Raw genomic sequence first — 144,179 nt, forward strand, 5'->3', positions numbered from 1 at the left:
GATCATGTAGCCCAGGCCAGTATGACCCTGACCTTGTCTAGCATCTTACACCCACCAATTATGATGTCACAGTATACGTACACACATATCACATTTAACAGTTGGCTAACAAATTTGTTTCATTCATAGGGGATACAGTGTCTGTCAGCATATGGTGACATGCTCAACATGCCATGTAGCTTCACTATGGACAGCTTGCATCTGTCACCCTTGGACTTTGATATGCTGGCTAAGGCTCTTGCTACCACCACAGTGCCTTTTTTAAGCAGGGCTTAGAAGACAAACCCACCTCCATAGACATTACAGGTTAAATTAAATGAAGGGTAATGCTGCTCAACAACAGTTGTGTTAACCTCATATTGCGGCCACTCAGGACTCTTCTCAGTATGGAGGAGAGCAATATCTGTGCACTGACAGACACCTGGTTCAGGCTCGCTTATGCACACCAACACTACCAGGTTATGTTTCATTCCATGCTGTCTGACAACAAGACTTGGAACAGACAACACAACTAGGGGGAGTATCCATATACATCACAGATACACACACATCCAGGTTAAAAGCACTGCACAAAGCATCACAGACCATACATATACAACTACCATTGTGCAATACTGCCTTTCAGTTTGTTGCCTGCTACAGAACACACTCCCAAACTCAGGAACCATACTCGGCTTTTGTGGGAACTATGGTGAATATGAAGGTCTCCACAGACACCATTATATTGTGTGACTTCATATACACTCATATTGACTGGGGATACTTCTTAAGCCCCGACAACCTCACCCAACAGTCACTACAATTTGTGGACTCATATGCTTTGGTACAACCAGTCAGCACAGCCACAAGAGGTAATACATATTGGACCTGCTCATCACCAACATGGGGACTCTATGTTCCACACCAGCGACATACCCCTCATTGGTAAGGTCAGAACATACATATATCTCACAGGACATACATATACCCTCCACACACCCATCCTGGGTAATCTTGGTGAACTTCTCATGAGCCAACATCTCACTTCACCAAAACAATGTGGTATCCTTCAGAGATGCTGAGACAGTGGCATATACGGCTCACACTGCTGCATCCTTTACATACACATTCTATGGACACCTAGTGGACTGCATGGATTGTGCTATCCCAAATAACAACAAGACCCACTACTACAATGGCAGAGGACCTGTCTGGTAGACCCCAGCCATTAATAAGCTGTACAACGTCAGGAGGATGCTACTACATGAGAAATCACAATCCCAGACTGGGAAGGCATCTGTGATCTGTACTAGCAGACAGCTACAATCAGTCATGGACTTTTCTAAGGGCCGCTTCTACCAGACAATTGCACCTGACATGTAGGACTATCACACGGCCTTCTTCAGTTATGTCAGGAACCTGGGTGGACACTCACTGATATGCTGTGAGTTACTGCATACTGACTAAACCTACCCTGAACCCACTGGTATTGCCTACATCCTGGCAAACAGGTTCAGTGCAGATGTCTCCCAACCATCCACCCTAAGGAGCAACTATCCATCCCAACAGAGTATAACCTCCCTGACATCACACAGTAACAGGTGAGTGCTGCCCTCCCCACAGTGTACATCACAGTATCAATGTGACCAGATGGTGTCCCAGCCTGCATCATACACGAGCATCATGACAAATGCAACCCTCACATTACATCACTGTTCAATATCAGAGTTACCACAGGATATGTACCCAAGGAATGGCATACTGCGACAGTGCTCCCGCTCCACAGAGTTGGTGCCACAACGGACCACAGACAATATTGCCCTATAAGCCTATGTAGCCTGTTATGCAAAGCTATGAAGCATATTGTCATAGGACTCCTACACATAGACATCGGGAACCTACAGACACTGTGTCCTACTCATTTCAGCATTATTGTGGGCAGATCTTGCCTCTTGAACCTGTAGGTATTCTTTAAATGGCTAACAGGTCCATCGACATAGGGACGGCTGTCCACACAGCCTACCTGAACCTTGCAAAACCATTCAACACAATAACCCACTGGGCCATTATGCATAGGCTCACCAGCATCAATTTGGACACATATCTCACACAATGGATTGATACCTAGATCAGGGATAGCACCCACATGGTCAGAATTGCAGGTGCCATGTCTGACTATACACCAGTTACACATGGCATCCCACATGGCTTGGTCCTGGGATCTCTCTTGTTCAGTATATATTTGTCTTACATACAGGCTATCACAGGGGGAATATGGCTGAACATGTTTGCACTTAACTGCAAACTGGGTGCCATGATCAACTCTCCAGCTGCCACATGCATACTCAATCAGGGTCTCACAGAGATGGATGACTGGTGCCTGAGCCATGGCCTACAGCTAAATGCCATTAGTTGCATAGTCATCCCCTTTGGGAGTAACAACATGCCCACACATTACCACATAGGTAGTACTCCATTACATACGGTAGGAGTTGTTAGGGGTTTGGGGACATCACTTGTTTGTACTGTCACCTTTAACATTCACATTGCCAAAGTGGTTGGACACACCTTCTATGTGTGCCACCTTATCCCATATGGTTTCACATCTAGATCGAGTGAGGTCATTGTGCCCCTATACTCATCACATCCATGCTTGGTTACAATGCCACATTTGGGGTGTACCTTACCTGACACCTGCAGCAACTGTACTCGCCATGGACGGTCCTCACCAAGCAGATCTAGGGACTCACACAGATGCCCTGCATAGTTCAGATGCAGTAACTCCAGCTCTACTCAGTCGCTTACCACCTACTCAGATATGATGTGTGCCTGTTGTTTACAGCTATACCCAAAACAGGATTACTGGACATGCTCCACCTCAGGCTATCCAACTCCCTTGGAGCTACACACTGCAGGGATGTATACCTCAGCACAGATGTAAAAAGGACATTTTGGAGGGACAGATTCTTATCCCAGAGGTTCCACTCACTACAGAATGCAATCCCAGTTTCACATAGGCAGAGCCACCCACTGACCACCTACTGGAGACATCTTGATGACTGTATGGGTGATTGTATATTTACCCCTGGGATATCTTCTATGTCCCTGCTAGACAGGGGCACACTAGCATAAACATACATGGGCTATCTTGTGTGACCTACTATTCACACACACAGTTTAGTAATCTGACAGGGTTGCGAATGCCAAACACACTCTGGCTAGGCTTGTACATGACCTAGGGCAGATAGCCTAGTATCGACCTCTGAACCTATGTTAATGTTCAAGATGCACAATGTTTATTGCTGATACTGTTTGCAGGTCTTTATCATCTTTGCTTTACCAGTTTCCATGAAGAACTTCAGTATCTGCAGAACATATTTGATTATGACAGCGTTCCACTATATTATAGATGCGTCTGTTGTCATATAACTGTGTGCACAGGGTGGATTGCTGTATAGTGACAGGTTCCTGGGTTAACACATGCAACTGCCAGATATGCGTGGCCCACTGCTGTACTCAGACATGGCCTAAATGTGTGAGCATGCCCAGTTCTGACATTCCATGTTTTGTTGCCTGACATTTGTCTCATTTATTCATGTGTGAGCATGCCCAGTGTGACCCTTCAGTATGTTGCTATCTGAGGTCCACTACATTTGCTGATGTGTGCGAACATGACCAATATTAACATTTATACTGTGTCTGTGTTGGAAGTCAGGTTCTGTTCTCACTGCAGGACTCACCTTTGTGTCATAACTCAACAAAGATTATGCCGTGCCTGCAGGGTTTCCATTGGAATACTTTGCATAGACTTATAAACATTCCATCATACAGGTGGACCACTACAATGCTGTCATGGTTTAGTGGTTCAGTACTTTGGCTATAGTGCACAGTGTCCTGGGTTCAAGGCCCATCACTGCTTTATATTTTCATACTGAGCAGACCAGACTGCTTAAGGGCCTGTTAAGCAAATATGAGCATGTTGGCTTTTGTTCAGCTATGCCCTACTTAGACCAGGCTTGTCCGATATTGCTCAATATTCACCAACATTGCTGGACGTTGCCTAATATTGCTGAACATTGACCACAGTTGTGCTAGTTGGTGTGTGCGATTTTGTTTGCATATACTACATGGTGGTAATTGCTGTTTAGCACTGCTTTATGCCTTAGGTGGTGCTGCAGGGCTGCCTATGTTGGATGCACATACTACCCTCCCTGCACATGTTTGGAAGCAGGTAGTGTCAACTTAGGCATCCCTATTACTTTATGTGCAAGTCGGAGAGGGGTATCATTTCCAGAGTTCCTACTGAGCCAGTGTATGTGCTACGCGTTGCCTCTTTGCCAAGGCCAAAGCATACTGGGCACGCCTCCTTCTGCCTACTGGGGCAGGCTCAGGTTGTTCCTCCTCTGATTCACGCTCTGCCTGTGATGGCCTTGGCAATGGTGGGGAGCTGTTTGGCCCAGGCCTATGCTGGTCCTGCTGCAGCTGTTTTTGCAGGATCATATTATGTAGCATAGCACATGCCATGACAATTTGGGTACATGTAGTTGGTGAGTACTGCAAGGCTCCACCAGATGTGTCAAGGCACCGGAACCATGACTTGAGCAGCCCAAACACACGCTCTATTACATTACGTGTTTGTGCGTGTGCCTCATTATGGCATTCCTGTTCAGGTGTGTGTGCATTTCTGATGGGTGTCATCAGCCACGGCTCCAGTGCATAGCCAGCATCCCCCACTAGGTGACCTTGTGGGATGTCCCCATTGGCAAATGTCTGGTACAGCTGCGTCAGATGCCAGATATGGGAATCATGGTAGCTTCCAGGGCAGCCTGCACACACATTCAGTATTATGCCCTGGGCATCACACATGACCTGGCAGTTGATGGAGGGGAAGCCATTGTGGTTGAAGTAGACCCTACCCCGCTCACCGGCTGGTGCTTTGATGCATATGTGCTTGCAGTCTATTGCACCCACTACCTCAGGGTATTCCGCTATTTGCTGGAAGAGACGCATATTGCTGGCCAATACCTCACAGGAATTGGGGAAATATACATGATCACTGACATGTGCTGACATGGCATCCAGGAACTGGTGTAGTACCCTGGATGCTGATGCCTGTGATATCCCCATCATATCACCAGTTGGTCTCTGGAAGGTACCTGTTGCTAATATTCTTAGGCCAACACATACCTTGGTTTCCACTGGGATGGGTTCCCCTTTGTTGGTTCTGTGTGTGAGGCGTGGCCTGCACAGCTCAACAATTTGCTGCAGGAGGTCTCTGTCCACTCTATAGCGCTCCACTATCTCCAGCTCATGTAGCCCCTGGTAGGTTACCCTGGGCATGTACACTCTTCTCCGTATCCTCACTGTGGGTTGTCCAGCAGCATTTCTATTGTCACCACCCTCAGCATGTTGTATATGTCACCTTATAACAGCAATGGCAGCTCCTAACATTTCTTTGTCTCAGTAAAGCTTTTTCAGTTTTCACTTCTATTAGCTTACTGCAGTGTCTGTTGTGAGAAACATTATGGACTGTTGTTGGCAGAGGTTTAAGTGCTAGGCTGGGCTGGGCTAGTGTACTGCCTGTGTAATTGCCTGATTCTGATAGTTTTCACCTGCTAGCTCTGCTAGTACTCCCTGGTAGCTTCCTACTATTTGTTGTGCTTCCTTTTTCCTTTCTGTTTCCTCAGGGGGGAGCGCCGCGCACACAAGTGCAAACATGTGCACAGCAGCTAACATGCACGCACAACAGCTAACATCCGTGCACACATGCTTGCACGGACTAAAACTTGCTTATTCAGGTTAAACCACACGCACACCAGCACAAACGCGCTTACAACTCTTTAAACAGCCTTATACATGCTAACTCCAGCTTAAACGCGCGCACTCACGCTTACACGCGAGCATACCCGCTCAGCAAGAAACTTTGGTGTTATCCACGGCATACACTTTCCATTTCTTGACTTTCCATAGCCTACCTGTTGACACACCTCTTTCCATGATGTCTAAATGACAGCAGACACATGCCACTCTGCTCCAATGAGCTTCACTTCTTTCATACATACCCCCCTTGTGATGTCACCTATCTTCTACTCTGTTACTCCCCATATCCTACTCCTACACTCTACTGACTGTGCTCATTTGCTATGTAAACTAGCGATTCACTATCCTAACACTCATTTACATAGGATTGCCTACTAATGCTTGGTTACATGTCTTAGACTGAGCTTCCCCCCTTAGCAACCTCTACTCGGTGGCCATCTTGTCTTCAGCCTGCCATTCCCTTGCATTGTACATTACCACTTTCAACAAAATCCACATTTGTGGGTATTAATTTGCAGTATTCTGTGTTTTAGAGCACAGCCCGTTTGTGCGGCGCTGCGCTATGCTTAAACATCGGAAATCGGTGAAAAAAAAATATTTTTATTTTAATTTTGTATCAGGGAACATTTCCAATGGCCATATATTTGGCAATTGGCATGCTTCCTGCACTGGATGCAACCTTTATTTGGAGCTGTCACGGCTCCGTTTTGCTATTTGCAGAACGGTACTCAGTTGTCAACTGAGTACATTTCTACAAATAACACTGCTCTTACTCAGACAGGTTAGGGTTTCCTGAATCACAAATCTACCTCATTTGCATGCCTCTCACCTGCAGTTGAGGTGATTTGCATGTCCCAGCCCTGTCCATGTAAGAGCCATTTTAAGAGCTCTCTTACACGCCCCTAAAGGCTGTTCCTGGATTGCTCGTCGGACATGATGACTGCATGGAGTCTTACTCTACTCTTAGACTCCGTGTAAGCCATCGTGGATCTGGCCCAGTGTCTTATTGGATAAAATTTGTAATTGCTATTCTCCATAGTAAGCACCTTGCACCAATATACTACTGTATCATGGGTTTCTGATGCCTGTTATCCCCATCATTGAATAAAGTACCAGTAACTCTCAACCCTCCCAACTAAGCAATTGCAGATCTTCTGCAATGACTAACCAACAGCACTTAATAAGACTGCACAGTGTATGTTTTGATGACAGTGTTCATAAACTGTAAATGGAATTGGCATTTATTGCTTTAGAAAGCAAGTTGTTTTGTAAAACTAAAGGTTTCAACATTTTCTTTCCCTTTTAATAGTTAAATCCAGGTGCATCTTTAAAATCTATTAAATAGAACAAAAGACCCACCCTATAAGAAATTGACAGCTAAAACCTATTAGCATATCCAGAACTTTGCTGTCAACTTGAAAGCTTCAGGATTCGGTGGGAAGCTTAAAGTGTTAAAACAGTTTAAAGAGAAGACTAACGCAAATTTTCTCCTTCCAAAAGAACTCAAGCCAAGTTTTTCACTCGCATCTAACATCTAACACTTCTATGAACCCAAAGAAAAACTTAAAAAGTCACAATGTTGTGTTCACTTACCAACTATAACACACCAAAAGATCTCATCACTGCAGAACATAAAAAGAAATCAAAAGGTGGCACCACAGCGTCAAGGCAAACAATTTCATATACAGAACATCCAAAATGCTACAGTCACAGCCACATCACATCCAATCAAGCGCACACACCATACCACAAATCACTCTCTCATGCAAACAGCCACACCAGCAGAAATCCACTAGCAATTGGGATCAAACACAAGCACCCAAAACAGCATCAACTGCCAACAACAATCACAAACTAGTCTTTCAAGCAGCAGAACAAGCAATACACAGAAAGCAAAGAAAGAAGATGAGAAATAAAAAAAAAATGAAAGGCACATTAAATGGTGGAGACAGCATTTTCTACATACAAACAAATGAAGAACCAATGCCACTTGTAAACAACTCAGCCCATTTCAACACACAAAGAAAGCAATGTCAAAACAAGTCCCTCCCCTAAAAATCTATAGTATGAATTTCACACAAAGACCCAGTAAACAAAACCTGCAAAACAAGTTGCAAGAACAAGGCCAGAAGCTTGCACTATCCCAATACATTTGTTTATCAAAGACAAAGGTAGATAACTCTAATATATTTAAAATGAAGCAAAGAGGAAAACCTGAACATTTCAAACCTGTTCTCAAATAAGATTTTTAAATGACAAGAGTTATGTTAATAATTTACATATAATAATTACATGTAATAAAAACTACTCAGTTATAAATGTTAAGTAATAAAATGTTACTAGAGATAGATATTAAAGACCCAAATGCTAGAAAAACAAATATTTAAAGAAAATCTAGTTATTTTATTATAAGACGTCTCCAGGTTCTCCCTACCCCATTTAAAGCTGTTGAATATATCCTGTTCATATGTTTTAAGAAGAAAAATTAAGGTGAAAGATAAACTAATAGTGTTATATCTAATAAAATTCAAATAATGGTATATTCTTCTCCTCATTAACTTTCCATCCTGTTCTTTCTGCCTGTCTCTTTAAGGACATACTGTTCCAGCCCATATCTTCCACTTGTTTTAAAATGTTTTTTGACTGTAGATTTGACAAAGTAGTATCAAGATCCTCAAAAAATCTGACATCATCAGAGAGGAAGACCTTCAATCTGTCAGGGAACAATAAGTGTATTTTAATTTGTTCTTTTTTAAGTTCTCTGATTAAAGGCAGAAACATTTTCTTTTAGAGATGACTGCTGTAGAATGATCATTGTCAAAATGGATTGTTTTCCCATCTATTTTAATGGAGATTTTGCCCAGGCAGTTTTAAGGATTAATTCCTTATCTTGAGAGAAAAAATTCACTATTGTAGATCTTGGTGATTAATTATTCTTTGAAGAGAATGCAGTTAAAGACCTATGTGCTCTCTCAATTCTGAATGGCATTGCTTCAGGTAAGTTAAATATCTTAGAGAGCCAGATGTCAGAAAGTTCACCAATTTATCTCCTTCTATTTTTTTTCTGGTGCACCAAAAATACGATATTATTTCTGCAGTATCAGTTCTCTAGGTTATCAATTTTACTCAGCGAAAGAGGATTTTGTTTTAATAAAAATTCGATATTATTTTCATCTTCATTTAGTCTCCCATCTATGTCATTTAAAGAGTCCTCAATACCAGATATTTCTGACATCTGATGTTGAATTGCTTCTTGAATTTGATTTGTTTTATGCACTTTTCTTTCAAGTTACCTAATTTAGTGTCTATTTTATCCATCTTCAATGATAACGCCTGGATATTTCTGAGGACTGTCTGTAACTGCTTTTTAAAAAGTGAGTCCTGTGAAGTTGTTTTTAAATGGCTCATTTCCAGACTGGATGTATGAATCATCTTACAGATAAAGTTTTGACAGGAAAATGTTAAAAAACTATAAACATTCTTTGATATAATCTCAGGAAACACTTAAAATTATTTAAAATAACTGTTTGCAAATAGTTAGGATTATTTTGAAGGTTAATTTCCTGACAGAAGTATATAAAGATGCAGAGCAAGAGAAATCTGCTGCTACTCACTCAGCAACCTAGCCATACCCCCCCATCCAAAGCCTCCTTAAACTGTACTAGGTGTTCCAAAATCTACCATCCATAAACTGAAAAAAGGAAGACAGAGTGTGAATAGGACCTAGGTAATGACATCAAGACCCCATTCTTACTATCAGGAGTAATTATTCTTGTACAATTAGTTTTCCCTGTTTGTGTTTATATATGTCACTGTAATGATGTGAGTGAGTGTGTGTGTGTGTGTGTGTGTGTGTGTGTGTGTGTGTGTGTGTGTGTGTGTGTGTGTGTGTGTGTGTGTGTGTAGTGTGTAAACTACTTGGAGGCACACACAAGCACATATACATAGGTTCATAGGTTCATAGGTTCATACTAGGCTATCTGCCCGAGGGCATTTACAAGCCTAGCCCATAGTTTTGTGGCTTACGCCACCCCTTTAGTATGGGGAACTATACCCATTATTTTGCTGTGCCTCTGTTGAGCAGTGACACTGAGGTAATCCCTGGGGTATATCTGCGATCTCCCATCCATTGGTCAAGATTTCTCTTGAACAAGGCCAGCGAGGTGCTCTGCCTCACATATACCGGGATTTTATTCCACAGCATAGGGAGTCTTTGGGTGATGAATCTATCCCTCCAGCACGTCCTATTAATAGCCGTGTCGAGGTTTAAGTCTCCGCCCTTGTGACTCTGATGGATCTAGATTTTTGAGGTGAAGCATATTCATCAAATCTGGGTTTGACATGGCCTTGTATGTTAGGCAAAGGTCACCTCTGAGCAAGCGGTGGCGACTGAATAGAGCTGGAGTTCTTTCAGTCGGGCAGCATAGGACAGATGTTTGAGACCCTTTATCCTTTTGGTGAGGAACTTTTGTGGCCTCTCCAGCTGCTGCAAGTGTTGGGTCAGATACATTCGAATGGGGCATTGTACTCAATCATTGGTCTGATGAGTGATGAGTATAGGGAGACTATGACCTCCCTTGATCTAGATGAGAATCCCTTCATGATAAGGTGGGCAATGTAGAAGGTCTTCCTAACTACTTTAGCTACATGGGTGTCGAATGACAGACTACTATCAACCTGGGTCCCCAGGTCCCTGATAACTTCTTCTGTGCTCAGTGGATTGCCACCTATTTGGTAGCTAGGGGTAACCTTGTTTTTCCCGAAGGGTATGACTATGCATTTTTGGCATTTAACTTTAGGCCATGGCTCTGGCACCAGTTATCCGTTTCTGTGAGACCCTTCTGAAGGATATCTGTGTCAGATGTGTTTTCTACTATGGCCCAGTTTGCAGTCATCTGCAAACTTTGTCAGCCATAACCCTCCTGTATTTGCTTGTACTTCGGAAAAGTAGATGCCAAACAAGAGTGGGCCCAGGACTGAGCCCTGTGGTACACCACTTGTGACAGGCTTTGAGTCTGACATGGCGCCAGCAACTCTGACCCTGTGGGTTCTGTCACTCAGCCAGTTTGCAACCCATCTTGTGATGTATGGGTTAACATTTAAGCTGATGAGTTTTTCAATGATACCCGAGTGGGGTATTGTATCGAAGGCCTTCGCCAGATCGAGGTAGGCTGTATGGACTGCCTTTCCCTCATCAATGGCTTTGGTGACTGTTTCGAAAAAGTCAACCAAGTTTAGAAGGCATGATGTGCCTTTGACAAAGCCAAACTGGGATGGATCCAAAGTCTGCAAATTCCCTATGTCTTTATTTATGAGGTCCATTATGATCCTCTCCATGGCTTTGCAGATAAGGCTTGTCAAGCTAATGGGCGGTAATTTCCAGGGTCGGTGGAGGCACCGCCTTTGTGAAGTGGGACCACAGTTGCAGTGCGCCACTCCCTGGGTATGTATCCAGAGGTAAGACTATGATTAAACAGCTGTCCTAACTGTGGGTTTAATTCCTCGTTGAGTTCGTGGAGCACACAGCCGGGGACACCATCAGGTCCCATGGATGCTGTGTTTTTTGCTTTGGAGAGAGCAGTTCTCACTTGGGCGTTGGAGATGTTTGGTGGGCTGCAATCGCTTGGTATAGATATCTCTCCTTTTGGGGGGAGAAGTTTGCACTGAACCTGTCAGCCAGTATGTTGGCAATGTCTGTAGGATCAGTAATCTTCACATCATTTTGAACTAGTTCTGAGCATATCTGGGAGTTTCCTCCCAGGTTTCTAACATAGCTAAAGAAGGCCTTATGATTGTCTTTTGAGTCTTTAGCTATTTTTCTCTCAAAATTTGCTTTGGATGACATTGTGACATTGTCACATATCTATGAAGCATACTCCACAGAATGTGACTATGTTCTGGTAGTCACACAAGCTGTCATGTTGCACAATCGCACTTCACTCAGAACTGTCACATTGCTTCTGTGATACTGTTGCCAATATATGGAGAACAGTAGAATAGCATGGCAGTATGTGTGCCCTATATGTGGACAGTCGTAATATATTACTGATTTTGCCTGTGGTCTCCAGTGACAGTCCCAGGCCATCTCCTTGATCTCTGTATGTATACTGCTATTGCTGTATACAGATTGTGTTATATGCACAGTGAAGATTTCTTGTGTTGTAAGTACTGCATTTGCAGTGGTATAATCATGTATAACACACATGCTATCATGTCGTGTCCTTCCTTTTACATACTGCAGTCAGACATGATTTATTGATATGTTGTTCCCTGTATTATGTTCCTGCATTGCTGTCACATGGTGAGCTGCTCCTTAGTGCACCAATCATGAGGAAGCAGTACAGTTTTGTTATAAACCTTACCTTATCCCTACTCTGTGAGCAATGACCACCCAACTTCTAGTATAATGTATAAAGGTAATGTCCGAGTAACTGGCCATTGTATATGTACCATTTGATATAAGAACAAAATATTTGTACTCACTAATTTTTAAATGTTATACATGTATTCCTATATTGTAACATCTGATTCTGTATCTCTAGTTTGTATAGTTCCTTCTCTTTTTTCTCTCTCTTTTTTTTTTGTTACATGTGATTTTGTTTTCCTGTTCCCCTCTTAAAATGATCCTCATTCAGAAGGGTTAACCATGTCAATAAAATATAAATGAATGAATTAGTAAATAAAAATACACAGCTTATATCTATTCAGTCGCTTACCGTCTGCTCAGAGGTGACCTGTGCCTGACATACAAGGCCATGTCCAACCCGGAATTGATGAACATGCTTCACCTCAAAAAATCTAGATCCCTCAGAACTACAAGGGCGGGAGACTTAAACCTTGACACGGTTATTAATAGGATGTGCTGGAGGGACAGATTCATCACCCAGAGACTCCCTATGCTGTGGAACAAAATCCCGGTACATGTGAGGCAGAGCACCTCGCTGGCTTTGTTCAAGAGAAATCTTGACCAATGGATGGGAGATCGCAGATATACCCCAGGGATTATCTCAGTGTCACTGCTTGACAGAGGCACAGCAAAATAATGGGCATAGTATCCTTCAAACTAAAGGGGTGGCGAAAGCCACAAAACTCTGGGCTAGGCTTATAAATGCCCTTGGGCAGATAGCCTAGTATGAACCTATGAACCTATGAACCTATATGATACATCACATAATACTGTGGAGGTTGTACTCCTCCTATATAGTGCTACAATTTCCATGTAATTCCATTGCTAAAATAATAATCTTTATCAGACTCTAGCAATTAAACCTGAAATACAGAAACCACTTTTTTACCGTACTTAAATCTTTCTTAAGAGAAGATGGACAGGGAAAGAAGGAATTTTTTTTTGCTTCTGGGTTAGTGTTCAGTTTCTTTGTGGTGGGTGATGGCAGCAAAGAGCATATGGGGAGAGGAAGGAAGGAATAAATACGTCCGTAGGTGATTACTAGGCTAATGGCACAAGAGCATTTGCAAGCCTAACCAATGATACCCCAGATATAATGGTAGTATATCTTAGTTCCCCCAGATGTGGGATGGGGTAATATCAGGGTAGTGAGTCTTTGGGTGTTGGAGCACTGAGTCATTTTACATACTGCTTCTGTCCATAAGGGACATGGGCGGTACCCTGGGAGTGAATTTACTGTTCCCCATCCATTTCTCTAAATTCTTTATGAAGAGAGTGAGGGACAGGCTTTGTTTTATGAAGATAGGAAGTTCATTCCATAGATGAGTTAGATGAGGTATCCTTTGGGATACTAATTTGTCTTGTCAGCAAGTTCTGTTAGAGTCACAAATAATGTTCAGTTCCATGGATAACCCTCATATAATCTTTCTTAAGGATATGTAATATTTTCATTAGGGCTGGATCAGAGAATGCCTTGTAGGTAAGACATAAGTCACATCTCAATCAAAAATATGAGATGGAGTAAAGGGATAGTCAATCTGCATAAGACATGTGTCTTATGCTTTATATTTTTTGCCACTTCAATTGGTGTAAGTGCCTGGTTAGGTACATGCACAAGGGAACATTGTACTCAATTATGGGCCTGATGAGGGCTAAGTACAATGGCACTATGATTTCCTTTGAACTTGGTGCCATGCCTTTACTTATAAATTGAGCCACACAGATAGATTTCCTCACTACCGTTGCAGCCTGGTGGTCAACATTCATGTTACTATCTATCTGTGTTCCGAGGTCACTCAGGTCACTCATCAATCGGTCTACTTTTAAGGGTTTGCAATCAATGTTATAATTTCAGGGATATCTGATTTACTGAAGGATATAATTACCCATGTTGTTTGCCATTTGTATGCCTGTTTGTAGGCTATCAATATCGTTTGGATATTCAACGATTGCTCCCACCTTGCATTCATCAGTGAACTTGGTGAGGCAGAGGCTTCCAACGTTGGCTTTCACTTCAGAGAAGTATATACCAAACAGGAGGGGTCCTAACACTGATCCCTGTGAGATACCACTAGCAACAGGTTTCTTATCGGAAGTGAATTTATGTATACAGACTGTATCCTGTCAGTGAACCACTTTGCTATCCATCTGGCAATGTAGAGGTCTATGCCTAACTCAGTAAGTTTATCTATGATCCCTGAGTGGGGAATTGTATTGAGGCTAGATCTAGATAAGCAGTGGGTACCTTTATAGCCTTATCCATAGCCCTGGTGACCTTCTCAAAGAAGTCCACACAAGTGAGCAGGCAAGACCTCTCTTTGACAAAGCCAAATTGGGTCTGTTCCAGTGTTTGGAGATTTCCTGTGTTATAATTGATCAGGTCCATGATAATTCTCTACATGGCCTTGCAGATAAGACTGCCCAAGCTTAAGGATCTGCAGTTCTCTAGCCAGTTGATGGGCCACTCTTGTGCACTGTTGTAATTACTGTTGTAATCCTCCATTCTTATGGGACAAAGCCCATCTGAAGGGTGTGTTTTTTAGTGGCCCTGATAGATTCTGTTTTAAGCTATTTAAGAAGCATCCTGGAATGTTGTCAGGAACTATGGAAGATGTATTTTGGGCTTTAGCAAGCACAATAAGGATCTGTTCTCGTAATGACTGATAGGGGGATAGTTGCAGGTGATGGGGGTGTTCAACTGAACTTGTTAGCCAGCAGGTTTGCTAAAGTTTTAGTCTGGATGTAAGTGTTGCCATTCATGATTATCTCAGCACACTGAGCATTTCCCCTGAGGTTGCAGACATAATTAAAAAAAAGTTTTATAGTTATCGTAGACCTGCAAGGCTATATTTGCCTCATAGATTGCTTTGGCAGATTTGACCAGATCTCTAATTTGTTTGTTTAGATGTCTGATTGTCTTTTTTGCACTGTTTTTTTTCTGTTCTTTCTTGGTTTTGGAGAAGATTATTTTTTCCTTTTGTTGAATTGCTCATTTATGCTAAGGGTTAACCAGGGTGGTTTATTTTTTCCAGTAATCATACATTTGACTCAGACAGGTACTGCTTCCTCTATGCAGCTAAAATGAGGTTGTACACTGCTTTTATCTACAGCTTATAGTAGGCATCAGTGTCAACCAAGTTCAGAGGAGCTTAGAAGTTTAATAAGCTGTCACACAGAAGGATTTCCTCACTACTGTAGCTACCTGGTGGTCAAAGTTTGGGTTACTATCTATCTGTGTTCCTAGGTCTCTCATCACTTGATCAACATTTAGGAGTGTGCTATCAATATTATAATTTGCAGCGATATCTGATTTACCAAAGGGTATGATTATGCATTTTTTCAGCATTTAGTCTCAGAACAAGGTTTTGCACCAGTTGTTTGCCATTTATAGGCCTGCTTGTAGGATGTGAACATCATTTGGGGATTAAGTGATTGCTTCCAGCTTGCTGTCATTGACGAACTTGGTGAACAGAGGCCCTCAACATTTGCCTTCACTTAAGAAAACTATATAACAAATAGGAGGGATCCCAACAGTAAGCCCTGTGGGACACTGCAAGTAACAGGTTTCTTACTGGAAGTAGGTTCACCTAACTGGACAACATGTGTCCTGTCAGAGAACCAGTTGGCTTAGAAGTTTAATAAGCTGTCACTTAGTCTAATGTAATTGGCCTTAGCAAAGTTCTTAACAGGTTTGGAAATTTGATGGGGTTCTAGGTTAGTTTTAATACTAAAGGAGATCATTCTGTGGTCGGATCTTACCATGGAGGAGTTAATGCACAGATGGGAGCAGCATTCCCTCATGTTCATGAGTACTATGTCTAAGATATTTGGAGAGCTAACTAGTTGCTCCAGGGTGTTTTCATTGATGTAGTCCTCTGAGAAAGTGAATTATGGGTCATATCAGTCTCCCAGTTTATGGAGGGGTAGTTAAAGTTACCCATAAGTATGTGTTAGGCTGAATGTTAAGAGATTCCAGTAGGTTTGGGTAGGAGGTGTGGTTTTCCAGATTCATGTCAGGGTATTTATAGCTAGCAAGGATATGATAGTTGGACCAGTCTAGCAGTGTAGTAATCATTTATGAGCACTGAAACACATCCTTTGAGGGGGGTTGAATTGTATGAAAGGCATTATAGTCTTTGATAGCCAGGGTGTTTTCCATGGTTTTGAACATTGTTTCTGTGACTGCACATATGTTTGCATTTTCTAGGCTGAGGAGTACTTCTTGGGAGTGCAGGTTTTTATTTAAACTCCTAGCATTGAGCAGCAGTACCTTTAGGTAGTTGTGAGTGATTTTTTTTTATGTTGATGCATTTAATAACTTGGGGCGGCTTAAAAAGGTCACTATGGGGATAGATAGTTTTTGGTAGTACCTGAAAGCCAAAAGCTGACAAGTGCAAGCTATCTCTGGCAAAGCATTGTGGTTTGTCAATCATGTCTCCCCAGATTGACAAATGATGGATCCCCTTGTTGTGACACCAGAAACTAAGCCAATTGTTGATGTCAACCATTTTTTGCTGTACTGTAGCATCATCATCGGTGAAGGTAGGATGCTACTCAAGGTTAGATTCATACCTACCTGGAACACATATTCAGAGAGCTCCATCATGGCTCTCTTTATATGGTCCAGCGTGGTCTATATTATAATCTCAAAGTTACGGAACATCGAATACCATATGGTAGACACCATATGACCTTAGTTCCGTAACTTTGAAAATAAAAAAAATAAATAACAAAAACTTGCCCTGATGGGTTAAAGCAGGGGGGAAAGCCCCCCTGCACCTCCCACATGGGGGGCTGCACCCCCCCATACCACCCACTACTTAAACATACCAACTCCAAGATTGTGCTACAGTGTAGGAAAGGGAAACTTTCCCTTTCCGCAATGCACTCCATTAAAGTGAGATCTCGGAGTTGGTATATTTAAGTAACAGGGGGTGTGGGGGGTGCAGAGGGGCTTGCCCCCCTGCTTACACTCTTTAGGTTTTTTGTTTTTGTTGTTAAAATTATTTTAACTGTGATTCAATGTTTTATTAGTTTGATGCATAATGTTCGATGTTTATGCATTCGAACTATTAACTTTTCATTATAATGATATAAACCCGGTCCAGTGCAGTATATCTAAGGTCATTCATGCCCACATGGATTATGACCATGTCATAGCTACTTGTGGTTTAAAGACCTAAGTGCATGCATGATCTGGTGGAGCCTTGCTCCAGACAGACAGCTCACTGTGATCTTCTCCTTGTTTAGCCTGGTAAAGGGGACATCAGTATGTCTTACAATGGAATCCACAATAACTAAAATGTGTCTGTAGTCTACTGCCTTATGGTCTTGAAAGTGAGATTGCTGTGATTTGCAGAGTTATGTGTTGTGTAAAGTGCTGTCTTTATTGAATGTACATGGGGGCAAAGTGGTGTGCTTTTCAAAGTCTTGGAGTTTTTGGTAGATTACAAGTGAGTACCTATGCATATGTCGGTCTATGTGTTTGTTCCTTAGTGTTGGTAGTGAGTGTTTTGAGTGTAACACTGACAACCTGGTTTGCATTTTTCATGTATGTATGTGAGAGCTTTACCACCAATGACATTGTGTGCCTACATTTCTCACACACTGTGTTTGTATGTTCTAAAATTATAATTAAAGGGTTGTCAGTGAACATGAGGCAGTTTCTCCACTGCCAGAGGATGCCCATAGCCACCAGGCCAGACACAGAGATGACAGGGAAGTGCCTATCTAGTATACCAAATCCTTAGAAGATGGAAGTGAGTAGGGCAGAAACGCTTAAAGGTCTAAGTGAGAGTGTTTAGAAATATACTATTAAATGACTTGCAGTGGTGTTCCCTCCTGTGCAAACTGGCAGCTCTTCGAGCAGCTGTGAACAGTGGGAGACTATGGAAAGCATTTCCCATTGAGGATTTTAAACTAGAGAGGTTTGGTTATGTATAAGGTATGGGTAACTGTGTTTGTGTGATGCTGGAATATGCTTTTATATCAGCAGGATAAAAGACTTTTACACCATCTGGCCAATCAGATAAGCACACAATAAGTCTTCCACCAGCAGTTCCCAACTCAGATGAGTTGAATCATCCCTCTTCTCCCACCAGAGTGCAGAATAAAACCCTCTTAATGTAAAATAAATTGGTTTTGAGCTCACGTGCAGCAACAAATGCTTTACATCAAAAGGTAGGACTCCTGCATTATCAGTAATCCTTGAAAGTAAGTTCACAGACCCTGAGAAATGTTCACAGATATAGAAAAAAAGTGAAAAAGCATTGGAAAACTTCCACAAACACAGAAAAACTTTGCAAACCTTAGAAGTATTTTGGCAGACTCAGGAGAACTTTGGCAAACTCAGAAAAGCTTTTGTATTATCAGAGGAGGTTAGAAATAAATGCAGCACAGAACTGTCGAATAGCACAGCACTGAGACAGTTAGAGCAAGTGCAAAAAATATATATATATCAGCTTTTCAGGTATACAGTTGGTTTTAGAAGCAATCCAAGGTCTTGTATTCACAGGTGTCCAAGACAGGCAGGTACAAATATTAGTGGCTGCAGTGGAGAGATGTAAACAGAGAAAGGCAGGAGACATGATGATTGAAATGACTGGACTACAACAGGAGATGGGAAGTGACATGCAAGTAAGGGGAACTCAAAGGGCAGAGTTAGAAGAACCTACCTGTCTGAATCAGAGGAGAACCCACTCAGAAGTCAGTCACCTCTGTGTCTGAAATCCTGAGCAGTGTCCATTTCTGATGGCCTGAAGCATGGACCCTGCTAGCAATGTGACTCTTTCAGACAAACAAATATATGCTTTTGGATCCCATTGTGGGTTTGTAGCTGTCCGCCCACCTTTAGCTTGATCAGTCACCACCACACTTGACACCAAGTACCCAGTGAGATATGCCTACAGCTCCATGTGCTGCTAGAACAGTGCTACATGAAAGTAGGTGGTCATAGCATAGCCATTACAACTATCAGAGTGGTACAGGGCAGGAATGGAAACAGCACATTAAGCATGCAGGTATGTGAATACTACTTGGAGACAAAGAGTCACTAGTGAGACACAGGAGTCTGCACAGGAAAATTATGTATATCCATGCACATACTGATTCACATGTGCAATCCACACGACTACACATCTTGTCATGATAATAAGAGAAGAGCAACAGTTAAAAAAGTTCAACACACTAGAGACATAGGTGTTTCTGCAGGATCTAAGCACAAACAGCATTCGTACGGCAAGGGGTGTAGTGCTGACTATCAGTGGTATACTTGAATTATAGTGTCTAATATGGCACTACTTGGCAAGTCCAAAACAATGTGTATTGCCTGGGTCAAGTCCACTACAGGAAGTGGACTGCCAACACAGAAGCATCTCAAAGAAATGGAACAGCTGTTGATAACCTGGTCTGTTTCTGGTGGGAGAACTCTCTTACTTGCTGGTGATCTTGATGTGTAAGCTAGGATAGTGATAACTACCTGCATGTCTGCTGAAGGAGACACACCATATTAGTTCTAGCAAGTTCAAGTACTGTTATACAGATATTTGTGAAAGAGTTGCTCAGCTGAACACATATGCATCTATGTTCTTTGGGTATGTTAGGCAGCAACCGTAGCAGCCTGCACCTCAAGGTATGTATATGCCCAAATGTTCTGCCCATAACAGGCATAAACCAGTGTACATGTCATGTGCTGGGGGAATAGAAAATACATTATCACACTGAGATCTCTATGTTATCTTTATGTTTTCTCAGGTTCTAGTGGTGGAACATCCAGTACAACTGGTCAGTGCATACGTTATGTCAGCAGGTTATTTTTGGCTGGCAATGATGAAAGCAGAGCTTGATGATACAATGTCATTCTCACCACTGCTACCATAGGAAGACATGGACACATCCTCCTTATATTAGATAAAGGTGGCAGGTTTTACTGATCTTCAACAACACCTGAGTATAGCACAGGGCATTCCATTCATTTTAACCCTACCAAAGCTACACAAGATTAGCCAACACAGACAGCATCCTTGAGCAGTACTGCATTGGAGATGTTCACACCTACCACTGGGGAAAGAACTGTATGTTGTTGTCACCACAATAACTCCAGGTCATTTCCTGTCCTGGGTCTCATACTTGCCATCATTCAGAGGATATGCAGGTCAGTTATCCAATCATGAATAGTCACTACTCTAGAATTAGAAGAGGACACGGCCAGGTAGCATAGTGTGTCCGAGGTAGTATTTGACAGAAGGTCAAAGAAACTGAAAAGAAAGGTGCACAAAATAGTGGTGTGACCGGTACTTCTGTATAGTACCGAAACTTGGGCAGTGAAGACAGGGTATTTGAAGCTAGAGGCGATGGAGATAAAGTGCCTGATATGGGTAGCAAGATGCACAGTGAGGTACAGATGAAGAAATGATAACAGATAAGCAGAACCCAAAGTAGTTCTGATTGCAGAGATCAAAGAGAACAGATTGCAATGGTTTAAGAACATGTGTAGGAAAGGAGAAGATGATTTGATTAAGAAGATTTGGAAGAGACAGATATAAGGCAATGTGAAGGGAGGATGTATAGCAAAGAGATGGATGGATGGATGGATGGATGGATGGATGGATGGATGGATGGATGGATGGATTGTGAGAGAGAAAACATGTGACAGTATGACTGTCGAAGAAAGTAAGAGAGTGGCAGTCAGGAGAAGTGGTGAAAATTGACATCTCAACCTTATGTAGAAAATAAGACAGTCATTACAAACATCATGTCTTAGATTGAGAATTTGCTGGTTGGCTTGCTCAAGGAAGTTCAACCACTGTAAGGACTGCAGGACAGCGTGCATTGCAAACAGAGTGATGTTGCATAAAGGAACTTCAGCATGTTTGCTGATATCAGCAAATGCTCACAGTGGCTATGCAAGGGTCTGGATACACTTTCCAGAGTCACAGGCCAGGCTTACTCAGAAAGCACATATACACACACACATACACACTGCACCAGAGTCTGCATCATTGCCACCCCTTGGATGTCTGCCTCCATCCTTGGATGTGAGCATTATCAAGGTCATGGACAATGCTTATCTGGCTCCACCACAGGGACACCCAATCTGGAAAGCCACTCTGTTCCTCCGGTTCCACACCATACCTTCTTCTGTTGACATTCTGAGTGTAACACTTAGTCATTGCCATTTTCTGGGTCATGGATGCCATCCAACTAATGTCTTTCCTTATTGTAGGGGCACAGCAGGGGTCCTGTACCAACTCAAAAAGTGCTGCACATCCATATGCAAGACATATCCATCCCTGACACTAAAAGCACACACTGTATACCTTTCCCACATTCACAACATAGGAGCTATACATTGACAATGGACAATGCTATTCCTAGTACACACAGCCCTCTACCTGGCTGTGAAATGATCACATTATCTTTCATAACCCTTATGTCTATGGTAACTTTGTTATAGCCTGTCACTGTGACTCATCTCACCTAGATAAATGATGATGACTGTGACCTGCTCACTATTTTGGCATCTCTGAGGAAGGACTGCCTGATGTATAGCATGGCCTGTCAGTGCAGTAAACTGCTTAGCTTGGGTGTCTTAATGCATGAATTGGCATCATTCTGTACTGCCTTTGTCATGACCCAGAGCTGTGCTCAGTACCACAAAATATACACTTGCACCCTGCATCACTTGGAGTACCATTGTTGTCAGTTCCTCTGACGGTTCCTCATATGCTTCTTCCTGCACTGCTAATACATATGTGTCAAGCAGTACTGCAGTATTTCAATGTTGTTTATGCAGGCATGCCACCATATTGCACAGAACAGCCCATGAATAATTTATTGGAGGCCTCAGTATGTATCCAAGGAAAAGAAGCAAGCCATCAGATATCCCAACAGATGCTTAACGATTTTCCATGTCTGTGATAGTGTGATGTTATAGGCCATCTCTCCCATGGTCTAAGGGTTTCAGATCAGGTCATCATCAATGGTTCCAAGGCATATCCAGCATCACCTACAGCATGCAACAGTGGACACAATTATGAATGACCTGCTGTCCATGTGCATGGTAACAGCATATTTAGCATGCCCAAACTAACAACGTATGCTCTTACCAAATAGATGACCATCTGGAAACCACTTTGCATGGAGAGCTGATTGAGGTCATACATGTGCCAGATGTTGGAATCATGGAAATTGCCTGAAAGGGATACAGAGACAATGAACATATTACCCTGTGCATTGTACACTGCCTGTCAGTTAACAGAATAAAAGCTCTTTCAGTTGATATACAATCTGATATGTGTAGAAAGTTTGACTTTGATGACAATGTGAGTGTAGTCCATTGCTGTGAAGACCTCCACAGAACTGGCTATTATATCAAAACATGTCCTCATAGTGGTGATTGTTTCCTTTGCTCTTTGTGGAAACCATCTATGTTCCTCTATATACTGCAATATCTTGTCAAAGACCTGCTGTAGCATTCACAAAGCCAGGGCCTATGAAATTTCTAACATGTCTCTAGAGGATAGTGAAAAGCCCATGTAGCAAGGATGATTAGTGCTATGCAGTCCTTCATGCCCACAGTGATAAGGATTCCATGCATGTCCCTAGATTCTATGTGTGGGTACCACATACCTACTAACTCCCGTGTGATGCCTTTGCATACATGGTAGAGGTTAGCAGTTTCCTGATCATAGAGGGGATGGCATGTCATCTACTGGTAGACTCATCTGTGATCTATAAGATGACAGTGAGCAACAATACCAGCAGTGTCTTCAAAAGCAGCAACTAACACATGTGGATCTGTTAGTGTCAATGCAACTCCTAATATCATTGCACGAGTGTAGGTCTCGGATGCTAGAAACTCCTGATGCTCTGAATAGCTGATCTTTGTAGCTCTCTGAGCTAAATTTATGTGTTCTTGAATGACTTTGTCATCTTTCCTTTTGTCATTTGCATAAACAACGACTCTCATTAGCATGTTGACACTCATTTGCTTGTTATCATGTAGTCACAGCACTATTTCTCAGTGCTGTCATGCCGCTTGTGTCCTTGAACCACCCCTCCCTGCTCATCATGCTATTTCACTGGATACTGCATGTTAATTGTTTCTGGTGTTTGTGATTTTTGATACATTGCAATTATTATATGAATATACGTTTGCCACTTTGCTATACATAGTAGTTTGTCAGACTGATTTTCATTAGTTGTATAGCGATAAATAAGTACTGTGTAAAGTTTATGTTTATAGAAGTGAGGCAATATTTATGTACATGTAATGTACTTTCAGTGTCATGAAGATGGACCTACATAAAGTGGAAATTATTACAAAAACAGAACGAGTTGTCTTTTAACCTTGCTCATCTACATGTTATATGTCCCTGAAGATGTTGAAAAAGTAAGTTACCTTGATTTGCCACTAGATGGGAGTGCTAACTTACTTTTTTTAAAGAATGTTATCCATTCAGTTATCTATTTATCAATTATCACCGTCACAAATATCTGCTATTCTCTCAGTTTGGTCTTATTTTCTTCACCTTGCTACCATTTTAAATGGAAGTTCATCATATACTTTAAGCAGGTATGTCACTTCCCATCTTTAATTCATAAAGAGAATGTTTAAGCAGCAAAAAAAATGCTGAATTGAAGGTAGAAATCAAAATGTATTATTCCTTACAACTGTATTGCATATGTACCGCATATGAAACTTTGAAAAAAAATCTTTCTGATATCATGAATGCAGGTTTTTTTGTATTACATACCCAAATATTAGGCCTAATAATTTAGTTAAAAAGGATCACTTTTAGGAAATGTTTATAATGAGATATGCAATTGTGGTAATAAATAAGAAGTTGCTCTTCAGTCCTACACTAAAGTCCTCACCAATAGACTTCACCGTTATATCTAATAATGGCACCGTTATATCTCCCGACCCGACCACTAAACTCTTAGGATTAACAATAGACCACAATCTTAACTTTGACACACACATCAACACTACAATAAAATCAGTTAACAGAAAGCTAGGCTCCCTTTACAGCAAGTGTGTCCAACCCATGGCCCGCGGGCCGCATGCGGCCCTCAGAGCTCTTCCATGCGGCCCGCGACCCGTTAAGTACCCGTTAAGTATAAATTAAAAGTTTTTTCCGTGTGTTTTCACGTCCGCGTCCTTTAGCCTTTATGCGCATGCGCCACATTACTTGTTTCCCTTTTTTTTGGATGCCAGCGTCTTTCAGCTGGTGTGCGCACGCGCCAAAGTACTGTCATGTCATTTTTTTACGTCGCTAGACTCATTCGTGATTAACAGGTGAAGGAAGAGGTTTGCGATTGCGGCAAGGGGGAATGTAATATTTATTTTACATACACTGACTATACTACACATCTCCTGCAGTAACAGGTAAGTCGTTAGATTAATTTCATTAAACGGTTGAGGCAATGTCAGTTACTTTTTTTTTTCTTACCTGTATGAGCTGGAAGAAGTCAAGCCTCCATGGCAGGAGAGTAATTTTCTCATCCTGATGACTGCTGTGCTGTGTATGTACTGATCCTGTGTCCAGGTGTCCCTCCTGATCCTCCTGGCATGGATCTGGGACTGCATGGGAATGGAATTCCTGAACTTCTTGGAGTTGCAGGCAGCAGACTCTGGGCAGTTGTGTACCAGTCCGGGATTCTTGACTCTGCACATAACTTGAACTTGCACTGCAGCAGCAGCCAGCAGCACTTCAGGCAGAAGGTAGTTAACTTACTTGTCTTTACTAATTATTATTAATTAGTAAAAGCAAACAGGCTCAGCTTTACAGCTTCTGCCCACTGTGCTTGCTAATGTTATGTGTGTGCTGCTGTGCTGATGCGAACGAATTTCATTCAATCAAATGAATGTACAAGTGACTAGCAGTGAGTACAAATGAACACAAATACAAAAAAAAAGCTAAACAAACTTCACAGACAGTCTGAGCCCTATTCCGATGGCTGGCAGTGGCAGTCTCCTTTCTTAAACTGACATAATCTTGTACACGCTGCACATGATGATGTCAGTGAAATTGAAACTTTAAAAAAAAAATAAATAAAAAATATTCAGAAAAAAGAAACAGGAATTAAAGGGGCCACACGGAAATTCATGGCACCCCATTATTTGTACCTCAAAGCCAGTAAATACCGAGGAATTTGTTATAGTTAAGAGGTATGATCCAGAATTCTGGGTATTGAACTTAATAACAGCATGATATTAGGTGTTAACAAATATTCTTTTTCAGATGGTGCAGTGAATCTTGGTCCTAACCAATATTTTTTTCTTTTGTTGATATCACTGAAGCCTTTAGCAGGGATCTCTTCAACAAATACTGGGCACCCATTTCATTAAGGGCTTTTAACTTACATTTTGTTTTTCAGTCAGTTCCTGTGAGATTCACTAGTGTTAATGCAGCTTTGGATTGTATGTACATTATTTATTACACTGATACATGCATTCTATGTTCAGGTTTATATACACAGTTGAGAGGTTTCATTTCTAGATCAGGGCTGTCTGGTCCCAATTACCTTTCAAGCACTTACCCAGCATTCTAGATTAGGTCATTTATGGCAATATATATTTTTTTACCAAAGAAGTGGGTGAATAATTAAATATAGTAGTACTGTTGACTGGCTTAGTGGCATAGAGTGGTAAAGCCCTGAGTATGATGAAGAAGAGCTCAGGTGCTGAGTAGTTGAAATGGAAGGGACTGGACTACATAGATATAGCTACTCAGTCCAGAATGGTATTTTTCTGCTGAGAGGGTGAATTCAGAGCTTGCTGTGGCATTCATAGCCGGCCTTAGGCGTAGGCCAACTAGGCGGCCGCCTAGGGCGCCCATCTAGCAGGGGCACTTTTCCAGTATTTTTTTGGTGTATGTAGACCAGGATGGGGGTACCGGGTGGTGTGGTGGGGGGGGCACCATGGAGCTCTTTTGCCTAGGGCACCAGTTTACCTAAGGCCGTTCCTGGTGGCATTTCATTGCAACTAGCTTCCTGGCTGAATGTTGGCATCATATTTCTGTTTTGTTTATTAGACATTTTTTCTGTGCATGCTTTTTTTCCGTTCTCTGTCTACTCTATGGGACACTTACAATAGCAGATTTGCATCTGGTGGTCTAGTAGTGAATTTCTTTTAAAGATCAGCAATGCTGCAGTTTTTAAATTCAGATTTTCAGATGCTGGAGACAAAGCAAACATTGGTGATGTCTTGATTACTGAAGACCAACCACAAAGTAGACAGAATTCTGATTCTTTTGTGATTCTGTGACTCTGCTGTGACACTATATCTACTCTACTGTTTGTTCTGCGTGGGTAGCTGTGAATGCTTTGCATGAGTTATGTTAATCTTCATAGGCATTTTAAAGCAGAAAGATAGAGAAAGATAAAAATATATTGCAGTGATGAGACAAAAGTTTTAGTGACATATAAATAACTACATAAAATGTTAATAATGAATTTACATAGATTGAAGCTATTACTTTTTGTCGCATCAGTCAGCCAGTACACTCTTTTGTTACATGACTGAGGAATGAATGGCAGAACAGAAGTAGGAATAAGTCCTTTATAGGAGTAACGTTTATATAAGAACTGCTTTGTGTTACTCCACTAAGCAACATTTGTGGCTTGAGTTATGCAAGTTAATGAATGGCAGCTGGCAATAGGTGCTGAATATGTTGTTGTTGTGTCTTTAGGCTTATCCCGGTTAGAATCGCCACAGCGGAACTCCGGTCCGCTAATATAACAATTTAAAAATGTTCATTCTTGCTGTATTTGTAGTTCTGATGGCTGCTAACTGTTAGCTATGGCAGCCAATTAGTTTTCAAATAGTGTACAGGGGGAATCACTCTCTTACTAGCTAACTAGCTGTTTTCAGAGGCACATATGCATGCCATTATGAAAAGGAGGAATATGTTGTACTTGTATAATTGTATTACTGCATACTTTTTTTTTTTTTTTGCTCTTCAGTGTACTTGAGAGATTTTTTTTTTTTTTTTTTTGGTCCTCACTTGCTGTTTGCAATGATATATTTTACATGCGGCCCCCAGACCATTTCTGTTGACTCAATGCGGCCCTTGCAACTGAAAAGTTTGGACACCCCTGCTTTACAGGATTAAACCCTTCCTTACTCCAATAGCTAGAACTACTACTGCCCACACCCATCTTATCTCTACCCTCCTCTACGCCTCACTCATTTATACCAATCTATCTAAAAACAACCTCAACAAACTGGCGACCTCCTATAATAACATTACCAGATTTGCCACTAGCTCCCCATTTAGAACCCACCAGTCACAATCTAAAACAGCTTGGATGGCTAGAACTCCATAATCAACTTCTATTTCACCAACTTATTATCACCCACAAGACCTTTTTTCATCTTCGTAATACTCCAATACTCATTCGCCTTATTACCCCCTACAAAAATCTCACAACCCTATGCTCAGCAAATAAATTACTAGTATCCATACATAAATCCAACAACAAGGCTGGGGACTCACTGTTCTCCAACACTGTGTGGAAAACCTGGAACCTGCTTCCCAGGGAACTCTCATCTCTTTCCTCTACACTACTTTTCAAAAAGCAACTTAAAGAATACCTTAAAACTCATTGACTATGCCCATGCACCAACCCAGACTAATAATCTCCTTCCTGTCATATTCACTGTATACTTATCTCACTACTGCTGCTCTATGTCCACCTTTTTCATTAACCTAAGAGAGTATGAGCTGTAAGCTAACTAAAGTCAGTACTTAGTCTTTCTTAGAAACTTCTACAGAGTTTGAACTTGATTAGCAAGCTCTCTACTGTATGAACTTGTTTCTATCTTATAAATACTTGTCTCTATATCCTTGTAAATAAATGTCAATTATATTATTACTAAGCTGCTATGTAAAAATATTTCATTCTAGTCTTAAAAATGTACTGTACCTGATGTTACTGTTATCTGTAGTGGAGCTTTTCTCCCCGGGCATATACTGAAAATGGACATATATCCAGTTGGACTAGCCCGGTCAACAAATGTAAAATAAAATAAATAATAAAGACTACAGAATATTATAGCATGACTTCTGATAGTTTGTAAATAATGTACCTCTTAGCCAGGATTAAATAATTTATAATATGTTTTCAGTCGCATATTGTGCTATATAGATCCAGATATAGTCACATCAGTTAGCAGACAGTCATGAGGTTTTCAAAGAAAATTCTAAATAATGATTTACTAGATCAATTGGTCAGTGTTCCAACAGGTGGCACATATGCTTTTGGTGCTGGGGGACTCAAAGGCTATGGAATCTATTCCCACTGCAGGTGACTGGATCATTGACAAGTTGCATTGCACTCCTAAGTGTACCATCCTTTAGATGAACTGTTAACCTGAGGCCTCATTTGCCCAGGATGGCAGTAGCTCAGTTGGATGTAAAAGATCTAGTGGAATTTATTGGAATGAGTAGGGCAAGTTTCCCTTATGTCCTGGCCTGGTGGTATAAATTCAGACTTGGATCTGCCCTGAAATGTGGCCACAAGCCAACTGGAACTAACAAATAAGTAAATAAAAATTGTTCAGAGGTTATCTCTCAGTAGTAAACAAATCATTTGATATGAATTGACACACTTTTGGAACTTTCAAGAGATAAAGTCATCATATTTCTGCACAGGTCAGCAATATATCAGCACTCCCAATGCAAATGTTTAAAAAAAATGAAATAACCTAAAAATCTTGTCCTGCTGTATGTTTCTTACCTAAGCACTCATTTGCATGTATTAACCCCATAGCCGGCCTTAGGCATAGGCCAATTAGATGGTCACCTAGGGCGCCACTCTAACAGGGGCACTTTTTCAGTGTTTATTTAATGTAGGTAGACCAGGATGGGGGCACTAGGTGGAGTGGTGGGGGGAGCCGTGGAGCCCTTTTGCCTAGGGCACCAGTTGACCTAAGGCCGCTCCTAACCCAGCAAGAACTTTGCCAACTTAAGAGCATACTCATTTCTCTAAACAGAGTGGGCTACACTTATGAGAGCAGATACCACAAATACATCAGTACATGCTGTGCATTCCATAGGTAATTTGCATCCCATCTGCATAGTCAGTAAATAATGGGTATGATAAGAAGGATGCTTATTCGGTGAGTATGACTTCAGAAAGTTATACTGTATACAGCTTACCCTACCATAGCAGTGTAAATTCCACCTATTTAATGATACAGCATCTGCAGCGTCCAGCTCATTATGTTAACTAATAGCTCTCCCTTCTCTATAACTGATTACTAACCATGATTTCATTCTTCCCATTAAAAACAATGTTTAATGGCAAAGTCTAGACAAAAAACCTTACCTGATGTAGAGAGTCTTTATAAATACCTGATGTAGAGTGTCTTTATAAATAAATTCATCCCCGCACTTTATTCCAACTGTATTCTGCTATATTCAAAGTGCCACCTGTTTATGAAGTACCATTTTAAAGAAGTACAATTTTAAAAGAAGTACCATTTTAAAAAATATATCCAATTTAAAAACTACTAGTTTAAATATACTATTCTACTATTAAGTTTTAATTTATGCTTTATATTATAAAAAATGTGTGTAAATGACTTAATCAAATATAAACATAATATATAACATAATGTATGGGAGAAATGAAATATGTAAAAAGAATGGAACAATGTAAATCTATAATATATTACTCGTAAAATATCAAATATCCAAGTCTTAAATACAATTACTACAACATATTGGAAATTATATATATATATAAATATGTAAGTGTAACTATTGTATTGTTGATATTATAAATGTTACAAGAATGTTGTAAAATCTCTAAAAATTTTTTGTATATATATCCTAGGTATAATATATATATATATATATATATATATATATATATATATATATATATATATATATATATATATGTATGTATAAATAAATATATATAAAAAATATATATATAAAAAATATATATAAAAATGTATAAAAATGTTTTTAAAAAATATATATACACATATATTGTATGAATAAATAAATAAATAATTATTAAATAAATATTAGATAAATATATATTAGATGAACTGAGTATGAAAGTGAGTATAAAGTGTATATGTCAGTATACTATTGTTTAGTTCTGCTGTTGGAGAAATATATTTATATACTTAATATATGTTATATATTGGGACTACCAATTAATCCATGTATTCAACACTATGGATTTCCCAGTAGTAGACATCAGAGATATATAGACATCAAAATATATGTCCACCTAAGCAATCTCTCATAACATTTTAAAACATTTGAAAACATTTTAAGTCATTTCAAAACATTTTCTCAAAACATTGTTTCAGAACTTTTTCAACACATTTTTTCAACTCATTTTAAAGCATTTTAACTTTTGGGTCATTTGCTAGTATTTTCAATGCAGGGGTGATTGATATGTGGTCATTCAGACCCCAATTACTACAGGCATCCAACCTTAGTTGCCAAATCATCTCCCTATATTCAACTTTGGTCTCCCAATCACCCCCACGTTCCATATGTTCCACCACTTCAAGTACCCAAAATTTATAATCTGCTTTTTTACACTCCATTACATGTCTATACAAGGCATACCTAGTACCTACCTATGAACCTATGAACCTATGTTACCTGATGATATCCTTAGGCTGTCATTCCTACTGGGGCCTTTCAGTTCTGAGGATAGTACTTCTGTATGTCATCTTTATGCCCTACATTGTGTGCAGGGAGCATATGTGTGATGTACTGTATGCCTATTACAGCCTAAAGGCTTTGGTATACTAGCTGGATGTTGGGCTACCCTAGGCGGGAGATCCCTAGTGTAAAGAATACTGCAACAGTGAAGAGAAGGATATCTACTGCTATAGTAAAATTTTATGCAACTGTACTTTATCAACTGTGCTTTGATCACTGATGAAAGTGTCCCTTTGGAAGGGTATGTTATCTATGTTGTAGGATGCAGAAATGTCTTCTATAAAAATAAAGTTTCTGAATGGTTTAAATCTTATAGTTCTGCACCAGAAGTTTCACTGAAGATGGAAGTTCACCAAGTTGCACTGAAGTAGGTATGCAGGCAAAAGAGCAGGGTATTTCTCTTTTTAGCAAACACTGGGTACATAAAGCTTTTAACCTGGTGTTCCAACTGGGATATATTATTTGCAGGGGTCTCCTGGATGAAAATGTTCTGTCCCACCCCCACCTGAAGAGCATACATTTAGTTGGTTTGTGGATTGAGCACTTTGTACACTTGCTGAATATTTACAAAAACATAAACACACTCGAGTACAAAGCAGATAAGATTGGATTTGTTATTAACTCATTTTTATGGCATAGTTTAATGCAGATACAGAATTTTGATAATTTATGAGGAAACCAAAAATATGATTTACTTTTGTACTTTGGTGAAGGAATATATGCTTTGTGAAGCTGGAAATTAGTTTATATGAAGTCCTTCTATATGAATACCTAAACATTTTTACAAATCAGCACAACTATTTAAGGAAGAAAATTGATATTCATTGCTTTCAGTACAAGTGTAGAGGCTGTATATATTCTATGACAATATTATTTATGCTAAATCTTTTGCAATGGATGAGCATTGAGTAGGCGTACTTTTTGTCACATCTTTATTGACTCTTGATTTTCCCGCAGCATAGAAAAATAAAAATGGCTTCTGTACATGTCACACATCATAAAAGTCTTATAGCTAAAGCTGTTTTCACTTAGTAGCAAAGGCAACTGTGTCACTTGCACATTAGATGGCAGTAAAGCACTGTTACATTTAATGTGTAAGGGAAACAAAGTTTCTTGTTCTGAAGAAATATGTTAGGCTTTAGTGATGCTACTGCATTTTGCTGAATACAATATTAGACTTTACTTGGTTATTGCGTACATATGTCAGAGTTAATTGTATTTACTGCTGCAGTTAAAACCGTTATCTGTTGGCTCACTGTGTGGTACCGTAAGCACATCTGATAAAAACATCCACTAGTGAGAGAACAACTGCTCTGTTTATTTAAACTAATATGACTGCAAGCAGTCTAGTAGTTGCTATCCTATACAGTCCGGAAGGCTGATCGCAATTCAGTAGTTTATCACCGGTCATCATTAGATAACATTTCTATGGCTAATGTTTCTGTTTTCTTTTTCTCATTGCATTAACAGACTATCATTTCCCACTCTTCCTAATGACTCTCATTATCTCAGTCCTGGTCAGTTGTAACCTGCCAAAATGTCAAGGCAAGTGCTCATAAGAAATGACTCATCATCTGTGCAGACCATAGACTGTCCCCTTCTTTGTGGCCTCTGCTAAAGAGCAAAGTTCTGCATGTGCAGTGTATGAGGGTCACGTTTCCTTTCCTCCATTTTCCTATTCTGAGTTTGCAGATCTCTCTTCAGGCACATCTCCACGAAACTGAATAATCTCAACAAACAATCCCACCCTGCCTCTGACATGGGAAAATCAGCCTCTGGGCATTCATTTTCACTCCTGCATTGGCCAGCTGTTCTGGTACCTTGGACTTGTCAGTTGAACCCACATCCCTGAGGCTGAAGTCATGACTCTCTCTCTCTATCTATCTGCATCTCTTTCTCTCTCTCACTGAGATGGCCTGTTACTAAGAACTTTTTTGCTGTCTTGTTTTGAAACTACTTTTTAACTTCAGTCGCAGATATTCCTATTTCTTAGAACATTTGAAGATTACACAAGTCATTGTTTAATATCTACATGTGCTCCAGTACTTTGTATATCTACCTGTGGTTATCCGAGTATTCATTGCTTTATCTAGTTGAGTCTTATAGTTTGGTTCATAATTCGCTTAATGTACAATCTTATTCACAAGTAACCTTCTTAAAACTTATTTAACTATGTCACATTTTCTGGACACATCAGGTCTAACCCCCTTCTAATGTCTTTTGTCATGATCACTTTTCCATGTGAATCTGTTTATCAGTGTTAAAATCTGTATATCAGTGTTTAAATCTTTAGGTTTGGTTCATTCATTAAACTTAATTGTGATATACCTTTGTGGCATAGAAACAGTGCTCTGGCTATGACTCAGGTGATCAAATACTGATTACTAGCTCAGGTACTGGAGTAGCCAGGTGAGGGAGGGTTGAAATGTGTGACTAATGTTGCTCAACCCATTTTGAAGTGATAGAGAGTTTGTATGTGTCTTTCGGCTTTTCCCGGTTAGGGGTCGCCACAGCGGAACTCTGGTCCGCTAATGATTAGCAGTAGAGTTTTATGTGCTGGCTTGCCGGGCCTAATGCACAACCTTCAACAAAGGAACACCCATTCACGCATGTCGCCACACAGAAGACGCTCTAACTGAGAATCAAATGGGCAACGTCTAACTGTAAGGCAACAACGCTACCTCAGCACCACCACCACAGTCTTTGAAGTGATAGAGAGTGAGACAGCTAAACAGACAGACTGACTACCTCACTGCAATGGTAGTACTGACTGAAAACAGAGAGGCACACATTATGTGGTATATGGACTGATGATGTGTGCTTGAAGCTGCTAAGCTGCATTTGCACATTAGCCTTACAGGGCATGCAGAAAAATGTGAACACCCACAGAAGATGCTTTATAGACCCTCACATCTGCATGCATGCAAATCAGCCTCTGGGAGAGTGTTAGGGTCAAATAAGAAATACTCTGTAGACCACATTGATAATTATTGCCTGTGATTGACTTTCATCCCATGGGGAGGGGGAATGGACTGGTTGATTGTGAAATGACCAATGACTGGTAAGTATCAGGGGATAAAAAATACATAAAAAACATTGTGCCCATGTCTGCATAGTATACCTATTTCCCTTCATTTGGCTATTATTATTATTATTATTATTATTATTATTATTATATTTTAAGCACTGCATTCTGTTTACTTTCTAATCACTGATCTCTGTTGTGTTTCTGATGTTTTTAGTATATATGCCTGCATCCATTTTCTTTTTACCGCATCTGGCCTTCATTTATATAAAACAATTCTTCTCTGCTCCCTGTTTGTTCGTCTCCTTTCCTCCTTAAGGCCTTCTTGAAGATTCATGCTTCAGAATGTTATTTAAGGTCCCAATCTGTAATCTTTTTTATTTATTTATTTACATTTGTTACTGGGGAAGTCTGACTGGGCTGGAAGCCCATTTTCAGTGGAGGCCCAGGGAGAAAAGCTCAACAGAAATATAAGCAAAATACAATAATTAGATAGTACAATAGTATACACATTGTAAGATGCAGAATACACATCATCTTGTTAGGTTCATAGGTTCATAGGTTCATAGGTTCATACTAGGCTATCTGCCCGAGGGCATTTACAAGCCTAGCCCATCGTTTTGTGGCTTACGCCACCCCTTTAGTATGGGGAACTATACCCATTATTTTGCTGTGCCTCTGTCGAGCAGTGACACTGAGGTAATCCCTGGGGTATATCTGCGATCTCCCATCCATTGGTCAAGATTTCTCTTGAACAAGGCCAGCGAGGTGCTCTGCCTCACATGTACCGGGATTTTGTTCCACAGCATAGGGAGTCTTTGGGTGATGAATCTATCCCTCCAGCACGTCCTATTAATAGCCGTGTCAAGGTTTAAGTCTCCGCCCTTGTGGCTCTGATGGATCTAGATTTTTGAGGTGAAGCATATTCATCAAATCTGGGTTTGACATGGCCTTGTATGTTAGGCAAAGGTCACCTCTGAGCAAGCGGTGGCGACTGAATAGAGCTGGAGTTCTTTCAGTCGGGCAGCATAGGACAGATTTTTGAGACCCTTTATCCTTTTGGTGAGGAACTTTTGTGGCCTCTCCAGCTGCTGCAAGTGTCGGGTCAGATACATTCCGAATGGGGCATTGTACTCAATCATTGGTCTGATGAGTGATGAGTAAAGGGAGACTATGACCTCCCTTGATCTAGATGAGAATCCCTTCATGATAAGGTGGGCAATGTAGAAGGTCTTCCTAACTACTTTAGCTACATGGGTGTCGAATGACAGACTACTATCAACCTGGGTCCCCAGGTCCCTGATAACTTCTTCTGTGCCCAGTGGATTGCCACCTATTTGGTAGCTAGGGGTAACCTTGTTTTTCCCGAAGGGTATGACTATGCATTTTTTGGCATTTAACTTTAGGCCGTGGCTCTGGCACCAGTTATCCGTTTCTGTGAGACCCTTCTGAAGGATATCTGTGTCAGATGTGTTTTCTACTATGGCCCAGTTTGCAGTCATCTGCAAACTTTGTCAGCCATAACCCTCCTGTGTTTGCTTGTACTTCGGAAAAGTAGATGCCAAACAAGAGTGGGCCCAGGACTGAGCCCTGTGGGACACCACTTGTGACAGGCTTTGAGTCTGACATGGCGCCAGCAGCTCTGACCCTGTGGGTTCTGTCACTCAGCCAGTTTGCAACCCATCTTGTGATGTATGGGTTGACATTTAAGCTGATGAGTTTTTCAATGATACCCAACTGGGGTATTGTATCGAAGGCCTTAGCCAGATCGAGGTAGGCTGTATGGACTGCCTTTCCCTCATCAATGGCTTTGGTGACTGTTTCGAAAAAGTCAACCAAGTTTAAAAGGCATGATCTGCCTTTGACAAAGCCAAACTGGGTTGGATCCAAAGTCTGCAAATTCCCTATGTCTTTATTTATGAGGTCCATTATGATCCTCTCCATGGCTTTGCAGATAAGGCTTGTCAAGCTAATGGGCGGTAATTTCCAGGGTCGGTGGAGGCACCGCCTTTGTGAAGTGGTACCACAGTTGCAGTGCGCCACTCCTGGAGTGCGTATCCAGAGGTAAGACTTTGATTAAACAGCTGTCCTAGCTGTGGGTTTAATTCCTCATTGAGTTCATGGAGCACACAGCCGGGGACACCATCAGGTCCCATGGATGCTGTGTTTTTGCTTTGGAGAGCAGTTCTCACTTGGGCGCTGGAGATGTTTGGGGGCTGCAATCGTTTGGTATAGATATCTCTCCTTTTGGGGAGGGAGAAGTTTGCACTGAACCTGTCAGCCAGTATGTTGGCAATGTCTGTAGGATCAGTAATCTTCACATCATTTTGAACAAGCTCTGAGCATATCTGGGAGTTTCCTCCCAGGTTTCTAACATAGCTAAAGAAGGCCTTATGATTGTCTTTTGAGTCTTTAGCTATTTTTCTCTCGAAATTTGCTTTGGATGATTTTATGAGAGCTCTTAGTTTTTTACTTATAGTGATCAAGGGTGTCTTACCTTTTAAGGATTTTGCTCTATCTTGTAGTAGCTTCCTCCTTTTGTTGTAGAGTTTGTTTATGGCTGGGGTCCACCAGACTGGACGCTTGCCTTTGGTACAAAGAGTCTTTGTTTTGCTTGGGATTGCCTTATCCATGCAGTCCTGCAGGTGCTGGTAGAAGGCATTTGTAAGTGATTCAGCGGCTTGAGTACTGTTTTCCGCCGGCTCGGGGGCCTTAAAGGAGACCACACTAGTCTTTAAAAGTGTGAAGTCGGCTTTTGAGAAGTTCTTTACTGTGGTCTTTTTTATTTCAGGTGGGGTGGGATGAGGACCTCCAGCGAGATTAGTTTGTGGTCTGATCTCACCAGTGAGGGGTACACCTCGGTGTTGAACATTGTGCTCCCATGTTCATGATGATGAGATCAAGTATGTTATCTCCTCTTGTGGGGATGGTGACTAGTTGTTCCATGGCATTTGAGTTTATGAATTCCAGGAACTTTTGGGCTAGGGTGTTTGGGCTTGAGTAGTGTTCCCAGTCTATATTAGGGTAATTGAAGTCACCTAGTATGATGGTGTTTGGTGATACATTTATCCCTCTAGTGTTTTCAGGAAGGCCATGTGAGTTTCCTGAGTTTGTGAGGGTGGCCTGTAACATGCTACAATTTGCAGAGCAGTCTTGCCTATGGTTAATTGCACCTGGATGGTCTCCGATGCATCGTGCATTGCCACCAGTCTTGAGGTGTGGGTGTCCTTGATGAATATGGATACCCCCTCCTTTCTTGGTATTGTCCAGCTTTTGGGGCCGGAACGCATGATATGACGTAAAACCTGATAGCGCTGGGGTGCTCTCAGGAGCCTTGAACCAGGTTTCTGTCACAGCACAGACATCGATGTTCTCCATACTGAGAAGGGCCTCGAGTGCGTGCATTTTGAGATTTAGACTTCTGGCATTGAGCAGCATTACCCTTAGTTTTTTTCCTTTTTTGTGTTCTAGGGTGGTAGGTTTAGAATTTGAGCCTTGCCTAAAAAAGGCACTATGGGGGTGGCAAGAGCCTTTGCCAATATCCGGAATGCCAGGGGTGACAGGTGCAAGCCGTCCCTTGCGAAGCAGCGTGGCTTGTCCAGCATGTCATCCCAGGCAGACAGACACTGGATCCCCTTTGAATGACACCAGTGTTTAAGCCAATTGTTAAAGCTGATCATCTTATCTCTGTATTGTGGCATCATTCTTGGTGAAGGTAGGATACTGCTCAAGGTCAGGGTCATACCTGTCTGGGCTACATAATCAGAGAGCTCCTCAATGTCTCTTTTCATGTAGTCCAAGGAGGTACGTCTCAGGTCGTTTACACCAGCGTGGACAATGACTGAATCATATTTGTACCTGCTGTTGAGAGACCTGAGTGCTTGCGTTATGTGGCGGATTCTAGCGCCCGACAGGCAGCTTACTGTGACCTTCTCCTTACTCAGTCTGGTGGGCGGGACGTCAGTGTGTCTGACTATGGAGTCACCAATGACTAGTGTGTCTGGCATTGTGTTTGGCCTTAAGGGCTGTGACTGTTTGACACTCTGACTGTGAGGTCTATGTGTTGCAGGTGATGTGTTCTGAGGTGGCGGTTGTTTAGGTGTCTGCTTTGGTGGCCTCTGCTGTTTTGGTAGATTTTTGATCAGAGCCTCTGAGTATGTCTTTGTGTGTTTATGTGTATGATTTGAGGTTGTAATGGTAATATGTGAGACTGGGTCTATAGTGTGTGTGGTAACCTTCTCCTCCTGACTGGTCTTGCCAGCCCTATGTTGAGAGAGCTCAGCCTCCAGTTTGGCCGTATAGTTGCATCTCTCGCATGTATTTGTGTTTTGTGGGAGGAGGAGAGGGTTGTCTGTGTACATGAGGCAATTGTAACATTGCCTCAATATTCCCAGGTTCACCAGCTGAGCAGGAGAGGACACTAGCAACTGATCCCTCGACATGCTAGAAGGAATAGACAAAAAACTTTAAAAAGATTCCGGGGCGTGGGTGACCGAGAAATGGGGGTTGCCTTTTGGGGTACTATCTATGACAAGAGTGCCGTATCAAGGTAATAAGTACTGTAGGAGCAAGTGCTACGTTTAACAGATAGAGAATAGTCTACTTGGAGTCAAGTAGAGATGATCTTTTTAATTATAGGATACGCTGATTAGATCAGTAGTATAGTTCGAGGAAGGTAGTTTTAAGGGAAAATTTGAAGAGTGGACTTTAGGTAGCCCGAATAGTTTAAACCTGCTTAACCGCCGCTGCCCTAGTGTGCAACGGTAGCAGCTCCGTGCTAAATTGCGCTAAATCGGGCTAAATCGCGCTAAAGCGTGCTTTATAGCAGGGGGCTGGAAAAGACAGGAAATGTCTTAGTCTATACAAGGAAGTATTTGATACAGTTTTCTAGTAGATACAGGTTCAAAAAGAAAAACACACAAGCATTGCAGTAAAGATCACTACGAGAAAAATGAAATTAGTACTGTGAACGTATTAAATAATAGTTATTAACAAATGAGATTTCCTTTATATATATATATATATATATATATATATATATATATATATATATATATATATTTTTTTTTTTTTTTTCTGAGTAGTAATAACACTGAGGAGAGGGTGAAAATGAGGTAAGGAGTAGACAGTGTGATCAGGGAGTTATAGATATCTTGTCTGTCAGATTTGGCGCAGGAGCAATGCTAGTTTTTGGATAGATGTTCAAATAGTAGTTGTTTGAAACTGGTAGATTCAGGTGTGTTTTGGTGGGTGTGGGGTAGAGAGTTCCATAATTTGGCTATTTGATTTGAGAATAGGGCTTCACTGTGAGAAAGTTTCTGTCTGCAGATCTTAGACTTCGTGGGCATGAGTAGGGAACAAGTTCCTTGAGGGATGGGCAATTGTCTGGATGGAAGATGATATTGTGCGTAAATTATGTTGGTAGAGATGGAGAAGATTAGGTCACTTAAACCAATTTAATTTATGTAGAGCAGTACAGTGGTGGGTTTGGTGGGGTAGGTTGGTTGTGAAGCGAGCTATTTTGTTGTAACAAATTTCTAATTTGGTTAAGTCTGATTTTTTAAGTTGGTAAAGAAGGGAAAAGCAAAATGGAGCATAGAGAGGAGGAAGGTTCTGGATATGGTTAGTCTGGTATTGTCAGTGAGGAATGGGTTGCTTCTTTACAGTGAACCAAGTAAGTTTGACGTGAACTTAAGTCTTAATTGTGATTGCCATGTGTTGGTGAAATCTGAGTTTGTTGTCGATAGTCACATCAAGGAGTTTTGTATGCTCAACTGGTTGGATCACTGTGTTGTTTGTTGAGAAAATGGTTAAAGGAAGGGTGGTAGGTGATTGTTGGCTACTGGTAAATAGCATTCACTATGTCTTTTTGGAGCTGAGGAGTAGTTATGATTTACTTAGATATGTTTCAATATCATTAAAAGCTTGTTGCGCTAATATTTGGAGGTCTGGTAAGGTATCTGCTGAGCAGATTAAAGTTGAATCATCTGCATACTGAACTACGTTAGTGTGTGTTGTGGATGAGACTAGATCATTAGAGAAGATGGTGAAAAGAAGGGGTTCTAGTATGGATCCTTGTGGGACTCTGATTGAGACAGGGAGAAGTGGTGAGAGTTCAGATTTCCATCTTACTGCTTGTTGTCTGTCAGAAAGATAGTTTAGGAACCAGGAGAGTGAAGTCTTTAATAGGTTTAGTGAGGCAAGAGCATTAAGGAGTTTCTGATGGGAGACAGTGTTGAACACTTTTGACATGTCTAAGAAGACTGATGCTACTTGCTGGTTTGAATTTCTGAGTTGGCTGATGGTGGTAGAGAAATGAATTAATCTTCCTACTCTCTCTGTCTTTTCATGAACAGAGAATTCCTACATGAAATGATAGCTTCACACCTGTATAACTCTCAACCTTTGACAATGAAGGATTATAATGGTGGCAAGTCAAGCAGCTGTCCATGTGTAATGGTTCTAGAGGGAAGCTCATGGGTGGTGATCCAATATTGTGCCTGGACTGCTTGTCTAAAAAAGAAATGATTTTAATTTACAGAAACTCTTTTATGTTCAAAATTGCTAACTCATTGAGTTAGTTGATATGCTGAATATAATAATTGCTAATTCTATAAGCATTTTTAAAGTAAAAATGTATAAAACATTTAAATGCTCCTGTGAGAATTTGTTAATTCTTGGGTGAGTGTATTTGTTTTCATATATACAGATCATATTGTTAATGCTATGACATGATGCTATGCTTTTGAGTAATCTGCATGCCCAAACATATTACACTATGAGTGTATTTGTTTGCATTTATACAGATCATACCACTGGTGCTATGACATGATGCTATGCTTTTGAGTAATCTGTATGCCCAAACATATTACACCTTTGGAGCCAAGTGCTTGCAATGGTGTTTAAACAGATTATGAGCTCTGGAATGTCATCAACATTAAGAGATTAGTTACCTGACAAGATCTCATAATGTTTATGCAAACAGTAGTGATATCTTCATTGGGTTACTGCAGTGACTTACATCTGAGCCTTCTTGTGGTCACGTTCCACATGACTGTTGTGCTTACAGAATTCTGTGTCCAGCCTGCTGGCTCACTAGGTGACAATATTTCCAGAGGAATTTCTTACAATTACAGGAAGTGAATCCTGCTTATTGACTTATCTGATGAACCCCTGCATACCCATCCCTACCTTTTACCTTACTGTCCAGGATTACTAGATATTCTTAGGGTGACATTTAAAATTACTGGAGAGTACTTATTTGCTTCTGTGGTTCACATCACTTTCAGTTTTAAAAAGACTCTGAAAAACTTTATTTTTCTTTCCTTTTCTTGTCAAAGCATACAGACAGTGACACCTGAGTAAATTAGCTGATGCTGGTAAAATTTGTTCAGGTATATCATTCTTTATAACTGAAATTTTACTGGCTATGCTTTCCTTATATTGTAGGTTTTTTGTTTTGTTCGATTTGCATAATTTTGACAAAAGCATTCGGTTCCCTTAGTTCTGTAAGTAACTTTAAGCATATAACTTTAGGGAGATTGCTTTCTCATTTCTCAACAATCTTACCTAAAGATTACTGTAAGAAGAAGTCAAAACTATCAGGTTTTCTAGTTACAGATGTGACTAAGGTGATTGCTTTGGAACACCCAGTCACTGGCCTTAGCATTCAGCCTTCTGCTTCGGTAAATCCTACTATGGTAGATCCTAGATGCGGCTGCGGAGAATGGCTTGGTTATATTTGTGAGTGACTGTGCAGTAATGCTATTGTGATAACTGAACAGTTAAATTTCACCTGGCAAGGACTATATTTATTAAGAACAAAGCTGGCCCTTTATTTGTGTGCTCCCCTGTTCCATGGTGCTCAAGGGTGCCAAAATACATCACCTCATGTGAGTGTTGTTAACATTTATGCTATATTGTGCCTCCATATCATAGTTTTTAAAATATTTTAATAAGTACATGCTATGTTATCCACAGAAAATTCATTCATATGGCATAACAAGAAACATATTGGTTAGTCTGCAAATCAGGAAAAAAAATCTGTAGTCTTCCTAATTTTCTTTAAAACCACTAATTATACCTTTGTAAGAATGCTACTAGAAATGTGCTTTCCATTCTGGTTACAAATGCAAAGTTTTTTTCTACCAAAAAGATCAGTTAAGAACTTATTCATAATATTTTACTGATGTACTCTGCTACTAGTTCTTGTAGTGAGAGTGACAGCATTTGAGTGACAGTATAGTATATAAGATAGAAGGAAAAGCTGGTTAGTATTATGTAAGGAAGGAGGTGGAGTGTTACTAGGTTAGCAAACCATTACAACAGGGTTAGCAGGAAGTGAGGCAGGAAAACTGACAACCAGATATAGCTATAGGTAATTGACTATCAGTAGTTCATGACTGTTCATGCCTTCTGTGCGGAGTCTGCATGTCTTCCCTGTGGTCGCGTGGGTTTCCTCCGGGTGCTCTGGTTTCCTCCCACATCCCAAAGACATGCTGTGGGTGGATTGGACACTCTAAAATTGGCCCTAGGTGTGAGTGCATGTGTGTGTTTGCCTTCTGTGGAAGGTTGGGTGCCAGGCTGGCAACTCGACACTGTAAAAACTCCACTACCAGTCATGAGCGGACAGGTGATCCGCTGTGGCGACCCCTAACCGGGAAAAGTTGAAAGAAGAAGAAGTTCATGACTGTTCATTCCGCAGAATTTTAGAGTCCTGTGCTATAAATGTGAATATTAACAGTTTCATCACAACAAACATTGGAGTAGGAGTTTAATGACAGGAAACCATATTGATGCAACATTTACCAATTTTTTTTTTGTATTTGCCAGCCTTGACAGATCTGCAAAACCATTAATTTTTTGTCATGGACTCATGGGAAGGCAACAAAGTGGAGATGAAAAGACACAACAATATGCCTCAGCCAACAGAACGTTTTACATTAGCACTCAAAACTATTGGGTGTAAGAAAAAGTTCTGTAAACTGTTTTATTAAATTTATCATTGATGTTACTTAAGGAAATCAGTACTTTTATGACAGATCACCTGTGGAATTTTATCCAGTTATGTTTCCTAGGAATGAGAATTGTAATCAGATTCCTCAGAACTATGGCTAGACAAGACTACTTCAATTTCCTGATCTGAATGTACAGGAAACTAAAACCGATGTTTTGGGATTGAAAGTCTGGAGATCGAATGTGCCCATCTATTATTGCTTATAAATGCAGAAGGTTCAAAGATACTGGGCAGGATTCACAAACTTACACGGAGTTTAAGAGTAGTGTAAGCCTCCGTGTAAGCCTCCCGATCCAGGAACAGCCCAAATCTCCGTGTAAGAGACAGCTAAAACGTCTCTTACACGGACTGGGCGTGGAAATGCTCAATACCTCATTTGCAGCTCAAAGATATGCAAATGAGGTATTTGAGCGATCCAGGAAGCCCAAACCAGTCCGTGTAACGGACGTTTTAGCTGCAGAAATGTACTCAGCTGACAACTGAGTACATTTCTGCAAAATTGACAACGGAGCTATGTCAGCTCCAAATAAAGGGAGCATATGTGTCATCTAGCATGCCAATGGCCAAATATGTGGCCATTGGCATTAAAAAGTGTTGCAAAATTATTTAAAATAACTTTTTTTTTTTTTGGGGGATTTTGATGTTTAACTGCAGCGCACACCCGCGCAAACGGGGTGAGCTGCCTAAAAGTGAAAACCGAAGCTTATAAGCCCAAAATTGTGGGTTTTATGTATTACATGGAATGACAATGCAGGGACTAGCAGACCAAAAACAATATGGCCACCGTGTAGTGGTTGCCAAGGGGGGGAAGCTCAGTGTAAGAGATGTAACTAAGCATTACTAGGCAATCCTATGTAAATGAGGGTTACAATACTGAATCACACTGCCACATAGGTAATGAGCACTTTCTGAGTAGTGTAAGAGTTATAGAAGGGGGAGGAATAGAGTAAGAGGTAGGTGACATCATGGGGGGAATGATAGAAATAAATGTATCACATTGGAGGGCAGTGTAACGTGACAGATGACAGACAGACATCAGGGAGAGAGGTGTGTCCCAACAGAACACTAGGAAAGTCAAGAAATAGAGGGTGCACACTATCCCTACAATCAAACTTTCTTGATATACGTGCATGCGTGCGTGTGCACGCGTGTAAGGCAGGTTCAACATGTGGGAGCGTGTTGCAAACCGTTTACAACGGTTTGCGCGGGTGTGCACATGTGGAAGGCAATGTGCGCTCGTTTTACCATGAATCAACCAAGTCCACACCGAGTAAGGATGTGTGAGCGCGTTTAAGTAACTGTGAGCGTGCTTAAGCTGGTGTGCACATTGCTCCCCCTGAGGAAAAAGAGAGGAAACAGGAAACAACCAGAATACAAGGAAGCTGCCAGAGGATACTGCTAGAGTTAATTGGTGGAAACAATTGGAAGCAGGCAATTACACAGGAAGACTAGAAGCCCAACCCAGCACTTAAAACACTGCAAACAGCAGTGCAGGGTGTTTCTCACAAGAGATACTGCAAGAAAGGAGTAAGCTATCAGAATTGAAAACTGAAAAAAGCTGAACTCAGAGCAGAAATGCTAGGGGCTGCCATAGCTGTTATAATCAGGCATAGGCAAATTGCTGAGGGTGGTGACAATGCAGATGCTGACAGACAACCCATAGTGAGGAGAAGGAGGAGAGTATACAGGCCCAGGGTCACCTACCATGGGTTACATGAGCTGGAGATAGTAGAGCACTACAGAGTGGACAGAGACCTTCTGCAGCAAAGTGTTGAGCTGTGCAGGCCACGTCTCATACACAGAACGATGAAACACAACAGTTCCAAACAACAAGGAAAGAGATGCCAGCGGATAAACCTTAACGCTTAATTTTATTAGCAGGCACAAATGCAACCAGCGTTTTTGCCACCTGAAACAGGAAACTTCATCAGAGGTACAAAACAGCGCGAGAGAGCGCTTTAAATAGCAAATTAAAAATCCGTAATCATGATGGAAAATTGTATGTGTTACATGCAGTTAAAAATCAATTTTTAATTTTAACCAAATCATTAATAAACAAGTAACTATACAGTACATATTATAACTTCTCACATATCAAATAATAAATCAACTGCACATAAAAAACTAATACATTTAAACTTGCTTAGGGTGTTAAAAAAATAAAATAAAATAAACTTCTAAAAGGTCACAATAAAGTGATCATACACAGAACCAACAGAGGGGAACCCATCCCAGTGGAAACCAAGGTATGTGTTGGCCTAAGAATACTAGCAACAGGTACCTTCCAGAGACCAACTGGTGATATGATGGGGATATCACAGGCATCAGCCTCCAGGGTACTGCACCAGTTCCTGGATGCCATGTCAGCACATGTCAGTGATCATGTATATTTCCCCAATGCCCGTGAGGTATTGGCCAGCAATATGCGTCTCTTCCAGCAAATAGCGGGATACCCTGAGGTACTGGGTGCAATAGACTGCACGCACATACGCATCAAAGCACCAGCCGGTGAGCGGGTAGAGCCTATATTAACCGCAAGGGATTCCCCTCCATCAACTGCCAGGTCATGTGTGATGCCCAGGGCATAATAATGAATGTGTGTGCTGGCTGCCCTGGGAGCTACCACGATTCCCACATCTGGCATCTGACGTAGCTGTACCAATCATTTGCCAGTGGGGACTTCCCACACGGACACCTAGTGGGGGATGCAGGTTATGCACTTGAGCCGTGGCTGATGACACCCATCAGAAATGCACACACACCCGAACAGGAACGCCATAATGAGGCACACGCACAAACACGTAATGTCACAGAGCGTGTATTTGGGCTGCTCAAGTCACGGTTCCGGTGTCTGGACACATCTGGTGGTGCCCTGCAGTACACACCAACTACATGTACCCAAATGATCATGATATGTGCTATGCTACATAATATGATCCTGCGGAAACAGCTGCAGCAGGACCAGCATAGGGCTGGGCCAAACATACCCCCACCATTGCCAATGCCACCACAGGCAGAGGGTGACTCGGAGGAGGAACAACCTGACCTTGCCCCAGTAGGCAGAAGGAGGCGTGCCCAGTATGCCCTGGCCTTGGCAAAGAGGCAATGCATAGCACATACACTGGCTCAGTAGGAACACTGGGACTGATACCCCCTCAGACTCACTCATATAGTAACAGGGATGCCTAACATGACACAACCTGCTTCCAAACATGTACAGGGAGTGTAGTATGTGCATCCGACAGAGGCAGCCCTGCAGCACCACCTGAGGCATGAATGCCATGTGTTAAGTAATGTAACACCATGTACCATATGCACACCTGAGGACCCTGACTAACATCCACCCTCACCAATCATAAACCACAAAAACACAAACCCACCTTCATAGGTACCACAAGGGATAGGAACCTAGATGTAATGCTACCCAATGCCAGAAGTATAAACAGCAAGATGTGTGCAGTGTAAACGCACACAGTATAGAGAATGTAGATATCAGTGCTGTAATAGAAAACTGGGTCAAAGCCCACATCAGCACCCTAACACTACCTGGTCACACCTCATACAGTGATGTACAGCTGCAAAAACATGGAACAAGCTACAAAACGAGGGTGACTAGCAATAAATGTCATGGATAACCACACCCCATGTTGGTACCACAACAAGAAGCAACATGGATTAGCCATGGTCAAATACCAATGGCTAAAACTGCCTACTACTATATAGCTTGCTGCAGACCACTGTCCTAATAGCAGGAACCGCACCAGGCCTATGTTCATAGGTTCATAGGTTCATAGGTTCATACTAGGCTATCTGCCCTAGGGCATTTATAAGCCTAGCCCAGAGTTTTGTGACTTCCGCCACCCCTTTAGTTTGAAGGATAATATGCCCATTATTTTGCTGTGCCTCTGTCAAGCAGTGACACTGAGGTTATCCCTGGGGTATACCTGTGATCTCCCATCCATTGGTCAAGATTTCTCTTGAACAAAGCCAGCAAGGTGCTCTGCCTCACATGTACCGGGATTTTGTTCCACAGCATAGGGAGTCTCTGGGTGATGAATCTGTCCCTCCAGCACATCCTATTAATAGCCGTGTTGAGGTTTAGGTCTCTTGCCCTTGTAGTTCTGATGGATTTAGATTTTTGAGGTGAAACATGTTCATTAATTCCGGGTTGGACATGGTCTTGTATGTCAGGCACAGGTCACCTCTGAGCAGACGGTAAGCAACTGAATAGAGCTGGAGTTCCTTCAGTCGGGCAGCATAAGACATATTTTTGAGACCCTTTATCCTTTTGGTGAGGAATGTTTGGGGCCTTTCCAATTGCTGCAGGTGTCGGGTCAGATACATTCCGAATGGGGCATTGTACTCAATCATTGGTCTGATGAGTGATGAGTACAGGGGAACGATGACCTCCCTTGATCTAGATGTGAATCCCTTCATGATCAGGTGGGCAATGTAGAAGGTCTTCCTAACTACTTTGGCAACGTGAGTGTCAAACGAAAGGTTACTGTCAACCTGGGTCCCCAGATCCCTGATAACCTCTTCTGTGCTTAGAGGATTGCCACCTATATGGTAACTAGGGGTAACCTTGTTTTTCCTGAAGGGTATGACTATGCATTTTTTAGCGTTTAACTTTAGGCCATGGCTCTGGCACCAGTTATCCGTTTCTATGCGACCCTTCTGAAGGATGTCTGTGTCAGATGGGTTTTCAACTATGGTGTCCAGTTTGCAGTCATCTGCAAACTTTGTCAGCCATAATCCTCCTGTGTTTGCTTGTACTTCTGAAAAGTAGATGCCGAACAAAAGTGGGCCCAGGACTGAGCCCTGTGGGACACCACTTGTGACAGGCTTGGAGTCTGACATGGCGCCAGCAACTCTGACCCTGTGGGTTCTGTCACTTAGCCAGTTTGCAACCCATCTTGTGACGTATGGGTTTACATTTAAGCTGGTGAGTTTTTCAATGATACCTGAGTGGGGTATTGTGTCGAAAGCTTTTGCCAGGTCAAGGTAGGCTGTGTGGACTGCCTTGCCCTCGTCAATGGCCTTGGTGACTGTTTCAAAAAAGTCAACCAAGTTTAAAAGGCATGATCTGCCCTTGACAAAGCCAAACTGGGTTGGATCCAAAGTCTGTAAGTCCCCTATGTCTTTATTTAAGAGTTCCATTATGATCCTCTCCATAGCTTTGCAGACCAGGCTTGTCAAGCTGATGGGATGGTAGTTTCCGGGGTCGGTGGAGGCACCTCCTTTGTGAAGTGGGACCACCGTTGCCGTATGCCGCTCCTTGGGTATGTATCCTGAGGTGAGGCTAAGATTAAACAGCTGCCCTAACTGCAGGTTTAATTCCTCATTGAGTTCATGGAGCACACAACCGGGGACACCATCTGGTCCCATGGATGCTGTGTTTTTTGCCTTGGATAGAGCAGTTCTCACCTGAGCATTTGAGATGTTTGGGGGGCTACAATCCTCTGGTATAGATATGTCTCCTTTTGGGGGGGGGGAGAAATTTGCACTGAACCTGTCAGCCAGTATGTTGGCAATGTTTGTAGGTTCAGTGATTTTTACATCATTTTGAACTAATTCTGAGCATATCTGGGAGTTTCCTCCCAGGTTTCTAACATAGCTAAAAAAGGCCTTATGATTGTCTTTTGAGTCCTTAGCGATTTTTCTCTCAAAATTTGCCTTGGATGATTTTATGAGAGATCTCAGTTTTTTACTTATAATGATCAGGGGTGTCTTCCCTTTTACGGATTTTGCTCTATCTTGTAGTAGCTTCTTCCTTTTGTTGTAGAGCTTGTTTATGGCTGGGGTCCACCAGACTGGACGCTTGCCTTTGGTACAAAGAGTCTTTGTTTTGTTTGGGATTGCCTGATCCATGCAGTCCTGGAGGTGCTGGTAGAAGGCATTTGTAAGTGATTCAGCGGTTTGGGTAATGGTTTCTGCTGGCTTGGGTGCCTTGAAAGAGACCACACCAGTCTTTAGAAGTGTGAAGTCGGCTTTTGAGAAGTTCTTCACTGTGGTCTTTTTTATCTGGGGTGGGGGCGGGATGTGGACTTCCAGTGAGATTAGTTTATGATCTGATCTCACCAATGATGGGTATACTTCTGGTGTTGAAGATTGTAACCCCATGTTCGTGATGATGAGATCTAGTATGTTTTCTCCTCTTGTGGGGATGGTGACTAGTTGTTCCATGGCATTTGAGTTTATGAACTCTAGGAACCTTTGGGCTAGAGTGTTGGGGCTTGAGTAGTGATCCCAGTCTATATTTGGATAGTTGAAATCACCCAGTATGATGGTGTTTGGAGATACATTTATCCCCTCCAGTGTTTTCATGAAAGCTGTGTGAGGTTCCTGAGTTTGAGAGGGTGGCCTGTAACATGCTACAAACTGCAGAGCAGTCTTGCCTAAGGTTAATTGCACCTGGATGGTCTCTGATGCATCGTGCATTGCCACCAACCTTGAGGTGAGGGTGTCCTTGATGAATATGGACACCCCCCCTCCTTTCTTGGTGTTGTCCGGATTTTGGGGCCGAAACGCATGATATGAGGTAAAAACTAATAGTACCGGGGTGCTCTCAGGAGCCTTGAACCAGGTTTTAGTCACAGCACAGACATCGATGTTCTCCATACTGAGAAGGGCTTCGAGTGCGTGCATCTTGAGGTTGAGACTTCTGGCATTGAGCAGCATTACCCTTAGTTTTTTTCCTTTTTTGTGTTCTAGGGTGGTAGGTTTAGAATTTGAGCCTTGCCTAAAAAAGGCACAATGGGGGTGGCAAGAGCCTTAGCCAAAATCCAGAAGCCCAGGGTGACAGGTGCAAGCCGTCCCTTGCAAGCAGCGTGGCTTGTCCAGCATGTCATCCCAGGCAGACAGACATTGGATCCCCTTTGAATGACACCATAGTTTAAGCCAATTATTAAAGCTGATCATCTTGTCTCTGTATTGTGGCATCATTCTTGGTGAAGGTAGGATACTGCTCAAGGTCAGGGTCATACCTGCCTGGGCTACATAATCAGAGAGCTCCTCTATGTCTCTTTTCATGTAGTCCAGGGAGGTACATCTCAGGTCGTTCACACCAGCATGGACAATGACTGAGTCATACTTGTACTTGCAGTTGAGTGACCTGAGTGCTTGCGTTATGTGGCGGATTCCAGCGCCCGATAGGCAGCTTACTGTGACCTTCTCCTTACTCAATCTGGTGAGCGGGATGTCAGTGTGTCTGACTATGGAGTCACTTATGACGAGTGTGTCTGGCATTGTGTTTGGCCTTAAGGGCTGTGACTGTTTGGCACACTGACTCTGTGGTCTATGTGTTGCATGTGCTGTGCCCTGTGGAGGCAGTTGTTTGGGTGTCTGCTTTGGTGGCCTCTGCTGTTTTGGTAGATTTTTGATCAGAGCCTCCGAGTATGTCTTTGTGTTTATGTGTATGATTTGAAGTTGTGATAGTGCTATGTGAGACTGGGTTTGTGGTGTGTGTGGTTACCTTCTCCTCCTGTCTGGTCTTGCCAGTCCTATCTTGAGAGAGCTCAGCCTCCAGTTTGGCTATATAGTTGCATCTCTCGCATGTATTTGTGTTTTGTGGGAGAAGGAGAGGGTTGTCTGTGTAGATGAGGCAATTGTAACATTGCCTCAATATTCCCAGGTTCACCAGCTGAGCAGGAGAGGACACTAGCAACTGATCCCTTGACATGCTAGAAGGAATAGACAAAAAATGTTGGAATACAGGAAGATATCAAGCCCCCCAAACCACATTATATTGCTTGACTGACAATACCTACACATACACCATAGTTTCATAGTTTACTACTAGGCTATCTGCCCTAGTGCATTTATAAGCCTAGCCATAGTGATGTGGCTATTGCCACCCCTTATAGTGGTAATAAGTGTACAGAATAGATTCTGAATATTGTGCCTCTGACTTAGTAGTGACACATTATGACCCCCTTACTTAATCAAATAACTTGACTGTGGCTCTGTCTAGTAGTGACACAGGGAGGACCCCTGGGGTAAACCTACAATCTCACATCCACTTGTCCAGATTTCTCTTGAAGAGAGTCAGTGTGGGACTCTGTCTAACATGAACTTGGATTCTTTGCTAGAGTGTGAGAAGCCTCTGAGTTATGGCTCTGTCCCTCCAGCATGTCCTATACATGTATGTGCTGAGGTTCAAATCTTTAGCTCTCATGGTTCTGGTGGATTTGGATTGCTTGGAGTGGAGCATGTCCACCAAATCCTGATTGGACATGGTCTTGTATGTCAGGCATAGGTCACCTCTAAGTAGGTGGTATGCTACTGAATAAAGCTGGATTTCCTTTAGTCTGGAAGCATATGACATGTGTTGTAGACCCATGATCCTCTTGGTAAGGTACTTTTGGGGTCTCTCCAGCTGTTGCAAGTGCTGGGTGAGGTACATACCAAATGGGGCTTTGTATTCAATCATGGGCCTGATAAGGGAGAAGTATAGGGGTACAATGACCTCCTTTGATCTGGGATGGAAAACCCTTCATGATAAGGTGGGCAAGATAGAAAGTCTTTCTAACCACTTTGGCAACATGGGTGTCAAACAAGAGGTCACTATCTACATGGGTCCCCAGGTGTCTGATTTGTTTTCTGTACTCAGTGGGTCGCTGTCTATGTATTGATTTGTGGGTACTTTGTTCCTCCCAAAGGGGATGACTACACATCAGTTGCATTCAGTTTCAGGCCATGATTCTGGCACCAGCTATCTGTCTTTGTAAGGGCATTCTGTAGGATGTGTGTGCCGGCTGATGTATTCACTATGGTGCCTAGGTTGCAGTCATCTGCAAACTTTGTCAGCCACAACCCTCCTATGTTTGCTTTCACATCTGAAAATAAATGCCAAATAAGAGGGGTCCCAGGACAGATCCTTGTGGGACACCACTTGTGACTGGCTTTGAATCTGACAAGACACCTGCAATGTCAACTTTATGGGTTCTGTTTCTTAGCCATTTTGCAACCTATCCTGTGACATATGGTGTTATATTTCAGCTGTTGAGCTTGTCTATGATGCCTGAGTGTGGTATTGTGTCAAAGGCCTTAGCCAAGTGCAGGTAGGCTGTGTGGACCGCTTAGCCCTCATCAATGGCCCTACTGACAGTTTCAAAATAGTCAACTAGGTGCAAAAGGCAGGATCTGCCCTGTACAAAGCTGAACTGGGTGGGATCAAGGGTCTGTAGGTCACCAATGTCTCTGTTTAAGAGCTCCATAATGACTCTTTCCATAGCTTTGCAGACAAGGCTGGTTAAGCTTGTGTGGTGGTAGTTCCCAGGGTCTGTGGTGGCATCTCCTTTGTGGAGTGGGACCACTGTTGCTGTACGCCAGTGTTCAGGTACATATCCTGTAGCAAGGCTAAGGTTAAATAGCATTTGTATATACGGGTTTAGCTCCTTCTGGAGTTCACATAGCATGCAACTGGGGATACCATCAGGTCCCATTGATGCTGTGTTCTTGTCTTTGCTGAGTGCGGCTCTCACATGGACATCTGAGATGACAGTGAGGTTACATTCAGCTGTGATAACTATCTTCTTTTGGGGGTGAGGGAGGGGGAAATTGCACTGAACCTGTCTGCCAGAATGTTGCCAATATCTGTCAGGTCTCTGAAATATATGTTGTTGTGTACCAACTCTGAGCATATCTGAGGGTTCCCACCCTGGTTTCTGACATAACTGAAGAAGGCATTGTGGTTATCTTAATTGTCTTTGGTGATTTTTGTCTCAAAGTTGACCTTGGATGTCCTTATGAGAGAATGTAGCTTTTACTAGTGCTGATCACAGCTGCCTTCCCTTTAGGAGATGTAGCTCTGTCTTGCATTAGTATCCTTCAGTTGTTATACAGTTTGTTTATGGCTGGGGTCCACCAGACAGGCCACTTTCCCTTGGTGGAGAAGGTCTTGGTTTTATTTGTGATTGCATGGTCCATGCTTTCTTGGAGATGCCCGTAGAAAGCGTCTGTGAAGAAGTCACCATTGTGTGTTGTGGTTTCCACTGGCCCAGTGGGCTTAAAGGATACCATCTCAGTCTGAAGAAGTGTGAAGTCAGCTTTTGAGACGTTTGTCACTATACTCTTTGTATTATACTAGCACAGACACATTTGTAGACAATTTCCCAGAATCCATCAAACAAAATGGACATGCAAAATGTAACACTTCCACAAGAGGGGTAAGCATATTGGATGTGATAATCAGAAATATGTGTACTGGATGTCAAGATGAGAAGTGTATCCCTCACTGGTAAGACCAGACCATAGAGTAATCACACTGTAGTTACACATCCCGACCCCAGTCCCTGGCCAGAATACCACAGTGAAACACATGTATAAAGCATAGCTTGCACCCCTACAAACCAATGTGGAATCCATGAAAGGCCCTGTGCAAGTCCAGAATATGGGACACACTGCAGAACATGTCATACAGGCATACCATGAACACAGCCAAGAGTGCTTGGAGTCTGCAATCACAAATAACAACAAGACACAATGCCATACACCCAGGCATCTGGCATGCTGGACTCCAGCAATTACTAAACCATTGAAGAAAATGAGGAAGCTACCACATGATAGATCAAACATTAAAAGTGAAGTAATCAGTGATCACTAGTATGGCAATAAAATGTGTCCACACATACAATCCACTAAGGCCAGGCAAAACAAGTAGATTCTGTGAATCCAGTGGCAATGTGACACCTGTCCCAAGTATACACACAACAACAACTCACCCCAATAAATACAAATATATGTGATAGACGCAACTAGGTAGCCAAACCAGAGCCTGAGCACCCCCAAATCAGTACTGTCTAAACTAGTCAGGAGGACAAGGTAACCACATACACCACAAACCCAGTCCCACATAGACCTACAACGACTGTAAACCAAACACATAACCACAAAAACATTCCCAGAGGCCCTAATTACAAACACACAACACCAACACAAGCCTCCAAAGCAGACACCCAATAAAACAACCTCCAGACATAGCACATGTAACACATAGTACACAAAGCTGGTGTGCCAAACAGTCACAGGACAGAAGGAGAAACAACATGCCTGATACAGTTGTAATAGGTGACTCCATAGTGAGACATGCTGCTGTTCCAGGGATGGCTTGCACCTGTTACCCATGAGCATCTGGATATTGCCTAAGGCTTTTGCAACCTACAGAGATCCTTTCGTAGGCAAGGCCGAAAAGACTAACCCACCACCATAGAAAACAAAACTGGAAAGAAACAGAAGGGTAATGCTGATCAATGCCAGATGTGTAAACCTCAATATGCATGCTCCTGAGGCCCTCCCCAGTATGGAGAACATTGATGTCTGTCCAGTGATAGAAACCTGCTGCAAGCCTCATGACAGCACACCAGCACTACCAGGTAATACCACATATCATGTGTTATGGCCACAAAACCTGGAACAAAACATAAAAGGAGGGTGAGTATCTATATTCAGCACAGACACCTATACGTCCAGTTAACTGACAATGCTTATGTCATTGCAGTCCACCCATGTGCAACTAACAGTAGGCAAGACTGCTGTACAGTCTGTAGCATGCTACAGACCACACTCTCACACACAGGAACCCCACCCCACTGTCCTGAAGACAGCGGACAGTAAGAATGTACCACCAAATACAAAACAAGGTACACACAAATTACCACATAGGTGGTAAACCATTATGTGTGGAAGGAGTAATCAGGGACCTAGTGACACAAGTGGACAGTAACCTGTTATGTGACAGTCACATCGCCAATTTGGCTAGGAAGACTGTCTATATTGGACACTGTATCATGAAAGGATTCACATCTACGTCAACAAAGGTCATTGTGCCCCTATACTGTTCCCTTATCAGACCATATTGTAGTACAATGCCTCATTTGGGATGTACATTACCTGGCACCTGCAGCAGTTAGAAAGACCTCAAAGGTACCTCACCAAGATTCAGAGAGGGTCTCAAATATATCTCATATGCTGCCTGGCTGTAGACACCACAGCTGAATGCAGTCACATACTGCCTACACAGAGTCATTGTATGTCTGTTGTACAAGTCCATGTCCAACACAGAAGTAATGGACATGCTCCACCCCAGAAAACTCAAAGCCATCGGAGCTGTGTGAGTCAGAGATGTCAACCTCAACACATAATCAAATAGGATGTGCTGGAGGGACAGATACCTAACCCTGAGTCTCTCCACACCCTGGAACAGAATACGACTACATGTTAGGCAGAGCCCCTCACTGACACTCTTCAACAGGAAGTTTGCAAAATGGATGGATAATTGTAGATGTACACTGGGGGTCTTTACTGTGTCATGTCCAGACAGAGGCACAGCTAAGTAAATCATAAATGGCCATAATATTCACATAGCAAGGGGTGGCAAAAGCCATACACACTGTGGCTAAGCTTACAAATGCCCTAGGGTGGATAGCCTAGTATGAACCTATGAACCTATTATGATACAAATTGTACAGGACACTAAGGATAACCCCAAGGCTGCTGCAACTGATGGTAGGGAGCGTGTTGTGAATTCCCAGATATGCTCTGGATCACACAAATATTACAAACAACATACCAAACACACACACGTATTGCCAACATACATCCTGACAGGTGCAGTGCAAACCCCCATAATGCAAAATATCTTTCCCAGCAGACTGCTGCCTCCCTGACATTATGTCAGCCTTACCACAGGATATGTGCCCAAAGAGGAGTGTACAACAACAGTGGTCGTTCTCAAGAAAGGTGTCGCCTGAATGGATACTAAAATCAACCACCACAGAATCCTGAGAAGCTTGGTCTGCACAGCTATGGAAAGGATCAGCCTGTACCACAGACATACAGATATTGGGGATCTATTGACACCCGACCCTACCCAGTGTGGGTTTATTAAGTGCAGACCCTGCCCCTAAACATGTGCGACTCAGTTGAAACAGTAATTGAGGTCACTGATGAGGGCAATGTGGTCCACACAGTGTAGCTGGACCTTGCAAAGCCTTCCATACAATACCCTACGTGTTCAATATAGATATGCTCAGCAGCTTATATATACACCCCTATGTCACTAGTGGGGTTGCAAACCAGACCAACAACAGAACTGACATGGTCAGACATGCTGCAGCCATGTCAGACTACAAACCACATATAACAGGTATCCCACAAAGCTTGGTCCTGGGACCTTCCCTGTCTGGTATAATTGCCCCATAGGTACAGGACAACATGTAAGGACTGTGCCTGAACATGTTTGCAGAGGACTACAAACCGCCCAACATATCAGACAATCCAGCTGACACAAGCATCCCACAAAAGGGCCACATAGAAACAGACAACTGGTGCCATAGCCATGTCAGCATGTTAAATGGAGAAAACTGTATAGTCAACCTCTGTGGATATGCAGTAAGTGACCACCAATTACCACATAGGTGTTAACCCATTACATACTTAACATGTAATGACAGTCCTGGGTACACAAGGTGATAGATATCCTGCATTGGACAAACATGTGGCTGTAGTGTTAACAGAAACAATCCATATTCCAACCTAATCATGAAGGTTATGACATCTACATAAGGGGAGGTCATTGTGGTTCTGCAGTTATCCTTCATCAGCATTACAATTGACTACAACAGCCGCTGTGGGGTGTACCTCAGCAGACACCTCCACCAACTGTAAAGTCCACAACAGTACCCCGCCAGGAGTATCAAAGAGCTTGAACAGATGTAATGTGTTGCCTGATTAAACAGAGTGCAACTCCACACACTGCCATGCTGGCCACCCAGACGCAAGCTGTGCCTGATGTAGAAAGCCATGTCCAAGCTGGAATCAATGAACATGCTGCACCTTGTACAATCTGAATGGCAGTGAGCTATGCCCATGAGGGACCTGAACCCCAGCACTGACATACATAGGACAAGCTGTACTGCATTATCCATAACACAGAAGCCACCCCCACGCATGAGTAAACTACCAGTACAGGTTATCCATAGAGTCACATTGATTCTCCTCAACAGGAATCTTAATGAGTGGATGGGAGATGGTAGGTTTACCCTGGGTATCACTTTTATGTCACGGGTAGACAGAGGCACAGTATACTAAACATGACATATGTCATGGCAAACTGCACTTACAATGTGTCGAAGGACAAACACACTCTCTGACTAGCATTAGAAATGGCCTAGGGCACATCGGTAGTGTTTGCCAATGTACGCCTATGTTGTGGAATACACTACTGATGTTGGACGAGGCTGTTGTAAGTAGTTAATATCTGAACATAATGCAACATGGTCAGATAGGTTCATAGGTTCATAGGTTTATACTAGGCTATCTGCCCTAAGGCATTTATAAGCCTAGCCCAGAGTTTTGTGGCTTACGCCACCCCTTATATGGAAACAATACTGTGCCCATTAGTTTGTTGTGCCTCTGTCCAGCAGTGACACAGAGACGATACCAGGGGTAAACCTACGATCTCCCATCCACAGGTCAAGATTCCTCTTGAACAGAGCCAGCAAGGTGCTCTGCCTCACATGGACCGGGATTCTATTCCACAGCATAGGGAGTCTCTGAGTGATAAATCTATCCCTCCAGCATGTCCTACTTATATCCCTGCTAAGGTTTAAGTCACTTGTCCTAGTGGTTCTGGTGGATTTGGAGTTTTTGAGGTGGAGCATGTCCATTAATTCCTGGTTGGACATGGCCTTGTATGTCAGGCACATGTCACCTCTGAGCAGACGGTATGTGACTGAATAGAGCTGGAGTTTCTTCAATCTGGCAGCATATGACAGATGTTGGAGTCCCTTTATCCTTTTGGTGAGGGACTTTTGGGGTCTTTCCCATTTCTGCAGATGTCGGGTGAGATACATCCCGAATGGGGCATTGTACTCGATCATTGGTCTGATAAGTGAAGAGTACAGGGGAACAATGACCTCACTAGATCTGGATGTGAATCCCTTCATGATCAGGTGGGTAATGTAGAAGGTCTTTCTAACCACTTTAGCAACGTGAGTGTCAAAAGAAAGGCCACTGTCAACCTGGGTCCCCAGGTCCCTGATAACCTCTTCTGTGCTTAGAGGATTGCCACCTATATGGTAGCTTGGGGTTACCTTGCTTTTCCCGAAGGGTATGACTACACATGTTTTGGCATTTAACTTCAGGCCATGGCTCTGGCACCAGCTATCAGTTTCCGTGAGTCCCTTCTGAAGGATATCCGTGTCTGATGCACTTTCCACTATGGCACCCAGTTTGCAGTCATCTGCAAACTTTGTCAGCCAAAGTCCTCCCATGTTGGCCTGTACTTCTGAGAAGTAGATGCCGAACAATAGGGGGCCAAGGATCGAGCCCTGTGGGACACCACTTGTGACCGGCTTGGAGTCTGACATAGCGCCAGCAACTCTAACCCTGTGGGTCCTGTCCTTAAGCCAGTTTGCAACCCATCTTGTGACATATGGGTTTACACTTAAGTTGGTAGGTTTTTCTACAATACCTGAGTGGGGTATTGTGTCGAAAGCCTTTGCAAGGTCAAGGTAGGCTGTATGGACTGCCTTTCCCTCATCAATGGCCTTAGTGACTGTTTGGAAGAAGTCGACCAAGTTCAAAAGGCATGATCTGCCCTTGACAAAGCCAAACTGGGACAGGTCCAATGTCTGCATGTACCCTATATCTTTGTTTACGAGCTCCATTATGATCCTCTGCATAGCTTTGCAGACTAGACTTGTTAAGCTTATGGGGCGGTAATTACCAGGGTCCGTAGAGGCACCGCCTTTGTGCAGATGTGCACAACTGGACCCTAACCAGGCTGTTGTACTCACTATGGAAATGTAAAGCAGTGATAGGACTAAAGCCCAGGATACTGTCCACCACAGTGAAAGTACTGAACCACTACACTATACAGTACTACAGTGTTAGGTCAGTATGAACAGATGTTGACAATTGTATGCAAAGTATCCCATGCAAAACCTGCAGGCACAGTATAATCCCTGTTGTGTTCACACAAAAAGCATTTGGACAGTAATTACACAACATGACACAGAACACACAACCATAAACAGGGGATATTTGTTGAAGTTCACACTCATCCACAAATGTGATGGGCTGCAGAGTTCAACATATGGAAAGCTCACACTGGGCATGCTCACACACTTTGAAAAATGAGACATCTTTCACACAACATGCCATGGGAAGGCTGAACTGGGCATGCTCACACACTTAGTCCAAATATCAGTTTAGCATTTTGCCACATATATCTGGTATATGTACGTGTTATTCCAGTAACCAACAACATTATAGCAATCTGACCAGTGCTCACACTTAAATGACTACAGAGACATACATGAGATAGTGGATGTCCCCCATATGCAAACATCATCCACAGATACACAAGTTGTTCATACAAACAGGTAATGTTATGGCAATAAAGACCTGCAAACACTGCTATCAGCACCAAATAATGTGCATCTGACAGTTAAACATATGGGTGTAGAGGTTAACACTAGGCTGTTTGCCCTAGGGAATGACAGCTTATCCAGAGTGTGTGTGTGTGGGTGATTGTGGTTGGTCTGTGTGCAAGTCTGTGTGAGGGTAATTTAGATGCTCATTCCCCTTTCTAAACACTGATGATGTCAGCACCCTACAAGTATATCAGGAGAAAGGAAATCTCCCAGTTATCTGAATAATGTGCTCTGCTAATGTGTCTGTCTCTAGTGTCATAACATAGTTAGGAAGGGGTTTGAATCCAGCAAGTGTGTGTGAAGCAGGGTTAGTAAGTATGTATGAAAAGAACATCCCTTTTGGCAACTGTGAAAACACACCACAGGATGCCCATTCCCCTTTCTAAACACTGATGATGTCAGCAACCTATAAGTATATCAGGAGAAAAGAAATCTTTCAGTAATCCAAATAGCGCGCTCTGCTAATGTGTCTGTCTCTAGTGTCATAACATAGCTAGGCAGGGGTTTGGATCCAGCAAGTGTGTGTAAAGGGGGGTTACTGTGTGTGTATGAAAGGAACATCCTTTTTGGCAACTGTGAAAACACACCACAGGATGCCCATTCCCCTTTCTAAACACCGATGATGTCAGCACCCTATAAGTATATCAGGAGAAAAAAAATCACCCAGTAATGCGAATAGCGCACTCTGCTAATGCATCTGTCTCTAGTGCTATAACATAGTTAGGTAGGGGTTTTAATCCAGCAAGTGTGTGTGAAGGGGGGGTTAGTGTGTATGAAAAAAACATCAATTTTGGCAACTGTGAAAACACATCACAGGATGCCCATTCCCCTTTCTAAACACTGATGATGTCAGCACCCTATAAGTATATCAGGAGAAAAAAAAAATCTCCCAGCAATGCGAATAGTGCACTCTGCTAATGCATCTGTCTCTAGTGTCATAACATAGAAAGATAGGGGTTTGAATCCAGCACATGACAAGTGTGTGTGAAGAGGGGTTAGTGTGTATAAAAGAAACATCCCTTTTGGCAACTGGGAAAACACACTACAGGATGCACATACCTCTTTCTAAACAATATCACAATTATTTATGGCTTTTGATTCCAGACATGTCACGTGTGTTTTGCTCACACAGAATGCCCATGTGTGTGGGTTGTTTCTCACAATAATGCATGACATCGATTAAACCAGTTATGGCAATGCACACATGATGTATGTGTGTGCCAAATACACATATGTACCTGTGACCTTCAATAGTTACCATGTGTGATGCCTGCCACATGTGAATACATGGTATTTGCACTGGGTAACATTATGACTGTGGTCTTCTGTGCAGGTGCTGCATGTGGGATGTGTATATACAGTGTGAGATGTAGATGCTATCAACCTAGTAGTGAGGGCTACACACCTGGTCTGGGGCATATAGTCTACATGTTGTTGATGAAGAGGTGCTGCATGTGTCCACCTGTTGTGGGAGTGGTAAGAAGTTGTTCCATAGCAATGCAGTGACCGCATGCTAAGAACCTTTCAGCTAGGGTGCTGTAGCTACAGTAATTCATTAGCATTCAGTAATATGTCAGCATTCCTGGTGAGGGTATGATGCCAACCAAGGTCAGGGTTCTACCAGCCTGTGCCACTTGCTCAGTGAGCCCTTCCATGTTCCCTATCATGTATTCCAGTGAGGGACATCACACATCAGCTGTAGTGGCATGGACAATGACTGAGTCATATGTGTCCATGCATCTGACTGACCTGTATGCTTGTGTTATGTGGTGGACCATAGTGCCCCATGAGCATATCACTGTGACCTTCACCTTGTCCAGCCTGGTGAGCATGACCTCACTGTACTGGACAATAAAAGTACCTAACACAACTGCAGCAGTAGTGTTGTATAGCTGTACAGACTGTGCTTGTTTGGCACACAGGATTTGTGTGCTATGTGCTATGCGTGCTGTGTTCAGGCCTAACGTATGCCTGTGTGCCAGCTTCAGAGGTGTCTGCCACTCAGGCAGGATGCCATTCTTAGGCTCCACGAATGGCTGTGTGTGTTCCCGTGCTTGTATTGCTGTCAGTGTAGGTCTACATCAGACTGGTATTGCAGTCACTGTAGTATTTCATGCCACCTGACAGGTTATGCCAGTACTGGGTTCAGAGTGCTTAGTCCACAGTTTGGCTATGTGTTTCCATCTCATACATGTGTTGTACATCCATGGGTAGGGGATAGGGTTGACTGTGTACATGTGGCAGCTGTGACATTACTACATTACTCACATATTCCACAACTGTACCATAGAGGTGACTGACAACTGACCTTTGCACATGCTACCATAGCATTGAGATTGCATTGGTGATTAACAGCACATAGGGCCAATGGTGAACAAGATACATAGGTTCATAGGTTCATACTAGGCTATCTGCCCTAGGGCATTTATAAACATAGCCAGAATGTGTGTGGCTTTCACCATGCATTGTAAATCTATCTTGCTATGCCCTTTTCCAAGGTTAGTATACTGTGCCTCTGTCTAACAGTGACACATAAATGATACCCAGGGTAAACCTACAATGTCCCATCCAGTCATTAATATTCCTCTTGAAGACAGTCACTGAGTGACTCTGCCTAACCTCTATTGGGATAATATTCCAGAGGGAAGGGAGCCTCTGAGTTATGAATGTGTCCCTCCAGCATGTCCTATGTATATCACTCTTGAGGTTCAAGTCTTTCCAGTGTGTAGCTTGATGGAATCCGGATATTCTGAGGTGCAGCATGACCATTAAGTCAGGGTTTGACATGGCTTTATATGTCAGGCACAGATTGTCTATGAAGAGGCAGTATGCCACTGAGTAGAGCTGCTGTTTCTTTAACCAGTCAGTATGTGGCATCTGTTTGAGCCCTTTGATCCTCTTGTTGAGGTACTTTTGTGGTCTTTCCAGTTGCTGCAGGTGTCTGGTAAGGTGCATGCTGACAGGGGCATTGTAGTCAATTATGGGCATGATGAGGGATGAGTAAAGAGGCACAATGTCCACCCCTGATCTACATGTGAATCCCTTCATGATGAGGTGGCCTATATAAAATGTTTTCCTAACCACTTTGGCCATGTGGTTGTCAAATGAGAGAATGCTATCAACTTGTGTACCCCAAGGTCCATAATTCCTTCGTCTGCACTTAATGGATTAACACATATGTGGTACTTTGTGGTCACTTTGTTTTTGCCAAAGGGGATGACTATAAACTTTTTGGCATTCTGCTTGAGGCCATGGCTGTGGCACAAGTCGTCTGTTTGTAAGAGGCCCTTTTGGAGGATGCGTGTGTTGGCTGGAGAGTTGATTATGGCGTCCAGTTTGCAGGCATCTGCGACTTGCTCAGCCACAGTCCTTCCATGTTGGTCTGTACCTCTGATAAATATGTACTGAACAAGACAGATCTCAGGGCTGAGCCTTGTGGGACACCACTTGTAACTGGTTTTGAGGCTGACATGGCTCCAGCAATTCTAACCATGTGTGTTCTGCCCTTGAGCCACTGTGCAATATCTGTAGTGACATAGGGGTTGATATGTACACTGGTGATCTTCCCTAGAATGCACAAGTGAGGTATTGTATCAAAGGCTTATGCAAGGTCCAGGTAGGCTGTGTAGACCACCTTCCCCTTGACAGTGGCCTTGGTGACTGTTTCAAAGAAATCAAACAGGTTTGAGAGGCAGGATCTGCCATTAACAAAGCCAAACTGTGTATGATGAAGTGTCTGTAGGTCCCCAATATCTATATTTATGAGGTTCATGATGATCCTTGCCATAGCTTTGCAGACCAAGCTATTCAGACATATGGGGCGATAGTGTCCAGGATCCGTTAAGGCACCACCTAAATGTAGAGGGACCACTGTTGCTGTACACCACTCTTTGGCCACATATCGTGTAGTAAGGCTGGGATTGAACAGTAGTGTTATGTCTGGGTGTAGCTCTTCTTGGAGTTCATGTAGGACACAGCCTGGGACCCTGTCTGGTCCTATTGATGCAGTGTTTATTGCTTTGGAGAGGGCAGCTCTTACCTGAGCATCTGAGATGTCAGGGGGGGGGTAGCACTCTGCTGGGAGAAATATTTGCCCTTTTGGTGTGGAGGGGGGGAGAAGGTAGCAGTGAACCTGTCCACTAGGATGTTGGCAATGTCTGTGTGTTTGGTATTTCTTGTGACATCTTGGACTACCTCTGAGCATATCTGGGAATTACCACCCAGGTTCATAACATAACTACAGAAAGCCTTGTGATTATCTTCAGTGTCTTGTGGAATCTGCTCTCAAAGATGGCCTTAGACAATCTTATGAGTGCCTGTAGTTTTCTTCTAATACTCATCTGTGATGCCTTCACATTTTGGGAGTTTGTTGTATCATTTAGTAGCCTCATCCTTCTATTGTATAGTTTGTTTATGGCTGGTGTCCACCACACAGGACATCTGCCTTTGGAGGATTGGGTCTTGCTTTTATGTGGGATTGCATGATCTATGCATTCCTGAAGGTGTCCATAGAATGCCTTTATACAGGTATCTGCAGTCTGGTCCATATTTTCAACAGGCCTGGGGGCTTTGAAGGTTTCCACATCATTTATGAGGAGTGTGAACATGCTTTACATGAGTTGTTGACTGTATTCTTCTGTGCGGGGGGGTGGCCTTGGGATGTGAATATCCAGTGAGATTAGTTTATGGTCTGATCTTACCAGTGAGGGATACACTTCTGGTCTGGAGCATAGAGTCCCCATGTTGGTGATGATCAGGTTCAGTAAGTTTTCCCCTCTTGTGTGAGTGGTAACAAGTTGTTCCATAGCATATTGGTATATAAATTCCAGTAATCTGTGGGCTAGGGTGTTGGATCTACAGTCATGCTCCCAGTCTATGTTTGGGTAGTTTAACCCACCCAATATAATGGTATATGGACAGACCTACATATTTCCAACTGTTTTCAGGAAGGCCAAGTGCGGTTCTTGTGTTTGTGAGGGTGGTCTGTAGCAGGCTATAACCTGGAAGGCAGTTTTACCCATTGTTACTTGCATATGGATAGTCTCTGATGTTTGGTGCTTTGCCACCAACCTGGAGTTGTGGGTATCTTGGATGAATATCAATACACCCCCTCCTTTTGTGGTTTTGTGCAAGTTTTGGGCCTGAAAAGCATGGTATGAGGTATAACTTGGTAGTGCTGGAGTGCTGTTGGTAGCCCTGAATCCGGTATCTGTTACTGCACAGATAGCAATGTTCTCCATGCTGAGGAATGTTTTGAGTGTGTGCATCATCAGGTTTAGAGTCCTGCAGTGGCATATATGACTGCTCACGTGGACAGATGCCAGGTAAGTCATATGCAAAGTGTCACAGGCAACGTACATGTGCAGAGGAGAAACAGTGACATTCTGTCAAGTGAGACATGAACATACATATAGTAAGCTATGCAGATGTCACTAGGAGTCCACAGAAGCTGTGTAACTCTGAATGGCAGGTCGGATCAGTATTCCAGGGTAACTGCAAGGAAACATGCATGCAAACATAGCTACTGTAAGCAGGGCTGTATGTAGTCCATTGTACAACAAACAAGCTGTACCACTTTCAGTAGGTAACACTGCAAATGCTCACCAGCTGACATATGAATACCTATGTCACCAAAGGTGATACTTACCAGACCACGGACAGAAATGACATGGCCAGACACGCTGCATCCCACATGAACACATATCTCAAGCAACACAGACCTCACAAAGTCAGTGTTCTTAACAGGCACAGCCCATAAGGGCAAACACAATGTGTGACACACCTATAATAGGTGATGCCATAGTCAGACACACTGACGTCCCGCCCCCCAGACTGAGCAAGGTGAGGGTCACATTTAGCTACCTGTCTGGTGATAGAATGTGCCACATAACACAAGCACTCAGGTCAGTCCACAGCAAGTACAAGTATGAGGCAGTCATTGTCCATGCTGGTGTGAACAACCTGAGACGTACCTCCCTGGACCACATGGAAAGAGACACAGAGGAGCTCTTACATCACCCTCTCAAACTCAGGAATCCCACACAGCCTTCATGACGACACAGGAGAGTATAGATTTCTCTGCAAACACCATCATACTGGGTGACGTCAACTACCCAAACATAGACTGTGAACATTACTCAAGCCACAATACCCAAGCTCTAGGGTTCCCATAGTTCAGAAACTCTTTAGCTATGGAACAGGTAGTCAACATTCCCACAAGAGGGTAAAATATACTAGACCTGATCATCACAAACATGAGTACAAAATGCTCACCACTTGAAGTATATCCCTCATTGTTGCAATCGAACCATATACTAATCACACTAGAGTACTGGATCCCCCACATATGCAAACCTCAAACACATCGATGTGTGTGTGGGAAATGCCCCTATTAGCAACTGTGACAGTACACTACAGGATGCAGATTCCCCTTTTGAAACACTGATGATGTCAGCACTCTATAACTATATTACCTGAATTAAAGCTTTCCAGTAATTTGTATAGTGCGCTCTGCTAATGCATCTTTTTCCAGTGTCATAACATAGTTAGGTAGGGGTTTGAATCCTGCAAAGAGAATGTGTGTGAGTGGGGTTTGTATGTGTGCATAATGCTGTGAGGGAAAAGTGCCTTTTGCCAACTGGGAGAACACACTACAGGGTGCACATCCCTCTTCCTAAACACAGATGATGTCAGCACCCTCTAAGTACAGCATTAGAAAAGATTTCTCCCACTAATGCAAGTAGCGCACTCTGCTAATGTGCCTGTTTCTAGTGTCATAACACAGTTAGGTAGGGGTTTGAATCTTGCAAATGGAAAGTATGTGTTTTAGTGTGTGTGCACAATGCTGGGGGTGGGATGTGGCTTTTGCCAAATGGGGCTACGCACTGCAGGGTGCACATTTTCCTTAACAAACAGTGATGTTGACAACACCCTATACAAACAACATGACAACAGACAACTGCCAGTACTCAGTATAGTGCTACATGCTACTGTAACATGCACATGTACCAGAATATACCTAGATAGTGTTTTGAAACCTGAATGTGGCAAGTGTGTGGATGTGGGATGTTTCTGTGTGTGCATTTCTGTATGGAAAACATGTTGGATGTGGCAATCAGGGAACCACAGTACCTGATGCACATTACACTTTTAAACTAATGAGGTTGCCTGCATCCTGTGAGTACAGGTAGAGAAGAGGAAATCGGTAGTAATCCAAATAGTGCACTTTTCAAATGTGTACCTGTCATGTGTTGACAGCTACTCATGTAGGGTAATAAATAATGGAAATGGCAGGTGAGCGTGTGCATGTGTGGGGGTAGCAGGGTGTGTGTAAATGCATGTGTGACAGAACAGATACATATAGCTGAATCTGCAATACAGCACATGATGCACATTCCCATAGTCAATGGTAGCATGTGATGGTGTGCAGCTGGTACACTTTGGTAAGTAGTATGGGTGCAGATAACAATTGAGGACATTCATACAGTTACTGCAGCAGGAATGCTGGGATATACACACAATCATAGTGGAACAGTGAACAGTTACCAACATGTTACTACTTATACACATCTATGTAGTCACCCTGTGCATCAGCAACGTGTTTACCTTTTCCTGCACTGATGTTGTAGTATGCAGGAGATGGCACAGTGTCATCATATGCACAGGGTGTGGGTTAGGTATGCCCAAGCCAACCACTGCTACCGCCAATTGACATGTGTGTGTATGTGTGTTTGTGAGGGGCAGCAGTACAGGGTGGACCAGTGTTGGTGCAGTGTGTGTGTGTATGTGCTTGCCCTAGGTGTTAAATTTCTGCATGTGTGTAAGCACGCACACAGTCCCACATAATGGCTGCCATGTACAGGGTTTTGTGGCCAGCCACAGACTGCACCTGTCAGGTCATCCAGATCAGTGTCTGTGGGCACGGACACGGTACCTGTGCCTGGCAGGGGTGCTATGGACCGTATCCGGTACTAACCTAGACTGGGTACTGTCATCGGAAGCGGGTGTGTGTTGACTGGACACAGTTCCCTGTTGGGACTGTCCAGAGCCACGTGCACGTGGTCTCCTGGGGCGTCCTGATGACAGCACTAACCCAGCATTGCTGGGGCTGCTGCTGGCACTTGAAGTGCGTGAGTGGGCCTGTTGTCATCATCGACGACTGCCAGCTGGTGCTGTTGCCGGCATACGGCCACGTTGACACCGCAAATGCACACCATCGCTCTGGCCCATGGACATCTGGTTGTGGAGCAGCTGTTGTATGTCCCCACAACGTCTGTCAATGACATCTGTGAAATTACGAATAGCATTCGCAATGTCACGCATGCCATCTGTCATGGCTGTGCAACATGCTGTCAGCTCCCTCAGACCCTGTCTGGTGTACCTTTCCATATGCACCTGTGCCTGCATAACAGTCCGAAACATAGTGGAGGTTGACATACCTCCTTGGGCACGTCGGCCAGAGGCAGTACGGCCACGGATGCCCCCACGAGAACCCATGGGTGACTGTCTGCATAACCAGACACCTACAGCAACTGGAAAAACCCCAACAGTACCTCATTAAGAGGATCAAAGGGCTCAAACAGATGCCATATGCTGCCCGGTTAAAGAAAGTCCAGCTGGACTCAGTGGCTTACTGCCTGTTCAGAGGCAATCTGTGCCTGACGTATACAGCCATGTCCAACCCAGAAGTAATGGACATGCTGCACCTCAAGAAATCAGAATCCCATACGGCCACACGCTCAAGAGACCTGAACCTTAGCACTGAAATAAATAGGACATGCTGGAGGGACAGATTCATAACCCAGAGGCTCCCTTCCCTCTGTAATGAACTCACAGTACAGGTTAGGCAGAGTCCCTCATTGACTCTCTTCCATAGGAATCTGGATGAGTGGATGGGAGATCATAGTTGTACCCCAGGTATCACTTCGATGTCACTGTTAGACAGAGGCACAGTATACTAACCTCGGAAAAGGGCATAGCAAAATAAATTTTAATTGGGTGGCAAAAGACAAACACATTCTAGCTAGGCTTATCAGTGCCCTAGGGAAAATAGCCTAGTATGAACCTATGAACCTATGTGTACTGCTATATTGCTTCTGCCATATGTTGCATGTGTGTGTGTTGTGGGGGATGCGCAGGTAATGGCCAGATATTTCTGCACAGGCAACACTTCTGGAACACTGGGTGTTCATCCCAACATACTGTATGTGTGTTGCCACCCAACACTGTGATGTGGACACACATTACTCAGCCTGGATATACATATCCCAACAACACCACAAGAACAGTACACTACCTTGCTATGTATGTATGTAATTACACAGTTATTCACTAGTTAGGACTGTGATGCTATCCATGCAGCCCACTGGGCCAGTGGAAGCCACAACACACACTGCTGGCCCCTTTGCAAAAGCTTACCACAGACATCCCACATAGTGCATGTAATATGCACACACATATCTAACCCATACCGTATGCACACCACTTATTTATCCTGCCCAGTGGACTACAGATACAGGCACATTGTATAACAATAGCAGGAGGCTACTGCAGCACAGAGAAGATTCACATGAAGGCAAGGCATCTGTGGTCAGCAGTGGTAAGATGCTTCACATTCACCAAATGCACAGATATTGGCAACATTGTTGCAGACAGTTTAGGTGCAGGTATCCTCCATTCTCCTACACAAGTGGAATTAGTTATCACAGATGACTGTAACCTCCCTATCATCTCACATGTCCAGGTGAGGGCCACCCTCAACATTGCAGAACACACAGCATCACTGTTACAAAATGGTATCCCTGGATGTGTGATACGTTCACCCCTAGAGGACATAGCACCACATTACAGACTGATATTAAACCCTGGCCATACTACAGGATATGTACCTGAACAGTGCCATACATACACAGTGGTCCCACACCAATGAGGAGGAACCTCTACTGACCCTGGAAACTACTGCATCATATGCATAACTGGCCTTGTGTTCTAAGCTATGGAAGTTTTAAGTATGGAAGACATGTACAGCAATATTACATATGTATATATATCAGGACTATGTACACACAACCTATCTCATGGACATACCTATAGATAGTGAACTATGATACATTTGGAGGTTTCACAGTAAACACAGTATTAACCTGCTACTTTGCATTACCTGTGTTTGTGTCAGCTGTTGCTGTGTCACTGGTGCTAATTGCTGTTTGCTGCTGCTGGTTTTGTTGCTGTGATGATGCAGTTTTATTTTTTTATCACTGCCTTTATTGCTTTATCTCTCTCTCTCTCTCTCTCTCTCTCCCTCTCTCTCTCCCTCTCTCTCCCCCTCTCTCGCCCTGCTACTTTGCATTACCTATGTTTGTGTCAGCTGTTGCTGTGTCACTGGTGCTAATTGCTGTTTGCTGCTGCTGGCTTTGTTGCTGTGATGATGCAGTTTTATTTTTTTATCACTGCCTTTATTGCTTTATCTCTCTCTCTCTCTCTCTCTCTCTCTCTCTCTCTCTCCCTCTCTCCTCTCTCTCTCTCCTCTCTCCTCTCTCCCTCTCTCCCCTCTCTCTCTCCTCTCTCCCTCTCTCCCCTCTCTCTCTCTCTCTCTCTCTCTCTCTCTCTCTCTCTCTCTCTCTCTCTCTCTCTCTCTCTCTCTCCCCCTCTCTCTCTCTCTCTCTCTCTCTCTCTCTCTCTCTCTCTCTCTCTCTCTCTCTCTCTCTCTCTCTCTCTCTCTCTCTCTCTCAGTTTGGTGCAATGAATGTATTGCATGTGTGGAGTGTTAGTACTGGCTGCTTTTGTAGGTATCTGCATAGGTCCATGTGATGGCCTCTGCACCAATTGTAAGGCAGCATTTGCTAATTGCATGCAGCCAGTTGTGTACTGATTGCATGTCTCACTGTGATTTCAGGACAGTGCTATAAAGGGTATGTGAGATAGGCATTGCCCTTTCAGATTGTAGGCGTGGACCATGCTGGTATGCTGTCGACAGTGTTCTGTGAGTGTGAAGGTTAGTAGGTCTCTCATGATTCATGCTCTGTTGTAAATTCAGGTTGCTGCATTTCTCTCACCTGTTCCCTGTAGTGAGTGTGTATGCATACTGACACCTACAACTATATTTCCATATGTATTAATATATATATATATCTATATATATATATATATATATGTGTGTGTGGGTGTACATATACATACTTTCATATATGTACATTAGCTTACATTATTAAGTACAAGCTAACAATTAGCAGGGCTGTTTCTGTTAACACTAAACTAGTATGGGAAACCAGTAATTAGGACAGTAAAAGTCTACCTGACATGCTTTGGATAGTACACATCCTATATTGCCTTTATCTTCATTCCTACTATTACATGTTATACCTATTTTGCCCTATATTCCTGTATGAGAGTCATGGCTTAGTGGTAGGTCATACAGACTAGTGTTACAATGGTCTTGTGGTAGGGCCTAATATTATGCTTTTATTTTGCTTTCAAATTGAGTACAGGACCTGTCAATCAGAGTGCTGAAGGCACCTTTAAGCAGTTAAAGGGTTAGTAATTCTCACAGGAGTCAGGCTGTGTTGCAGATTCTGGTTGCTGCATTTATCTTCACTGTTTCCTGTAGTGAGTGTGTATGAATACTGACACCTACCACTATTTCATATGTATTAATATATATATATATATATATATATATATATATATATATATATATATATATGTATGTGTACATATACATACTTTCATATATGTACATTACCTTACATTATTATGTACAAGCTAACAATTAGCAGGGCTGTTTCTGTGAACACTAAACTAGTATGGGAATCCAGTAATTCAGGCATTAAAAATCTACCTGACATGCTTTCGGTAGTACACATCCTATATTGCCTTTATATTGATTCCTACTATTACATGTTATATTTATTTTAGCACTATGTTCTTGTATGAGAGTCATGGCTTAGTGGTAGGTCATACAGACTAGTGTTACCAAGGTCCTGGGTTTGAGACTGACAATGGGAATTTATTTTTCTTTCAAAATGAGTACAGGACCTGTCAATCAAAGTGCTGAAGGCACCTTTACGCAGTTAAAAGGGTTATTAAGTCTCACAGGAGTCAGGCTGTGTTGTAGATTCTGGTTGCTGCATTTATTTTCACTGTTTCCTGTAGTGAGTGTGTATGAATACTGACACCTACCACTATATTTCATATGTATTAATATATATATATATATATATGTGTACATATAATACTTTTATATATGTACATTACCTTACATTATTATGTACAAGCTAACAATTAGCAGGGCTGTTTCTGTGAACACTAAACTAGTATGGGAATCCAGTAATTCGGGCATTAAAAATCTACCTGACATGCTTTGGGTAGTACACATCCTATATTGCCTTTATATTGATTCCTACTATTACATGTTATATTTATTTTAGCACTATGCTCTTGTATGAGAGTCATGGTTTAGTGGTAGATTATACAAACTAGTGTTACCAAGGTCCTGGGTTCGAGACTGGCAGTGCGAATTTATTTTTCTTTTGAAATGAGTACAGGACCCGTCAATCAAAAGTGCCAAAGGCACTTTTAAGCACTTAAAACCAGGTCTGCGCTCGTTTGTGAGGAGCTAATGCATGCGCACCGGCGGTTAGCTTGTGGGCGCGGCATGCACCTCCGCGCAAATGGTGTGTGCTGGGTTAAACCTTAATTGGCTAGTAACACACATGTTAAACTAAGCACAGCTAGTTGCACACAGTTTGAGCCTGTTAAACCAGTGCTTAGCTACGGGCAAGCAATTTGCAGCCTTTGAAACACTACCCAGCTACGGGCACTCTGTCTCACAGCAGCTTAGCTATCAGTACATTTCTACATATTTTTATTATTGTATTACTTGAAAATATATGCTCCATTTCATTCCATTTTACAAAAGGAAATACTTTTACATTTGTACAATACTGTCAGGGGCCTTTTTAGTGCTTATTTACAAAAAAAAAAAAAAAGGTTGTTGTGTGGGCTCGAACCTTGCCTGCCTGTTCTTAAGCCGACAACTCTACCGCTATGCTATTACTTACTGGCTTACGTTGCATATTTACTTCTTATATCCTTTTCCACTGATTGCTAACTGCAGTTGTGCTAGTAGCACACCCGTGCACACGAGCGCACGCAGTAGCAAACATTTACGGGGTTTTATAAAAAATAAATCAGTTTTCATTTTCATTTTATAACATCTGTTCACTTTTTACATTGCTGGTCTGTGGGGGCATGTGTTGTGTAGTGTGTTTATTCACATTTCCATGGCCTCTCTCGTGGCTGTTTACTTTCTGCCATTCTAGACTTCCGGGGGCGTGTCCGCTTGCAGGGCTTAGTCTACGGACACGCCCCCTACTGTCTTACACGGACCGTGTAAGAGTTACAGTGTAATTCAGCATGCCTCATGCACCTCATGCATATGCATGACATGCTGACATCACACCGTTTAACTGCAGCCTCCGTGTAAGAGTTATAACTCTTACACGGAGGCTTCCTGAATTTGGCCCACTGTCTTTTCTTGGATACTTTGGTCTTGTGCTCAATGCAGGCAAAAAGATTAATCACCATCCATCTAAGTTATTCAGGACCTGTTAACTTGTGTTCCCAAAAGTTATCATTGAAAACAAGTTAATTTTATTACTCACAAAAGTTATCATTGAAAACAGGTTAGTTCAATTAGTCCTTACCTGTTTTGTACCTATGCTCTACACCCTTCCGTTAGCTAAGACATAAAAAATTACTTGCTACTCTAGCAAATAAACTAGGCACACGCGCCCCTGTTCTGCACTGTTCCTAGGCATCGGCTTGCTAATTTACTTGTTCATAATAGAAAATGATGGAATCAAACCTAACAAAACTTGGTAGTAGCCTATGACTTTAACCACCCATGTTTTATTGCCAAACATTTAATTTCAATTTCAAATAGTTTCATAAGATAGTTGACTTTATAATATTGCCAGACCACTAAAATCACGACTGAAAAACAATAATATTTAAGTTGCCTATTATTTCCACTTGTGTTTCAAAATGTAGTACTAGGCATCATCAACTTCCTTCGCTAAATGACGTGCAAAGCAAATGAGCTTACTTCTCAAGTTCCACATGAATGTCTTCTTAGCAATGCCAAAGCTTGAGTCTGTTTCTGAAAAACAGGATGGGTTTGTTGACTTATTATTGATCTATGCAGCTCACAGGTCTGTATTAAAAGATCGAATGCAGAAAACAGCGAACGGTGTCGACACATTTTCAGCGAAAGCTGAAAATGTCAAAACCACAGAACAGCGATTTCTTTCCTAGGGAAAGAAATTGCTGTTTCACACCCCCCCCCAAAAAAAAAAAAACATTAAACACTCCCAAACACATACACACATACCCTAACCCTACCCCCCACAAAAAACAGTAAGCAATTAAATACACATATGCACATAACTCAACCATAAATCTAATGAAAAAAAGAAAAACAGTGAACATTTTAAAACATATGCACTTACCTTAAACCGCACCCTAACACTAAGGTCAGTAACTCTCGCACATTTACATAAACAGTTCCAAACACATACACACTTACCTTAACCCTAATTCCACCCCCCCAAAGCAAACAGCTGAAAACACATACACACGTAACTCAACCATACATCTAATGCAAAATAAAAAACAGTAAACACTTTAATACATATGCACTTACTTTAACCCACACCCTAACCCTAAGGTCAGTAACTGTTGCACATTCAGGCTCGGGAGCTATACCGGGCAAGGGACCACACTACACTTCAGAACACGGCAAAGCAACGAAGCAGTCAACCAACTTCTTTCCCAGGGAAAGAATTCGCTAAACAGATACTTCGCTATTTTGGCTGTTCGCCCTACATGTGTCGACGAAAACGCATTCGACAAAATGCGTCTTTGTCATTCTAATAGGAACCCCAGCTCACTGGTGCATTAAATATGGCCAGATTCTGAAAAGTCTGATTGAGGATTCACTGTATCTGTAACTGGTAAAGAGATATCACACTCAAACTTGGGCTTGCTGTCTTTGACCCATCAATGCATCTGCAATGTTATCCTTTTCATTATAGAGTGCTCCACCCTCTTCTATCCAGAATTAGTCTTCAATGTACAGAGGACATCTGCATAATTAATTTTACTCATCTTCACACCCTACACAGATGACTCAACTTTTGCATTTTCAATAAAACATCAAGTCTTCATTGTTAAAGATGACCAGTCAATGCATTTAATGAGGTCTTAGAATGTCTATAATGGTCACTTGCTTGTTATATATTTAAGAATGTGTTATATACTGCTTCTTTGTCTAACATCTTATTGCAGAATGTTCTTCATCATGAAATAGCTTGTCTGACTATAGAATGTTTCCCACGATTTCCTCTTAGAAAAGTAATTATGAAGGCTGCATCCAGTCCAGCAAATAGCAAATATAATACAATATTTTAATAGTAATTGAAAAAAAAATGAACTTGTCAGATTTACTTCCCAGTGTATTGTTAATGCTTTTACCAAGTAAATGTACCCTGTCATTGAAGTCTTTTTGTAGCTATAAGAATGGATGTTGCTAAAGCTGGTCTAGTTACACATTAGAATGCTGATGTCATAAGACAGACTGAGAGAAAGACAAATGCAATGCGGTTGTGGCCAGTACCTATGATATCGGGCTGATGGTGATCCTCTTTTAACAAATAATGGAAGTCATCAAGATATGCCAACTGAAACTAGCCTGAAGAACAGATGTAGTTAAGCATGATCCTAAAATACAGTTTGAGAGGGGACCAATAGATTACAAGTAGACCCTGACCTTAGATACAGTTAATTTGCCACTGACCTTTGAGCAGCAAAGATTATAGACCTGGCCTTTGAAAATCATAACAGAGTAGCAAAAAAGGAGCACTTTGTTATTTTCCATAATTGAAGATTTTCGTACACTAGAGCTCATAAAACTAAAGCTCCTGAATCTTTGCATGGGTTTAGGTAAGTTATTTAATAATGTTTTGTCCCCTTAAATAGGTTTAAGCTCTGGATGCAAAACTTATAGTGCTATGCCTAATTCTTAGCAGTTAATAGGTATACAGACCTGTACTCTGGATATGGTTTGTTTCATGGTTTGCCACCCACACACCCTCCTTCCTTTCTTCCTGTATGTGGCCCTGTTATTTTACAGTGGACTGTCTTCATTTTATTTAAATTAAATTGTTTGATACTACTACACTTTGTACATTTTGAGACAACACTTGGAAGTGGTGCAGACAGTCATTTGTAATAATGTATTATTTCACTTTAATTTCAATAAAGCTTGCACACAGAATAACATTAATAGCAGCCACATATTATACTAAATGTTGTGCTACATTAATGTATAATGTGTCTGTGAATAAAAAGTCTCATATCAGGTATTGCTAATTATAAATAGATAATAGGTTTCAAAGTAACCAGACAATGTGACATCCAGACACTGCATGGTTTCACTGCACGAACCAAAAAGAAAAGATAAAACTGAAGACCACAGACGAAAAATTCACTTAAAACACCAGTTTATTTCACCTCTAGCGCTTCGGCAACCGCCTCCAAGGAGTATAAAACATCACATAACATACACAATTTATATACCCTAATACATCTAACAATTAAACAAGCAGTCTAAACCAATTAATCAATAAACATTAAAAAATACTTAATACTACTTTCTCATCAGATAAGAAGCCTCCAGTTACATTCCACATTCAGACCCTGAGGAAATAAAGTGTCATATTTCAAAAGGAAAATACTTTCTTTATATAACAACTTCTTTTTATACAAATCATTAGAAAATGCACCCTTCATAATATGTTCTAAGATAGTGGTTGTAACCCATTTGGATTAGAATTCTGAGCCAACATAAAATGTTTAGCTACAGGGCTATCTTCTTTATTATTTAGACATGCTCCTGCAGTCTAGTTTTAAACTTCCTTTTACTTTCTCCTATATATACAAGGTTACACGGACATTTCAAAGCATAAATAATACCTCCAGTATTACAGCTATATTTTTAAACTCAAATGCATGGCTATTTATATACTTAAAAGTTGGAACAATATAATGGCATACATTGCAATGACCACAGGGTGAGGTTCCTAGTCTCTGCATGGTCCTATATTGCAATGTCTCAGTGGGATATTTAAATTTATTATGTACCAAGATATCTTTTAAATTCCTACCTCTATGAAATGAAATGCCTAAAGACCTAGACAATAATTTTTTTTATGTCCATTGATCTAAACAAAAAATTCCAGTAGTGTTAACAATATCTATTAAAACATCACTGAAAACACTATATGTAGAGACAAAATAAATTAGTCTTTTCTCTTGATTTGTAACATCTAACTTATACCCCTTACTTCCATACTTATAAGTACCAACTTTATGTTGTTCTTTAATAACCTTATCTATAGCTGTTTGAATACTAGCTTCACTATAGCCCCTCAATCTAAACATCTCACTAGTCACACTAATTTCTTTAAAGAAGTCCATGTCAGTATTACATAGCCATCTAAGTCTCATACATTCCCCATAGGGCAAGGTGACCAAAGTATGAACTGGATGACAGCTAGTCCCCATCAAATACTGATTACTATCAGCAAATTTTCTATGCACAGACATACGTAAAGTATTGTTGTCCTCCAAAATCAGATGTATGTCTAAAAAGTTATATCTTTGCCCACCTGTATGCTGTCAAAAGAAAGTCCAAATCTATTATGTTGCATAACTTCTATAAACTGACCAACATAAGATATCCCACCTTTACAAATAAAAACAAGATGATCTATAAAATGAAAATAACTAACTACATAATTTATAAAAAAATCTATATGATATAACCATTCTAACTCATACAAACCCATCATCAGGTTGGCATACATGGGGACAAAAGATGCTCCCATGGCAGTGCCCTTGATTTGTCTGTATATTTGTTCATTAAACATAAAACAATTATTATTCAAACAAAATTGCAATATTTCAAGAATATAATATGTTACTGGACTATCACCCAAAAAACATTTTACTGCTTCTAGTCCAAACTGACACTGTATGTTAGTATACAAACTAACAACATCAACACTTATAAAAAACATATCTGCACTCCATTGTATTTTAGATAATTTTTCCAAAAAATCAAAACTATCCCTAATATAACTAGGTAACTTTATTACATAAGGGAGTAAACATTCATGCAAAAATTTCCCAATATTAGATAAAAAATATTTTTGAGCAGATACAATAGGCAACCCCACTTTTGTGAATTTTTGGAAGACAGTAAAATAAAGCCAACTCACTGTCATCAATATTAAACTTTTTATCTTTGTCATTTTGTGAAAAATATTTTAACCTCACTCCCTTAGATATAAGGGTGTCAAAATCATTCATAGCCTTAATATATTCATTTGTATTACTCTTAACATAGGTATTGGTATCATCCAGATGTGTCATACACATTTTATAATATTGAGCAACATTCATCATGACTATCTTACCACCTTTATCAGATGGTTTAATAATAAGATGTTCATTATTCGCTAATGCCTGTAGTTCCTTCCATTCCTTTTTATTCAAGTTATAAACCAACTTATGCTTATACTGCATAAAATCACAAAAAGCATTTTCTACAGCAAAATTCAACATTTGAGAAAAACGCTTTATATGTTCATGTTAGTATGGAGGAATAAAATCACTTTTGCTCATTATTTTATCAGTTTTTAACAAACTATAGGCATTATAGCCACTTGCACAATCAAAGCATTCCTCAGGGTCAGATACACAAGAATAAAAACTGTTCTCTAAACTATCAGATTCTAACCAACTACCATCACCTTCTTTATACTGGCTATTGGCAAAAAAAATATATTAAATGCATCTTCCTACACAGTCTAAAAATATCACACTTTAATTCATGTAACCTAGGCAGCACTGTGGGTATATATTTAAAACCATAATTCAAAACATTCATCTGATCTACAGATAAAGACACACCAGAAATGTTATGAACAATAGAAATTTTCTTACACTCAGCTGCAATAGTTACATGGATTGTTTCACCCACATCTTTGTAAACAAAAGACACAAAACTGTCAAGGAAATCTTGCACAACATTATTTACAGTCATACAAATGCCATTTGCTTCTCTTGTTATCGTTGAAACTGTGTCCTTCTCGATTGTTAAAGTTCCCAGACTGGAATCTTCCTCTCTTCTGCTCACTCTGCTCTCTCTGCTCTTCCTGAAACTGCTGGTTCCCTCTCTCGAAAATCTGACGTTAATCTAGATGGATTTTGAGCTGCTGGTAACGCTGGAAAATGCTCTCCTTCACCTCCACCATTAGAGGAAACGCCCGAAACATCTGAAGCAAAAGGCACACTCCTAGAAGGAGCTGGTGATTTCTTAAAGGGACCAGAGCCTTTATTACAATGAAAATGTGTTGTTTTTTGCCATAAAAAGGCACAATTACTTTGATAGTCTTTTAGATCTCTTTTCAGTTTTGCGCATTTCCGATCAATAAGTTCTTTTTCATATTTATCTAAACCAATATTTACATCTGCTAAAAACTTGTCAAACGGCATAGATGTAAATCTTTTAGATAAGTCATTATAGGCAGCTCTAATGTCTTCCTTAAGCTTGTTTTGTTTCACACGATCTCTTTCTAATAGAATGGAAATCCATTCTAAAGTACAACGATGAGCTGCCAATAACCATTTCTTAGAAAATTGCACATCCCTTTCATCAGACATATCAAAAGGAGTAGAGGGACTTTTAAAGGCTCTTAGTCCCCTAGGTGTAATATCTAAGTCAACATATCTTTGCAAGCTTAATAGATTAAAGTATACAGCAGTTTCTTTATGCAGTAACTGCTCCAACTTACTCATTAAAGCACTCGATTCACCAGAAGGACTGGAAGAAGAGCCAGGTTGTCCCACAGAGGCAAATGGATCATTCACTCTAGAATTTCTTACTTGTTCAAGCCTTTCAAAAAATGTGAAATAGAGGAAACACCCTCTGAAGCAGAAGTATTGGCAATGTTGGAACCAGCCATACCTGCAGCACTCTGATGCATTACAAAACTGTCCATAGTTTTTTGACTACCTTCCAGTGTGTCATCCCTTAAAAGCCTAGGGATCCCAAATGAAGATTCATTCGCCATAAAAACAGACCAAACACTGCACGAACCAAAAAGAAAAGATAAAACTGAAGACCACAGATGAAGAATCCACTTAAAACACCAGTTTATTTCACCTCTAGCGCTTCGGCAACTGCCTTCAAGGAGTATAAAACGTCACATAACTTACACAGTTTACATACCCTAATACATCATACAATTAAACAAGCAGCCTAAACCATTTAATCAATAAACATTAAAAAATACTTAATACTACTTTCTCATCAGATAAGAAGCCTCCAGTTACATTCCACATTCAGTACCCTAGCTCACTGGTGCATTAAATATGCCCAGATTTTGAAAAGTCTGATTGAGGATTCACTGTATCTGTAACTGGTAAAGAGATAGCGCACTCAAACTTGGGCTTGCTGTCTTTGCCCCATCAATCCAACTGCAATGTTATCCTTTCATTATAGAGTGATCCACCCTCTTCTATCAAGGATTAGTCTTTAATGTACAGAGGCATCTGCGTCCTTCATTTTACTCATCTTCACACCCTACACAGATGACTCAACTTTTGCATTTTCAATAAAACATCAAGTCTTCCTTTTTAAAGATGACCAGTCAATGCATTTAATGAGGTCTTACAATGTCTATAATGGTCACTTGCTTGTTATATATTTAAGAATGTGTTATATACTGCTTCTTTGTCTAACATCTTATTGTAGAATGTTCTTCATCATGAAATAGCTTGTCTGACTATACAATGTTTCCCACGATTTCCTCTTCGAAAAGTAATTATGAAGGCTGCATCCAGTCCAGCAAATAGCAAATATAATACAATATTTTAATAGTAATTGAAAAAAAAATGAACTTGTCAGATTTACTTCCCAGTGTATTGTTAATGCTTTTACCAAGTAAATGTACCCTGTCATTGAAGTCTTTTTGTAGCTATAAGAATGGATGTTGCTAAAGCTGGTCTACTTACCCATTAGAATGCTGATGTCATAAGAAAGACTGAGAGAAAGACAAATGCAATGCGGTTGTGGCCAGTACCTATGATATCGGGCTGATGGTGATCCTCGTTTAACAAATAATGGAAGTCATCAAGATATGCCAACTGAAACTAGCCTGAAGAACAGATGTAGTTAAGCATGATCCTAAAATACAGTTTGAGAGGGGACCTTAGATACAGTTAATTTGCCACTGACCTTTGAGCAGCAAAGATTATAGACCTGGCCTTTGAAAATCATAACAGAGAAGCAAAAAAGGAGCACTTTGTTATTTTCCATAATTGAAGATTTTCATACACTAGAGCTCATAAAACTAAAGCTCCTGAATCTTTGCATGGGTTTGAGTTATTTAATAATGTTTTGTCCCCTTAAATAGGTTTAACTTTATGAGGTACATCAGTAAGCTCTGGATGCAAAACTCATAGTGCTTTGCCTAATTCTTAGCAGTTAATAGGTATACAGACCTGTACTCTGGAAATGGTTTGTTTCATGGTTTTCCACCCACACACCCTCCTTCCTTCCTGTACGTGGCCCTATTATTTTACAGTGGACTGTCTTCATTTTAGTTAAATTAAATTGTTTGATACTACTACACATTGTACATTTTGATATAACACTTGGAAGTGGTGTGGACAGTCATTTGTAATAATGTGTTATTTCACTTTAATTTCGATAAAGCTTGCACACAGAATAACATTAACAGCAACCACTGATTATACTAAATGTTGTGCTACATTAATGTTTAATGTGTCTGTGAATGAAAAGTCTCATATCAGGTATTGCTAATTATAAATAGATAATAGGTTTCAAAGTAACCAGACAATGTGGCATCCAGACACTGCATGGTTTCAGTCAGATCAGATATTCTTCACGCATTTTATGAGTGACCTCATGACGCAATTCTGAAACCCACTCTCAGTTCTGAAACCCACAACATGGAGTCCCAAATCTTTGATCACAGACATATGATAAGAAAGAAAAAACAATGGATATTAAACACATAATGGCATTTAATAAGCAGTACAAATAGTGACTATTAAAACACATTATTATACTGTTTTTAAAGCATTTCTATGTGTGTGGGGGGAGATGACTTTGATGTGAAAGGCTGTTAAATCCTAGATGAGTACCTCAGAAAAAGGAATACTCACATGTACTGCAAAACTGGCCATAGTATTCACAAAATGTCTGGAGTTCTAAAACATTTAGTACAGAACTGCAGTTTGCATGATGTTGCACGTTTAGAAACATAAGTTGTAAAGCAGTGCAGCAGCCCACAGTACATTATATGTAAATGAATGAATAATGAGATGCAAATGGAGTGATGAACCAAGTAAAGACATAATGACATGCAAATGAGGGAATCAAGAAAGTGCCATCATTCTTAGACATAATGTGCCTCACCTAGTGTACCGGGTGGCATACCTGTATACAAATTGTGCAGCACATGGAAAATTTGAGCATTGCATTTTGGTAAAATGTTAGGAGTGGTTGAAGACTGTGTTCAGGAGCACCATTTTACTTTGGCCAAGACTGGTTTTGACTTAATGGAGTGTCATGGTAACCGCTTTTGGCACCTAATGTGGTGCCCAGTATCTTCAAGATAGGAGAACACGGATCACAGACTGCATGCAGTGGCAGGGCTAGCCACTTGATGGTGTAAAAAATATGCCTCTAGATAATTCAGTCAAGTTATCTAATGTCACTGAATGGGTATGGGAATTTGCCAGTGATAAGTGGGTTGAGGACTCAGTGGGTTGAGGTCCCGGCCTGCTCTGACCTATGCCAGAGACCCATACTATTGGTGGGAGGGGTTTATGTGCCCTTATTTGCCAGTGTGTATCTGCCTTAAAGCCCAGCAGCCCTGAATCAATAAGCTGCTGGCCGGCCAATATCCAGTTGCCTAGCCTGGTTACCTGGGTAGATCTGTTGAGCTGGATGTAAAACCAGTAAATCTGGCAAACATGAACTGAGAATCACTACACTCAGTGTAGGTTCACTGATAGGATGCAGCTTGGAAGTAGAGGACATGATGGTATGGAGGAGGCTGGACATCCTATGTATCCAAGAGACAATTTCGAAGGGCAGTGGAGCAAAGCCACTTGGCATGGGATCCAGACTCTACTACTCAGGAGGGCAGGCTAGAAATAGTGTGATAATAATGGTGAGATAGAGGCTTCAGAAGGCAGTGAGGGATAGCATCAGAATTAGTGAGAGACTCATGGCATTCAGACTCCAATGTAATGATAAGGCAGTATTCATAATCTCATCCTATGCCCCATTGAATGGTTGTGATAATGAAGAAAAGAGCGCATTCAGACAGCAGTTGCAGGACCTACTAGATAAAGCAGGACAGCATGAATTGAGATTGATAATGGGTGACTTGAATCACATATCGGGACACACAGAACTGGATATGAGGAGTGCTTGATTGGCCATTCTAGACTTCTGTCTAGCAAACAGTTTGATAGTAGACAACACATGGTTCAGAAAGCGAGAGAGAGGCAGTCACAAGATCACAAGGGCTACTGTGGTAGAATCAGTGATTGCAAAGTCACCCTCAGTGAAACAGTTGGTTCACATGATAAACCACTGGTTGCCACAATTAGCTGCAAGAAGTGGTCAGAGAAAGCTCTAAGGTCAGTAGAGATCAGGCTGATGACCTAAGAGTTGACTGGAGAAAGTACAACAGTTCAAGGATATGCACATTGCTCTGGCAGCCAAAGAAGAGGAGGAAATAGGTGGAGATGAAGAAGAATAGTAGCACCTCAAAAGAGCATGTGTGAGGACTACGGAACAGATATGTGGCTCAGCCAGGTATGTAAAAAGGTACATAAGGAAAGCCAATCGTGAAATGCAGAAGTTCAGGAAGTCCTCAAAAGTAAGTAGTGTAAGAAGAAGTGGGAGGTAGAAAAGTTGGACCAGGCTAGGAAGGAAAGCGGATGGACCAGACTAGGAAGGAATACTGGTTGGCTAACAAAGAGGATAAGAAAGAGGTTGCAGTAGCAAAGAACAGGGCATTGGAGGCACCCTAGCAGCTTCTGGAAAGTGACTCAGTAGGTGGCATAAAGAAACTATGTCAGATTGTAAGAGGAAGACAGAAAGATAAAGAAGATAGTCAGACACCCTTCATAAGGGATGCCAGCAACAACCTGCTTACTGGATCACAAGACATCAAAGGCAGATGGAAGGAGTACTTGTAGCAGCATCTGAATAAAGAAATGTCCAGAGAAGTTGTAATGTCCCAGATACAGCCTACAATGAGAGAAGAAGAGGAGCCCACCCTAGAAGAAATAAGAATAGCACTAAGCAAAATGAAGTCAGGGAAAGCAGCAGGCTCAAATGAGTTCAGTGCAGATATACTAAAGATGCTGGGTGAGACAGGGGAGAAATGGCTGCTGAGTGTACTCATAGTAGTGTGTAGAGAAAGGCATATCACAGATGACTGGAGAATCAGCATACTCATGCCAGTATACAAGAGCAAAGGGGACATGCAAATCTGTGGACAGTACAGAGGTATCAGACTCTTGTCAAATTGAATGAAAGTTCAGGAGGGGGTGATTTATTTAAATGGAGATGTTTGCAGTGACACAGATAGTTGAGAAGAAGCTAGAGCTGTTGAAAGAGTCGAACTGGGCATTCCTAGATTTGGAGAAAGCATATGACAAGGTCTCAACAAAACTGATTTGGGCAGTACTGAGATGGACTGAAGTCCCAGAAACATTGGTATAATTAGTGCAGGCTATGTACACAGACCCAATGACTCAAGTATAAAAAGTGTTCGGTCTAAAAGAGGGGTTCCCAGTGGAGTGGAAGTGTGCCACATTTCAGCTCTGGACCCACTGCTGTTCATACAGGCAATGAACTACGATAGCAAACAGGTTAGAGGGGTCAAATCGACAAAGTTACTGTATTCAGGTGATGTGGCATTAAAGTCAGACACTAAGCAAAAACTTCAGTAAAAGATAGGGGAAAGGAATTCAAAACTGAAGGCACATGGGATGAAAATAACTACAGATAAGATACTGGTAATGACAGCAAATGGGAAATCAGAAGCTAATGAAAATTGAGATAGAAGGGAAGCTAGTGGAGCAGGTTAATAGCTTCTTGTATCTGGGAGGGGTGGTTGAGAAGAAGGGAAGTCTGAATGAAGAGGTCAAAGCTAGAATTGGAGGGGCTGCAGCCAACTGGCATAGAGTATCAGATGTAGTGTATGACGGAAGAATGCCATAGAAGCTGAAAAGTAAGGTGTACAAGATGATGGTCTGACCAATATTACTCTACGGTACAGAAACCTGGGCAGTAGAGGCAGAGATGAAGAAGCTAGGGGTGATGGGAATTAAGTGGCTGAGAAGGGTGATAGGATGCACACTGTGGGACAGACAAAGAAATAAGGACATAAGAGCCGAAGCCAAAGCAGCTGCAGTTACAGAAAAGTAAACAGATTACAATGGTTCAGGCACATGTGCAGAAAAGCAGAAGATGATTTGGTGAAGATTTGGGACAGACAAGAAGAAGGTAAGAATAAATGAGAATATCCAGCAAAGAGGTGAAGGGATTGTGTGAGAGAAGATCTGCAACTGTCAGACATGAGTGTCAAAGAAGGTAGGAGTGTGGCATTGAATCAAAAGACATGGCTACAGTTAACATGACACCCTGACCCCATGTAGGAAATGGGAGAAAGGGGGTAAATGATGATGATGATGATGAGGTATATCACAGGACTAAACCTCACAAATACTTAAGCTTCTTAGCATTCTACTTTTGCATGTAGAAGAACAAATCTGATTTCCCAGAACAGAGAAGAAAACAAAGAGAATACATGCACAGCCAAACAGTGCATGCCTCCCAGAGGTACTGCTACTATTGACTGTACACATGTTACAGTAAAGGACCCACCTAACCCCAGCTCACAGATTTATGAAGACATGAAGGGCTACCATTTTCTAATATGGCTGGCAGTTTGCAGTGCACAGGAGAATATTTCTAATGTGTATGTGTTTCTGTCTTTGGGCAATCTGGCAGTCTATGTGCCTTCAGTATTTGGCATACCCCTATGTGTATTGCTACTTAAGACATTCCTCAGGACCATCTGGTTGGTAAGCCTGATCTCACTTTGCAAAATAAATTTTCACCAAGGCATAAACTGTGCATTTAACTTTATAATACCCACCCCAAAATATTTTATGTATGTTGCCAAATACTCCTAGATATTCTGGACCTACCCATTAGTCCTGGGTAATGATTTCTGTCTGTCATCTTGAATCTGTAATGGAAATGGTCTACAACACTACCTATGCTGAGAAGCTAAATATCACAGAATGTACGTCTATTGCCCTGAAGTAATGATTATTCTGTTTTGCACATCTGGTTAGGTACAGAATTATTTCCTTGACACAGCAAGAAAGCTGGTTACATTCTGTACCATGTTACAGGACATGATCCTATGTAGCACTCTAGAAAAACCCAGGATAGAGCTGTTTTATGTCCTGTGCCAGCCACCACGGAAACAACAACAGCAGGAAGAGTTAATGAGCTGGAAAGTGAAAATGTACCTGCAGAAAGGGCTGAGCTAGCATCGATAAACAAAGTACATAAAAGCACTAGTGAAATATAAATATCATTTTGAGGCCTATGGCCCTGACAATTGTAAAGTCACATTATCTCAGAGAATAAACAGGATGCATGAAACATTACAGTCAGGATGAATAATAGTCATGAATTAATGATAAGCTGTTTACTGCATTGTGGGTCACAGTCATCATGATCTGCATATATGAGGAGATATAATGTCACAAGAAAGTAAACATAGACCAAACAGGACATGAGGAACACATGAGGGGGGTAGGGGGCTTGTCAGAGAGACAAGGGCTTTGGATATGCTGGCCTGTGTATACAATATTACCATGGATGGTATGGCTTGTGGTGATCTCCTGTGACATGGATAGGGTGCCAGTATATGAACTAGACATGGAGCTGGATATAGAACTTGTTACTTGATGTAGTATGAGGAGGAACAGATGACCTAGACCAGGACCTGTATACACATCGCTGGTGCCACCTATGCTGAAGGTGTAATTTTGTCACAATGGTGTTGCACATGCAATTTCTAAAGGTCTCAGTACACATGAATCATTGTTACTTGCTCTAATATGCCCATGGAGAATCTTGGTGTTGCTGCCAGCCATAATGCCACTGGCACTCTTTCACTGAGAGTGGCTCATTGTACTAGTGTATACCACTAAAGTCCTCCATGCAAGCATGATCTCACAATGGTCATGCATCATGTCTGTATGAAGCTCTTGAAAGCACTGCGCAACATCTTCTCAAATGCCATGCAATATGCTTGGCAGCAGTTTAAATGACTATTGACTATGCCTGAATGACATCTTTGCACTTCTGTTTATATATCTGTTGTTCTGATGCATGTAAAACTGAAGGTATGACTCCATTGTATACCACTGTGTCAGTGGGCTGTGGTGATTATAAAAGAAATGCACATTGTGAAATCTGGATTACCTTACACTCAGTATTTCTAAGAAAAGCATAGCCAAACTCAGCTGAAGAATGTGTGTGGGGGTGTTGTTGGTAAATCCTAACACCAACTTCCACAATGACTGCATTGCAGCCAGACAGGGATACAAAAAAGTTTAATCTCCAAGTTTCATGGTAATACTGTAGTGCCAACCCTGTGGTAAATCATTCAGTCTGAAATGCCTTGCACTTCAGCTGGCACATCATGTCCTTGTGGTACTAAACACATTGGCATATTGTCCTGTGTTGTCCCTCAAAGAACTGATGTCCTGCAGCATGGACTGCCATACTTGATTTTGTAATTGCTAGTCTGTAACCAACAACCATCACCACCACCTAACAGATGTAGGCCAGTTGGCCAAAGGCCATGCAGTAGGATTTCCTTCTCTGTACTGCTGACATTTTCCAGGCTCTGATAGCATGACTGTCTGTTATACATGATGAAGTCTACACAAACCTACATATTTATTGTGCTTGTGAAAGATATCTGGAGACAGTATAAATGGCCTGCTTCATATAGCACTTATGCAATACATGCAGGCCCAAGCAGTTCTGCTATGTGAAAACATAATCATTTCAACAGAGGCTAGCTCTTTAAATGGGCTTGTGAGCTGTGATATGTTGTGTAATAGCAGCATGATGTAAAACCTCTGTATATTACAAACCTAAAATTGGATCTGGATGACAGAACTGGCAGAAGTTAGATCATTGCTAGAGGTACTTCTTCCATAACAGATGGATATGGATAAATGTTTTTGAAATGTAACCAATGGAGGCAGCATCTTCATAATGTTAGCAGCTCATGTGTTACATGTTTAATAAACTAATAACACACAATGCAGAATTTCTGTGTCTGGCCATATCTTGTCTTGAAGATGTGTACATTGGAAAAGATAACAAGCTTAATGCAGTTATGACCCAGGCTGATTATCTACATAGGGCTTCTTGGTTTCTCTGGAAAAAAGCCTCCCTTCCTAATAACCTGTAGCAGCTGCCTCTCATACTTCTGTCTATGTTTCACATGTTGCTAAAGTATATTGTGCATCCCTAATTTTCTCTTAGCTATAAGCAATTCTAGGGCTGAAATAAGATGTTGCCAGAGCTGTCTCTGGTGCAGTATCTTTTGCAATCAGCTTAGATGTACATTTTTGGAGTATCTGGAGATCATCTAAGACATGCATTCTGTGTTGAACAGGTTAACCATCTTTGTAAATGTAACACAGACCCAGAATCAACTGTACAGAATATGTTGAGAACATACCACTGTCAGGTGCAGTAGAACATTGTTTAGCCATATAAATAAACTTGACAAACCTGAGCAGTGTTCTATCAACTCTGTGAAGTGTGACAAAATTTCCAAGATTAAACATATGCTACACATCAACCAATTCCAGATAAGTACTGTGACACCCATGCACTGGCCCAGCAATCAAGGAGCCTCAATCCTTACCACTAACACCAGTAAGGGGTGTCCATATATGGAAAGGATAATAAATACACACACAGTAAAGTAAAATTTCCCTTAAGAGCACATAGAGATCACAGTCAGTCTGGAGCTGGTTTCTCCCATTCTCTCCATATCCCCAATAAGACTCCCCACTGGCACAGCTATAATGTCCAGATTTCAGCCTAGTGGGCAAGCTAATACCTCCAACACCCTCTCTGTCCAACCAGTGCTTCGTGTCCCTGCCAAAGTAGCTGACACACACACACACACACACACACACACACACACACACACACACACACACACACACACACACACACACACACACACACACACTTTGAGATAAGAGTTATATACAACCACATAGACACTCCTGGGGAAGGATGGCACAGGTTCTCCAGCTGTGCCCTTTTTACCCAGACTCATCATCATCATCTTCTTTCGGCTGTTCCCATTAGGGGTCACCACAGCGGATCATCTGTTTCCATTTCTTCCTGTCCTCTGCATCATGCTCTTTCACACCAACCGCCTGCATGTCCTCTCTCACCACATCCATAAACCTCATCTTAGGCCTTCCTCTTTTCCTTTTACCTGGCAGCTCCATCCTTAGCATCCTTTTCCCAATATACCCAGCATCCCTCCTCAGCACATGTCCAAACCAACGCAATCTTGCCTCTCTTGCTTTGTCACCAAACTGTCCAACCTGAGCTGACCCTCTAATAATTCCTAATCATGTCCATCCTAGTCACACCCAGTGCAAATCTTAACATCTTTAACTCTGCCACATCCAGCTCTGACTCTTGCCTTTTCGACAATGCTACTGTCTCCAACCCATATAACATAGCTGGTCTCACTACCCTCTTGTAGACCTTTCCTTTCACTCTTATTGGTACCCATCTTGTCACAAATCACTCCTGACACTCTTCTCCACCCATTCCACCCTGCCTGCACTCTCTTCTTCACCTCTCTTCCACACTCACCATTACTCTGAACTGTTGATCCCAAGTACTTAAACTCATCCACCTTTACCAACTCTACTCCCTGCATCCTCACCATTCTTCTACCCTCCCTCTCATTTACACACATATATTCTGTTTTAGCCCTGCTGACCTACATTCCTCTCCTCTCTAAAGCATATCTCCACCTCTCCAGGGTCTCCTCAACCTGGTCCCTACTCTCACTACATATCACAATGTCATCTGCAAACATCATAGTCCACGGGGCCTCCTGTCTAATCTCATCTGTCAACCTGTCCATCACCACTGCAAATAAGAAAGGGCTCAGAGCTGATCCTTGATGTAATCCCACCTACACCTTAAACGTATCTGTCACTCCCACCGCAGTCCTCACCAATGTCACACTACCCTTGTACATATCCTGTACCACTCTTACATACTTCTCTGCCACTCCCGACTTCCTCATCCAACTCACTCCAAAAGTTTTCTTTCTCATCCATCGCACACCCAAATTGTGGAGCATATGCCCTCCCAACATTCATCATTACACTGTCAATTTCAAGCTTCATAAACATCACTCTATCAGACACTCTCTTCACCTCCAAAACACTCTTGGCATACTGTTCCATTAGGATAACTCCTACCCCTTTTCTTCTGCCATCCACACCATGATAGAACAATTTGAACCCGCCTCCTATACATTTGGCCTTACTTCCCTTCCATCTGGTCTCTTGCACGCACAATATATCAACCTTCCTTCTCTCCATCATATCAGCTAGCTCTCTCCCTATACTAGTCATACTGCCAACATTCAAAGTTCCTACCCTCAGTACTACACTCCTAACCTTCCTCCTCTCTTCCTGCTTTCAGGCATGCCTTCCCCCTCCTCTTCTTCTTCAGGCAACAGTAGCCCAATTTCCGCCAGCAATCTGTTGGCTAACAGTACTGGTGGCAGTCGTTGTTAACCCAGGCCTCGACCGATCCGGTATGTAATTATGAAAAGTTCTCCGCATCAGTAATTTTTGGCAGAGGTTTTATGCCGGATGCCCTTCCTGATGCAACCCTCCCCATTTATCCGGTCTTGGGACCGGCACAAAGAAATGCACTGGCTTGTGCATCCCCAGTGGCTGGGTTAGTAATTTTTGGCAGAGGTTTTATGCCAGATGCCCTTCCTGATGCAACCCTCCCCATTTATCCGGGCTTGGGACCGGCACAAAGAAATGCAGCCAGACTATACGGTAGAAATCACTGCCACCACCCACTAATATTTATCAGCTACCAAAAGGCCTTCATAAAAGGGTGTCCAGTTATACCGTGCAATATTATTATCCAAATGGTAAGTGCAACTGAACAGTTAAGTCTTATTTGGAGTTGCTTGGCCAGTATCACTAAATACATGCAATATACTCTTAGAGCTTAAATTATCTCTATACCAAGGTTTAAACATATTTAATAATTTGTTTGTGTCTTTCAGCTTTTCCCAGTTAGGGGTCGCCACAGCGGAACTCTGGTCCGCTAATGATTGACAGTAGATGTTTACGTGCTGGCTTGCTGAGCCTAACGCACAACCTTCAATGAAGGAATGCCCATTCACGCATGTCACTACACAGAAGATGCTCTAACTGAGAATCAAGTGGGCAACGGCTAACTGTGAGGCGACAACGCTACCACAGCACCACCACCGCATATTTAATAATAAATAATAAATACACAAGACCATACTTACTACACAGTGCTTGTCAAGAGTTCATAGATCACAGGGAAATACTTAAAATAATATAGTAGAAAAGTCCTGACATCAATACAGAAAAAAACTAATCTAATCTTCCTATTTCCTAGCTATAGCTAAGAGAAAACACAGTTCTAAAATAAATTTACATATAGAACACAGGCAGTGCTGGTGATGTTGGATATTCTCAAGACAAATGCTAAAAATGCTCTCATTGTTACTCTCCTTAAATTGATAACACAGTACCACTGATTCTTTTCAGATTACATCATTTCTTTCTGGTTCCCAGGCTAACAGAAACTCAGAGGTTAATAGCTCTTTTGATCTTGCAGCTGGTCAGGAAGCCAGAGCAATAAAATAAATTATACATGTAAATTCTTACCATTAACTCTGTCCTCAAAACAATAGGCAGAATGCCTCCCTCTAGAAATCTCGGCTCCGAGTTTTGGATCAAAGAATTTCACAATGCTTGACTTATCATCTTTCTTACAGCAGAGTACACTGTTCTTACATTTTTTTCAGTTCAATATCCAATACAGTCTTTTCACATTTAAGAAAGAACAAGCCTGTGGCTTACTTTAATATTTACAAATGGCAAAATTATCTACAAAATTCTATCTAGCTAGGCTGGCAGCCTTCATCTATCTTCACTCTCCCCAAAAAAAGTGACCCTTGAGAAACTTTGCTTGAGAGGGATATGTCTATCTGAATATACCTTACCACATTCTATGGTACTATAAGTGGGGAGGAACTTTCTGTAGTACCCTGTTGTCCCTAAGAATGCCCTCACCTGCTTTTTGGTAACAGGTATAGGTCATGCCTGAATGGTTTCTACTTGGGCAGGGACACAAAGCACTGGTTGGACAGATAGGGTGCTGGAGGTTTTAGCTTGCCCACTATGCTGAGATCTGGACCCTATAGCTGTGCCAGTGGGGCGTCTTATTGGGGACCTGGGGAGAAGGGAGAAACCAGCCCCAGAATGACTGTGATCTCTGTGTGCTATTAAGTGATATTGTACTTTACTGTGTGTGTATTTATTATCCTTTTCCCTATATGGATGCCCCTCACTGGTGTTAGTGGTGAGGGTTGAGGCTCCTTGATTGCTGGGCCAGTGCACAGGCATCACAAGTACTATCCAAAAAGTAGATTTCTGAATTCAGAAGTTGATATACTGTTCTGTTTGTTGTTCTTATGAACAGTGTACAGGATGGCCATATGATCCCAAAGGATGTGAGGTTATATCTTTTTGCATATCTCATAGTCATTTAGTTGTCTCTAGCATGACTACATGTACAATGGTTAGAACTGTTGCATAACCATAGAAAGTGAAATTCCACCTCTGCCACAGCTAAGAAATGTGTCAACCAATCATTCATTCATCTTTTAATTATGTGCATTATCATCTTACAGGGTCAGGAAGATGCTGAAGCCTGTCTTAATAATCAGAGGGTGCAAGGCACTGACCCCCATTCTAGATTGAATGTAAGTCTATCATAACATGTATACACACACACACACACACACACACACACACACACACACACACACACACACACACACACACACGCACACATATCTATGGGCAATTTGGAGAATGCTAGTTTAGCTACCACATCTTTGGAAAGTGAGAAGGAAACATAACATCCAGAAAAAACCCATGCAGATGAAGGGAGGATATGCAGATCCTGCACATAAGGTACCTCAGAGAAGAAATGAAATGGAGAACTTCTTATGTATATAAGTATGCATGTGTGTATGTATGTATGTATGTACATATGTATGTATGAATGTTTGTTATCTGAGACAGACTGACTGAGCAGAAAAAGTCCCTTTTGCAGCTTGGGATAAAGCTCTAAGTATAATCCAGGCTAAGAATGCAAAATGAGCCCAACAATGTATAAGTCCACAGTCTACAGTAAGAAAACACTGTCACGGTTTGAATTCCCTCACAGACTCCTTTATTGAAACTCATACAATTTAAAAGATTAAGCGCTTTCTTCCCTATACCCAGGGATTTCATCAGAATCTATGTCTGTTAGCAATTTCCCCCCTTATATACTCTTTAACAATGATGACATCACTCATTATCTAAATAATCATTAATTAGAGATGTATGAGACTGTTTCAATAAAGGAGTCTGTGAGGGAATTCAAGCCGTGGCAGTGTTTTCTTACTTTAGATTATAATCCAGGCTACCCAGGTTCAGTTATTGCCTGAGGTGGAGGGGAGGATGGGTGGTACATATCTGGAGTGGGGGTTGGATCTTGGCTGGCTGGCTTTCCTGGGCCAGTGCAGGTGTGGCAGAAGTCACACATGGCTCCATAAGCAGCAGTCAGAAGGGACATATTCTGTGGTTGCCAAAATCATCGATGGTAGCTCTTGTCCTCGAATGCGAAGCAGCATGCATACATACATTGGTCTGGTGGGAGCACTTGCAGCTCTTGCACTGATGTGGGTGGGCATGTAACCCACAAAGGGCTTGGGTTGCACTATACATTCTCTGATGTCTGCAAGTATGACAAAACACCAATTATTCACAGTGGTTCCCAACACAAAATTGTGCCAGGGTGATTTTTTGGGCTAGGCTAGTAAAGGCTCCAGGCTATTAGCCTAGTACACACCTATGAACCAATGAACATACAAGACCCTTCTGGGCAGACCTGAGGTATAGTTAGTCCCCATTGCCAGGTAACATGAGCTGGTATGGAGAGCTTTGGACAGCAGCTGGATAGAAAGCAAAAGGACAAAGAAAAATGTCCATTTTCACCACAGACCTTGCAAAAAAATCTATATTATATATATATATATATATATGTGTGTGTGTGTGTGTGTGTGTGTGTGTGTGTGTGTGTGTGTGTATGTAAGTTAGCAATACAAGAGTTCAATTTCTTTAGTACATACAAATTACAATTATCATGTCAGCACAAACTAGACAGGGTATGTAATGCATCTAGAAACACTAACAAATTTGAAAGGCAAGTTTATATTTTGTCTTTTTTAAATGAGTTATTGAGAAACTCACAAAACTCACATGGTATATGTCAATTTCAACAAACACTAACTTTTGCAGGTAATGAAAGATAATTACTTATTATTTATTTCAGGCATGGGAAGAGGCACATAATTTATATGTCATCCTGGGCTTTGCTCTAGGTCTACAATATAAGAGTTCAGTTTAATTATTAGGCACAAAGTACAATTATCATGAAAGTACAGAGTAGACAAGTTATGTAATATATCTATAAACACTATAACAAGTATTAATGTCAAGTTTATATTGTGCCCTTTTACAAAGTTAATTAATTTGAAAAACTAGTCCTTTGCGAAACTCACAAGACATAGATGAATTCTAAATGAATTCTAGCAGTCCCTAACTATGTTTGAAATTGAAAGATAATTACTTATTGTGTATTTCAATGGGGAAGGGGCACAAAATGGATATGTCACCCTTTGCATCAGACTTACTTGAAACATCTCAAAAGCATGTTGCCATAATTTAGCTTGAGTTGCTGTATTCCTCAGTAAAATTGCCAGCTGAATTCAGAAGGTCAGCATTACACCTTGGTGAGGGGCTTTCCCTGGCCAGTAATATTATAAGTAATTTATTGACAACGAGTCACATGGGGTCTAAAAAAGCCATTGTGAACACTTAAGTAGATAATTCAGTGAGGTATTCTAAACCAGAAGAAAAGGATTCCTCACAAAGACTTGTCATTGTGATGATAACAGTCTAAAGGTAATTCAAAAAAGGAAGCTAACACATGGCTTGGTATACTTTATTTAAATAAGTAATAATGCCCGACAGGGTGATCATTTTGGGGGAAATAACAGATAACTCAGATAGAGGGCCTCAGCACCCCTGAGAGGTCCATTATTTTCTTGTAATGTCCACCCTGGAAGGCATATTGTATACAGGCAATGTGATATTTGCGTAATTATATTTGTATTTTGTATTTATTTTATAGGCTCTTAGGTTCATAGGTACTTCCTAGCAATTTGCCCACGAAGATCTTAAGAAGCCTAGATTTATATTCTCATTGTAGTTTTTAGTCCTTATATTTTATATATAAATAACCCAGAAACAAGGATATGTTGGCACATTTTGTTTTCCTTATCCATGAGTTACAGCTGTGCTAAACCAAGGTTAAATTTGTGGTTACCCATCCGTTCATTCAAACTGCTTTTGAATAGAGCAAGAGATGTATTTTACTTTATCTGGAGTAGAAACATCATTTTCTGTGATTATACCTGTTCGTCCACATGTTCTTATTTTGCAAAGCAGATTGTGATCTCTTGAGTGAATATTTAAAATAGTATTGGATTTACAAATCTGTAATAGCTCTGACAGAATAGGCTCTGCTGGACGTACCTCCTCCCACCTTTATTCCTGAGCTTTTGTTCTCTCCCTGTTATAAGGAACACTGCAACAGTGATATAGAAGGACATAGCACAGTTGTGTAAAATCTTATCATAGGATCATAGGATCATAGGAGGTTACTAGGCTAATGGCCCTGGGATGCTTACCAGCCTAGCCAAGAGTTTATCCCCAAAAAATAAACCTTAGTCAGCACCTGTTGCCCCTGTCAATGAGGGACAAAGGTGGAACCCTTAGGACAACTTTATGGTTTCCCATCCACTCATCAAGATTGCATTTGAAGAGGGCCAGCGAGGTACTCTTACATGTATGGGAAGTCTATTCCAGAGACAGGGCAGCCTCTGGGAGACAAACCTGTCTCTCCAGCAGGTTTTGTTGATGTTGCATATTAGATTTTGGCCAATTGAGTGGGTAATGTGCGAGGAGTTAGACTTACAGCTATGGAACATCTCTAGGAGGGCAGAGTCCAATATTGCCTGGTAAGGGATACACAGATCATCTCTGAGCAATCTGTATGATACTGAGTAGAGTGATAGTGATTTAAGCCTGTCCGCATAGGATAGGTGTTGGAGCCCATGGATTCTCTTTATGAGGTATTTCTGTGGTCTTTCCAGTTGGTGTAGGTGTTTGGAGAGGTACATACCAAACGGGGCATTATACTTAATCATAAGTCTAATAAGGGAGGAGTACAGAGAGGTAATAACCTCCTTTTTTTCTGGATGCAATCCCTTTACTTATAAGTTGAACCAAGTAAAAGGCTTTTCTAACCACAGCCACCACATGATGGTCTAATGTGAGATGTTTGTCAAACTGAGTACCCAGGTCTCTCACTACAGGTTGTGTCCTTAGGAGGCTGCCATTGATGTGGTAATCAGCAGGAGCAGTCTTTTTGCCGAATGGTACAATAATACTTTTTTGTATTTAACTAAAGGCCATGACTTTGGCACCAGTTATTTATAGCTTTGAGACCCTCTTGCAGTATGTTAACATCAATTGGGGAGTCAATGACAGCACCTAACTTACAGTTGTCCACAAACTTGGTCAGCCACAGGCCCTTTGTCTTTGCCTGGACCTCTGAGAAGTATATGTCAAACAGTAGGGGTCCCAGGACAGATCCATGGGGAACATCACTAGTGACAGGTCTGCTGTCGGAGGTGGCAACACCTATTTTGACCTTATGGGTCCTATCTGTGAGCCAGCTAGCCACCCATTTGACTAGATAGGGATTAACTCCAAGTTGTGTTAGCTTTTCAATGATGCCCAAGTGGGAGATTGTGTCAAAGGCTTTGGCCAGGTCAAAGTAAACTGTATGTACTGACTTTCCCTTTTTCAGGGCCTTGGTGACAGTTTCATAGATTCATAGGTTGGTACTAGGCTATCGTCCCTAGGGCCTGTACAAGCCTAGCCATAAAAATTCCCTGGCTATTTCTTCCCACGATATTTACTTCCCTGGACCCCTGTCTACCAGGGCAACTGACATGATCCCCGGGGTAAATTTCCTATCTCCCATCCCGTCATCAAGGTTCCTTTTGAAGAGGGCCAAGGAGGCGCTCTGCTTGACATGTATGGGCAGTCTGTTCCAGAGTACAGGGAGTCTCTGGGTCAGGAACCTATCCCTCCAGCATGTTTTGTTCATTGTAATGACAAGGTTTAGGTCTCTGGAGCATGTGGCTCTGGTCCAACAGCTCTGGGTTTGACGTGGCCTTGTATGTTAAGCAGAGATTGCCTCTGAATGGACGATATGCGACAGAGTATAGCTGGAGTATTTTTAGTCAGTCAGCATAGGGCATCTGCTTTAGGCCTGTGATTTTTTTAGTGAGGTGTTTCTGCGACTTTTCCAGTTGTTGCAGATGTCTTGTGAGATACATACCAAATGGGGCGTTATACTCTATAATGGGTCTAATGAGGGATGAGTACAGTGGGATATTGACCTCCTTTTTTCTGGATGAAAAGCCCTCAGTGATGAGGTGTGCCACACAGAAGGATTTCCTGACTGTTGTGGCGATGTGGTTATCGAAGGTGAGACCACTGTCCACCTGTGTTCCTAAGTCTCTTATCACACTTGCAGTGTTTAGTGCACTGTCACCTATGTGGTAATTCATGGGTACATGATTTTTCCCAAAGGGGATAACTATACACTTCTTGGCATTGAGCTTGAGCCCATGGCTCTGTCACCAAGCATCTGTTTCCGTAAGGCCCTTTTGTCGAATATCCACATCATTTGAGGATGTCCTTTCCTTCCTTGTTGCAGAATTCACTCCCTCCTTCCTCCCTGGTCCTATTTCCTTCTGGGTGTGCCTGTAACCTGACGATATCCTTAGGCTGTAATTCCTACTGGGGCCTTTCAGTTTTGAGGATGATACTTCCATGTCACCTTATACCCTGTGTCATGCACATGGAACATATGTGTGATGTACAGTGTGCCTAATACAACCTAAAGGCTTTAGTATACTGGCCAGATGTCAGGCTGCCCTAGGCAGGGGATCCCTATTGTAACAAATACTGCAACAGTGAAGAGAAGGACATCTCCTGCTATGGTAAAATTTTATACAACTGTACTTTATCAACTGCGCTTTGATCACTGATAAAAGTGTCCCTTTGGAAGGGTATGTCATCTCTGTGGTAGGATGCAGAAATATTTTCTATAAAAAGTTTCTAAAAGTTTAAATGTTATAGTTCTGCACCAGAGGTTTCACTTAAGATGGAAGTTCACCAAGTTGTACTGACGTAGGTGTGTAGGCAAAAGAACAGGGTATTTTTCTTTTTAGCAAACACTGGGTACATAAAGCTTGTAACCTGGTGTTCCAACTGGGATATATTATTTGCAGGGATCTCCTGGATGAAAATGTTCTGCCCCACCCCCACCTGAAGAGCATACATTTAGTTGGTTTGTGAACTGAGCACTTTGTACACTTGCTGAATATTTACAAAAACATAAACACACTGAGCACAAAGCAGATATGATTGCATAAATTCATGCCTCTCAACTGTACAGATTTTCACAGAATATCCTCATTTTTGCCTCATATTTTTTATCTGTTCCTGATAAAATTCGTATTTTTCTGGCAAATGACTGGAATGATCTGAGGACTGAAGTCACTAAATATTGATATACGTTTTTGTTTCAGACTTCATATCCTTAGAAAAATGAATGCTACAACAAATCCTGTTATTCTAGCATTTTTCTAATTTTATTAGAGCAATATTTAAAATATGCCCCTATTTTTGGGCTTTTGTCCTACTTTTCTGTCAAGCTTTTTCCAGATTTTTTTGCGCTAAGAGTTTGAAAGGTATGAGCATAACTATTATCTAATTTTGTTGGCATAGTTTAATGTAGATACAAAATTTTGATAATTTACGAGGAAACCAAAAATATGACTTACTTTTGTATTGTGGTGTAGGAATATATGCTTTGTGAAGCGGGAAAGGAGGTAATATGAAGTCTTTCTATATGAATACCTCAAAAGTTCTAAAACTCAGCACAGATATTTGAGGAAGAAAATTGATATTCATTGCTTTCAGTACAAGTGTAGAGGCTGTATATATTCTCTGACGTTCTTATTCATGCTAAATTGTTTGCAATGGAGGAGCAGTGAGTAGGTGTACTTTTTATGTCACATCTTTCTTTATGGTCAGTTGACTCTTTACTTTCCTGCAGCATAGAAATCTAAAAATGGTCCCTTCACATCCACCCACAATTAGTGGTAAGAAGTTTCATGAACCATGTGACATCACCGAGTCTGATGCAAGCATTCCTAGACTCTCAGCTTAGGCAATTACCATTCCATTTTTGTAAAAAGTTCACCTAAATGAGGAAGAAAACCTCAGAAAACCATTTTGTTTGCTAGTGGCATCTTGCCGTGACCATGGGGATTCCAGATGAGACAGCTGAATTCCTGACTCAGTTACAAGCTGTATACTAGACAATTGTTATCTGGTCTAAGAATGTTACAAGTTCTGTAGGCTTGTGTTGTCAGCTGCAGATATGTTCATTCTAATTTAGTTTAACTTTAATTCTCATTTACTAACAGTTTGTGATTAAATGTTGCGTGGTTATTACCACTTTAAGGAATTACTTTCTAAACTGATGGCTTCTGCATACGTTATACAACACCATAAAAGTCTTCTAGCTAAAGATGTTTCAATTAATAGCATAAGCAACTGTGTCACTTGCACATTAGATGGCAGTAAAGCACAGTTACAGTTCATGTGTAAGGGAAACATTTTTTGTTCTGATAAAATATGTTAGGCTTTAGTGATGCTAGTGCATTTTGCTGAATACAATATTAGACTTTATTTGGTTATTGCGTACATATGTCAGAGTTAATTGTATTTACTGCTGCAGTTAAAACAGCTATCTGTTGGCTCACTGTGTGTTAAGCACATCTGATAAAAACATCCACTAGTGAGAGAGCAACTGCTCTGCTTATTTAAACTAATATGACTGCAAGCAGTCTAGTAGTTGCTATCCTATACAGTCTGGAAGGCTGATCGCAATTCAGTAGTTTATCACCGGTCATCATTAGATAACATTTCTATGGCTAATGTTTCTGTTTTCTTTTTCTCGTTGCACTAACAGACTAACATTTCCCACTCTTCCTAATGACTCTCATTATCTCAGTCCTGGTCAGTTGTAACCTGCCAAAAGGTCATAAGAAATGACTTATCATCTGTAGAGACCATAGACTTTCCCCTTCTTTGTGCAATATGCTAAAGAGCAAAGTTCTGCATGTGCAGTGTATGAGGGTCACGTTTCCTTTTCTCCATTCTCCTATTCTGAGTTTGCAAATCTCTCTTCAGGTACAACACCTCCATGAAACTGAATAGTTTCAACAAACACTCCCACCCTGCCTCTGAGATGGGAAAATCAACCTCTGGGTATTCATTTTCACCCTGCATTGGCCAGCTGCTCTGGCACCTTGGGCTGGTTAGCTGAACCCATATCCTTGAGGCTGAAGTCATGACTCTCTCTGTATGTCTATCTGTGCCTCTTTCTCTCTCTTTCTGAGATGGCCTGCTACTACAGAACTTTTTTCCTGTCTAGGTTTGAAACTATGGTTTAACTTCCGTCACAAATATTCCTATTTCTAAGAACATTTGAAGATTACACAAGTCATTGTTTACTATCTCCATGTGCTCCAATTCCTTGTATATTTACCTGTGGTTATCCAAGTATTAATTGCCTTATCCAGCTAATTCCTTTAGTTTGGCTCATGATTCGCTTAATGTTCAACCTTACTAATAAGTAACTTTCTTAAAAACTTACTTAACTATGTCATATTTTCTGGACACCTCAGTTCTAACACCTCTCTGATGTATTTTGTCATGATCACTTTTCCCCTGTGAATCTGTATATTGGTGTTTAAATCTTTAGGTTTTGTTCATTCATTAAACTTAATTGTGATACACCTTTGTGGAATAGAGCCAATGCTCTGGCTATGACTTAAGTTATCAAATACTGATTACTAGCTCAGGTACTGGAGTAGCAAGGAGACAGAGGGTTGAAATGAGTGACCAATGCTGGTCCACCCATTATGACATGAGGGAGAGTGAGACAGACAGACAGAATGACTACCTCACTGCAGTGTTAGTATCTACTGAAAAAAGAAAGGCACACATCATGTGGTATATGGACTGATGATGTGTGCTTGAAGCTACTAAGCTGCATTCGCACATTAGCATTAGAGGGCATGCAGAATTATCTGAACACCCACAGACGGTGGCATTATAGACCCTCACATGTGCTTGCATACAAATAGGATCATAGGATAGGAAGTTACTAGGCTATTTGCCCTGAGGCCCTTACAAGCCTAGCCACAAATTTATCCCTTGTTCCAACAAGTCAGCACCCTATGCCACTGTCCAACAGGGACACAGGTGAAATCCCTGGGGTGTATTTTCTGTTCCCCATCCAGTTATCCAGGTTGCACTTAAAAAGGTTTAATGAGGTACTTTGCTTTATGTGGACAGGGAGTCTATTCCCAAAAAGGCAGAGTCTCTGGCACACAAATCTGTCCTGCCAACAAGTCCTATTGATGTCACAGACCAGGTTGAGGTCTCACGTGCAGGTTACTTGAGTGGAGCTTGACTTGTGGATATGCAGTAGTCCCATCAGGGCAGGGTCTAAGATTGCTTTGTATGCCAGACAGAGGTCACTTCTGAGGAGTCTGTAGGAGACTGAGTAGAGGGATGAGGCTGTGTAAGGTAAATGTTTGAGGCCTGCGTAGGGTAAATGGTTGAGGCCCTGGATTCCCTGGGTGAGGAATCTGTGTGGTCTCCAGCTGCTGCATGTGCTTTGTGAGGTACATGCCAAAAGGAGAATTGTATTCAATAATTGGTCTTATAAGGGAAGAATACAGGGATGTTATGATCACCTTGTCCCTGGATGAGATACCCTTACTAATGAGGTGGGCCATGTAGAAAGCTTTTCTTACAATGGAGGCAATATGGTGGTCAAAAGTCAGTTTGCTATCACCCTTGGTTCCCAAGTCCCTTAAGACTGATTGCATGCTTAGTGCCTTATTATCAATGTGATAATTTGTGGGGACATCATTCTTCCCAAAAGGGATGATAATGCATTTTTTGGCATTCAGTTTGAATCCATGTTTCTGGCACCAGTCATTTGTTTGGGAGAGACCCTCTTGGAGGATGTCCACACCACTAGAGGAATTGATGACAGCACCCAGCTTCCAGTCATCTACAAACTTGGTCAGCCATAGCCCACTAGATTTGGCCTGCACTTCTGAGAAGTATATCCCAAACAGTAGAGTCCTGAAGACTGATCGCTGGGGTACACTGCTTGTTACGGATCTACTATTTAAGGTGGCTTCCCCTATTTTGACGAGGTGGGTTCTATCAATCAGCCAGTTTGCTACCCATCAGGTAACATATGGATTGATGCCTAGTTGAGAGAGTTTATCTATTATACCTGAATGGGGAATAATATTGAAGGCCTTGGCCAGGTCAAGGTAGGCAGTGTGCACCATCTTCCCCTCATCTATGGCCTTGGTGACTGTCTCAAAGAAGTTGATCAAATTTAAGAGGCATGACCTCCCCTGACTAAACCAAATTGTGTAGGATCAAGTGTCTGGAGGTTGCCAATGCCCTTGTTAATGAGGTCCATGATAATCCTCTCCATGGCCTTGCAGATCAGGCTAGTTAGGCTGATGGGACTATAACTTCCTGGATTGGTGGATGCTCCACCTTTGTGCAAAGGGATGACAGTAGCTGTCCTCCACTCAGATGGGACAAAGCTGGTACTCAGGCTTTGGTTGAATAGGGTGCCTAATGGTGCTGCAAGTTCCTGCCTGAGTTCATGAAGGATGCAGCCTGGGATGTTATTGGGTCCCATGGAGACGGTATTTTTTGCTTTTGAGAGGGCAGTGATGACTTGCTCCCTAGAGATAAGGAGGGGTGCAAGTACTGGGGATGTCCTGTTTTACTGATGGGGGGACAGAGAAGTGATGTTTTAGCTGAACCTGTCTGCCAGCAGCTTGGCTATATCTACAGGGTTTGTGTATGTGGTGTCCTTGTCCTTGACCACCAGTTCTGAGCAGATCTGGGTGCTTCTATTGAGATTGGGGACATATGTGAAGGAAGACTTATGATTGTCTTTAGTAGATGTGGCCAGTTTGGAATTTAAGTTTGCTTTGAAGGATTTCACTAGTGCTCTTGTTTGCATGTTCAGGCTAAGAAGAGCTTGCTTCCAGTTAGACACCTGCTCCTTCTTGGTCCCGGACAGCAATTTTTTTTTCCTTTTATTATGGAGTTTATTTATTGTAGATGTCCACCAGACAGGTTTACTCTTGAGGAGGAGGATTTTGTCCTATCTGGTATTCCTGATTCCATGGAGCTATATAAATCCTCATATAGTACTTCGATGTAAGTTGGACATAAGTGTCAGTTTCTGTGGAGGGGAAAGGGGTTGTGAAGCTGTTTATACCTTCTCTCAGGAGGTTGTAATCAGCTTTGGAGAAGTTTTTTGTTTGACCCTAGATGGGGAGGGGGTTTACTTTGAAAGTGACTGCTCTGTGGTCGGATCTTACCAGGGATGATGACACTGTAGGTATGCTGCCATGGTTACTTATGTTGGTTAAAACCAAGTCCATGATATTTTCACCTCTTGTAGGTGTGTCAGACACCTGGTCCAAGGTATTTGCATTGATGAAATCAAGGAATCGGTGGGCATTTGTGTTTTGGCTTGAGTATTCCTTCCAATCTATGGTTGGATAGTTAAAGTCGCCCAGTATCAGGTTAAAGGGTTGAATCTTGATAGATTTGATGAGGTCCAGATAGGTGGAGTGGGCATTTTGACTCAAAGTTGGAGGCCTGTAGCTAGCTATGGTTTGAATACGGGTCTTGTCAATTGTTAACTGCACCTAGAGTATTTCCTGTGCATCATACTGTTTGACCAGCTCAGAGGTGTGTATATCTTTTATATATATATATATATATATTGCAACTCCACCTCCTTTTGTTTTGCTGCCCACGGTTTGGTGTCTGAATGAATGATAGTATGAGTAACCTGGTATGACTGGGGTGCTCTTCACAGCTTTGAACCAGGTTTCTGTGACTGTACAAATGTCAGCTTCTTCCAGGGTTAAAAATGATTGCAATGAGTACAGTTTCATGTTTAGACTAGCATTAAGCAACATAATCTTTAATTTACGTTTTGATGAAATTTTCATGTTGGTAGTTTTCACCTTGTGGCATTGCCTCTGGGAGAAGTGTTAGGGTGAAATAAGAAGCACTCTGTAGATTGTATTGATAATTATTGCCTGTGATTGACTCTCATCCCATGGGGAGGGGGATGGAGTGATTGATTGTGGAATGACCCATGGCTGGCAAGTAGCAGGGGATAAAAAATACATAAAACATTGTGGCCATATCTGCATATTATATCTTTTTCCCTTCATTCATCTTATTATTATTATTATTATTATTATTATTATTATTATTATTATTATTATATTTTAATTATTGCATTCTATTAACTTTCCCATCATTGATCTCTGTTGTGTTTCTAATAGTCCTAGTATATATGTCTGCACCCATTTTCTTTTTACTGCATCTGGCCTTCATTTAAATAAAACAATGCTTCTCTGCTCCCTGTCTGTTTGTTCATCTCCTTTCTTCCTTAAGGTCCTCTTGAAGATTCATGCTTCACAGTGTCATTTAAGGTCCCAAACTGTAATCTTCCTATTCTTTTTGTCTTTTCATGAACAGAGAGTCCTACACGAAATGGTAGCTTCAGACCTGCATAACTCTTAGCCTTTGACAATGATGGATTATAATGGTGGCAAGTCAATCAGCTGCTTAGGTGTAATGGTTCTAGGGGGAAGCTCAGGGGTGATGATCCAATATTGTGCCTGGGCTGCTTGTTTAAAAAATAAATTAATTTTGTTTACAGAAATTCTTTTATGTTCAAAATTGCTAACTCCTTTAGTTAGTTAATATGCTGAATATATTAGTTGCTAATTCTATAAGCATTTATTAAAGTAAAAATGTATAAAACATTTAAATGCTGCTGTCAGCATTTGTTAATTCTTGGGTGAGTGTATTTGTTCACATATATACAGATCATACCGTTGATGCTACGACATGATGCTATGATTTTGAGTAATCTGTATGCCCAAATATATTACACCTTTGGAGCTAAATGCTAGCAGTGGTGTTTAAACAGACTATAAACTCTGGAATGTCATCAGCATTATTGTCAAATATGACATTGTTTTATATAAATGAAGGCCAGATGCAGTTAAGAGGTTAGTTACCTGACAAGATCTCATAATGTTTATGCAAACAGTAGTGATATCTTCATTGGGTTACTGCAGTGACTTACATCTGAGCCTTCTTGTGGTCACGTTCCACATGACTGCTGTGCTTACAGAATTCTGTGTCCAGCCTGCTGGCTCACTAGGTGACAATATTTCCAGAGGATTTTCTTACAATTACAGGAAGTGAATCCTGCTTATTGACTTTTCTGATGAACCCCTGCATACCCATCTCTACCTTTTACCTTACTGTCCAGGATTACTAGATATTCTTAGGGTGACATTTAAAATTTCTGGAGAGTACTTATTTGCTTCTGTGGTTCACATCACTTTCAGTTTTAAAAAGACTCTGAAAAACTTTCTTTTTCTTTTCTTTTCTTGTCAAACCATGCAGACAGTGACACCTGAGTAAATTATCTGATGCTGGTAAAATTTGTTCAGGTATATCATTCTTTATAACTAAAATTTTAGTTAATATGCTCTACTTGTATTGTATGTTTTTTGTTTTGTTTGAATTGCATAATTTTGACAATAGTATTAGGTACTCTTAGTTCTTTAAGCAACTTTAAGCAAAAAAAAAATGTAGTGAGATTGCTTTCTCATTTATCCAGTCTTACCTAGAGAAGAAGTCAAAATGATCAGGTTTTCTAGTTACAGATGTGACTAAGGTAGTCGCTTTGGAACAGCCAGTCAGTGGCCTTAGCATTCAATGTTCTACTTTGGTAAATCCTACTATGGTTGAACCTAGATGCAGCTGCGGAGCAGGCTTAGTTATATTTGTGAGTGACTGTGAATTAATGCTATTGTGATAATTAAACAGTTAATTTCAGCTGGCAAGGACTATATTTATCAAGAACAAAGCTGGCCCTTTATTTGTATGCTCCATCTTTCCATGGTGCTCAAGGGTGCCAAAAACATCACCTCACGTGAGTGCTTTTAACATTTATGATAGACTGCACCTCCATATCATAATTTTTATAAATATTTTAATAAGTACATACTATGTTCCCCCCAGAAAATTCATTTCTATGGAAAAAAAAGAAAAATATTGGTTAGTCTCCACATCAGGAAAAAATCTGTAGTCTTCCTACTTTTCTTTAAAACCACTAATTATGCCTTTGTAAGACTGCTACTAGATTTGGGTTTTCCATTCTAGTTACACATATAAAGCTATTTCTACCAAAAAGATCAGTTAAGAACTTATTCATAATGTTTTTACTGACATGCTCTGCTACTAGTCCCTGCAGTGATAGTGATGGCATTTGAGTGACTGGACAGTATATAAGATATAAGGTAAAGCTTGTTAGTAATATGTAGGGAAGGAGGCAGAGTGTTACTAGATTAGCAAACTGTTACAACAGGGTTAAGAGGATGTTAGGGAAGAAAACTTACAACCAGCTACAGCCATAGGTAATTATCTGTCAGTGGTTCATGATTATAGGATCATAGGAGGTTACTAGGCTAATGGCCCTGGGACCTTTACAAGCCTAGCCAAGAGTTTATCCCTAAAAAGAAACATCAGTCAACACCTGTCACCCCTGTCAGTGAGAAACACAGGTGGAACCTCTGGGACAAATATGAGGTTCCCATCCACTCATCAAGGTTGTGCTTGAAGAAGGTCAGCAAGGTACTTTGCTTGACATGTACGGGAGGTCTATTCCAGAGACAGGACAGCCTCTGGGAGAAAACATTGTCTTTCCAGCAGGTTTTGTTGATGTCGCATATTAGATTTAGCCCTTTTAAACAGGTACTGCATGAGGAGTTAGACATAGATAGGGAGCATTTCTAGTAGGGCAGGGTCTGATATTGCTTTGTAGGTGAGACACAGATCACCTCTGAGCAATTTCCACAATACCGAGTAGAGTGATAGTGATTTGAGCATGTCTGCATAGGACAAGTGTTGGAGGTCTTGGGTTCTCCTTGTGAGGGATTTCTGTGGCCTTTCTAGTTGGTGCAAGTGTTTTGAGAGGTACATACCAAACAGGGTGTTATACTCAATTATTGCCCTAATGTGGGAGGAGTATAGAGAGTTAATAACTTCCTTTTATCTGGATGCAATCCCTTTACTTATGAGATGTGTCAAGTAAAAAGGCTTTTCTGACCACTGCCAGTACATGATGGTCAAATATGAGATTGTTGTCAACCTGAGTATGCAGGTCTCTCACCACAGGTTGTGTGCTTAGGGGGTTGCAGTTGATGTGGTAATCAGTAGAGGCTGTGTTTTTGCTAAATAGTGTGATAATACTTTTTTTGCATTTAATTTAAGGCCATGACTTTGGCACCAGTCATTTGTTGCTGTGAGACCCTTTTGGAGTATGTTAACATCATTTGGGGAGTCAATGACAGTACCCAACTTACAGTCATCTGCAAACTTTGTCAGCTACAGGCCTTTAGTCTTAGCCTGGACCGCTCAGAAGTAGATGCGAGACAGTAGGGGGTCCCAGGACAGATGCCTGGGGAACACCACTAGTGACAGGTCTGCTGTTAGAGGAGGTGCCTATTTTGAACTTGTGGGTCCTATTGGTTAGCCAGTTGGCCACTCATCTGATTAGATAGGGATTTACACCAAGTTGTGTTAGCTTTTCAATGATATCCAAGTAGAGGATTGTGTCAAAGGCTTTGGCCAAGTCAAGGTAAGCTGTATGCACTGCATGTACTGACTTTCCCTCATCCAGGGCCTTGGTGACAGTCTCAAAGAAGTCAAACAGGTTCAACTGGCAAGATCTGCCCTTGACAAATCTGAACTGGGTGGGGTCAAGTGCTTGGAGATTGCCTATGTGCTTGTTTATGAGATCCATAATAATACGCTCCATAGCTTTACAGATCAGACTTGCCAAGCTAATGGGGTGACAGTTTCCAGGGTCAGTAGTAGCACCATCTTTGTGCAAAGGGATGACAATGGCAGTTCTCCACTCTGCTGGAATGATGCCTGTAATTAGGCTGTGGTTGAATAGGGTGCTCAATGGCAAAGCTAGTTCTTGCTGTAGATGGCACAGTATACAGCCTGGGATACTATCAGGTCTCATGGAAGCTGTGTTCTTTGACTTGAATAGGGTCTTTAACATTTGTTCTATGGAGATGTGAGGTGCGGAACAAGTATCAGGGATGTTGAATGGGCCTTTGGTATAGGATAGGGGCATGAAGTTTGCACTGAACCTATCTGCTAGAAGGTGACTAAGTCAACAGGATCAGTGTAAGTGGTACCATTAAGTACTAATTCAGAACAAACCTGGGCTTGGCCATGAAGATTCCTGACATAACAGAAGAAGGCTTTGTGGTTTCCCTTTGTTTTGGAGGCTAGTTTCAATTCATAATTGGCTTTGGAGCTTTTCACTAGTGATCTAATTTGCTTGTTGAGGCTGAAGAGTGAGTTTTTCCAGTTTAGAATTTGTTCCTTTTTACTCATGGACAACAGTTTCTTCCTTTTGTTGTAAAGCCTGTTGATAGAGGGTGTCCACCAGACAGGTCTGTGTTTCCTTCAGGAGCAGATTTTAGTTCTGTTGGGTATGGCTGAGTCCATGAAGTTGTACAGGTACTTGTATACTGCATCAGTGTACTGTTCAGCATAGTTGTCTGTATCCTCTGAGGGTGGTGGTGGTTGTAGTCAGCTTTTGAGAAGATTTTTTAGCATGGTTACAGCTGGGGGGGTTGAGTGTGATAGAAACCTTGAATGAGACAAACTGATGATCTGATCTCACCAGCGAAGAACATACTATTGGAGTGGTGCAGTGGTTGCCCATATTGGTGAGAAACAAGTTCAGAATGTTATCTCCTCATTGGGTGAGTACATTAGTGCAGGAATACTTCACCGAGTCTATGATGAGGTAGTTGAAGTCACCAAAGATCAGGGTGTTGGGGATACCTTGATGGAGTCAAGTAGGTCCAGGTAGGAGGAGTGGATGTCCTGAGTAATGGAGAGGGGGTCTGGAGCTTGCTATAACTTGGATGGGTGTCTTGGCAACTCTCAGTTGCACCTGGAGTAATTCCAGTGTGTCATGCTGGGAACCCAGGTGTGCATGTCCTTAATGAAGATAGAGACTCCAAACACCCGTTGTCTTCCAGACCTCATTTTGGGGGTAAGAATGTGTGGAACGATACATAGCCAGGTAAGGCAGGGGTGCTCTCTGCAGCCCTGAACCAAGTTTCTGTGACCACACAGACATCAGCATCTTCCAGTGTGAGGATAGCCTCCCGTGAGTGCATTTTCAGGTTAAGGCTTGTAGCGTTAAGCAGCATGACCTTGAATTTGCTTTTTGACAGATCCTTTATGTTGTAAGATTTGTCTTTGGGACATTGCCTAAAAAGGTAAAATGGGGAAGGCAAGAGTCTTGACCAGGATCTGGAATCCCAGAGGTGACAGGTGGAGGCCATCTCTGGCAAAGCATCGAGGCCTGTCAGCCATGTCATACCAGGCAAACAGATATGGGATCCCCTTGGAAAGACACAGAAACTAATTGTTGAAGTCAATTATTTTTTGTTGATCATGTGGTATCATTGTTCGCGAAGGTAGAATGCTGTTTAGGGTTAGGGTCATACCTGCCTGGGATACATACTCTGAGAGCTCATTCTTGTCTCTCTTCATATAGTCCAAGGAGGTATGTCTCAAGTCATTCACACCAACATGGACAATGACAGAGTCATACCTGTACCTGTTGTGGAGAGTCATAAGTGCATGCATGATGACTCTTCATACCCAAGAATTTTAGAGTGGCGCTACAAATTTGAATATTAACAGTTTCACCATAAATAATGTCAGGGTAGGAGTTTAATGAGAGGAAATTGTATTGATGCAGCATTTATCAATTTTATTATATTTGCCAACCTTGATAGATCTGCAAAACCATTAATTTTCTGTCATGGACTCATGGGGAGGCAACAAAGTGGAGATGAAAGGACACAATAATATGCCTGAGCCAACAGAAAGTTTTACATTAGCACACTAAACTGTCAGGTGTAAGAAATAATTCTATAAAATGTTTTATTAAATTTATTGTTGATGTTACTGAAAGAACTCCACAGTTTTATGACAGATCACATTTGGAATTTTATCCAGTTATGTTTCCTAGGAATGATAATTGTAACTAGGATTCCCCTAATTAAACTATGGCTAGACAAGACTGCTTCAGTATCCTGATCCTGAATGTACAGGAAATTAAAACCACGTATTTAGGCCTCAAACTCTGGAAATGGAATGTGTCCATCTATTATTAACTATAAATACTGAAAGTTCAGAGATACTGACTTTTCTTGGATACTTTGATCTTGTGCTCATCCAAGGTGAAAAGATTAATCACCGTGCAGCTAAGCTGTTCAGGACCTGTTAACCTGTGTTCTCAAACGTTATCATTGAAAACAAGTTAGTTCTATTAGTCCTTCCCAGTTCTGTACCTATGTTCTACACCATTCCCTTAGCTAAGACATATTAAGTTATTTGTTACTCTAGCAAACGAACTAGGCACATGTCCCCCTGTTCTGCACTGGTCCCAGACATTGGCTTGGTAAGTTACTTGTTCGTAATACAAAATGATGGAATCAAACCCAACACATCTTGGTAGCGGCCTGTGACTTTAACCACCCATGTTTTATTGCCAGACAGAAATTTATTTTCAGTTTTAAATAGTTTCATAGGATAGTTGACTTTATAATATTGCCAGACCACTGAAATCAGGACTGAAAAACAATAACATTTAAGTTGCCTATTATTTCCACATGTGTTTCAGAATGTAGTTCTATGCATCATCAACATCCTTTAGTAAATGATGTGGAAAACAAATGAACTTACTTCTCTAGCTCCCCATCAATGTCTCCTTAGCAATGCCAAAGGTTGAGTCTGTTCTGAAAAACAGGATGGGTTTGTTGACTTATTATTGATCTATCCAGCTCACTGATGCATTACATATGCCTAGATTTCAAATACTTTGAAAAGTCTGATTGGGGATTCACTGTATCTGTAACTGGTAAAGAAATATCACACTCAAACTCGAACTTTCTGTCTTTGACCCATCAATGCATCTGCAATGTTATCCTTTTCATTATAGAGTGATCCACCCTCTTCTATCCAGAATTAGTCTTCAGTGTACAGAGGACATCTGCATAATTAATTTTATTCTGTCTTCCTCAATATACCTGCATAGATAACTAAATTTCCCCTGCGTTTTAAATAAAACATCAAGTCTTCCTTGTTAAGATGGCGCAGTGGTGCAGCAATAGCGTTGTCCCCTCACAACAAGAGGTTCGCCAGTTCAATTCTCGGCTGAGGTGCCTTCTGTGCGGAGTCTGCATGTCCTCCGTGCATTCGTGTGGGTTTCCTCTGGGTACTCTGGTTTCCTCCCACATTACAAAGACATGCATCTAGAGCATTTCTCCTCAGGCCTCCTGTGAAAATTGGCTTAATTCCAAGTCGGACTTTCCTGGTTAACAAATGTTAAATAAAATAAATAAATAGAATAAAGATGACCAGTCAATGCATATACTGTAAACAAGTCTTAGAATGTCTAAAATGGTCATTTGCATCTTATATATTTAAGAATGAGTTATATACTGCTTCTTTGTCTAACCTCTTATGTAGAATGTTCTTCATCATGAAATAGCTTGTCTGACTATGGCAATTTTCATAGATTACCTCTTAGAAAAGCAATTATGAAGGCTACACCCAGTCCACTAAGTAGCAAATATAATAAAATATTTTATTAATAACTGAAAAAAATGAATTCGTCAAATTTACTTTCCAGTGGATTGTTAATGCTTTTACCATGTAAATGTACCCTGTTATTGAAGTCTTTGTGTAGCTGTAAGAATGGATGTTGCTAAAACTGATCTACTTACACATTAGAATGCTGATGTCAAAAGACAGACTGACGATAAGACAAATGCAATGTGGTGTGGGCCAGTATCTATGATATCGGGCAGATGGTGATCCTCTTTTAACAAACAATGGAAGTAATCAAGATATGCCAACTGAAACTAGCCTGAAGAACAGATGCATTTATGCATGATGCTAAAATACTGTTTGGGGGGGGGGGGCAATAGATTGCAAGTAGTCGCTGATCTTAGACACAATTAATTTTCTTTGAGCAGGTGAAATTACAGTCTTGGCATTTGGAAATCATAGCAGACGAGCAAAAAGGGGATCACTTTGTTATTCTCCATAAATGAAGTTTTTCATACACTAGAGTCATAATATTAATGCTACTGAATCTTTGCATGGGTTTAGGTCAGTTATTTAGTAATGTTTTGTCCCCTTAAATAGGTTTAACTTTATGAGGTACATCAGTAAGCTCTGGATGCAAAACTCATAGTGCTATGCCTAATTCTTAGCAGTTAAGAGGCATACAGACCTGTACCCTAAATATGGATTTGTTTCATGGTTTCCCACTCACCCTCCTTACTTCCATCCTTCCTGCATGTGGTCCTGTTATTTTACAGTGGACTGTCTTCATTTTATTTAAATTAAATTGTATGATCATAATGTACATTGTACATTTTGAGAGAACACTTGGAAGTGGTGCAGACAGTCATTTGTAATAATGCATTACTTCACCTTAACTTCAATAAAGCTTGCAGACAGAATAACATTAACAGCAACCACCACCGATACTAAACGTTTTGCTAAACAAATGCTTTATCTGTCTGTGGATAAAACATCTCATATCAGATATTGCTGATTATAAATAATAGGTTTCAAAGTAACCAGACAATGTGACATGCAGACACTGCATGGTTTCAGTCAGATCGGATATTCTTCACACATTTTATGATTGATCTCATGACTCAATTCTGAAACCCACACACAGTTTTGAAACCCACAACATGGAGTCCCAAAACTTTGGTCACAGACATATGAAAAGAAAGAAAAACAATGGGTAATAAACACATTATAATGACATTTAACAAGCAATACAAGCCGTGACTATTAAAACACATAATAATGTTGTTTTTAAAGCATTTATATGTGTTTGTGTATGTGGCAAGGTGTCTTTGATGTGAGAGGCTATTAAATCCTGGATGAGTACCTCAGAAAAATAAATACTCACATGTACTGCAAAACTGACCATACTATTCATGAAATGGCTGGAATTCTGAAACATTTAGCTCAGAGCTGCAGCTTACATGATGTTGCAGGTTTAGAAACACAAGCTGTGTAGCAGTGCAGCAGCCCACAGAACATCCTATGAAAATGAATGAATAATGAGATGCAAATGAAGTGGTGCAGCCAAGTGAGGTCATAATGAGATGCAAATGAAGGGAATCAAGAAAGTGCCATCATTCGTAGACATAATGTGCCATACCTAGTGTTCCAGGTGGCAGCACATGAAAAATTTAAGCATTGCATTTTGGAAAAAAAGCTAGGAGTGGTTGCAGACTGTGTTCAGTAACCATTTCTCTTTGGCCAAGACAGGTGTTGACTTAGTGGCATGTCATGATGACTGCTTTGACCATCTACTGTTGTACACAGTATCTTCAAAATAGGAGAGGATGGATCACAGACTGCATGCAGTGGCAGGGCTAGCCACTTGATAGTGTAAAATAATATGTCTCTAGGTGATTCAGTCATGTTGTCTAATGTCCAAGAAAAAAACGCCAAACTGGTGTCTGCCAACCACCACAAACCAAACAAGAAACTGGAACTGGAAGCAAATCGGAGAACCTTTCCAAAATTTATTGTAAAATGCTAGATCCACAGTAAAACACACCGTAAATGCACAATGAACGCCTTCTCACTCAGCGTTTTCGTCACTACTGGACTTCATCAGATAAAAACAACTGTTCCTAGTTACCTTTTATATAATTTAAAAAACAATGAACCAATCTGATTCAAGCCTTCAAGACATACCAATTAATTGCTAATTATGTGTGCTTTGTTAAAAATAAATAAATAAATAAATAAGTAAATAAATTTAAAAACCACAGTTATTTCTTGTATAATCCTAAAACATTATTATATGTAAAGAAACCTTCCCAACATTTCTTTAAACTTATTTAGATTTTAAATATATATTTAAATAAATTAACATTAGTTAAAAAGTATGTATAAATAAAATAAAATAAAATGAAATAGATGAGAAGAAATGTTATCATTGTAAACCTATATGTTCTGTGTGACTATAGTGCCATCTCCTGGTTACATTTGTTATCACACCTTTCCCTTCATATTTTTTCAGCTCTTATTTTCAAAAGAGGCTGAATGGAAATGTGTTCATTTAAGCCAGGTTTTCTATTGGCTTCTAGAGCTACCTGCCACCACATTTCTTTATAAGCTATAAGTTCTTCTAGGGGACCCCCTCTCTTATTACCAACTATTTGGTCCAAAACAAAACATTGAAAATAAGAGCTGAAAAAATATGAAGGGAAAGGTGTGATAACAAATGTAACCAGGAGATGGCATTATAGTCACACAGAACATATAGGTTTACAATGATAACATTTCTTCTCATCTATTTCATTTTATTTTATTTTATTTATACATACTTTTTAACTAATGTTAATTTATTTAAATATATATTTAAAATCTAAATAAGTTTAAAGAAATTTTGGGAAGGTTTCTTTACACATAATAATGTTTTAGGATTATACAAGAAATAACTGTGGTTTTTAAATTTATTTACTTATTTATTTATTTATTTTTAACAAAGCACACATAATTAGCAATTAATTGGTATGTCTTGAAGGCTTGAATCAGATTGGTTCATTGTTTTTTAAATTATATAAAAGGTAACTAGGAACAGTTGTTTTTATCTGATGAAGTCCAGTAGTGACGAAAACGCTGAGTGAGAAGGCGTTCATTGTGCATTTATGGTGTGTTTTACTGTGGATCTAGCATTTTACAATAAATTTTGGAAAGGTTCTTTGCTTTGCTTCCAGTTCCAGTTTCTTGTTTGGTTTGTGGTGGTTGGCAGACACCAGTTTGGCGTTTTTTTCTTGGTCAATTTGTTTTGCCATGGAAATGGAAGGGAAGGAGAGGAACGGAGGTCCGGAAGACGTTGGCCAATCTAAGAGGCTTATCGGACAACTTACACAGCTGGTAGACCTCCTTACCCCGCTGTGCGAGACTTTGATCAGGAAGGAAGCAGAAGGGACAAGTAAGCGGTGTGCACGCGAGGAAAAGGAAGCGTATGGCCACAAGAGCAAACGCAAAAGGGAATTACTTGGTGCCGAAGGAGCGTTTGATGAAGGGGACGAATCGAATGGTAGCCGCTTCAACCCGGTGGATGAATCTAACGGTAGTCGCTTCAATCCTGCAGACACACCAGCAATATTTATGGATAATGGGGAGATACCTGGTCATAGTTTTGACAAACAGCCGTGTCAAAGGCAACAGAGTTGCACAGGTACTGTTTATTCTGACAAAACATTGGACATGAAGAAACTGGTTAAAAATGCAGTATTCATTCAGTTCTAATGTTACCAAACAGAACGAAAACAATAACAATGATTCTTACAGCAAAAAATTGAGCAATTTGTATAAACTTATGCACAAATATAAAACTATTATGATTGAAAATGGATACCTTAATGAATGTTTAAAGCGTGATATTGTCCCTAAGGGGCTAAGAACATGGAAATATCCTAATAATGTACAGATAGGTTTAGAATTTCACAAGGACTTGTTACTAGTGTTTAATAAATGTGGGCTAGACATTGTTAGGTTAATAGTAAGGGAAAACAATAGAAACTTAGAAAGCCTTCAAACACAGATAGAAACTTTAGACATACATATTAAAGAAGATTTGATTTTTCAAATCAAGGAAGAGAGACAGGAATATTTTAAAATAAAGGATGAAATAGATGATAAATGTAAACCCCTTGTGAGTAGAAAAATGGATAAACTGAGGAGAGATATCCAGGAATACAACAACGAAATGAGTTACCCTAAACCGACGGGGTACAGATATCAGTATGAGTATTACAAATCACACAACAACAATAAATATAACAAAACATTGGAAAAACATAAAAATTATGGTGAAAATGAAGAATGGATGGGAAATGAATATGATGTAGAATTTCCCCCATTAGAAAGACTGGAAAATGATGAATGGCAGGAAAAAAGATATCAAGGAAATTTTCAACAGCGGGGGGGGGGGAGGGGGAGGGGGAAATACAGACAATATTAAACCCCCACCCATCAGAAGACACATCCATTCATTACACGACAGAGGATACATTGGTAAGTAATATTGAGGAAGATGGGAATAAATATACCCTTGGAGGGTTTGCTATCTATAATTTCAGTAACCTGGTATTAAATGTACAGCATTTCAAATTACTGGAAAAGGGCTTTAAATTTATACCCTTGGTTAAAGGGAATTCTACACAAACCCTTATTGATATGAAGCTTTTTATTAGAAAAATGAATTTGCAGTTGTTGTTTCACAATGAAAGTATAGGTCTTGAAGTAAAAAGAAATAGAAATATTACCAACGAAAATACATTAACCAAAAAATCAATATTCAATCCTGTTACACACACACAATTAAAGAACTTTGAAAATAATATGGAAAGGGAAATTAGAAGAAAAGAGAGAAATATGAGGGACAGACAAATCCACTACAACCTCCACCCCAATGAATATTTAACTTTGGAAGAACTAAAAGCTAACAAAAATATCAGAGTTATGAAACCTGATAAGGGGGGTGGGGTGGTTGTGATGGATGTGATAGTATATGAAGGTAAAATGAATGAAATATTAAGAAATGAAACAAAATATAGTGTGGTATCCAGGAATGAAATTAATATGGCTTACTATAGAATAGATTGCATTTTGGAAGACATGATGAATGAGGAACTTATCAATTATAAAACCTTGACCTATTTGAAAAAAAAACAAACCCAAAATACCGGTTGTATTTGGTATACCGAAAATCCACAAAAATAGCTTGGACCCACCCCTGAGACCTATTGTCTCAGCCGGTGGGCCAAAAACAAATTCTTTAGCAAAATATGTGGATGTTAAGACCAAACATATTTGGACCACTAAGGGGACAATTTTGAAGGATTCATGGGATTTATTGACCATTTTGAATTCTGAATTGTATCATGAGGAATTAATTTTTGTGACTATAGATATAGTTGACCTATTTGGTTCGATACCTTACGAAGATGGTAATATGATGTTTGAGGAATAAATATTTGCTGATAACAGACTGACCCATGGAGAAAAGGTAGTGTGCACAGGGTTGATGGACCTAGTATTGAAAAATAACTTTTTTTTATTCAATGGTGAATATTTTAGACAGCTACAAGGGGTAGCTATGGGTGCTGCCTGTGCACCTACCTTTGCTAACTTAGTTTTATCAAATTGGGAAAGCAAATATATTTTGGGGTCTAAATATGAGAAATATTGGACACTATACAAGAGATTCCTCGACGATATTATAATATTTTGGATAGGGGGCATTGAAATACTAGAAGAATTTATTAAATATATGGAAGAAACCTCAGGTTTTTTTAAAATTTACTTACAACTATTCCAAGACTAGTATTTCATACCTAGATGTGGAAATAACCCTGGAAAATAAAATTTTCCAAACAAGTGTTTATAGGAAACCTACTTATGTCAATTCCTTTTTACACTTCGACAGTGCCCACCCTTTATATTGTAAAAAGAATTTAGTAAAAGGGCAGTTTGTAAGAGGGTCGAGAATGACCAGTAAAGATGATAAATTTTTAAAGGAATGTGACTTGTTACATAAAATGTTTCTTGAAAGGGGCTATCCAAATGATTTCATTCAGAATTTGAGAACTGAGGTTGAAAAAGGCAGAAGGGATAGATTTAAACCCATAATTGGGTCATACAAGGAAGTAAAAGTAACAGAAGATAAGGAAGAAGAAAATTTTTAGCAATCACTCATTCTTGAATATAACATACTAAATAAGGAAGTAAAGACACTATTTTATAGAGAATGGGAGAGATTTAAGAATTTTACGGACTTAGAAGGTATTTCTACCCAGATGCCTAAAGTTATATTCAAAAACACTATAAGTATAAAAGGATGTTTGGAAAACAACACTGATAATAGAAGGAAAAAAGAAATAGGAGGTAGGGTAAAAACTGGTACTTTCAAATGTGGTAGGTGTATGCAATGTGACAACATTATAGATAAAGGAAAAGTTTTCCTGGAAGGGAGAAAAAGATGGTTAAAAAGTAAGGCATATTACAATTGTGAATCGAGGGGGTTGGTATATTTGGCTATATGTATGGCATGTCCGTCTTTCTATGTTGGGAAGACGGAAAGGTCACTTAAAAGGAGAATATATGAACATATGTACGATGTTAAAAAAGAAAAAGAAACCAATGCCATCTATAGACATTCTAAGGTTTGTGTAGGGTCCAAATTTCAATTTTTTGTTTTGGACCAAATAGTTGGTAATAAGAGAGGGGGTCCCCTAGAAGAACTTATAGCTTATAAAGAAATGTGGTGGCAGGTAGCTCTAGAAGCCAATAGAAAACCTGGCTTAAATGAACACATTTCCATTCAGCCTCTTTTGAAAATAAGAGCTGAAAAAATATGAAGGGAAAGGTGTGATAACAAATGTAACCAGGATATGGCACTATAGTCACACAGAACATATAGGTTCACAATGATAACATTTCTTCTCATCTATTTCATTTTATTTTATTTTATTTATACATACTTTTTAACTAATGTTAATTTATTTAAATATATATTTAAAATCTAAATAAGTTTAAAGAAATTTTGGGAAGGTTTCTTTACATATAATAATGTTTTAGGATTATACAAGAAATAACTGTGGTTTTTAAATTTATTTACTTATTTATTTATTTATTTTTAACAAAGCACACATAATTAGCAATTAATTGGTATGTCTTGAAGGCTTGAATCAGATTGGTTCATTGTTTTTTAAATTATATAAAAGGTAACTAGGAACAGTTGTTTTTATCTGATGAAGTCCAGTAGTGACGAAAACGCTGAGTGAGAAGGCGTTCATTGTGCATTTACGGTGTGTTTTACTGTGGATCTAGCGTTTTACAATAAATTTTGGAAAGGTTCTTCACTTTGCTTCCAGTTCCAGTTTCTTGTTTGGTATGTTGTCTAATGTCACTAAATGGGCATGTGAATGTACCAGTGATAAGTGGGTTGAAGACCCAGTGGGGTCATACCTCTCAACCGTGCCGAATTACTCAGTTTTTACCGAGTTTTGGGGTTCAAATGAAGGGGTGCCACGATTCCCGAGTGGCACCCCTTCAGTTCCGATTTTTTTTCTTTTGTTTTCTTTGTTTTTTAATTTTCGCGGCATTAGAACTGATGTCATCACATACGCGATGACGTCAGCTCCCTCATGGCTACCAGCCTGAGCGATGATGTCAGCCCCCCTACCAGCCTGTCGGAATTGAGCACAAGGTGCTCACGCATTTCTGGCATGACTGGCTGCTCAAATGTGAGCGGGAACAGCAACAAACGGTTGCGGTAACGGTTATAAAGAACTAGCGAGCAGTGGAACGGGAACTACTCAGGGCAGAGTTTGCGAGCAGGGATTAATGGAAGGAAGCAAGAACTCAAGGTAAGCTGGAACCACATGAGTGTGTGTGTGTGTGTGTGTGTGTGTGTGTGTGTGTGTGTGTGTGTGTGTGTGTGTGTGTGTGTGTGTGATGAAGCTATGTAGTGAAAGCGCTTAAGTTACCGTATACAATAAAACATTTTTTATACTTTTATTATTGTGATTATTCAAGCGTTGCCATATCTGCTGAATGCTATCGCTATTTTGTTTATTGGGACATAATTTTTTTTATCAGCAGTCATACAATTTTTACTCCTTGGCACAGTAATATTGGTATTTCTTGAGATAAAAACGTATGATACCAAGACAGGGAGGTTAAAGAATTAAGGATAAAAGAATTTGCTATTTGATGGTGTAATCTCCGTGCAGTGTCTGTGTGTTGTGAGGTCAGACTCAGAGGGAGAAAACAGTAAATTACATAGGAGTGGGTTCAGAGGTCATGGAAGTAGTAGAATAAATGATAAAAAATGGTAGTGTGTGCTCGGTTTTGTAAATCACAAGTGCATAATCTAAAATTTCAGTTGTTCAGTAATGTGCTTTGAAACTGCTCTTTTCCTATTTCAAATGCAACACAAAACAGAAAAAGGCAAAAATGAGTTTTTCCATAACTCAAGCGTTTTGGTTTTCTCCACTGCATGATAACCTTAAAGCTGATTATATGTATGATTTATCAACTGGTGTGACAAATGCAGTGTAGTCTGTATGTGTGTGTTAACGGGGCTGGAAGGTGCTGGCTATCAACAAGAAAAACTTATTTTGTATATTTCAGCATTTATGATCACTGATATATGAATGTGGGATGTCATGTTTGCATTTCTTCACAGACCGATTAAAAAGTATACTGAAACCTATAACAACTTCCCAGGTAGCCATGATTTGCAGTGCCTGTTGTATATGACAGTACCAAAACTAAGATCTTTTCACTAACACACCTCTTAATAACTCTTGGGGGAATATATACAAAGTCTGAGGTTGTTATAGCTAAGCGTATCATCATTCTACATGACAGGAATATGGTGGTTCTCAACTGTCACTGATTTTCCTCATGTTTTTTCCCTGTGCTTTATATTTTTTATCTAGTAAATAACTGAGTGTTAAAATCAGTAAGGAATGCCAGGCATTATGGTTTGCACTTTTCCTTGCTTAGAAAAGCCTCCTTGTAAAGATGCTTTGACTGTGTTGCAGTGATGTTTGGAATTTACTGTTAGGTCCTTGGACTGTCGTTAATTTTTTAGTGATGCTGGGATCAAGTTGCAGTCTTTACTCTCCTGATATGGAGCTGTTGACCTGTTATCTTGTATGTGGACTTACTTTACTGTAAGTTACTTGTAGTAAATGAAAGTGTGTATCTTCCAGGTTATCAAATATAGCTAAATGAAAAAGTCCATTATAATTAACATTAATTCATTAGCATTAGGAAGCTTTATTCAACTCATTTATGACTTCCTAATATTTGCAGTTCTAAAGAAATGTTAAAAAAGCTGTCTGAACCACAATCATGTTTTGTGGAACACAAACACAGTATGAGTTACTGGCATGCTTTAAAGCTTGCTAGCAGGGGAGTTTTAAGGAAATCTGAATGTTTATCACAATTAATGAGGATATTTATGATGCACTTAGCATGTCTATATATTCTTTATCCACATATATGTTTTATGTATGTTCTATTAGTGTGTGTGTGTGTGTGTGTGTGTGTGTAAATGCCCCCAAATGAATATATCTGGTGACTAGAGGTACTCAGGCTCAAACCCTGTACCTTGGATATAGGTAAAAAGAGCCTAAAGTCCCCAGCCACCACCACCTGTGAATTTATGCCTTACTTACATCTGGTTTTCGGGGTTTTGCATTTCAGGTTCAAACTTCATATTCTTCAGACAATAAATGGTAAAGCAAAACCTTTTATTCTAGCAATTTCCTAAGTTTGTAAGATCAGTATTTGAAATGTATCCCTATTTAGGGGCTGTATTCCCCCATTATTGGCTTTGTTCTGTTTTTTTGTGCTAAGAGGTTGGGAGCTATGGTGAGAACTGAATTCACTAAATGATAGCCATTTAAGTTTCAGTCTTCTTGTCTTTCAGGAAACTGTTGATTTGTCTTAGTGGTATGTTGCTCTGACTGTAGTGCACAGTGACCTGGGTTCAAGACTTGGCAGTGAAATGCATGGTGGCAACACATTTTATTCAAGCAACTTTCCAAATTTATACAAGCAATGTTTAAAATGTGTCACTGTTTTTTTTTGCCTTTTGTCCCCCCATCATTATTGGTGCATGCATTTTGCTTCATTGCCTACTGGAAAAATGTTCAAACAATAAATTTAAAATGCAGTTGTGTGTGGAAGTAGACTTTTATGATGGAAATATTCTGAATAGGGCAGTTTTGTCATTATTGGTTCCTGCATTTTGTTTCATTGCCTACAGGAAACATGTTTAAACAATACGTTTAAGTCTAACAAGTGTGCTGTATTATACAAGGAGTATAATTTAATAAAGTCAGGAAGATGCACCAAAGAACATATGTATGTTTCTTGTTTTGTGTGCTAGGGGCCTTGGATTTGAAAACAGCCTAAAGGTTATCTTTATCCACTGGCCAGATACATTTTCTTTGGATGTGCTGTGGGTTTCAATGCTGTTTCAATGAATGTGAGTTTCAAGGGCAGAGAAGTTTTAATGCCAATTCTATTTTCATTGTGAGACAGTATTGCTTTATTTAGTAGATATCTATTAGTCTTTAGTTTGTGCTATAAAATGTAAAAAATAAAATCCAAATAATCATTGTAGAACTAAAGCAGTATGCACACATTAGTGTTTATGGTAAATGGGGTGAAACAGCCAGGTAATGGGACATTGGAATGGCTGCAGGGGGACTCTGATGCTATATTTTGGTTCTGTTCTTCAGTTTGTATTTGAAAGTTGGTATCCCACAATTCCATTGGAGTGGGTGGGGTTGTGTAATTATGTATGCAAATTTTATGTTAATCAGCGTACAGATTTGTACCTATTTTTCATGGGCCTTGTCCAGATTTTTGATGTTTCCAGGTTGAGAGGTATGAGTGGGGTGAGTACCCAACCTACTCTGACCTAAACTAGGGACCCATACTAATGGTTGGAAGGGTGTATGTGGACATATTGGCCAGTGCGTGCCTGCCATAAAGCCCAGCAGCCCTGGGTCAATAACCTACTTGCCGGTTGGTATCCATCTGCCTAGTCTGGGTTACCAGGGGTAGCTCTGTTGAGTGAAACCTGGATGTGAAACCAATCAATCTGCCAAACATGAACTAAGAATCGTTATACTCACTGTATGTTCACTGACAGGCTAAAGCTTGGAAGCAAATGACATGATGGTATGGAGAGAGCTGGACATCCTAGGTTTCCAAGAGACAGTTTGGAAGAGCACTGCAGCAAAGCCCCTTGGCTTGGGATCCAGAGTCTACTACTCAGGAGTGCAGGCTAGAAATGGGGGGGTGGGGGATTGTGGTGAAAGAGAGGCTTCAGAAGGCAGTCAGGCATAGCATCATTATTAGTGAGAGACCCATGGCAAATAGACTCCAAGATAATGATAAGGCAGTATTCATAATCTCAGCCTATGCCCCACAGCAGAGTTGTGATAGTGAGGAAAAGAGTGCATTTAGACAGCAGTTACAGGACCTAGTAGATAAAGCAGGATAACATGAATTGGTGTTGATAATGGGTAATTTGATGGCACATATCGAGAAAGCCAGAACAAGATATGAGGACTGCTTGGGTGGCCATTGTAGACTTCTATCTAGCAAATGACTTGACAGTAGCCAACATATGGTTCTGAAAGAGAGAGAGAGAGACAGTCACAAGATATCATACAACAGTGGCCAACATGCAACTCAGGTAGACTTCCTCCTAGTAATGAAAGGGCATTGGGGTAGAATCAGTGATTGCAAAGTCAGCCTCAGTGAAGCAGTCAGCTCACATCATAAACCACTGGTTGCCACAATTAGCTGCAAGGAATGGTCAGAGAATGCTCTAAGGGCAACAGAGATCAGGCTGAAGACCTGGAAGTTGACTCGAGAGAAAGTACAACAGTTTACTCCTGGCTCTAGCACCCCAAGAAGAGGAGGAAATAGGTGGAGTTGAAGAAGAATGGCAGCACCTCAAAACAGCATGTGTGAGGACTATAGAACAGATATGTGGCTGAGCCAGGTATGGAAATAAGGTACATAAGGAAAGCTGGTGGCGAAATTCAGAAGTCCAGGAAGTCATCAAAAGAAAGAAGGAGTGCAGAAAAAGTGGACTTTTATCTATCAAATAGCTTGATATTAGAAAAGACATGGATCAGAAAGAGTAAGACAGAGACAGTCACAAGATCATATACACAAGTTGCAAACATACAACTCAAGTAGACTTTCTCCTAGTAAGGAAAGGGCATTGGGGTAGAATCAGTGATTGCAAAGTCACCCTCAGTGAAACAGTCATCTTGCATTATAAACCACTGGTTTTCACAATTAGCTGCAAAGAGAGGTCAGAGATGGTTCTAAGGTCAACAGAGATCAGTCTGAAGAACTGGAAGTTGACTGGAGAGAAAGTACATCAGTTCAAGGAATTACTCATGCCTCTGGAACCCCAAGAAGAGGAAGAAATATGTGGAGTTTAAAAAGAATAGCAGCAGCTCAAAAAAGCATGTGTGAGGGCTACAGAAGAGACATGTGGCCGAGCCAGGTATGTAAATAAGGTACATAAGAAAAGCCGGTGGTGACATGCAGAAGTTCAGTAAGTCCTCAAAAGAAAGAAGGAGTGCAAAAATAAGTGGGAGATAGAAAAGACGGACCAGGGTAGGAAGAAATGCAGATGGACCAGACTAGGAAGGAATACTGGTTGGCTAACAAAGAAGCAATATATATGTATATATATATATATATTATTATTATCATTATATATGGCTAACAAAGAAACCAAGAAAAGAGTTGCAGTAGCAAAGAAAAGGGCATCGAAGCACCACACCAGCTTCTGAAAAGTGACTCAGTAGGTGACATAAACAAACTATCAGTTTACAAGGTGAAGACAGAAAGATAAAGAAGATAGTCAGACACCCTTCCTAAGGGATGCCAGCAACAACCTGCTCACCAGTTCATAAGACATCAAAGGCAGATGGAAAGAGTGCTTCTAGCAGCTTCTGAGTGAAGAAAACTTCACAGAAGCTGTAATGCCCCAGATGCAACCTACAATGAGAGGAAAAGAAGAGGAACCCATGTTAGAATAAGTAAGAATTGCATTAAGAAAAATGAAATTAGGAAAAGCAGCAGAATCAGATGAAGTCACAGCATATATGACAAAGATGTTGGGTGAGACAAGGGAGAAATGGCTCCTGAGGGTACTCATAATAGTATGTAGTGAAAGGCATGTCACAGATGACTGGAGAATCAGCATACTCATACCAGCATACAAGAAGAAAGGGGACATCCACATCTGCAGACAGTATAGAGGTATCAGACTCTTTTGCATGAAAGTTCTGGAGAGGGTGACTGATAAATGGATGTGCATAGCAGTAGTAAGCAAAATGGGAGATAAGCAGTTTGGATTCAGATCAGGATGCAGCACAGCTGACCCATTGTTTGCAGTGAGACAGACAGTTGAGAAGAAGCTAGGGATGAGGAAAGAGTCCAACTGGTCATTCCGAGGCTTTGATAAAGCATATGACAAGGACCCAAGGAAACTGATTTGGGCAGTACTGAGATGGACTGAAGTCCCAGAAACATTGGTTTAATTACTGCAGGCTATGTACACAGACCCAATGACTCAAGTACAAACAGTGTTCCTTCTAACAGAGGGGTTCCCATTGGGAGTGGGTGTGCACCACATTTCAGCTCTGAGCCCACTGCTGTTCATACAGGTATTGGACTACATTAGCAAACAGGTTGGAGGGAAGTTACTGTATGCAGATGATGTGGCATTACAGGCAGACTCTACGCAAAAACTTCAGTAAAAGATAGGGGAATGGAATTGTAAATGGACTGCACATATGATGAAACTAAGTACGGATAAGACAGTGGTAATGGCAGGAAATTACGGAAATCAGAAGAAACTGAGAATTGAGAAAGAAGGGAAGATAGTGGAACAGGTTAATAGCTTCTTGTATCTGGGAGGGGTAGTTGAGGAGAAGGGAAGTCTGAATGAAGAGGTCAAAGCCAGAATTGGAGGGGCTGCAGCCAACAGGCATAGAGTGTCAGTGACAGAAGAATGCCAAAGAATCTGAAAAGTAAGGTGTACAAGACAATGGTGTGACCAATATTACTGTGTGGTACAGAAACCTGGGCAGTAAAGGCAGAGGAGATGTAGAAGCTAGATGTGATGGAAATTAAGTGCCTGAGAAGGGTGATAGGATGCACACTGTGGGACAGACAAAGAAATGAGGACAAAAGAACAGACACAAAGGTATCGCCAATTGCAGAAAAGATCAAGAGAACAGATAATGGTGGTTCTGATACATATGCAGAAAAAAAGATGACAATCTGGTGAAGAACATTTGGGGCAGACAGGAAGAAGGTAAGAGGAAATGAGGGCATCCAACAAAGAGATGGACGGAATATATGAGAGACGATCTGTGAACGGAATATATGAGAGACGATCTGTGATAGTCAGGCATGAGTATTGAAGAAGCCTGGAGTATGGCATTGAATCAAGAGAGATGGTGACCGCTAACATGACATCCTGACCTCATGTTTAAAATGGGAGAAAGGGGGTTAATGATGATGAAGATGATGATGAGGTATATAACAGGTTTAAACCTCACAAATAGTTTAAAAAGTTTCTTAGCATTCTACTTTTGCACATGGAAGAACAAATCTGATTTCCCAGAACAACAGAGAAAAAAACAAAGAGAAGCCACGCAAAGTTAAACACTGCATGCCTCCCAGAGGTACTGGGTATTATAGATTGTACACATGTAGCCGTAAAGGACCCACCTAGCGCTAACTCACAGATTTATGGAGACACAAAGGGCTACCATTTTCTAATCTGCCTGGTAGTTTGCAGTACAGAGAACATTTCTAATGTTTATATGTTTGTGTCTTGGGGAGCAATCTGGCAATCTATGTGCCATCAGTATTTGGCATACATCTATGTGTATTGCCACTTCAAGTACAGTGCCTTACCTCAGGGCCACCTAGTTGGTAAGTCTGACCTCACTTTGCAAAATAAATGCTCACGAAAGCATAAACTGTGCATTTAACCTCAATACCCACCCCAAAATATTTTATTTATGTTGCCAAATACTAGATATTCTGGACCTTCCCATTAGTCCTAGCTAATGATTTCTGTTTGTCATCTTGAATCTGTAACTGAAATGGTCGACAACACCCCCTATGCTGAGAAGCTAAATGTCTCAGAATGTAAGTCTATTGCCCTGAAGTAATGGTTCTTTTGTTTTGCACATCTGGTTAGGTACAGCATTATTTCCTTGACACAGTAAGAAAGCTGATTACAGTCTGTACCATGCTACAGGACATGATCCTATGTAGCATTCTAGACAACCCCAGGATAGAGCTGTTTTATGTCCTGTGCCAGATACCACAGAAACAACAACAGCAGTGAGTGTAAATGAGTTGGAAAATGAAAATGTACCTGCAGAAAGAGCCTGAGTTAGTATTGATAAACAAAGTGCATAAAAGCACTAGTGAAATATAAATATAATTTTGAGGCCTATGGCCCTGACAATTGTAAAGTCACATTATCTCAGAGAATAAACAGGATGCATGAAACATTACAGTCAGGGTGAATAATAGTCATGAATTAATGATAAGCTGTTTACTGCATTGTGGGTCACAGTCATCATGATCTGCATATATGAGGAGATAAAATGTCACAAGAAAGTAAACATAGACCAAACAGGACATGAGGAACACATGAAGGGGGGCATATCAGAGAGACAAGGGCTTTGGATATGCTGGTCTATGTATACAACATTACCATGGATGGTATGGCTTGTGGTCATCTCCTGTTTCAGGGATAGGGTGCCAGTATATGAACTGCACATGGAGCTGGATATAGAACTTGTTACTTGGTGTAGTGTGAGGGGGAACAGATGACCTAAACCAGGACCTGTATACACATCGCTGGTGCCACCTATGCGGAAGGTGTAATCTTGTCACAATGGTGTTGCACATACACTTTCTAAAGGTCTCAGTACACATGCATCATTGTTACTTGCTCCAATCTGTCCTTGAATAACCTTATTGTTGCTGCCAGCCATGATGCCAGTAGCACTGTTTCACTGATATTGGCTCATTGTAGTAGAGTGCACCATTAGAGTCCTCCATGCAAGTATGATCTCACAATGTCCATGGATCATGTCTGCATGGAGTTTATGAGAGCACTGGGCAGCATCCTTTCAAATGCCATGCAACATGCTTGGCAGCAGTCTAAATGGCCATTGACTTTGCCTGAATGACATTTTTGCACATCTGTTTATACACTTGTTGTTCTGATGCATGTCAAACTGTATCTATGACTCCATTATATGCTATTGTGTCAGTGGGCTGTGGTGCTTATAAAAAGAATGCACATTGTGAAATATGGATAACCCTGCACTCAGAATTTCTAAGAAAAACATAGCTAAACTCAAATGAAACGTGTGTGTGTGTGGGGGGGTCCTAACAGCAACTTCAAGAACCCCTCCATGGATAATTCTTGGTGCATTGTTGTCAGACAAGAATACCAAAATGCTCTGTCTCCATGTTTGATGCTAATACTGTAGTGCCAACCCTGTGGTAAATCACTCAGCCTGAAATGCCTTGCACGTGGGCTGGCACATCATGTCTGTGAGGTTCTAAAGACACTGGCACATTGTCCTGTGTTCTCCCTCAAAGCATTGATGTCCTGCAGCAAGGACTTCCACACTTGATTCTGTAATTGCTAGTCTCTAACCTATCCATCACCACCACCCAATAGTTGTAGGCCAGATGGCCAAAGGTCTTACAGCAGGATTTCCTTCTCTGTTCATAGGTTCATAGGTTCGTATGGGGAACTATACCCATTATTTTGCTGTGCCTCTGTCGAGCAGTGACACTGAGGTAATCCCTGGGGTATATCTGATCTCCATCCATTGGTCAAGATTTCTCTTGAACAAGGCCAGCGAGGTGCTCTGCCTCACATATACCGGGATTTTGTTCCACAGCATAGGGAGTCTTTGGGTGATGAATCTATCCTCCAGCACGTCCTGTTAATAGCGAGGTTTAAGTCTCCCGCCTTGTGCTCTTGACGGATCTAGATTTTTGAGGTGAAGCATATTCATCAAATCTGGGTTTGACATGGCCTTGTATGTGAGGCAAAGGTCACCTCTGACTGAATAGAGCTGGAGTTCTTTCAGTCGGGCAGCATAGGACAGATTTTTGAGACCCTTTATCCTTTTGGTGAGGAACTTTTGTGGCCTCTCCAGCTGCTGCAAGTGTCGGGTCAGATACATTCCGAATGGGGCATTGTACTCAATCATTGGTCTGATGAGTGATGAGTATAGGGAGACTATGACCTCCCTTGATCTAGATGTGAATCCCTTCATGATAAGGTGGGCAATGTAGAAGGTTTTCCTAACTACTTTAGCTACATGGGTGTCGAATGACAGGCTACTGTCAACCTGGGTCCCCAGGTCCCTGATAACGTCTTCTCTGCTCAGTGGATTACCACCTATATGGTAGCTAGTGGTAACCTTGTTTTTCCCGAAGGGTATGACTATGCATTTTTTGGCATTTAACTTTAAGCCATGGCTCTGGCACCAGTTATCCGTTTCTGTGAGACCCTTCTGAAGGATATCTGTGTCAGATGTTTGCAGTCATCTGCAAACTTTGTCAGCCATAACCTCCTGTGTTTGCTTGTACTGAAAAGTAGATGCCAAACAAGAGTGGACCCAGGACTGAGCCTGTGGGACACCACTTGTGACAGGCTTTGAGTCTGACATGGCGCCAGCAACTCTGACCCTGTGGGTTCTGTCACTCAGCCAGTTTGCAACCCATCTTGTGATGTATGGGTTAACATTTAAGCTGATGAGTTTTTCAATGATACCCGGGGGGGGTATTGTATCGAGGGCCTCCCCCAGACCGAGGAGGGCTGTATGGCCTGCCTTTCCTTCATCAATGGCTTTGGTGACTGTTTCAAAAGTCAACCAAGTTTAAAAGGCATGATCCTTTGACAAAGCCAAACTGGGTTGGATCCAAAGTCTGCAAATTTTTATTTATGAGGTCCATTATGATCCTCTCCATGGCTTTGCAGATAGGGCTTGGAGGCACCGCCTTTGTGAAGTGGGACCACGCAGTGCACCACCCACACCCCTGGGTATGTCAGAGATGAGACTATGATTAAACAGCTGTCCTATGGTGGGTTTAATTGGGACACCATCAGGTCCCATGGATGCTGTGTTTTTGCAGAGATGTTTGGGGGGCTGCAAGTTTTGGGTATAGATATCTCCTGGGGGGGGAGGGGAGATTTGCACTGAACCTGTCAGCCAGTATGTTGGCAATGTCTGTAGGATCAGTAATCTTCACATCATTTTGAACTAGTTCTGAGCATATCTGGGAGTTGTCTTTGAGTCTTTAGCTATTTTTCTCTCAAAATTTTCTTGGATGATTTTATTTTACTTATAGTGATCAAAGGTGTCTTACCTTTTAAGGATTTTGCTCTCTTGTAGTAGTAGCTCCTCCTTTTTGTGTTGTTTTGTTTATGGGGGGTCTGGTCCAGGCTAAGAGTCTTTGTTTTGCTTGGGATTGCCTTATCCATGCAGTTCTGCGGGTGCTGGTAGAAGGCTTTTAATTCAGTGGGAGACCACACTAGTCTTTAGAAGTGTGAAGTTGGCTTTCTAGAAGTTCTTTACTGTGGTCTTTTATTTCAGGTGGGGTGGGATGAGGACCTCCAGCGAGATTAGTTTGTGATCTGATCTCACCAGTGAAACATTGTGCTCCCATGTTCGTGATGATGAGATCAAGTATGTTTTCCTCTTGGGGATGGTGACTAGTTGTTCCATGGCATTTGAGTTTAAGTGTTTGGGCTTGAGTAGTGTTCCCAGTCTATATTAGGGTAATTTAAGTCACCTAGTATGATGGTGTTTGGAGATACATTTAACCCTCCAGTGTTTTCAGGAAAGCCATGTGAGGTTCCTGAGTTTGTGAGGGTGGCCTGTAACATGCTACAATTTGCAGAGCAGTCGATGGTCTCAGTCTTGAGGTGTGGGTGTCCTTGATGAATATGGATACCTCCTTTCTTGGTATTGTCCAAACCTGATAGTGCTGGGGTGCTCTCAGGAGCCTTGAACCAGGTTTCTGTCACAGCACAGACATCGATGTTCTCCATACTGAGAAGGGCCTTTGAGATTTAGACTTTTTTCCTTTTTGTGTTCTAGGGTGGTAGGTTTAGAATTTGAGCCTTGCCAATATCCAGAATCCCAGGGGTGACAGGTGCAAGCCATCCCTTGAGAAGCAGCATGGCTTGTCCAGCATGTCATCCCAGGCAGACAGACATTGGATCCCCTTTGAATGACACCAGAGTTTAAGCCAATTGTTAAAGCTTATCATCTTATCTCTGTATTGTGGCATCATTCTAGGTGAAGGTAGGATACTGCTCAAGGTCAGGGTCATACCTGCCTGGGCTGCATAATCAGAGAGCTCCTCAATGTCTCTTTTCATGTAGTCCAAGGTTGTGATGATACTATGTGAGACTGGGTCTATAGTGTGTGTGGTAACCTTCTCCTCCTGTCTGGTCTTGCCAGTCCTATGTTGAGAGAGCTCAGCGTACATGAGGCAATTGTAACATTGCCTCAATATTCCCAGGTTCACCAGCTGAGCAGGAGAGGACACTAGCAACTGATTGTAACGCGGTGGCAGCTCATGCCTCTAAGGACAAACAGGCAGCTCAGTACTCCCACTCTCACTGGTGAGTAAAGAAACTTTTTTTCAAGTTTTTACAGAAAGGCAGAAAACATAATAAATGCTATAATTTTCAACTAAATGCTATCAAAAGCTAGTACACTTGAGTGTATTAGCCTGTACTTTAACTTTTAGGCAAAACTTAAACCAGTTTTAGCTAAAAAAGACAGTAAAAACAGAGCAAACTTAGAAAAAACAAGCAGAAACAGTAGTAGAAAGTCACAAAAAGTCGAAAAGCCAAGAAAAATACTTTTCTGGTCTCTGCTGCTAGAGGAACACTGCTGGCCATCACGAGGAGCTGTGCTGAGTCTCATTAGCTGGAAAAGCCAAAAAAAAAAACGCTTATAGCAGGGGCTGAAAAGACAGGAAATGACCCAAATGGCCGACCAAACAAGGAAAATGGAGAAACACAGGAACCAAGACGGATCAGCATAATGTGGTCTCTGGAGCACTAGTTAGGAAAGTATGGAAAACAAGGATATTTTACAGAAAGGCAGAAAACACAATAAATGCTATAATTTATCAAAAGCTAGTACACTTGAGTTTAGGCAAAACTTAAACTAGCAAGTGCAGTAAACAGTTTTAGCTTATAAAGACAGTAAAAACAGTGCAAACTTTGATAAAACAAGCAAAACAGTAGTCGAAAGTCACAAAAGTCGAATAAAGCCAAGAAAAATACTTAAAATCTGGAAAGGTAGTCTTTTCTAGTCTCTGCTGCTAGAGGAACACTGCTGGCCACCACGAGGAGCTGTGCTGAGTTCTCAATAGCTGGAAAAGCCCGCCAAACGCTTATAGCAGGGGCTGGAAAAGACAGGAAATGAAATGGCCAATAGACTACAAGTTACTGCCTTAAACCACTCCTCTAAGGACTAACAGGCAGCTCAGTACTCCCCACTCTCACTGGTGAGTAAAGAAACTTCCCCCTGACCAAACAAGGAAAATGGAGAAACACAGGAACCAAGACAAAGCCCAGGGATCAGCAAAATCTGGTCTCTGGAACACTAGTTAGGAAAGTATAGAAAACAAGGATATTTTTTTTGTTTTTTTTTCTGCTGGCATTTTCTGGCCTCTGATAGCATGACTGTCTTTTATACATGATGAAGTCTACACAAACCTATATATGTATTGTGCTTGTGAAGGATATGTTGAGAGATAGTATAAATAGCCTGCTTCATACAACACATATGCAATACATAAAGGCACAAGCAGTTCTGTTACGTGAAAGCATAAAAATTTCAACGGAGGCTAGCTCTTTAAATGAGCTTGTGAGCTATAATATGTTGTGTAATAGCAGCATGATGTAAAACCTCTATATATTACAAACCCATAATTGGATCTGGATGACAGAACTGGCAGAAGTTATAAGGAATATAGGCCAAGTTTCTGGCTGACCGGATCACTGCTAGAGGTACTTTTCCATTAAGAGATGGATATGGATGAATGTTTCTGAAACATAACCAATGGAGGCAGCATCTCCATGTGAGCAGCTCATGGGCTACATGTTTAATAAACTAAGATCACACACAGCATAATTTCTATGTGCCTGGCCATATCTTGCCTTGTTAAGATGTGTACACTCAAAAAGATAATAAGCTTAATGCATTTATGGCCGAGGCTGATTGTCTACATAGTGCTTCTTGGTTTCTCTGGAAAAAAGCCTCCTTTCCTAATAACCTGTAGCAGCTGCCTCTCATACTTCTGTCTGTGTTTCACATATTGTTAAAGTATACTGTACAACCCTAGTTTTACTAGTTTTCTCTCAGCTATAAGCCATTCCAAGGCTGAAATAAGATGTAGACAGAACTGTCTCTGGTGCAGTATCTTTTGGAATCAGCTTAGATGATCTGGGTATCTAGTATCTTATTAGTATCATATTATTATTATATTACATCTAGTATTATTATCTTAATAGTATCTATTCAGTATCTAGGAATCATCTAAGACATGCATTCTGTGTTGAATAGTTTAACCATCTTTGTAAATGTAACACAGATCCAGAAGCAACTGTATAGAATATGCTGAGTACATACCATTGTCAATTGCAGTACAACATAGTTTAGCCATATAAATAAACCTGATAGACCTGAGCAGTATTCTGTCAACCCTCTGAAGTGTGACAGAATTGTTAAAATTAAATATATGCTATACATCAGTCAACTCCAGATAAGTACTATCCAAAAAGTAGATTTCTGAATTCAGAAGTTGGTATGCTCTTCTGTTTATTGTTCTACTGAACAGTGTCCAGGATGGCACATGATCCCAAAGGATGTGAGGTTATATCTTTTTGCATATCTCATAGTCATTTAGTTGTCTCTAGCATGACTGCATGTACAGTGGTTAAAACTGTTGCATAACCATGGAAAGTGAAATTTCATCTCTGTTACAGCTAATAAATGTGACAACTAATCATTCATTCATCTTTTAATTATATGCATTATCATCTTACAGGGTCATGAAGATGCTGATGCCTGTCTTAATAATCAGTGAGTGCAAGGCACTGAACCCCATTCTAGATTAAATGTAAGTCTATCATAACGTGTATACACACACACACACACACACACACACACACACACACACACACACACACACACACACACACACACACACACACACACACGCACACACGCACACACACACACACACACACACACACACACACACACACACACACACACACACACACACACACGTCTATGGGCAATTTGGAGAATGCTAGTTCAGCTAGTACATCTTTGGAAAGTGAGGGGAAACCGTAACACTCAGGAAAATCCCATATAGATGAAGTGAGGATATGCAAATCCTGCACATAAGGTACCTCAGACAAGAAATGAAATGGGGAATTTCTTATGTATGTATGTATGTATGTAAGTATGTATGTATGTATGTGTGTACATATGTATGTATGAATGCTTGTTATCAGAGACAGACTAAGCAGAAAAAGTCCCTTTTGCAGTTTGCTGGTAGCATGGAGGGATAAAGCCCTAAGTATAACCCAGGCTACTCAGGTTCAATTATTGGCTCAGGTAACTGATGGGAACACAGGGAAGGAAGGAAGGATGGTACATATCCGAGGTGGGGGCTGGGATCTTGACTGGCTGGCTTTGCTGCTCCAGTGTAAGTGTGGCAGAAGTCACACATGGCTCCATAAGCAGCAGTCAGTCAAAAGGGACATATTCTGTGGTTGCCAAAACCATTGATGGTAGCTGTTGTCCTTGAATGTGAAGCAGCATGCATGCATGCACGGGTGTGTTAGGAGCACTGGCAGCTCTCCAGTGATATGGAAGGACATAGCACAGTTGTGTAAAATCCTATCATAACAGTAGTTGTCCTTCCCTTCACTGTTGCAGCATTCGTTCCCTCTCTCCTCCCCCGGTCCTTTTTCCTTCTAGATGTGCCTGTTACCAAATGATATCCTTAGGCTGTCATTCCTACTGGGGCCTTTCAGTTCTGAGGATGGTACTTCCGTATATCACCTTTATGCGCTATGTCTTGCACAGCATATATGTTTGATGTATGGTATGCATAATACAATCTAAAGGCTTTAGTATACTAGCCGGATGTTGGGTTGCCCTAGGCAGGAGATCCATATTGAAAAGAATACTACAACAGTGAAGAGAAGGACATCTACTGCTATGGTAAAATTTTACATAACTGTACTTTATCAACTGTGCCTTGATCACTGATGAAAGTGTTACTTTGAAAGGGTATGTCATCTATGTGGTAGGATGCAGAAATGTCTTCTTTAAAAAAAAAGTTTCTGAAAGGTTTAAATGTTATAGTTCTGCACCAGAGGTTTCACTGAAAACTGAAGCTCACCAAGTTGTACTGAAGTAGGTGTGCAGGCAAAAGAACAGGGTATTTCTCTTTTTAGCAAACAGTCTGTTCCAGAGTATGGGAAGTCTCTGGGACAGGAATCTATCCCTCCAGCATGTTCTGTTTATTGTGGTGACAAGGTTGGTCCCTAGAGCTTGTAGCTCAGATGGATTGGGATTTCTTTAAGTGGAGCATGTCCAACAGCTCTGGGTCTGACATAGCTTTGTATGTTAGGCAGAGATCGCCTCTGAGTAGGCGATATGCGATGGAGTAAAGCTGGAGTTTTTTGAGACGGTCTGCGTAAGGCATCTGTTTGAGGCCAGTAATTCTCTTTGTGAGGTATTTTTGCAGCCTTTCCAGTTGTTGTAGATGTCTTGTGAGGTACATACCAAAAGGGGTGTTGTACTCTATAATGGGTCTAATGAGTGATGAGTAGAGGGGAACAATGACCTCTTTTTTTCTAGATGAGAAACCTTTTGTGATGAGGTGTGCCACGTAGAAGGATTTCCTGACCACTGTGGAGATGTGATTATCAAAGGAGAGACTACTGTCCACCTGTGTCCCAAGGTCTCTTATCACACTTTTGATGTTAAGTAGACTACCGCCTATGTGGTAGTTCATGGGTTCAGAGTTTTTACCAAAGGGGATGACAATGCACTTTTTGGCACTGAGCTTGAGACCATGTCTTTGACACCAGGCATCTGTCTCAGTGAGGCCCTTTTGTAGGATGTCCACATCATTAGGAGTTTCAATTATGGCTCCTAGTTTGCAGTCATCTGTGAATTTAGTTAGCCAAAGACCTTCTGTTTTAGCCTGTACTTCAGAGAAGTAGATACCAAGCAGGAGAGGACCCAGGACTGAACCCTGTGGTACTCCACTTGTCACTGGTCTGAAGTCTGATTTGGAGTCTGCTACTTTCACGGTGTGGGTTCTTTCAGTAAGCCAGTTGGCAGCCCATCTTGTGACATAGGGATTTATACCTAGTTTAGTGAGTTTATCTATAATGTGGGGGATGGTGTCAAACGCCTTGGTGAGATCTTGATAGGCTGTGTGAACCACCTTACCCTCATCTATGGCTTTGGTGACTACTTCAAAGAAGTCTATCAGGTTTAGGAGACATGATCTGCCTTTTACAAACCCAAACTGTGTGGGGTCCAGAGTTTGGAGCTCTCCAATGTCTTTGTTTATGAGTTCCATGATGATACGTTCCATGGCCTTGCAGACGAGGCTCGTCAGGCTAATGGGGCGGTAGTTCCCACCCCCTTTGTGGAGTGGGATAACTGTCATGGTATGCCATTCAATGGGCACAAAGCCTGAGGTGAGGCTATGACCGAACATGGTACTTAGGTCGGGTGCCAGTTCATTCTGTAGTTCATGTAGAAGGCAGCCTGGGATGTTGTCAGTTCTTGGCTTTGGAGAGTGAAGTTTTTACCAGTGCAGCCGTGATTACAGGAACTTTGCATTCTTCCAGTATAAAGATGGGCCCTTTAGGGGGTGAGAGGGGGGTAAAGTTAGCACTGAACCTATCTGCCAGGATGTTGGCAATATCAGTTGGTTCTGTATATTTAGTCTCATTGTGCTGTAACTCAGAGCAGATCTGAGTGTTGCCATTGATATTTTTGACATAGCTATAGAATGCTTTGTGGTTGTCTTTAGAATCAGTGGCAATTTTGTTTTCATAACTAGCTTTGGAGGATTTTATGAAGGATCTCAGCTTCTTACTGAGGCTGACCAGGGAGTTCCTCCAATCGTGGGATTTTACTCTTTTTTGCAACCGTTTCTTTCTTCTGTTGTAGAGTTTGTTTATGGCAGAAGACCACCAGATTGGCTTCCTTTTTTTGGAGGATAGCATCTTGGTTCTGTTAGGGATAGCACGATACATGCACTCATGTAAGTGCTTATAAAGTGCATTTGTGTAGTATTCAGCAGTCGTACCTCTATTGTCCATCTGCATGGGTGTCGTGAAGTTTGCCACTTCTGTCTTAAGAAGCGTGAAGTTGGCTTTGGAGAAATTTTTTACGGTTGTTTTCCTAATGGGGGGTGGGAGCAGGATGTGGATGTCTAGGGTGATTAGCTTGTGGTCGGATCTGACCAATGAGGAGCTGACCTCTGGTGTGGAACATCGGTCACCCATGTTGGTGATGACCAGGTCTAGGATATTGCTGCCCCTGGTGGGGGTTTGGATAAGTTGATCCAAATCTTTCGAATTGATGATTTCCAGAAAACGTTGAGCAAAAGAGTTGGTACATGAGTAGTTTTCACAGTTAATTGTAGGGTAGTTGAAATCACATATTATTAGAGTGTTGGGTTGTATCTTAATATTTTCCAGTGTATCAAGAAAAGAGGAGTGGGAATCCTGGGGCATGGTGGGGGTTCTGTAGCAAGCTACAATCTGGACTCCAGTTTTGCCCAGAGTTAGTTGAACTTGGATAATCTCGGATGCATTATGCTGAGCAACTAGCTTGCAGGTGTGGATATCCTTAATGAATATGGACACGCCTCCACCTTTATTGTTTCGGTCCGGGTTTGGTGGCTGAAAGGTGTCGTATGAATTATAGCCTGGTAATGCAGGGGTGCTCTCTGGAGCTTTGAACCAGGTCTCTGTCACTGCACAGATGTCAATGTTCTCCATTTTAAGGTGTGCCTCGAGTGAGTGCATTTTAGACTTCTAGTATTGAGTAGCATTACCCTCAGATTGCAATGTCTGAGGAGTAAGTAGGCATACTTTTTATGTCACATCTTTCTTTCTGGTCAGTTGACTACACTTTCCTGCAGCATAGAAATCTAAAAATGGTCCCTTCACATCCATCCACAATTAGTGGTAAGCGGTTTCATGAACCATGTGACATCACCGAGTGATAGAGGCATTCCTAGACTCTCAGCTTATGCAATTACAATTCCATTTTTTGGGAACAGTTCACCTAAATGAGGAAGAAAACCTCAGAAAAATATTTTGCTTGCTAGTGGCATTTTGTCATGACCATGGTGATTACAGACAGCTAAATTCCTGACTAGACAATTGTTATTTGGTCTAAGAATGTTAGAAGTTCTGTAGGCTTGTGTTGTCAGCTGCAGATATGTTCATTCTAATTTTGTTTAACTTTAATTCTCATTTACTAACAGTTTGTGATTAAATGTTGCGTGGTTATTGCCACTTTAAGGAATTACTTTCTAAACTGATGGCTTCTGCATACGTTATACAACACCATAAAAGTCTTCTAGCTAAATTTGTTTTCACATAGTAGCAAATGCAACTGTGTCACTTGCACATTAGATGGCAGTAAAGCACAGTTACATTTAATGTGTAAGGGAAACCGTTTCTTGTTCTAATGAAATATGTTAGGCTTTAGTGATGCTACTGCATTTTGCTGAATAAAATATTAGGCTTTACTTGGTTATTGCATACATATGTCAGAGTTAATTGTATTTACTGTTGCAGTTAAAACAGCTATCTGGTAGTTCACTGTGTGGTAAGTACATCTGATAACAACATCCACTAGTGAGAGAACAACTGCTCTGTTTATTTAAACTAATATGACTGCAAGCAGTCTAGTAGTTGCTATCCTATACAGTCTGGAAGGCTGATCGCAATTCAGTAGTTTATCACTGGTCATAATTAGATAACATTTCTATGGCCAATGTTTTTGTATTTTTTTTCTCATTGCATTAACAGACTAACGTTTCCCACTATTCCTAATGACTCTCATTATGTCAGTCCTGGTCAGTTGTAACTTGCCAACAGGTAAAAGTAAGTGCTCATAAGAAATGACTCATCATCTGTAGAGACCACAGACATTCCCCTTCTTTGCGCCCTCTGCTAAAGAGAAAATTCTGCATGTGCAGAGTATGAGGGTCACATGTTTACTTTCCTCCATTCTCCTATTCTGAGTTTGCAGATCTCTCTTCAGGCATAACACCTCCATGAAACTGAATAGTCTCAAGAAACAATGCCACCCTGCCTATGAGATGGGAAAATCAACCTCTGGGTATTCATTTTCACCCTTGCATTGGCCAGCTGCTCTGGTACCTTGGGCTTTGTTAAGTGAACCCACATCCCTGAGGCTGAAGTCATGACTCTATCTGACTCTATCTGTCTGTCTGTGTCTCTTTCTCTCTCTCTTTGAGATGGCCTGCTACTACAGAATTTTTTTTGCTGTCTATGTTTGAAACTACTGTTTAACTTCATTCACAAATATTCCTGTTTCTTAGAACATTTGAAGATTACACAAGTCATTGTTTAATATCTCCATGTTCTCCAGTACTTCTTATATCTATCTGTGGTTGTCCGAGTATTCATTGCTTTATCTAGTTGATTCCTTTAGTTTGGCTCATGATTTGGTTAAAATGTTCAACCATACTCACAAGTAACCTTCTTAAAAACGTTTTTAATTATGTCACATTTTTCTGGACACCTCAGATCTGACCCCCTTCTAATGTCTTTTGGCATTATCACTTTTTCATGTGAATATTAGTGTTAAAATCTTTAGGTTTTGCTCATTCATTAAACTTAATTGTGATCCATGTTTCTGGCATAGAGACAGTGCTCTGTGACTCAAGTGATCAAATACTGATTACTAGCTTAGGTACTGGAGCAGCATTATAGACCCTCATATCTGCATGCATGCAAATCAACATGTGGGAGAAGTGTTAGGGTCATATAAGAAATATTCTTTTGACTGCATTGATAATTATTGCCTGTGATTGACTCTCATGCCATGGGGAGGGGGAATGGACTAATTGGGGAATGACCAATGCCTGGCAAGCAGCAAGTGATAAAAAATACATAGAAACATTGTGCCCATATCTGCATATTATATTACTGAGAATCTACATATGTCTCTGCAACATTATAATTGTTTTGTGCATATTCTTCTATATTGAATGTAAATCACTGACAATCTGTATGCATCTTCATAACATTATACGTTTGTTGTATTTATTCCTGTTTAATTATTGTACAATACTTTGTTTAACTGTACCCGCGGTGGTGGTGCTGCGGTAGCGTTGTCGCCTCACAGTAAGACTCTGTCCGGTTCGATTCTCATCTAGAATGTCTTCTGCGTGGAGACATGCGTGAATGGGCATACCTTCATTGAAGGTTGTGCATCAGGGCTGGTAACTCAGCATGTAAAAATCAACTACCAATCATTAGCGGACAGGAGTTCCACTGTGGCGACCCCTAACCGGGAAAAGCCGAAAGACACACCAACTTTGTTTAACTGTGGATCTTTTCTTCCCAGGCCTCCACTAAAAATGGGTTTCCGACACATTGCACTTTCCCACTTAACAAATGTCAATAAATAAATAATAATAAATATATATTTCCCTTCATTTGCCATATTATTATTATTATTATTACCATTATTATCAGGATTTATTGTTATATTTTAATTACTGTATTCTATTAACTTTCCCATCACTGATCTCTGTTGTGTTTCTAATGGTCCTATAATATATGTCTGCACCCATTTTCTTTTTACTGCATCTGGCCTTTGTTTATATAAAACAATGCTTCTCTGCTCCCTGTCTGTTTGTTCATCTCCTTTCTTCCTTAAGGTCCTCTTGAAGATTCATACTTCAAAGTGTCATTTAAGGTCCCAGACTGTAATCTTCCTATTCTTTTTGTCTTTTCATGAACTACACGAAATGGTAGCTTCAGACCTGCATAACTCTTAGCCTTTGACAATGATGGATTATAATGGTGGCAAGTCAATCAGCTGCTTAGGTGTAATGGTTCTAGGGGGAAGCTCAGGGGTGATGATCCAATATTGTGCCTGGGCTGCTTGTCTAGAAAATAAATTACTTTTATTTACAGAAATTCTTTTATGGCCAAAATTGTTAACTCATTTAGTTAGTTAATATGCTGAATATATTAGTTGCTAATTCTATAAGCATTTTTTAAAAGTAAAAATGTAGAAAACATTTAAATGCTGCTGTCAGCATTTGTTAATTCTTGGGTGAGTGTATTTGTTTGCATATATACAGATCATACCGTTGATGCTACGACATGATGCTATGATTTTGAGTAATCTGTATGCCCAAACATATTACATCTTTGCAGCCAAATGCTTACAGTGGTGTTTAAATAGACGATGAGCCCTGGAATGTCATCAACATTAAGAGGTTATTTCCTTGACAAGATCTCATAATGTTTATGCAAACAGTAGTGATATCTTCATTGGATTAATGACGTGACTTACTCCAGAGCCTTCTTGTAGTCAGGTTTCACAAGACTTTTGTTCTTGCAGAATTCTGAATCCAGCCTGCTGGCACACTGGGTAACTATATTTCCAGAGGATTTTCTTACAATTACATCAAGTGAATGCTGCTTATTGACTTATCTACTGAAAACCTGCATACTCATCTCTACCTTTTACTTTATTGTCCAGGATTACTAGATATTCTTAGGGTGACATTTAAAATTTCTGGAAAGTACTTATTTGCTTCTGTGGTTCACATCTTTGAGTTTTAAGAAAATTCTGTAAAACTTTCTTTTTCTTTTCTTTTCTTGTCAAAGCATACAGACAGTGACACCGGAGTAAATTATCTCATGCTGGTAAAATTTGTTCAGGTATATCAGTCTTTATATAACTGAAATTTTAGTGAATATGCCCTGCTTATATTGTATGTTTTTTTTTTTTGTTTTGTTCGATTTGTATAATTTTGACAAAGGCATTAAGTTCCCTTAGTTTTTTAAGTAACTTTAAGCATAAATTTTAGGGAGATTTGTTTTCTCATTTCTCAACAGTCTTACCTAAACATTACTGTAAGAAGAAGTCAAAACTATAAGGTTTTATAGTTACAGATGTGACTAAGGTAGTTGCTTTGGAACAGCCAATCAGTGGCCTTAGCATTCAGCCGTCTGCTTCAGTAAATCCTACAATGGTAGATCCTTGATGCGGCTGTGGAGCAGGCTTGGTTATATTTGTGAGTGACTGTGCAGTAATGCTATTGTGATAACTGAGCAGTTAGTTTCAGCTGGCAAGGACTATATTTATGAAGAACAAAGCTTTGTGACAAAAAGGAAATACTGCCAGCCCAGCTAGTTGGAATTTTGTAAATAATTAGATGTCATTTGTGAATATTAATATGATTTATACAGAAATGTAACAGAAGGCTATACTGCCAGCCCTGTTATCTAGAATTTTGTAAATAATGATATGTCATTTGTGAATATCAACATGATTCATATGCTTGCCTTACAAATGTATTAGAACTATAGGTTATGTGCATATTAAACTACAGGTACAAAAGTATGTGTTGAACAGGGTTTGTACAGTACTGAGCTTCAAGGATGTGTCCACAGTGAACCCTACTGGAAAAGAACAGAAATGTATATAAACTATATACCTCTGCAAATGTATATGTTTTAACAGTAGAAACTAGAACATACAGAATTAACTAGCAAAACTTCAAGAAAATAGTTGAAATTAAAATGTTTTATGATTGTGCTATGTTATCTATCAGTTTCAATGCAATAGCAGATACAATGTCTAGAGCTAAATGTTTTTGTATTGTCTTAAAAGAGAAGTAATTATTAGGTTTAAGATGTACACGAGTTTTATTGTTTTATAACTTTCAGGATCTGTAAACATCTGAAATATATGTATTTTTCACAAAGAGATATCAAATGCTACACAGTGGGTTTAGCTTGGAAACTAAAGTCAGGTGACAAAAAGTGATGTCATCCAAGCTAACTCAGCAGTAATATTTGGTATTAATTGCAGAACTCTCTCAGAGAGAGACTATGCATTTTGTATATTGTCTTTGGCCTAGAAAAATTCACTCATCACCACCTTCTGCACTTGTCTTGCTGTAATTAAGTTTTTAGGGCATAGTAACTCTTTTAGATTTATATAGGAATATAGTAAAGTATAGCTTAGATGTTTTCTTTATTTACTTGAGACTGTCCTGCGATGTTGTTTTAAATATTTCCTGTGATTTTGAACTCTGATATTACTGATTACTTACTGAGTATTGTCTTGTTATTTTACTATTTATTTATTATTAAATATATTTAAACCTATCTTTGTGGCTGATATCTATGAGAGATATTTAAGCTCTTAGACTACTTGCATATCTATTTGGTGACACTGTACAGGCCACTCCTAAATAGCCTTGCTCTTGCTCAGACTACCATTTGGATTATTAGTAAAGTTACACAGTAGGATTGGACACCCTTTGTTAAGGGCCTTAAAGTAGCTGATAAAAAGTGGCAGCTGAAACTACATTATAGTCTGGGCAGAAGATGAAATAGCTAGTTAAGCTGTGCCAGCCTTTACCAGGTGTGTGTGTGTTTGTATAAAAATCAAATCTGTGTGTGTGTGTGTGTGTATGTGTGTGTGTGTGTTAGCTACTTGGGGAAGGACAAAAGCATTGGTTGGACAGAGGGGTGCTGGAGGTTTTAGCTTGGCCACTCAGCTGAGATCTCAACCCTATATCTGTGCAAGTGGGGAGTCTTATTGTGGATCTGGAGAAAGAGGGAAAAAACAGTCCCAGATTGTGATCTCTGTGTGCTCACAAAGGAAATCACACTTTACTGTGTGTGTTCATAGATTAGTACTAGGCTAACTGTTTTTGTGGACCACTTTAAGCCTAGGCA

The sequence above is a fragment of the Protopterus annectens genome, chromosome 8.part0 (genome assembly GCF_019279795.1).
Source record: "Protopterus annectens isolate FY-2018-M chromosome 8.part0, PAN1.0, whole genome shotgun sequence".
Lineage (NCBI taxonomy): Eukaryota > Metazoa > Chordata > Ceratodontiformes > Protopteridae > Protopterus > Protopterus annectens.